Below are 134,175 nucleotides of genomic sequence, written 5' to 3'. Positions count from 1 at the left end.
AAAGTAGTGGCTCCAAAATTAAAAAGGGCAAAAGAGTCACCTAAAAAGCAGCTGGTGCCGCCGGCGCCGACACGCTGGCTAATGACCCCTGGTGGATGTATGCGGTGTAGCACTTTGGCATTGGCAAGAACGTTTTACTGCTTGCTCACCATGTTATTGGCATTGCCCTTTATTTGCCAGTTGCCATTTTCTACTTGTTTGACTTTGACCTGTCTGTAGGATGTGTGCCATATTTTATTGTTGTGTGCTTACACTGCTTAATATGTCTTTATCATGCTGTGTGCTGACTTTCTTTTGTATCCCCTCCCCGGCCCTCCCCGGCCCTTCCCCCCTATGATTTAGGAAGATTATTGATTGATTGATTGGTTGATTGATTGATTGGTTGATTGATTGATTACATTTTCAAGTGGCATTTCTTCCTCGGCCTAGTGAGAATGTGTGTGCAAAACTTCACGGAAATCACACAATGTATTCATGATTTGTGGCATTTTGTTGGAAACGGAGCACTCCTTGGAACTTTGGACAAAATCTGTATGTGTACTGTCAAAAAATGTGTTTAGCAAAAAGCGGTCTCCTGGTGGCGCTATAACAGGCCAAACAAGGGAAAAACTTGGGGCAGAGGTGCAGCTCTGGCATCCAGGGAGTGTGTGTGCAGAGTGTGGCTGCGATCAAGGCAACGGTGCCAGAGATTAGCTGTCCACAGACGGATGGACGGACGGACTGCATGACAGACTGTCAGACTTTAGGAGTGAAAGTGAACAAGTGGAGAAACACTTTCTGAATGCAGCGACGGCCAGATTCCCAGAAACGTTTGCAGCAGTGAGCTTAATTTCCATCCACCAGCTGTCTAAAAACCCCAAAGAGATGCTGGCCGACAGCAGAAAACGGCTGCGCCTGTCTGGTAGGTCTGGCAACAGCTTGTCAGGGAGTGAAATAAAAACTTCTGGGTTTCCGAGGCTGATCAACCCTGACTGGCTGTTGGACTAGTGTGGGAGTGCCCCTGATCATGGCTCTCCCTGCTCACCTACTCTATCAGTCAGTCTGTTCCTGGAAGGCGGTGGGGAGCCAGGATCCTCTCTCTCCCAGCCGCCAAGGCCTCACTCACACCTATCGATCTAGCATACAACATTGTTGGATGCTAGATGTAGATGATCATGTAAACAAAGGGTAAGTGTCATGGCTGCCCCAATGTATTTCCAATGGAAGTCACATGGTTTGACACAACGTTTTTGTTGTACGGCTTTCGGCTGTGTTTCGACTGCCCCCCTCCCCCTCATACAACAAAAATGTTGTGTCAAACCATGTGACTCCCATTGGAAATGAATTGCGAGCTTGCATCAGTAAACAAGTCTCATGCATCAGCTATACAACAATCTGTTGTGCACGTGTGAGTCAGGCCTAACTGTGGACTTCTGTGTAAAGCCAACCTTTTGATTACTTTGATACTTTAGTTTTGTACTTTACAAAGCAAAGGGGAGGAAAGGGGCTGAGGCTTACTAGGAACCAGGCTAATTGGCAGAGGGCAGAGTCACACTCACACCATGCACAAACTACGCAGCAACCAACCACACATGCTCCACAGACCACGGTCTGTTATCTCAGAAGATTTTATTTTCATTCTCCTTTCTAAAAGAAAATAAGACAGCATTCTCAACACTGACACAGATGAAAGTGTTGATGGATAATTCACAACATTGTGTGTGATGTGCTCACATAACATAAGCCACCTTACTTTCAACTGATAAACGGGTAGACACATTTTGCAGTAGAAAATATGTTGTTTTTGCTGAGCAACATGTCAGGATTTAGACTTTCTTATTCACAGATTTGTGAGCCAAGTAGGCCTACCGTTATTGGTTTCTAGTCATCAAACTGATTGTGTGAACAATGTGTGGTTCTTTGACATAATGGACAAATGATGCACCCAGTAAAATGTCACGCAAAACAAAAAAAAGTCCCTCCCTGAAGTTCAAACAATACAAAGTATTGTGCAGAGTGAGATTGTGATTGATAACAGGTTCCGTTTAGATATTCATCTATGTTCCCTATAAAATTGTGATAATAAGAACAATATAGGCCATCAATCTATTGTGTGTTTTTTTGTTTTGGTTAGGGTGTAATTCAAGATACGGTTCTACACCGTAACACCACCCAAAACTCTATGTTATCACAAATTCATCTCCAACTGATAAGCAGTGAGTCAGTGAGTTCAGTGAGTTTGAATGGTCAAATATCCATATGTTAGCTGTCAGCCTCGCATGAGACCTGTGCCCTGATTGGCCTCCATCCTGTCACCAAACCAAATAAAAGGCTATCAATCTACAAGTCCCTTGTTCAGATTCCTGGTTTCCTTGCTCAGGTAAGTGTAATTCACGAATGTTATACAGATAAGTGTAAACCATATAGTCTTTTTACGTTCCTGAATTTTTGGCAGATATTTCCAAGAATGCATTTAAAAAGGCTTTAATAATGTTTAACAGTGTAACAATATTTAAATGGATCAGCCATTAATGGACAAAGTACTCTATAAGTCAAAGTAGTTTATTTAGATTTTCTTTTTAATTAGAATAGAATACTTTACAATGTACATTTCTTTTTAATAACAATGTACTGCTGTATTGACATTTAGACATTTTCCTCAAAAATTCAAAGATTTTCCAGAAAGTAAAAAATATATATGAATAATAGTGAAAATAGCAGATCTACAAGCTAAAATGCATCACAATGTGTTGTAGATGTGCTATTTTCACTATGTTTGAAATAGGGTGGTTAATTCCTAATGTACCTTTTACCCTCCTAGAGTAAACTCAAAATGTGCAATACAATGTACATTACAATACTCAAGAAATAATTATACTTTGTTACTGTCCACCTGCTGCAAAAGCTTAAACGGCATGTCTTAAAGTATTGTACTGCAAATCACATTTCTCAAACTAGGGGCTCCCAGCTGTTCCTTTGTTCTAATTTACACAGCAGTTAATTATACTTTGAGAGTCACCTGTGCCTGTTAATCCCTGAAACAAAATATGTATATACCCCATTGGCCTGTATATACGTTTATTTCCAATGGAAAACAGGGTCGTATTATTACTATTTATTATTACTATTTGACATTCAATGTTCTTTTCCCACAAATGAGTCTTGAAAAATGGGGGTCGTCTTATAATCAGAGTTGTATTACCATTTACCGTATATCCCTGCTCTTAAATGGTTGTCTGCTGATGTGCTGAGCAGGCAGTAATGTATTATAGCATAGCCTGTATGCCACAATAAAATATAATATTCACATTTGTACATTAATTATAAATAAAATGTTCTCAAGCTAGTATTAGAATCAATGTATTTGTGAGTTATCTGACTGAACTACCGTTGGTGTGACTGTGCGTTCCTGCTATAGGATAATGAATTAGGTATACCATGACGTGAACACAGATCGTATGGATTATAATATTCTATTATCGTCTTTATTGTAGGGGTGATGATGAAAGGACCAGTACACTGTTTTGCTGCTTTGCTGCTCACTGGTAAGTTGGGACAGGCTACTTCTTATTTAGGACAAAACACATTACACACATTGCCAAAGTGAGGCGTTATTCCTTGAATACTGTAGCTAAATGTGCAGAGCATGGCACAAACACTGCTACAGTTAAAAGTTAGAAGTTTACTGGAGTCACCCATACTACATTGTTTTAATGACTACAATAATTTAAATGTTATAAATATCTCTTTGAATCAGAAACTGATATGGGATGCGCACTAAGATTATAGATTATACACACCAACAGTCCGACTCCGACATGCAGAAACAATGGTCTGACTAACGCGTATGTGTAGGTTAGGGTTTGAGATATAGACAAATCCACAGAGGGTTGCCTGGGTGCGGCCATTACTGAGGTGTACCATTAAGCACAGCAGCACTGATTAGCCACACCTGGCCTACGGAGCACCTGCTCCATGGATTACACCTCAGTAATGGCCGCGCCCAGGGCACCCCTCTGTGGATTTGTCTATAGGGCTCCATCTTGCGCCGACCCTTATCCCTAAACTTATTTGCCATTTTTACTATTTTGAAAATCATTTTATCATCACCTATTTGAACTATTTTAAAAGGTTTTTTTAAATAGTAAAATGTCAAGGTTCATATTCTGGCAAGTGGACTAATAGGTTGTTGATGTCGTACTAATGACTGTCGACCAATATATGTGCACTGTAACATTTTGAATGTTGGGGGAAATCTCCTACATTACGTTCAACTATTAATTCCTGATTTCTTTAGGCTTCTGCTCTGCAGTGCCAGCAGGCAGAGAGTTTGCAACAGTGTTCATGCAAAACCTTAATGATGAGGTTAAGCATGCCCGTTTCCAGATTGAAGTCACAGCTCCACCTACCTCACAAGGCACAACCGATGTCACAGTAACAGCCCTTGGTAAGGTCTACCATCAGAAAGTTCATCCCGGTAATGGGGCAATCTTTCGACTGCTTGACGAAGTAGAAATGAGAGGCAGCAAAACGTTTCACCAGACTGTCCTCATCAATGCCAGCCAGGAGGTCACTGTGGTCTCGCTCAACTACAAAGAAGACACTGCTGACACGTCTGTGCTCTACCCCATTAATGAATGGGGCAATGAGTACTATGTGTTCACCCCTCCAAGTTACATGCAGGGAACCTTCAAAGAGTTTGCCATCACTAACCACCAGCATCGCAACTCTATTTTGATTTTTTTGAGAGGCTCCGTGACATTCCAAGGGAAACACTACAGTTCAGGAAGTAAACTGAGCATTAAGCTAGAACCATTTGAGAGTGTTCAGATTCAGAGTCAGGATGATCTAAGCGGTAGCAAGGTCATCTCAGAGCTTCCTGTTGGCGTCTTGTCAGGCCACACTTGTGCTGAGATGTACACCACCTGCAACCATGTCTATGAGCAGCTTCTTCCAGTGAAAAGCTGGGGGACGGAATTCATTATTGCTCCCCTGCATTATCATTATTTGGATGAATGGGGGATACCATATATATCACCAGGACATGATAGTGTTTATGTCCAGGCTTCCGAGCCCACTACAGTCACAAATAATGTTGGGGGCAAGGTCAATACTTTTAAAATGCATGCCGGGCAAACATATCAAATTGAATCTAAATGGCCATCTACTATATATCTAACATCTGACAAGGCGATCCAGGTCTTGTTTGAGTTCAATGGGGGGTATGTACCAACCCTGAACTGGCTGACTGTCATCCCTTTTGATCCCTTCCTAATGAACATCCTGCCCACAAACCAGTTTAGTGTATCCTATGCCCTGGATGGACAAGAAGGCTTCAACAATCTAGCGATACTTGTGGCACGTTCCAACAATCTTGATGGCATCAAACTAGACAACAGTTCCCTGCCTTCAGATACCAAGTGGAATAAAGTGGATGGGAGTGAGTACTCCTTTACTGTGTTGTCTTACGGCACAACGGCAGGCTTCAACCAGATAACTCACCATGAGTCTCCATTTGGGGTCTACAGTTTTGGCATTGCTTTAGCCAACGGCTATGGATCAGCTGCATCTGCTAATGGTATGTGACTATCCAAAGTTTGTATAATGTATATCACTGAAATGCATAACAATTGTCAAAATGGTACCGGCACAGACAGCCTACAATGAGGCTGAATTGACAGATTAATGTCCTATTATGTGTTGATGCCGGCATGCACACACGTCCATCCGAGCATGTGAAGCACATTGAGATGAATTACCATAAGGTGATATGCTTTATTGTGCAGTTTGTCTTTCCATATTATGCAATACTTATTTTGTTCTCCCACTTCTACACTCAATGACAGAAATACATGATTGCAGAACCATTAAGTGCCAAAAGGATGAAGAGTGCAAAATGAGCGGTACATCGCCAATCTGTGTGAAAAAGCCCCCGGGTGTAAAAGCAGGTACCTGCTGGGTCATGGGTGATCCTCACTACCGCACATTTGATGCCTATTATTTTAACTTAATGGGCAATTGCACCTACATCATGGCCAAGAACTGCCATGTTGATAAGAGCCACCCCGCCTTCGAGGTCGAAGCCAAGAATGAATACCATGCTGGATCAAAGGCTCCAGTTGTTGGTGAAGTGATCATTAAGGTCTATGGATACACGATCACCATTGTGCGCTCAGAATATGGCCTTGTCAGAGTAAGTGTTTTTTTTTTTCTTCTTTACTACTTCTACTTTACTACCCAGGGGCATATAAGCTTCCTAGTTTAATGATTCTGCTGAACTAGTATAGTAATCACTGAATTTAGTGTACCTTTATTTACTAGAATACTTATTTAAAATTATTAATGTGTTAGAGTGTGATGGATTTGACAAAATATGTATGTCTGCCTGTCTGTGTTAGATGAACTACACATTATGGAACCTCCCGATCAACCTGGGTAACGGCAAGGTCAGACTGTCCCAGAGTGGCCTGTCAGTTGTCATAGAGACAGAGTTTGGTCTGACAGTGCAGTATGACTGGGAACAGCACCTCGTCATCAACGTGCCAGGCAGCTTTGCTGGCAAGGTGTGTGGCTTGTGTGGAAACTTTAACGGCAAAGACGAGGATGATATGACAACTCCCTCTGGCTCCGTGGTCAGCAGCACTGTAGCCTTCGGTAAGAGCTGGAGGGTCCCCAATATGGATACCCACTGCAGTGATGAATGCACTGGCAAGTGTGAGAGCTGTAAAAACCAGGGCTTCTTCGGGCACTTGAGTGAACATGCATTCTGTGGGTTACTCAGCCACATCATGGAGGGTCCGTTAAGCAGCTGCAACGCTGTTATTGAGCCAAAAGTGTACCACGACAATTGTCTGTACGACGTGTGCATGGGCGAGGGGCTTCATGAGTTCCTGTGTGATACATTGGAGGTGTATGGTGATGCCTGCCAGAGGGCAGGGGTCAAAATTCTTAATTGGAGGAAACTTGCCCTTTGCGGTAAGTAATTGGTATAAATTGCAGCTATTCTGTACAGCCTTCTGTTGTCCTGGCTTCTCAGTGCCTTTCTGATAATCAAACACTTTATTAGAGCTTAAGTAAATATTCACAGTTTTAACAATTTACAATTTACAATTTAGGCATTTCAGACGCTCTTGATCCAGAGCGACTTACATTTAAGCAAAAACAAAAGCATGGCATACATTTAAGTTTTGCATTTGTCCGTTCTGGTAGGCCTATTATATAGCTTTTAAATTGTTTAAACACATTAACAGTTTAAACCCCATACGCTGTTGACCGGAGTCCCTCAGCTCTCTATACTAGTGTATTTTCTGTTTTCACTCTACTAAATAACTTCACTGAAAATAACTGCTCTACAAGATCACAATGCATGAACTTGTAGATCTGCTATTTCTGCAATTTCCCCAAGACCACAGATGCTAGGGTTTAAGTAGTTAAACATTTTAACCTTTTCAAGTGTAGTTCTTTATTTAATGGATCAAATTCAAAAGCTGCATATAAACTCAATCTTTGTGTCATGCTGCTTAACATTTGCCTATAGTGTGGAGTGAAAGCCACCAAACAAGGCGGACTGCATTCAGCTCAATTAACATCATTGTCTTCCTCAATCAGCTGAACCTTCATGCCCCGAGAACAGCCACTATGAGTTCTGTGGCGAAGCCTGCCCAGCCACCTGTGATGACCCAGACGCGCACTCTAAATGCAAACAGAGCTGTGTGGAAACCTGCACTTGCGATGAGGGTTACCTGCTCAGTGGCACCAAATGTGTTCCCAAAGCCCAGTGCGGCTGTAATTACGATGGCCGCTATATAGAGGCCGGCCTCTCCTTCTGGGCCGATGAGCGATGTACCAAAAGGTGCACATGTAACCCAGCTAGCAGACAGATGCAATGTGAGCAGTCAAAATGTGGTACCGGGCGTGAGTGCAAGGTGGTCGATGACATCAGAGAATGCCACGCCAAGGCCCATGCCACATGCACAGTGTATGGTGACCCCCATTACACAACCTTTGATGGCCGCCATTACGATTTCCAAGGCACCTGTGTGTACCAGATGGCTGGTGTCTGTTCCAGTGACCCCAAACTCAGTCACTTTAATGTCAGCGTGCAAAACGATGGCCGTGGCAAGACAGCCGGCTCCAGCGCCAAGTTGGTTGAGGTTGAAGTATATGAATATTCAATTGTCATCAGCAGAGACCACAAAGGTTCAGTACTGGTAAGACTGTACTTATGATAGATATCACAATTTTACAAGCCATTTGTTCACCATGTACACTCAATTCCCAATTTAGGAAGTTAGTAGATACTCTTATCCAGAGTGACTTACAAGTGTGAAATCATAGTAAAAGGCATACAAAAAACCCATCCATCCATCCATCTTAAACCGCTTAATGCGTAGTCAGGTTGCGGGGACAACAGCTCCACCAGACCCTCTCCAGAGCAACATAAACATTTAAACAAACATATATAGAGTGCAATAGTCGCATACTCTCAGTCTCTTGAGTGAATTGAATTATTGTTTTGCAGGTAAATACAGAACTTGCCAATCTGCCTGTTTTCCTCAAAAATATTACAATTAAGCAAAGTGGGATCTTTGCAGAGATCCTGACCGACTTTGGACTCCAAGTGTCCTACGACTGGCAGTCCACTGTATCAATAACTGTTCCCAGTAGTTATGCTGGCATAATGTGTGGCCTGTGTGGCAACTACAACCTCAACCCCAAAGACGACCTGAAGATGAAGAACGGGAAGCAGGCAGCCAGTGCAGAAGAACTTGGTAAAAGCTGGAGGGTTGCAGAGATCCCTGGCTGTGTTGAGGGTTGCAAAGACAAGAACCTCTGTCCCAGCTGTGACATTACGCTAAAAGAGAAGTTTGAAACCAATGACTACTGTGGTCAAATCAAAGATCCTAAAGGGCCCTTTGCCAAATGCCATGCCGTTGAACACCCAGATGAGTACTTCAAAGACTGTGTTTTTGATGTTTGTCTGAACAACGGCAAAAAGGGCTCTTGGTGTAACAGTTTTTCCACCTATACCATAAAATGCCAGGAAAGGGGAGTTGAAGTTGATCAGTGGAGAAAAAAAGATTTCTGTCCTGAATCTCAGCTCCTTCGCCCAGTCCACAGCCACTATGAACATTGTGTCAGCCCATGCCATGCCACATGTGACCATTTGACACCTCCTCGAGCCTGCAAGAAACCCTGCTTGGAGGGATGGGCCTGCAATAACAACTATATCCTCAGTGGTGACAAATGTGTGCCCTTCAATCAGTGTGGTTGTCATTACAAAGGTCGTTACTACCAGAAGGGAGAGACATTCTACCCTAATGGACTCTGCAAGGAGGAATGCATCTGCAATGGCACGGTTGGTTAACATTTTCAAAGATTGTATAATGTCTGGGCTGTCTGTTTGTCTGGGCTAAAATATAATATGTCTGGGCTGTCTGTTTGTCTGGGCTAAAATATCCATACTTCTTATAATAAGTTAGATATTTGAAGTAAAATTGATTTAGCCAACCCCTTTATCTTCCAGGTACATTGCAAAGAGTACACCTGTGGACCTGACGAGAGGTGTGAAGTAAAGAAAGGTGTCCGATCATGTCAGCCTTTTGGAAATGGAACCTGCACCATCTCTGGTGATCCTCATTACAAGACCTTTGACAATGGCACTTATGACTTCCAAGGCACCTGCACCTACACTGCAGCTCAAGCTTGCCACCTGAAGGGCACACGTCTCAACCCCTTCTCTGTGGTGGTGGAGAACGAGAAGTGGTACGCCATGTCTGCAACTCCCAAAGTCTCAGTGGCAAAACTTTTATGGACAAAAGTTTATGGAGACATCTTGATCCTACGCAAGAACCAACTTGGAATAATCATGGTATCACATTTTGCCACAGACCAATTAAAATGATTATGTTCTCATTTGATTTCTGATAGAGCATCAATGTCCTTTAATTAAAAACTGTCAGTTTACATGTTTATACTATTCAGATACTGCTCAATTCAACTCAACAGTTAAAACAATGCATGTAATGTGTATGAGTTTGTTGCTGTAAAAGTACCATTCAAAACGTATTACATCATATTAATTTTCTAGGAGTATCAAATTGCTTTATCATTTTCTCCAGGTAAATGGTGTCGAATCTCGCATCCCATTGAACCTTAAGAAAGGTGCCATCCAAGTTTACCAGGAAGGCAATTACTACGTCATCGCGACTGACTTCGGCCTAAGAGTGACATATGACATGGTCTACCGCGTCACTGTCACTGTACCTGGCAACTACAGGGGCAAGACCTGCGGTCTGTGTGGCAACTTCAACGACAACAAAGCAGATGAGTTCCAGCTGCCTGATGGGAAAGTATTGCCAAATAATACCAAAGACATTCTGAGCTTTGGTGCAGCCTGGAAAGTGTCTGGAGTGGTGCCTGGAGTGGTTTGTGAAGATGGCTGCAGCGGAGACGTCTGCCCCAAGTGTGACAGCAATCAAAAGGCTGTCTTTGAACAAGACTGTAAAATGATCACAGATGCTTATGGTCCCTTTGCTGCCTGCCACAGTGTAATAGATGCCATGCCTTACTACAGAGATTGCGTTTTTGATGTCTGCCAGGCTAAGGGAGCGCGCAATGTTCTCTGTTCAAGCATCTCCGCCTACATGACAGACTGTCAGACATTAGGGGTGAAAGTGAACAAGTGGAGGAACGAACATTTCTGTCGTAAGATATACAGATATACATTTTAATTACATAAAAATCACACCCGTGTGAAGTGAGGGGCAATTTTATCATTGTACATCATCATATAACATCTCATTCCAGCCAATCAGAATTTGCGTCCTCATGTCTTCGTCTTCAATATGTGTGCAATGTTTGTGTTTACACGAACACTAAAAATTGTGCATTCATTGTCAATGGGATTTAATGTTTGTGGAGGACAAAGTTTGTGCACATACACCAAAAGCTGGATAGGAGGGGCTATATCGCCCTTCAAAAACTATGATTGTCCTCATTGTAATATTATGATACAAGACTGTCAGCGAAATACCTGAAATTTAAATGTGATACTTTTTGCAGCTTTATCCTGTTCAGTCACCAGCCATTATCAGGTGTGTGCAGAGACCTGTGACAAACCGTGCCCTGGTCTCATAGACACCATCACCTGTGCAGACACATGTGCTGAGGGCTGTGCCTGCAATGATGGATACTACTTCAATGGGACAGGCTGTGTTAGCCTCAACAGTTGTAGCTGTTACTTCCAGGGATATACCTATATGGTGAGTAAAGCTGAAGAATAAATCTGACTTTCTTTCTCTTCTGCTCTTAAAATACCTCGATCTATCCTCTCTCTAATTAACAGAATACTACAAAAGGATAGAGTGCGCAAAATTGAAATAATTTCACCCATTCTATACACCTGGAAATGATGTGACAAATAAAGATAATTGTGGCCTTCGTTGTGCTTTTTGCTCCCTTTGCAGCTCGGCGAGTCTATGGTGAGGGATGACTGTCAGCAGAACTGCACATGCACTGCTGGTGGCCAGGTGCAGTGCGATGAAATGAAGTGCGGGCCCGCAGAGAGCTGCGAAGTTGAGAAATATGAACGAGGCTGCTATCCTAAGCAGTGCGTGATGAATGGAGGCCTCTTCACCCCTTTCAACGGGGAAGTTGGTTCCATCACAGTCATGCAGGCCTATGAGCTCATTGCGTCCTGTGAATACTCACCAGGGCCGGAGTGGTTCAGAGTGGTGGTCAGTCTGCAGGAATGCACAGAGATAGGCCAGAAGACCGTTGTGGCCATTTATGTGTTCCTCAATGACATGATTGTCACAGTCACTGACAAACATGACACCTGGGTGGGTTTCGAACATAAGCACAGTTTCATAAATACGGTACATTAGCATGCCATTGCCGAGCACATGCAGAAATGTATGTTCCTGACATTGGTGCAGCATATACTGTATTATGTAGACAGTATAAGATTGTATTAGTATTAACAATGGAGCGCACACACATGCAATAAGGAAAAACAATCACACCTGTGTGAAGTGAGGGGTGCTCTTATCATCATACATCATCATATATGATCTCATTCTGGCCAATCACAATTTGCATCCTCACATATAGCACCCCTCAAAAATATATAGGTGTGTGTGTGTACATAATATACACATACAGCATTTAGTTAATCGACCTCATTAAGCTGCACAATAAGATCACATGACATTTTTCTTCATTGCTGTACTCAGGTCAATGGTAGAAAGGTGACCCTCCCGAGACTGAGAAACAACTTATCTGTGAAGGCAAATGGGAAGTCCATCGTTATTGAGAAGAGTTCAACCTTCCAGCTGTCCTACAGTCGCACTCAGCAGGTCACAGTGACTGTGAATGACAGCATGGTGGGGAAGGTCTGTGGGGCGTGTGGAAACCTCCAATCCGGAGACTTGGTGGAATTTACTCTTGAGACGATGCAAGAGCGTATGGCAGCATTCGCTGCACAAGATTTCCCTATCTGCTAAGTAGGTTCTTCCAGACAGAAAACAGCTTTTGCAAATTATCCTTAGCTTGTTTTATCCTCTTTGGAATAACGGATAAATGGGATTTAGCCTACATACTGTAACACATTCAAGAGTGTCAATGTATTTATACTGTTTTGGTGAAGTTTTCTGTGTCTGTGTATGATATCTGAAATGTCTTCAAATAGCAAAAGAGTCATGGCAGTGTCAAAGGACACATTTCAGAGAAATATGATGATGATTTGTATTTAAAATATGTTTCTCTTTTTCAGGGGGTTGTTAACAATCATCAAGTGATCAAGATCAGCAGTATAATCACTAATCATGTCATACACATGAATCAGTTCCTAGTTCTTTGCATGAACTATCTTATTGGAAAGGAAATTGAATTTGTGTCATAGTTGATGGATTTTGAACAATAATTTTAAAATAAATAAGAATTGCAGAGGTGTATTGTATTGTCTTTTTGCTTGATATTCTGTATGATTGACCTGTAATTTGCATCATTAACCCCATATTTATATAACCCCAAATAAACCAAACAAATGGATTATTCAATTCAAATAATCATTCGGTGCATTGACTTCTGATGCATTGACTTCCAATTTAAAAATAAAACAAAAAAATACCAAACCCTGATCTTTAGACCCTTGTCAGGGACCGACTTGGTCGGCAAGAGAGACACCATACATGTGTAGTTTCTTGAAACGTCCCAAACTTCAGTTCATATAAAAGTAAATAAACTAGAACTGCACTCTGTCGAGTGCATACTTGCTTGTTGCACACTAGTAGGCCATAAATGGCCAACTAGTGCGCAAGCAGAGCGCGCAAGTACTTTCGACCGCTGTAAACTTTCAAATCTCAGTATATATGTGCCTGGTTTGCTGGGACCAGATTACACAAATGACCATATTTCTTACGTCATCATTGAGAGCTAGTCATATATATACACACCATGTACTCTGGTCCCAGCAGATCAGGCACAATTTGCTATTTTATTTTACTGATTATGTATATAGTATACGTATGACTAGCTCTAAATGATGACGTAAGACATATGGTCATTTATGTAATCTGGTCCCAGCAAACCAGGCACGGATTTGCTGTTTTTTTTATACACATCAAATGGCGGGTTGGCTGTCACGGTGAACGAAGACCGGGCGAAATTATTACTTGCACACTCTGCTTGCGCAAGTAATAATCCAGTAATATCCAACAAAAACTAGTCAAAAAAGAAAAAGCACTGGATAAAAATTAAATTCCTCTCACCCAGCTATGTCAGGAGGCTCCAGGAGATTCCTTTATTCCCATGATCTGTTTCAGGTCATAATATCCACCATCATCATATCTCGACCAAGGTTTTACAGCTTATCGGCTACAACCAACTATTCAAAGTTCTGATTTTGGATTCGTAGGCTTTAGTTTATGACACCAAACACTCATTGACACCAGAAATGGAACCATCATAGCATCACTTCCTAGAACTTTTATAGCTGTTCCTGGTACCTCACTTCCTTTTACCAGTGCCCACAATGAACTCCCCCTAATAAAATAAAAATAATAAAACCTGACAAGAGTGGAAATCTTTGTCAAAACAAAAATCAGACTTGTGTGAAGTGATCATCATACCTCACATCACACTCCCCCTCCTCCCTCTGGGCTCATCCATCTCTCTGCTGTCTCTCTCTCCCCTCCATCAGCCACGTAGTGTCCCCTAGTGGCTCACCCGATAGAATGACACACCTTCAAGCCAATCATTTCAATGATTACCTTCCAGCCAATCATTTCAATGATTTCAATCAATTTTGAGGACACAATTACTAAAAGGATTAGATATAATATATATTATAAGATGTTATTCATGTTTCTTTGCCTATTTTAGTATTATTTTGAAACACATGTCTACTTACTACACCTGTTGTATTGATTGATTGATTGATTGATTGATTGATTGAAGTATTTGTTACAGTTGTTAACTCAATACAAAAACTGTTAACAGTGAGTGGACGACCCAATAAAGCACTACATTTGTTTACAAGAGGGTCCACCTTGTTCAATTCATCATAACATTTAGAGACATACAAATATACACTTCTATATAGCCAAAGAACAGGAAATCGTCATAAAGGAGGTACAAAGGGAAAAGAAAACATATACAGTGTGGGGAAAAAGGGGTGGATGGGGATTCAGATTTTATGGGGGCTAGTTTCGAATTGCAGACATCCGTAGGTGCCCTTTGAGAGCGGTTTTGAAGGAGTCAAGGTATTCGTACAAGGTATGTCTTGATGACTGTTGATAGGGCGTTTCACATTTTGGTGGCATAGGAGCAAAAATAATTGAGTCCCTTGTTCGTGCCGAATCTGGGTTGCACATGGTTTGTTGAACTCCCTCTGGTGTTGTTGACATTAGGGAAGTATTTCGACAGGTACATGGGTATCTTGGTGGTGTATCGATTCTTGTGGACCAGACCCATTGCAAGATGCTGTACTCTGTCGTCAACCCTAAGCCATTCCAGTCTGTCGAAGTGGGCAGGGGTGAGGTGGGTTCGGGGAGTGAGGCCAAGTAGCCTGACCAGTTTGTATTGGGAAGTCTGGAGCCTTGTTTTAAGGGCCTTTGAGGTGCTGGTATGACATGTGCTATAGCCTAGTATAGAGGGTATGCACATGCATAACGTGAATGGCAAATCGAGTGGCAAAGTGAGTGACAAAGTGAGTTTAATGTCATTTAACGTCGTTTAATGCAATCAAATACAACTTTTCTGTTTGGATATATTGGCAGCTGTCATGGCCAGAGAGTACTTTTTGCCACTCAGTTCCTGCATAACTTCCGGGTTTGATGATGATGTCACACGCATACCCTAATCCATGACAATTCAACAATTTGCTGAATGTCTATTACTCCCTCATGCATTTCCTGTCTCTCTCTCTCTCTCCACTATCGCTGTCGAATAAAAGCTGATGAAATGTCAACCACTTCTTTACATTTGTAAACCAAACCACTAAAACCAATGATGTGTCAGTAAAAGTGATTGTGATTGAAGTTTATCATGGAAGTCAATGGGGATTATATGGGCTGAACCTTGCTCTGAAAAAGGAAAGATTCAAGGAAAAAAGGAAAAACCTAAATATGCTAACCATAAATATGGCTATACCACAACTGACCTGGGTTTGAATCTGACCTGAGCCTTTTTGCTATCATCTGGGACCCCCTCTCTCCCACCTTTCCTGTCCCTGTCTCACATCCATGATAAAAAAAAAAAAGCATACCGGTAAATGATCAACAAATAATCGAAACGTTTAAATTATAATTGAATGAAATGCATTTTGTCTTGTTAGACAACTCTCTCTCGCCTACGGTCCTCCTCAACATCTATTAGGTTTGTAATTCTTTTCACATTCAGGATACCCAAGATGCCCAATGTCTCCTCTTCTAGCAGGAAAGGCGTCCAGTTTTGTGCATGTTAATGATGGAGTGCCGTGATTCCCCCCCCCCCCCCCTAAAACATGGTCATCGGTTATGATTATAGCTATGAGGAAGATTTTCAAAAAAGTGTACAGAAAGTGTTAAAATTATGTTTGTATGTGGCCACACCCACCAGTTCATTAAGTTAAAAGTATACCTGGTTTCCACCTTAGCACCACTCACCTGAAGCCTCGCCCACAGCCGTGTGTTGTATGATAATGGTGGAGGGGTTATGATGTATTTATGGTGTATTTTCGATTGGGCCTTTTGACTGAAAGACTTTCAGCTTTCAGGAAGAACCCCAAAAATACACAGGGAAGGCATATTTGAATATTCTAACCACACCTGGGTTAGAATATATGTTAACTCCACAGACAAAACAGAAAAAGTACACTCCATCTTTAAGTGATGTCTGCGCATGTGGAGTTCCTGGATGCTGATTACACAATCATTTCCAGCTGTTGTGCATATTCGATGACCTGCTGTGCCATCTCTGTAAAGGCGACGGTCACATCCTCTGGTCTCTGCTGCTGAGTGGCGAAAGAGTAATAACCATCTGGGCTCTGAGTCCAACCTCTGTTCTTGGCATACTCCGTCATCCTCTTCGGGGAGGTGAAGAACAGCACACTCTTGGCTATATCGAACTCGATCTGCTCATATGCCTTCTCTATGCAACCAGCAATCTCATCACGAGTCGTGTCCAGCAGAATATCTATGAAGAACTTACTATACCGTACTGTCTTAGCTGGGATATCACTTCTGGCGAGAAAAACCTTGTTGTAGCTTCCCTCCATCAGGTACTGTTCTAAAGAAACTGGATGTCTGATGTAGTCATTGGTCTTGATGTCTTGTGCGCTCAGCCTTTCCAGTTCTGTATGGAACTCGGACACACGGTTCTGTGAGAGGAGGAAGAGAAGATTCAGGCCGAGCATCATATAAGCTGATTCGGGCAGCTCATCTTTGTAATCAAAGTAGTAACATTTTAATTGGGCTATGTATCTCTCAAAGGAAATAATGTCCTTTTTGAGGATGCTCCACAATGCTCCAATCTCGAGGACATCACTGGTTAGGAGAAACTGCTGCTCAGTAAGCATGGCGCCAGTAGTAGGCATAAAATTTAATTCCAATAGGAAAATCTTAAGTTTACTCAAAAGCTCTCCACATTTGCTCAGGTTGGGGTTTTTCTGGTTCCATTTTATTTTCAGTGATTCATACAGCCCCGTAGTCTCTGTGATTCTGTCTTCTATCCGTTCTGTTCTCTCCTCGTCTTTCCTCAACAACATGTAGATTCTCTCTTCTGTCTTCTCTGCTCTCTATTCTATTCTATTCTCTCACTGTCACTCTCTTACCGTCTTACAAATTTACCTTGCCTCTCTGTAACGGGCATGTATACATTATAAAGGGCATCTTATATAGGCTGACAAATGCTCTGGTCTGACATCACCCCAACACAAACCATTGCCATGCATGCCTAATAATGTTGATGTGATAACCGCCATTCTGACAGTAGCATTGTATCTTTGGATGCGGTTATACAAGTTATACAATCCCTTGTCTTGACTACTGTCCAGCAATCATGGTCAAATGCATCAAAACGAACTAAATAAAATCCAGCTTACCTAAAATAAAGCAACGAGACAGTAGCTCTACATTGCTCAATGGATTGGTATTGTCTCCATATATGAAGATCACGACACTGACCTCATCAAACCCTGCATACTGGATAGATAGACATCACCTAGATCTGCATATATGGAGCTGACCTGTTCTGACATTCCATATGTTGATCCTCCACACCCGTCCTTCCTCTCCCTTTTGACTGATACCTGTCCATTCAAACTCTAGACAGGCCCGCCCCAAAGTTATTAGTGCAGCCGTGCCCTGCAGCCGGCGAAAACTAGAGTTCTCAACAGATATTTACAACATAGTCTACTATGTTGTCCAGACACACAAAGCTGGGCATAAGAGGCGCTAGCGCCCCTAAAAGAAACCCAGATCTACAGTACAAGCTCAAAACATGTCATGGACTCGTGGTTGTGAGCTTGTTGATGGGTGACTAAGATTACTGGCAGCATATCTCTGTCGGGAAGAAACCAGAGATATACCAAAATGTATATGCATATAAGTATATATTTTTTCAGAAAATGAAGAAACCCATATATATTTTTTAAACAATGCAATATTGCCTCATCAAAGTTGCTGTTGTGACTTTATATATTGTCAATTACTTGCATGAGATGGGGAGACAGTTTGAGGGTCCAATGGAGTTGAGAGGTTTTGTCCGAAGCGCTTTTTAATACTGTACAATATGTTTGAGGGGCGCTAGCCACTCCTATGTCCAGCTTTTCCAGCTTTTCATGGCCATTCATTTGACAATGAATGGCCAGCTTTGAGTGTTTGTGTAAACACAAACATTACATAACAAATTGCGTAAGCACAAACGAAAGCACGAGACGAAGGTGAGGACGCAAATTGTGATTGGCCAAAATCAGATGATGGATGATAATGTATGACGATAAGAGCGGCTTTCACTTCACACAGGTGTGATTTTTGAGGGGACAAAAGCCAGCGCTCCTACGTACAAAAAGCGAGAAAAAAAAAAGAAACCTCAAAAATGGAGTTAGGTGGTTTCTTCCCGACAGCAACAATATGCTATGCTATGTATTTATCCATTTTAGCGTATGATATCATTCAGTACCCATCACATCAGAGTACTTGTACTATAGTATTTAACATCAATGACATATGGGCATAAAGTGATGCCGCAGATGATTTAATCAGCAATGCCATTTCAGAGATTTCTGGATTTATAGATTTGTGACGGTTCGATTGGATTTAAACCGTGACAAAACATGACCTAATGTCACAGATAACTCATAGCCATGGTCATGAGTCAAAGACACACATGGGAGTCATGTTAATAGACCTCATATTGTTTGTATTTGATAATTTAGTTTGTGTAATTGTTGTTTGTGTCTGTTATTGTTATACTGCTCCGGGGTAAGGGACCAGATAAAATGGGTCTGGACTCTGGAGAGGTTGCACTGGTGGAAGGGACCATGGAACTGGAGACTGGACCTGTGGACCTCAGGTGGATGGTATGGAGGCTGAAATATAGAGAGCGAGCACTTTCTTTGTGTTTGTAAGGACACGTTACAGTAGTCAATTCTACTGAAGATCAATACATAATTTAAAAAATAATATACTAATATACTTGTACATAAAAGTGAGGGGCGCGTGCTCAGCCAGTGTGTGTGTGTGTGTGTGTGTGTGTGTGTGTGTGTGTGCGTGCGTGCACAACAGGGACACTTGGTAGTTGGTGGTGTGTTAGGCTGTTCAACAGTGACACTTGGTGGTGAAAATATGCTAGTTCCGTGCTCAGACCCGGCCATGGACACACTTGCTGGGCATTGGAGTGCTTTTTGAGCTGCGCAACCACTCAAAAAGGAAAAGGGCACCATGCAGCATATAGTCCTTTCTGCAACTGACCCGACCCGCTGCAGTTTACTTGCATATTGCTCCCCTGTCTCCCAACTTTCTTGTGTCCCATTGTTCACTGTCCTATTGGAATAAAGCAATAAAATAAAATATTAAAGAAATAAAAAGTCTAGCATTGCTTGTGTAGGGTTGTGAAACTGATATAATGAGGCCACTCAACATCAGATAATGAATGGATAAGTTGTCTATACCTGCTGTTTCATATATATCGTTTCTTTGTCTTTTTTTAAAGGGATGTTTCTGTTTTAAATCCTGTATTTCTTAGTGCAGCTTTTTGTATTTATTGCAAAATGTCAACTATAAGGCTGTCAGAGGCAGACCTTTTGGCATCTGGATAGATCAGTGCCAAATTGCGTCCTGTGTTCTGAATGCTTTTCCACATAATAGTGATGTGCATATTATGGTTCTTTTTTAGGGTTTCAGTTTTGAATTCGTAATTTTAAGGCCTATAGATCTAATCTAGTCTTCTTACCATTGAGGGGCAGTATATGCTTATCCATAAAGGTCATCATCATTATCTTCATTAAAAACCTGAGCATTACCAGTGCCTCCTGACCCCTGGCTTGGAGTGCTGCCCCCTGTGGTATTGGAGGGAAACTTGAAAGAGCCGAAGCCACGGCTCTGCTGCAGCGTCTGTGAGAACATTTCATATTTGCGAATGTCGTTGTCACTGACGGAGCGACGAGCGAATTGCATGGCCTCCTCAAAGTGGTCCTTCCTGATCTCAGGCACAGGGTCTTCCCCCTCTTCTTCCATAACTAACGGGTTGGTCTGCCTCTCGCGCTCTTTGCGGATCTCTTTCTCAATGCTCTCTCTGATGGCCAGCTTACATGCCCGCTGGCCGATCTCTGTGAGATCAGCGCCAGAGAAGCCATTGGTCATCTTGGCCAGGAAGTCAAGATCCACATCCTTGCTGATGGGGCTTTTGCGAAGGTTGGCCTTGAGGATATTAATCCTGCTCTTTTCGTCAGGCAGGGGGATGTAGATGAGCTGGTCCAGACGGCCAGGTCGTAGGATTGCGGAGTCGATGATGTCAGGTCTGTTTGTGGCTCCAATGATGAAGACGTTTTTCTTACTTGACATGCCGTCCATCTCGGTCAGGATCTGGTTGATAACACGGTCACCGGATCCACCACCATCTCCTATGTTGGAACCACGGGACTTGGCTATTGAGTCCAGCTCATCAAAGAATAGGACACAAGGGGCTGCCTGGCGAGCCTTGTCAAAGATCTCTCTGACGTTGGCCTCTGACTCCCCAAACCACATAGTTAGCAGCTCAGGTCCTTTGATGGAGATGAAGTTAGCCTGGCATTCATTAGCAATGGCCTTGGCCAGGAGTGTCTTACCACAACCAGGGGGCCCATAGAATAGCACACCCTTTGACGGGGTCATGCCAAACTTCAGGAACTTGTCTGGGTGTTCCACTGGATACTGCACCAGTTCCTGCAGCTCCCTCTTGACATCGGCAAGACCACCAATGTCCTCCCAGCTGACGTTGGGAACCTCGACCACTGTCTCCCTCAGTGCTGATGGGTTGCTCTGACTCAGGGCCCACTTGAAGTCATCCATGGTGACAGCCAGTGAGTTCAAGACTTCAGCATCAATGGTCTCATCCTCCAGGTCAATCAGGTCCATCTTCTTTCGGATGGCCTGCAGAGCCGCCTCAGAGCAGAGAGCAGCGATATCTGCACCCACATGTCCATGGGTCCCATTGGCAATGTGTTCAAGGTCAACATCATCAGCCAGCTTCATGTTCTTGGTGTGAATTTGGAGGATTTCCAGTCTGCCTGTTGCATCAGGGATGCCAATGTCCACCTCCTTATCAAAACGCCCAAATCGCCTAAGAGCTGTGTCAATGCTGTTGGGTCTGTTGGTGGCAGCCATGACAATAACATGAGTTCTCTGCTTCAGACCGTCCATCAGGGTGAGGAGTTGAGACACAATACGCCTTTCCACCTCACCATGAGTCTTTTCTCTCTTTGGAGCGATGGAATCAATCTCATCTATGAAGATGATTGCTGGGGCATTCTTCTCCGATTCCTCAAAGGCCTTTCTCAAATTACTCTCGCTTTCTCCGGCCATCTTGCTCATGATCTCAGGACCATTAATAAGGAAGAAGAAGGCTCCAGTTTCATTCGCCACAGCTCTAGCAATCAAGGTCTTTCCTGTTCCAGGGGGTCCATACAGCAGGATACCACGCGGTGGCTTGACGCCGATTGCCTTGAACAGTGCAGGGTGTCTAAGAGGCAGCTCCACCATCTCTTTGATCTGAGCCAACTGCTTCCTCACCCCTCCAAGGTTATCATAGCCAACCTCATTCAGAGACTCCTCCTCATCCTCTCTCCTGATGGGCTCCCCCTCACAGTGGATAGTTGTGTCAGGAGCAACGATGCAGTAGGGGGATGGATCAGTCTCCACCACCTTGAACTCAACAGCACGCATGCCTCCCCTGACCTGGAAAATGTCACCTTTGCGGATGGGCCTGAAAGCCTCTAGGAAGTACGGCTTGAGGTAGACCTCAAAAAGGTTTCCAGTAATACCCTCTACTGTGTCATCTATTGGGAGAACATGGATTCTTGATCCGTATTTCACATCGGGACATGGCTGAATGCTCACAACGTCACCCAGACGGACCCTCAAATTGTTGCGGACAACCCTGTTCATAAGGACCTTTTCATCAGAACAGGCGACATCAGAGAGAACAATGCACACAGTCTCTCTTCTTTTTTTCCCCTTCATCAGCACTGTGTCTCCACGGAACAGCGTAAGCTCATCCATCTTTGTCTGAGAGAGGGAGATCACACTATTGTCCTCATTGATGGATTCATCAACAATAAGTCTGTTGGGCCTTTGCTTCTTTTTCAGAATGGCAGTGGAAAGATCATCATTGTTAGATTCCGCTCCCGAAGCCATGGTTGTCCACCTGGATTAATATTTATGTTTAAAATTCTGCTAAGCTTTACCAGTCTTGTTTCTCAAAGTTGAGTGTGACTATGTCTGTATTTATTCGTCTCTCCTGCCAGAAATAGACAACAGATGACTCTTGGAGAAAGTTAACATTTAAAGGCACTCCTTACCATATATATATAGGCTGTCCGGAACTGTGGTCTGATGTCACACAACATGAACTGCCTTTGCATATCAACGATGTCGATTCGCACAGTGTCCTAATCTGGCACTGTATGCTCGGATGACGTCTAACGTTCCTATTATGTACACATTTCACGTTTCTCCCTTAGATGCCCTCGTCAGAAAGTAGAACAGCACCAGCATGAAAAGGAAACATCTTTAAAAGTTATATAAACTATAGGTTCGGCCCTCACACGTACATCACACTGGCGATCCGACCATAGGCTATGTCTGAGTCATATTGTTGTCAGTGGAACCATGTATCCTTCTGTGTCCCTTTTATACCAATATATGGAGATCCCTGATATCATTTGTATTTGCCCATATATTGTTTAAAAGAATCTTGAGGCACCGTGAGAGCTTTCACAACACATGGTGTATACCTTCTACAACTACATTAAGCATATCACATTCACTCATAGTCATAAGTGGCACGCATGCACACATGCACACGACCGTGGTCATAGAAAATAATCATGAACGCTATGGTGGTGTGATGTATATTTCCTAGCAACTTAAGAGAGAAGAGAACTGACGACGGACAGGCCAATGAAAGTTTCCAAGTCCATTTTATTGCAGAGAGTACAAAGACAGCAGATCACAGCCATGGGTCCTGAGACCCATATAGCTCCTTCAGCCTCTCGGCTTCCAGAGGACTAACACACAGTTACAGACATTTCAGTAGTCTTATACAGGTCAGAACAAAGAGATCAAAGGGAAATGGCAAAAGGTGGTTCCCAAACTCCCACTGTCCCAAATTGTTCCCTTATATGGTAGTGGTCACCAGGAAGGACAACAGGAGCACAGTATAGGTGTAGCTGCTTGCAGCTGCTATCAGCAAGCCATCTTTTAGGGCCCCTAAAAATCCCTCCTGCCCATGGATCCTGTCCAAACATGTTTGTTCTCTCATTTGAACAGAGACGACCTAAAACAGTTATTTAAGTTATATTATTGTGAATTGTGATTTCCATATACATCAGGTGTAATCTTTACACCAGTAATTGTAGGACAAATGCAGTATAATGTCATAGTAATGGTATGTTTAGATACCATGGTTGGCGACAGAGTCCAGGTAAAGCTGAACAAACCTAGAGAGGACTTATTGGTTCTGAACAGTCACTGCAACTTTGCATGGACAGATAGCTTTGATAGGGGGTCAATGCTGGGAAGGAATAATCAAAGCGTAGCCCTGGGTGGACTGTATAGAAGTTACTGCCCTTTGTGGATGTGGTTGAACCTGACAATGCGCTGATACTCTCTTTGCACCTTAATGCCTCATATCATGTACATACCTGTTGCTATGTTCATGCACAAAAACTAATTCAACCCACGTCTTTACACATGTAAACCTGTGATGTGAAATTAAAGTTGATTCTGATATATTATTAAAAGAGGTTACCCAATGAGTCAAAGAATATTAGAATATTCTAATCTCACAAATAGCACACATAATGTAACTCTTGGTAGATATTATTATATTATTGCACATTTTTAATGATATTGAGAAAGAAAAATCATCCGGTAGGTAAAGGGAGTCATACAGTTGAATTGTTGATGAATATACAGTATATGATTATATATATATATATATATATATATATATATATATATATATATATATATATAATCAAAGGAGAAGTCTTGTGGTTCTGGAGGATTCTTTGTTGATGCAGTATATTCCAGTTGATAGCAATGTTGGAATCAAACTGGGAAAAGAGGAGAGACATGTCTTCAGTATTAATTTATATAACTGAAATGTTATCGCCACAGTCAAAAAGCTATTGTCATTCATTAAAAACAAACAAATTGCTTGCTGATTGACACTAAACTCATAGACAAAGTAAGTAACAAACAGTAAACAGAAGAGACATGCACAGGAATGTGTTGCTACAATAAACATATGCCACACTGGAGACATAATGATATGATTCACCATTCAGGGAAGTCACAAATCATGAGCCTTCCATTTTTCCATGTCCTTATTTGCAAATCGGGGGTTCAGGCCTCCAAGATAGAATTGTAGTTGTTGTTGTCCAACCATTGGTACTACAGTAGGTTTCCCACACGCTCCACATACAAATTCAGCTGCTTTTTCTCCGACAGATATTGTGAGTTGATTGGCAGGACTGAAGGACAGCTCAAGTCCTGGTTTGCTATTGATTGTTACTGCATTGTCTGAGATCAGTAACGATGTGTCGATTGTAGAGAAAAAGTTCTGATTCAGTTGTTTTCCATTTACCTGCAAATTAATGTATAACAAATACTTTAATAATAACAGGCACATTGACAATTTCAAAACAGACTATTTTGCAGTTGTTTAAAAAAAGACCCTGGGCCGACAGGGGGCCTTGAAATGTACAGATGTAACCTAAATTATTCAATAAATAATAGAGTCTTGTGTTATATGTTGACGGGGGCCCATAATTTCAGGCATCACCCTTTTGTTTAAGTGCATAAGAGGAAACTATTAGTTAGGAAACTAACTACCAGGCAAATTAAGCTACTCACCCGAACTTCATGTGTATTGCTAATGGTTATCATCACGTCATCAAAGAACACATACAGTGCCATAATTTTGTTGACCATGGGGGTGCCAGACTTCTGCAGTTTCACCGCCACCCTGAACAACTTTGGTGTTACGGCTTGGTCGCAAACTTTAACCAGCTCGTAGGTCCCTGAATCTTCAATGTTGCCAGAGTCACCACTGAAATCAGTGAGTGTACCATTTTCTCCAAGAGAACACTGTTTGGGGTGGCAGGCCATTATGCCATTCTTGATTTGACATGTTTCATCACTGTTACATGACATGCTCTGGGACAGAACCACTCCTGAAGTGTGGCAGGTGTGGATTCTGTGGCAGCTGTCTGAGACCACAGTCTCTCCAATCTACACAGGAGACAAAACTAATGATTAGAATACTTCATCACTGAGACCATTCATCATTATTCAATTCATAATCAATATCCAATGCCATATTCACAATCTATATTAGAGATGCACAATAGTCGATAGCGTTTCGGAATCGGCCATAAAAACACCATATCGGTATCGGAGCAGTCAAAAAATAATCCAGATTATTTTCACGATATTGATTACGCAATAATAATGTGACCGTCAATGGCTAAATTCTACATTTAATTACTCATACTCATCTCATTCAGTAGTCGAATACTTTATTAACAGGCTTTGGGCCGAGCCCATAGGACCTACGCTTGTTTCCAATGTGGTCCTCTGTATAATATCAGTATCGGCAGATACCATGATCGTGCACCCCTAATCTATATGCAACACACACACACACACACACACACACACACACACACACACACACACACACACACACACACACACACACACACACACACACACACACACACACACACACACACACACACACACACACACACACACACACACACACACACACACACACACACACACACACACACACACACACACCCCCCCCTCACCTTGTAAGTGTATCCATCAATGTAACAGCTACACTGATCAATGCTAACACAGCCTGTTCCATTGTAGTAGTAGCCCTGATTGCAGCTGCAGCCTTCAGCGCAGGTGTTAGGACATGAGACTACATCAGACAAACCAGGGCATGGAGTGGCGCAGGGCTGTGCACAGGTATCATAGTGGCTATTTGCAGAGCACTTTAAAGCTATGGACATAAACATCTATTAAATTAACTTCAACAATGCAAGACATTGTTGTTTCGATACAAATACATAGAGGTAGATTAACTATACAATAGATTGTATCTGTCTGACAGGAACAGGACACTTACGGCATAAAGTAGGACTTCTCCAGGTCTGGATCTTCACACCAGAGTTTTGGCAATCTGTCATGTATGCAGCAATGCTATGGCAGAGCGTGGTGCGATTTCCCTCGGCAATGCAAAGATCATACACACAATCTTGGTAGTAAGATACTGGGTCTATTATGCCATGGCAGGCAGTAAAGGGACCTGTAGGGCTGGTAATGATTTTACAGTCTGCCTCCAATGCAGCTTTCTTGGAGTCCTCACACTTGGGGCAGGCGTTTCCGCTGCAGCCATCTTCACAGACCACTCCAGGCACAGACACTTTCCAGGCTGCACCAAAGCTCAGAATGTCTTTGGGATTATTTGGCATTACTTTCCCAGGCAGCTGGAACTCATCTGCTTTGTTTCCGTTGAAGTTGCCACACAGACCGCAGGTCTTGCCCCTGTAGTTGCCAGGTACAGTGACAGTGACGCGGTAGACCATGTCATATGTGACTCTTAGGCCGAAGTCAGTCGCGATGACGATATACATGCCTTCCTGGTAAACTTGGATGGCACCTTTGTTGAGGTTCAATGGGATGGGAGATTTGACACCATTTACCTGGAAAGAAAAATGAATACAATGAAAGTAATGCAATTTGATTATACCATCAGAATACAGTGTAATGCTTTTCGCTTTCGGAATACTTAAGATTGTCAGTTTACATTTTCAAGTCATTCAGACATAAGATCAGCTTAAGGGTTTAAATGCTACTATTACAGTGCCTTTGTGCAAGGTACCTAACCACCAAACCTGCACTACAGTCTGCAGTTCTAGAGGGTTTCTCCAAGATATCAACATATATATATATATATATATATATATATATATATATATATATAATGTCTGTTCATGAGTTTGATGCTGTTAGTGTAAGAGCATTGGTGCTTTATCAGAAAAACAGAGAAATTAAAGATTTTCAACAAGACAAAGTGGCAAAGTGTGATATACCATGATTATTCCAATTTGGTTCCTGCGTAGGATCAACGTGTGTTCATAAACTTCAACAGCCAGAAGTTTTGCCACTGAGACCTTGGGATTTGCAGAGATGCCATACCACTTCTCGTTCTCCACCACCACAGAGAAGAGGTTGAGACGTGTGCCCTCCAGGTGGCAAGCTTGAGCTGCAGTGTAGGTGCAGGTGCCTTGGAAGTCATAAGTGCCATTGTCAAAGGTCTTGTAATGAGGATCACCAGAGATGGTGCAGGTTCCATTTCCAAAAGGCTGACATGATCGGACACCTTTCTTCACTTCGCACCTCTCATCGGGTCCACAAGAAGCCTTCTTACACTGCACCTAAAAGTAATGTGTTTGGATTTGTTTTTCAAACATGAAGATGCACTAAAAAAATAAGCAAACAGATTTATGCAACAAGGAAATCTCAGCTGATAATGGGGCATCTGACAAAAATAAATAAAAACAGACCAAAGCAAAAAATGTAATTCCATTACATACTGTACAATAGTATGTACATCAACATTATAAACCCACTGTACAAGAACTTGAATGGTAGTCAAACAATAGTGCCTAAATAATAGGCAGTGGCACACACAGACACGGTTAATGTGTACCTACTACCTGACAGTACATCATGTTAATTTTGGGCTAATATACTGTGCAATACCTTTCTGAGGGAATGTATACTGTACACATTGAGTACGGTATAGCTTCAAGTTTCTTGGGACGGACAAGACATTAATTGTGCGACGTCAGGGTGTTAAATCACTTTAATTTGTCTTAATTGTTTGGAGAACGGGAGTAACAGATGAATAGTGGAATCATGGGCTTGGGCCAAAGATTGTGTCCAACAATTTACTGCATTTCTATTTTTTTATTTGTCTATTTTACTGGCAGCATGGGTGGTTTCGCTGTCCTTAATTCCCCTCCTCCAGCTTTAATTTAGCCTTTACTACTGTATTTGTCTGTTTTGTGTCAGCCAATGTGGGATTAACAAGAGGCAACACTGTCTCGTACTCTTTTTGAGTGGTGCAACCACTCCAAGGAACAGCAATGTCCGTGTTAATGTGACTTTAATTAGTACCAGTAGTGGCGCTGTTGTGCCAGAAACAGAGAGAGAGAGAGAGATAGTGCTGCACTGTTGCCTGCTAATGAGTGAGAGAGAGAGAGAGAGAGAGAGGAGGGGGGAGAGGGGAGTTGCACCACTCAGTTCACACGGGTGTGATTTTTATTTCTCCTTTGACTGACTTTGTTGATAGCTGTACTGCATTTTCGTGTGTGTGTGTGTGTGTGTGTGTGTGTGTGTGTGTGTGTGTGTGTGTGTGTGTGTGTGTGTGTGTGTGTGTGTGTGTGTGTGTGTGTGTACACGCACATAGCTTTGTTGAAAAAAAGAAAAAGACAGACAGACAGCTGCATAGTATACATACTGAATTCTTACCTTTCCATCACAGGTGCATTCTTGCTGGCAGTTCTCACCGGGATAAAATACCTGCCCATGCTTATAGTATTTGCCCTCATGAACACAACCACACTGGCCGGAAGGGACACATTCATCTCCACTGAGGACAAAGCCTTCATTGCAGACACACCCTTCCATACAATGAGCTTTGCAGACAGATGGGATGGAGTTGTTCTGGCATGATCCTGAACAGCCACTAGTACAAAGCTCATAATGGCCATTTGATGGACACTGTGCGTCTAGAAGTATATCACAAATGACAATCACTTCAATTGCAAAGTACAGTCAATGAAGACAACCAAGACACATTTTGTCACGTGATTTAGCGATTCACAAACAAATTAGTTCAATGTTACACTTGCACACAGTGAAACTGGACAAAATGCCAAATAAAGTGACCAACTCTAATGTAAATAATAATAATAAACTCTAATGTATTATGTATGTATTCGTCTGAATACCCCGTCCATTGTGTCCAACTCTAATCACGTTGTACTGCATTATATGGTGATAAATATAGCTTTAACAAAGTAGGTTTAGAGACTGGACATGCCCTTACCACAGAAGTGAGCCGACCTCCAGGCATGTACTTTAGCACCTTTCAGCTGACAGGCTGCTGTGTAGGCGGTCAGCGTCTTGCACTGCATGCTCCCACCTCCCTGGTAAAGACAGACGTCGTACACACAGTCTTGGAGGAAACCTGCAGGGTCAACTATGGCATGGCAGTCACGGAAAGGGCCTTCAGTGTTGCTGATGAGTCCACAATACTTGGTGGCAAACAGCTCTTTCTGAGCATCATTGCAGCCGGGACAAGGGCCTTGGCAGCCATCAACACAGCCACGGAGCGCAGTAACCTTCCAGCTCTCACCAAGCGCCTTGGGAGTGGGCGCTTGTTTCCCATCTCTCATCTGCATGTCGTCTTTGGGGTTGAGATTGTAGTTGCCACACATGCCTTGCATTGCACCCTTGTATGTGCCAGGGACAGTGACAAAGGCGACACTTTTCCAGTCAAAAGAGACTTTGGCTCCAAGGTCAGTCTGAATGACAGCAAACCAGCCACTCTTATACACCTGGAGTTTATCTCTGCCTATAGTTAAAGGAAGATTGGAAAGCTCATTGTTGACCTAAAGGAGAAGTTAAATAGAAGACAATTGACACATTTGATTGATTTGTGATAGATGTCCTGAAAAACATTCCTGTACTGTGAGAATGAGCCAATTTGCAGCTAGAAACAGTACATAGGGGCTTGTAAAGTGCAACCAAAATGCGTTTTATATATAAAAAACAGACAGAAAAACAGGAGAACCAACATAAGTGACATGGTGCGTTCTTTCCTACCACCAACTCAATGTTTGTTGCTGTATCGACTTTGGACTCAACCATGTCAAGCGGTAGATTAACTATAAATACATAAATATACAAATACATAAATGCATGCAACATTAACTCTAATAAAATATATTACAACTCTAAACTACCACTAATGATTCTACTACAACAATCTATTCTATATTGGAGTAGTTGTCACGTGGCGCAAAAGTGTGTCACTAGCCAATGAAAAGATGTGCCCATGATGTGCCCATGTGGCCTGTGGCCACTAGCCAATGAAAACTCAACCAACTCAACCAAGCCACACCCGTCACTAGCTCTCAGCCCCCCCTCCCTCTTTGGCTGCTGTAATATGATCTCCCCTATGGCTCCCTCTCCGCAAAATATAGGTCGCTCAGCAAATGTCTTAGTTACGTTAACATTGTTCTTAGAAACTACTTGGTTTGTACCTAACTACTACGATTAGACAGATCGCGTTTGTTATTTCGCTACTGCCAGTACTTCTGATTGCACGCACACACACACACACTACCCCGTGTCCCACACACACACAACACTGCCGCGCGGATTTAAGCTGTCAAAACTATTTTGTTAAAGTTACATATGCCACAGACACTTGCCTGAACTGTGCAGCTGATATATATACAGCATTGTCATATTTAAAAGGCGCTTTATAGCTTCTCTCAGCTCAAATCGTGTATGAATAAGGAGATAAATGAACAGCTGACGTCGGTGGGAGAGGACGTGAGCTGTGTGTGTGTGTATGTGTGTGTGTGCGCGCGCGTGAGAGGGAGGTACCGTAAACAGTCAGCAACACGTTAAATTTCTACTTCTACTAAAGAAAGAGGCAGCGATGGAGCCATAAGTCCATATCCATGAATTCGGGGACATAAATTGCGCAAAATACTGTTAAACATGACGGCATCAGCCTGCTGCATCCTCCTAGCTGTTGTGTGCTAAGCTAAATCATCATACATAATATATATTTACTATATATACACACCGGTATATATACAGTGTACACAAACCGTATATCTAGGTGTGCCCCGAGATTTTTAGGCTGGGACAAAAAAGGTTGAGTTAAGCGGTGCCCAAAAGGTAGATCACGATCTACCAGTAACGTCAGATCAGGGGTTTTGTCGGCCAGCGCCAAAAATGCTCCCCGACAGCATAATCGGAGCAAATACCGGGCAGTGTGTATGAGCCATAACGTGTTGACTACACTACACTACACTAATAAGGACACATAATAATAACTAATAACCCATCCGTTACTACATGTGGAGTCAACTCCCGCAATTTCCTTCTTCCCATAGTGCGCGGCAAAGTAACTCTGGGATGAGCGGCCGCAAAGCGGCCGCAAAATTCTAGTATCCAATTACTCTAAACACACAGTACACTCCCCCTCTGCCATTATGACTTGGTCCAGCCCAATTACACTGGCAAACAGAACAGCCCAACTTGGTGCATGTTTTCAATCATCACTTAGCATTACTATTGCACCCGTCATACACATTTCACTTGGTCTCTCTATTGCACTCCGTCTCCTACACATATTGTACCTCACATATTATCGACAAACATTCTGTCTCGGACAGGAAACAACTCAAAATGTTCAGTTAAATGTAATCACCAAAAGAATGTTGACTGCCTTTCTGTACTGTGCAAACTACAATGTGCATTACGCCGTGCAAATACCAAAGTTCTTCACTTAATGAATAAAGGTTACAATAGACATCTGCAAAGTAACAGAGGACCTCTCTGTTACACATGATTCACAACACTATAGCCAACCAACAACCATAACCCTGGCGAACCTGGCGACCGACAGACAGACAGACAGACAGACAGACAGACATTACTGAAGAACAGTTACCATCACAAACCCAGGGTGCTCCTTGCTGATGACGACAGTGTACCCAAGCACTTTGACCTCCAACAACTTGATGGCTGACCCTGCCTTCTTATCACGGCCATCAGTCTGCAGCACAACACTGAACCACTCTGGGCTGGTTTGATTGGCTGACACCCCAGCTAGCTCATAAGCACAGGTGCCCTGGAAGTTGTAGTGCTGCCCATCAAAGGTCACAAAATGAGGGTCACCGGATACCATGCATGTGGCCCACTTCACCGGGTGGCAGCCTCTGATAGCCTTCACCACCTGACACTGCTGCCCGAGGGGACAGGCCTCTGCCTGTACGGACAAACTCCCACCAGCAGAGCATTTGTAGCGTTTGGTGCAGCTCTCATCACCCCAGAAGGTGGCACCTGCCTCCACATAGCGGCCTTTGTACATGCAGCCACACTGTGCCTTGGGGACACACTTGGTGCCACTAAACACATAGCCATCGTTGCAGGTGCAGGTTTCCACACAGCTTTGTTTGCATTTGGAGGGTGCGTATGGGTCTCCACAGCTGGTGGGGCAGGCACTTCCACAGAACTCATAGTTGCTGTTCTCTGGGCACTTTGGTGGAGCTGCAAGGATAAATAGTACATACAGTAACTTCATCAACCTTCCTAATCATCCATATCCCTCAAGACATAATCGAGAAGCTCACTTTGCTTTGCAATATACTGTACATTTAATCATATACCTGTATGTATTTATAATTTTGATAAACTGTGGCCATATAGCTGGCATTTGCTTTTGTATTACTCACGGCAGTTGGCAGCCTTCCTCCAGTTTTGACCCTTGACGCCAGTCCTCTGGCAAGCGTCAGAGTAGACATGCAGAGTGTCACAGAAGTACGACTTCATCGTCGCTCCTCTGCACAGGTCAATCATACAGCTGCTCTGGAACACCTCAGAGTCGATGAGAGGGTGACAGTCTGGGAAGTACTGATCTATCATTTTTGCAATGGAGGAGCAGATGATCTTGTGTTTAATCTGTTCAACTTCTGTGGCCTTGCAGTTTTCACACTGTCCACTGCATTCGTCTTTGCAGTAGCCATCGCCTGGCATGCCGGGAACCCTCCAGCTCCTACCCAGCGCCACCACATTGCTGGCAACAGAGCCATTAGGGGTGGTCATATCGGCACTGTGTTTGTTGTTGAAGTTTCCGCACATGCCACACACCTTGCCCGCAAAGCTGCCTGGTACGGTGATGACCAGATAATGCTGCCAGTCATACTGCACAGTTAGACCAAAATCTGTTTTGAGGACAACAGAGAAGCCACTCTGAGAGAGTTTCACCTTTCCATTTTCCATGTTGATGGGGAGATTCCATAACTGGTCATTCACCTGAAATGTTACATATTACGTAGATAATTATACTGTATGTAACAACTATTGCTGTCAATTTTACATTAGAATGTATTGCAAATATAGGAAGCCACAGTGTGATTTGTGATTTGTAACATTCATGTCACTTTCACTCTGGCTATAATTCCTTTACATTATTTTTTATCATACACAGTCAGTTTAGGGAGAAGAATAGGTTTGCATCTTTTTGTCAAAGTGCTGTCTTTGAATTTTGCATCTCTTATTCTTTGTTTGCTATGCCATTAGTCTAGTATAAGTCTAGGCATCAGCAAAAGGTACAAACATTTAATCAACAATAACACATAAACATAACATGGAACAATAAACTTTTGTGCCAATATACAGTACATTGACTGACTTACCCGGACAAGACCAAACTCCATGTGTACTATGTTGATGGTGATTCCATACACCTTGACTGTGACCATTCCCACTTCAGTGATGTTTGAGTTGACACGCTGGTTCATGTTCTGAGCTTCCACCGTAAAGGATGGGTGGTTCCCATCCACATGGCAGTTCATGGCCATGGTATAGGTACAGTTGCCCATGAAGTTGTAATAGTGACCATCAAAGGTGCGGTAGTGGGGGTCGCCCATGGCCCAGCAGGTGCCTGTGGAAGGCACAGCTGGACCAGCTGCGCTGGACCCTAAAAATATGCATTTGTCTAGGTTAAGTTTAAGTAGTGACAAATGACAATTGTATATTACCTTAAAGTAATGTTGAACTTTGGTAGAAACTTTGGTAGAAACTGGGCATAATCCTAAATCAAAATATTGTCAATCCTCTTTAACTTGTCTGTTGCTCCTGTGCTCTGTGAGCCAAATACCAAGCCCTGGTACACTTTTCCCACCTATTTCGACTACTATTGATGATGACCTATTTTAATAGATTATTTTTATTTTTGTATAAAGGGTAGTATACCATGAATAGTATTTCACTTTCCAAAATATATCTACACAATCTACGACTAGATTTGTTATTTCTTATAATTAATTATTTTATTTATATGACTAATCCAATTAGTTTGTGTGCTAAAAGTGTGACCTGTTTCGCCAGGCAGGCGAAGTGATCGGAATAGCTATACTTGTTTTTTTCTTTTTTTAGCTTTGTTTGATGACCTGAGTTCAAGCTGTTTATTCCTCTTGAAGTTTGTAAGTTGCTCTGGATAAGAGCATATATGCCAAATGCGTAACTATAATTTTAAATATTGTCCATAAAGGTTGTTGCTTTAGAGCACAGAAGCAACAGATGATCAACAATATTTTGGACTTGTAATATCATGCTGAGGTAGCTATAAATCCATGTTTCTACAGTACATGTTCAACAACTTCATTGTCACTATTCATAAATAGTGTTATAAAACAAAAGATTACCATAATGTTTAAACTTACCACTCAGGAGCAGAACCGCAACTATGATCACTAGCATCGGCATGGCTGACAATGGATAGCTCCTAATAGGACAAAAAATATGAAAATGTAAACAGGGCATATTTCAGGGGTATTTCTTTTTATTTGACTGTGTTTGGCAGGGAAATGAAACGGTGAAGAAATTGAAATCAGAGTAAACTTAAACTTTTTAATCATTGATATATCTGAACATCTAAGTTATCCTTACCTGAGCTGGATAACAGGAGTGCATGGATTCTGGAGACCAACACTTAAATTATACTGGGTCGTTTACAAAGAACCAATCAGATTATTGCTGGCAATGACTGACGTTTCACAGAAGCTGGGAAAAACCCCAGCACGGTGCACTGCAATTAAACATCTTACTGTAAGTCTTTAATGATAAGTTACTGTGATAGAGGTCATGGAATTAATCAAGTCAAAATATATTTTCGTAATTTGTTAATCATTTAACAAATTAAGTTAATCATTTGAATTTAATGTGTCTACATTTAAATAGAGTGTAAAGAAAGGCTAGATTTAAAGCTTCACTGATGGAACTGTTTTCAATTTGTTGCTAAATACATTTCTTCCTACAGTGACTTCAAGGCTAGCATATTGGATTTTTTTGTAAAGCATTACAACAACATTCTGCTACAAAATACAGTTTTGTTAAAGCGTGAATGTTCCCTTTAACACTTAATGAACTATAATAGTAGCCATTTGGATCATATTGACATGTTCACTGGAGCTGAATAAGGGTAAAATGTGAAAATGATTCAGCAGGCTGTGCTGACAGTGGCCCTCAAACATTCCATAGTTATAGATTGTATATAGATTTTAATATTTGATAAATATTATAAGTCTACTGTAATATATGTTTCAGATTTTTGTCACAGAGCCTACAGTTTGCCACTAGTGAGTGTGAAAGAAGCCTAATGGGATTTTTGCCAAAAAGCTTGTGCTTCAACTCTGGTGCCACTCTGATAAAACAGATGATTAACGAGTTTGCATTTATTCTTACTGCAAAGCCACCACCCACCAGCAGAATAAATAGGTGTGGATGTCTTTCAATGTAGAATGATTAAATAGCCTATGCTATCTCGTTGCAATCACTTTACAAAAGTGTAAAGGCCTATTCATACTCCAGTTTTAGGTGATAAGGTGACCACTGCTGTGGTTGGAAAAACTACAACATGAAGGCACGCAGCGGTGATAAGCAACTCACTGCTCACCCCAAACACATCTCTCTGTTTTTACTAACCAAACGGTATAGTCACCTTATCATCTAAAACTGGAGTATGAATAGGGCTTAAAAGTACAAAGTGTCTGCTGGATAATGTCATTGTGATTGGTGCTTGGCCTGAAGATATGAAATCTATCTGATAGTTTCTATCAAGTAGTGTATATACTCAAGTACAACATTTAGGTATTTTTTACTTTCTTCAGTATTTACATTTTTCAATTACTTCTACCTCACTACATGAGGAAAATATTGTGCTTTTACTCCACTACAATTAAATGAGAACTTTAGCTTACAGTTACTGTGTAGATTTTTACAATTATTACAACAACACGCTAACCACTTCAGCCGTAAACATATTTCGGCCATTTGAAAGTAGTAGACATTTTGAAACATGTGAAATGTAACATTCTGCATAAGGACTACTTTTACTTTTGGTACTTAAAAGTACATTTTAATACCAATACTTTTACTCAAGTACATTTTTTATTCCGTTCTGCTTTTTATTTCCAACTCTTATTGATCCTATATTTAAGATAACTTCCTGTTGATTTGACCATTTTTATTAGGAAGAAAAACCGGACTGGATCAGCATGTCACTGAGGAGCATATTTAGAATTGTCAATTTCTGACCAGGGAGCAATTATTTTTCCACATTTGGAGTTACATCGTGGCAAGGTAAACTATACAACTCAAATCTGAAGTGTTCTTGCCCTTTAAGTAAAACAAAAGTATACTGAGTATACTTTTTCCACCACTGGTTTCTAATGAGAATTCACAGCAATGCAATGATGGCAGAGAAATATCAGTGTGCTCATGTTGAGTTATTCTAGATTCATATTATTTAGGCACAATGATTTCATAATTCTGTTTCACCGACTTTCCTGTGTCCAACTGCTCTATAATTGCGACAGTAGGTTGCAGATTACTATTATGAAAACCTGTCAGTCGAACGTCCGTCACGCCTCCATATAATGGTTGTCAGTCCATCAAGCCTCGTGACACGTCATGCCACCATATATGGCCGTCAGGAGGCGTGACATGCTCCATATATGGCCGTCTTCATATATGAAGATCACAACACTCGTCAAACCCTGGATAGCCATACATGGAGAAGACTGGATCATCACCTAGATCTGCATATATGGAGCCGGCCAGCAACTCTACATCTGACCTCAAACCTCAGGCCTGAAAATTAAGACCCGGCCCTACCTGGGCACTCATCTAACCCTGTACACTCAAGACACTGTCTCCGCTGCCACCCTTAGATCTCCATATATGGAGCTGACCTGTTCTGATATTCCATATTTTGATCTGAGCTCATCAAACCTTGTACTCAAGACACGCTCCATATATGGCCAGTAGAGAATTCATATCCATATGTTGATCTGACCCCCCATGCCAAAAAGCCCGTAATAGAATAAGCTATGGCAGTAGTTGCCCTTGGTTAAACAGACCAGTCTCCTAAAGGTCACATATTTGACCCCTGCAATAATGTACCCATTGGTGGCCATAATTATGTCCTGTCAACATGTTGTTCAGTTCAGCAAGATATTGAACCCATGCCAGCTCAGAGCTCACCGATTGTGATTCATAAAACATCTTTGACCGTTGCACTCTCAAAAGGTAAACAAACACTGAGGATTTGGCTTTCATCTGATTTTTCATTTTAATTACCAACAGTCTCTGTTATTATATTTTTTTCTTTTTACATATATGCCTAACAGAAATAGGCGTACTCCTACATTAAGAATAAATAGAGAGTTTGTAAGAATCAGGTATTTCAGGTATGGCCAGGTTGGGTGGTGCTGGTGCATGCTAATTTAATAACCTGAAGAACGTCACCAGAATGCATTATAATCCCCTGTAACATTGAACATTGCCAAACTGGTTTTGGTGGACACTGGTTGGTGAATGCATGCAAATCTACACTCAGGGACACGCGATCAACAAGCTGACAATGCGTGTAGACTCGAGCATGTAGATCTGCTTGTAGATCTGCTATTATCACTACTTCTTAAAAAAATAAATATATATATATATATATATATATATAAATCACACCTGTGTGAAGTGAGGGGCGCTCTGATCATCTTACAACATCAATTACAAACAATGTTTGTTTTAGTCCTCAAAACAAACATTACATTTATCTTTATTGTCTATAGCGTTTGCTTAAACAAGCATCGTTGAAAGACAAACATTAAAGCTGTATATAGGAGGGGCTAATAATGGCATTTTTAGACTTTCTGAACATTTCTGAAACACTCTAGATAGAAGAATGTTTTTGTGTGTGCATGTAGGAAACAAAAAGAAAGGGGACATTTTCTTGTGACCCATAACAAGTGGGTCCCGATGTTAACATTGGCATAGGTTTGGGGCAGTATAAAGGCATAGCATCTTCTGGTTCCACCAATGCCCAGAGCCCATACCTTTTTCCCATAGGGATATCCACAAATATCTATAGGCCTATCAATTATCTTAAGCCTAGATATTTTAAAGGTATTATTAAATAAGGACTATTTTTTTCCCCGTTTGTTAAAATGACGTTTGTATTCCTGGTTTACCTGGTGGGTGCATGGTGATGAGTGGTGATCCACCTGAACTGAAGCAGCACCCACAGCACCACCTGTGCGCAACCTAACACACACAAACACACACATATTACACATATTAACTGTATATATGATGATTTCGGGTGTGGCAGTACAGTACAGTACCGTAGTAGAGGGTACAGTAGAGGGACACATACATTCTTCGCGCAGACGAAATGAAAGCCTGGGTATCGAGGCTAAGGGACACATGGTAACTCTCTCATTTCTCTACCGTTTCAGACGTGTGGCGGCTCGCCGGAACCGGGCCGGCACCCTGGCCGTGGTCCTGTGGGTCTGGAACTTCCGGGGACCCCCAGGAACCCCCACACGGCGTTGCACCATTCACTTCACACGGGTGTGATTTCTTCATTGGCATGTTTGACTGTCAAGGTTTCAGCCTCCAGGAAGAAACCCTAAATACAAAGGGAAGATGTCATTGCACATAAACACACCAAGGGGTCTAATGAAGTACTGTCACCTCATAAACACATACAAATACAATCTTAAACTAATTGATATTTAATTTTTTGAAATTTCTATCGGAAAAAATTAACGGGGTCTGGACCAGTGGAGCCAGAAAATGGTTGCCACGGGAACCAACCAGCCATGCGGCTCATAGGTCAGGAAACTCCTGTCTTCTTACACCCCCTGGACATAACTAGTAGCTTTTAGGGAATTACCCTAATCCAACCCTTGACACAGTTGTTACCATTTTTAGTCTTTGTTATGATTAAGCCAGAGATTGAACCACGACCTTCCTCAGGGCACACTCTAACCACAAATCCACTGAGCTGGTAAACTGGTAAAGCACTATGATAATTATCTCCACCAGGCCGAAGGCATGGGGAGAGTATGTTTTGCACTCTGTCTGTACGTCCGTCCGTCCGTCCGTCCATCCGTGTGTCTGTCCGTCCGTCTGTATACAGCTAATCTCTGGCACCGTTGGCCCATGCCAAACTGGGGATCCAACAAAGAACCTCTGCCCCAATTTCTCCACAATGGCCTGTCATAGCACCACCATGAGGATGATGAGGTCGACTTTTGCAAAAGACATTTCTTTACATTACTCGTACACAATTTATACAAACATCACACAAACCGGAATACACTATATCTTTACAATTTACAATTTAGGCATTTAGCAGACACTCTTAATCCAGAGCGATTTACATTAGGCAAGAACAAAAAAGCATGGGAATAAATCACATATAAAAAATGCATTTATCATGACACATGCGTAAGCTAAGAACGTAACTAGAATATATAATAATGACACTATACATTTATACTATACTATGCTATACATATGTACTATGAAGTGCTATGACTACATACAATGCAATTATTGTGCTGTCTACATGACATGCAATAAGTCTGTTTCAAATGCTATCCAAGTCTAAAAAGTGCTATCTAAGGGGATAGGGTAGGTGCATGATGGAGTCTGAAAAGGTGGGTTTTCAGACTACGGCGGAAGATTGGGAGTGATGCTGCAGTTCTGATTGCAACGGGAAGTGCATTCCACAGTTTTGGGGCCAGAAGGGAGGGAGGGTGCGTGGGAGGGTTTGTAGGGTTCAATCATGCTTGCAAGATATGGGGGAGCCATACATTTGGTTGCTTTGAATGCCAGCATCAGAGTTTTGTATTCTGTGAGGGCAGCGACCGGGAGCCAGTGCAGGGAGCGGAGCAGGGGGGAGAAATGTGAGAATTTTGGCTGATTGAAGACCAAGCGAGCTGCAGCATTTTGGATCAGTTGGAGAGGCTTAAGTGCACATGCCGGTAGGCCAGTAAGGAGGGAGTTACAATAGTCAAGTTTTGACAAGACTGTAGTCTGGATTAGGAGCTGGTCTGATTCCTGGGTGAGGAACGGTCTAATTCGTCGTATGTTATAGAGTGTGAACCATAGACTGTAAAAAAAAATATGGACAAAGCGTTCTCCGGGTCTGATATGGACGGAAAATGAAGCCCGTCAGTCCTTGAACTGTAAGTCACCGTTACAGTTTATGATCGGGAGCCACCCCCCGTTCAGTCAAAATAAAAACCAATGAAGAAGAAGTCCAGCCTCGTTGTCTGGGCCAGCTGGGCCCAAACGGAGCCAGCCAATGGCCAGCTGGGCCCAAACGGATCTAGAAAGATGGCAGCCATGCCCCTCAGAACATACGTGACTTTATGGTACTTTTTTTTAAATAAATGGGACCATAATTTTCCAAAAAGAATATTATGACATGAGAAATGAGACTTTATACTAGTGACTGGAAGCAGAAAGTATTCATGACCATAATTATTAAGGTAATACAGTCTAGGTGAAGTTGGGCCCAAATACATCGACTTCTATGGGGCTATGGGTTTTTTTGGGCCCAATGACAGCGCCACAACAGGCCATTATATGAACTTTCAGGAAGTCCCGATTTCCTTCACAAAATATCTGTCTGACTGCCCCCCTGGTGTGAACCTACAGGATCGAGTGACAGCTGTGATGTGAGTTTTGAACGAGAGCTGACTGTTCCAACACCAAGGTTCCTGGCTGTTGGGACAGACGTTACCAGGGCGTTGTCTACGGAAATAGTTAACGCCTCCCGCATGGTAACAAGAAGACTCACCCCGGTGCGTGCCCGTTTTTCCTCCCGGAATCTTCCCCAGTGAGGGGGATAACTTTGTAATATGCTATTGGCTGTTTGTATTCTTTTTGGAAAAATATAAAAAGATACTCCTGTGGAAAGGCTATATTATATTACTTATATTGACCCTATAAACAATTTAGTATTATTTAGTATTATGTAAGGTTTTGCCCCCTCAAATGGTACCTCGTCAGATAATTCCCACATATCCTACAACAACTTCTGTGAACAGACTTCACTGTAGTAGCTTTTCATAAATTATATTTGTACTTAGGCTGTCTAGTGTCTGCTGTCATGAAAGTTTATAGTTAGAGAAATTCAAAGTCCAGCCGTCTGCTGTCCAGCCTCTCCCACCCCTCACTGGGGAAAATTCTGGGAGGAAAACAGAAACGGGGCGAGTCTTCTTGTATTCTCCCGCATAGGGCAGGACTTAGCTGGGAAGAAGAGAAGCTCAGTCTTGTCTGTCTGTCTTTACAGTCATGTGATTAACACAGACCTCTGCTCTGCTCCTTTTTCTAGTTTTATTCTCAAATGGGTTTTTTTTAAATCATATTGAGACATCTTAATGCTCTTAGTGTTCAATTGCCTTGTTGTTGAAAGGTGCTATACAAATAAACTTGCCTTCCTTGCCATGAACTGGTATTTGAGGCCAAGCCATAATTGAATGGCTAAATGGAACTTAGCTATGTGTTAGGTTTCTCAGACCAGTTAAACTTGTTATAGAGGCTACAAAGAACAACATCACCACACCTTTGAAATGAAATAGGGGCAGAAGAATCTGGCAGAAGCAAGGTGAATCGGATCACACACTTCAGGCTGTGAGAGGAGCCATCACATAGGAGTCATTTCACTTAAGCCCCGCAGCCATAAAGAGGAAACACGGAACAAACACGGAACAAGGTTGTAAATAGCTGGTAAAATAGGATAGGAGAGGTTTGTCATGGCATAATGATACACAAGACATATAGTGTTAGGTGAGCATGAAGATTTGAAGAACCAACGTCTACTCTACAGTGATCGTGGGAAATACTAAGTGAATGATTTGATGACGAATCGACGATCCACAACAGTGGGGAGAGAAAACCTGCAATAGTTGACTAATACAAGACTGTCTACAGAGGGAGTCTGAACCTTGCTGACGGATAAGGGTGGTCACCTATTGTACACACAGACAGTACAATGAAACTGTTCCTGTTGATCAGTGGCCTGGCCGTCGTGATTTCCATGGGACTCGCTGTGATGATCTTTGGCATGGAAAGATCGAGTCACATGATGTTACCGGGGCTCGATCGACTGGGCATTAAGATCAGACAACTTGAAAACGTGCTGGAGGACAGGGATTTCCTGCGTAAGTTGTTGCAGCAGCAGTTGGATAAGCAGGTCACTTTTATGAAGGACCTGGATGCCGACGTGAACAAGATAACCTCAGAGAGAGATAAGAAGAAAAGTGAGAATGGTGCCTGCCAAGTGGAGAAGGTGAGAATATGAATCTTCATAGGTGTAGAACACATTACCGAACAATAGACCACATTTGATTTAATTTCTGTAGAAATGTGTGGGAAACTTGGGAAATGTGTAAAATGTATTTTATTTAGCAATGAATGTTAACCTCGGACAGGATGTTTATATTTATGAGCCAAACATAAGCTGGGGCAGACTTTGACACATGAACCCAGGACATTAAATGACAACATTGTTCTATTAATACATATTATTTGTTGTTGGAGACCAGTTTTCGCCCCCCGTTTGTGTGTGTCTGTGAATTAGCTCATCTCTGGTCCCGTTTGACCGACTGGCATGAAACTTTGCATGCCAGAAATTGTTCAAATCGGCTTCGTGGTGGCGCAATTAGGTCACTATAACCGTAGGCTGTACAATACAAAAACATCCTCGATTCCTTTGCTCATGACACAAATCCAATTTTTAAAACATTTTAATGTTTTGACTGCCACATTTTGCAAGTCCTGGGTAGGCAACCCGGCCTGGCGGAGTCCTGCACTTTCAGTTTTTTATTTAAAACATCGGATGATGTGCATGTGGGGGAAATACTTTATGAATGGAAACAATAAATACAGATTTAATTCCAGATCAACTGTTTACAGACTGTTTACAGTCTTCAGATGTAGTCTGGATTCAGTACCATTTTTGGGTTTCATTCTGATTCGGTTGAGAGTGTTAATAACGTCATGTTGTAGTCACTGGTTGTAGTCATCAGGCCGAAACCAAGCATCACCCAAAAATTCCCCTGACCAGTTTGGAACGAATACCAGGCTTTCCTCCGAGGTGGAAAGTCTAGTGATGCGAGGTTACGTCAGATGAGGGCCACCGATTGCGACTGTGGGTCGCATTTATTATGCTATTATGCAATGCCTCAGCCCTCATTCTGAACATGCAAAGAGGACCGGTTCCATCCTGGAAGTATCGTATTGAGAATCCTACTTGGATTAGATATCCTACCTAAATGACAACCCTGTTGAAAAAAGCCCATGGCGTCGCCACTCCCCTATATGGCAGGGGTTCTCAACCCGTGGGTATGGAATATGTGGAATATGTCTGGAATCCTGCAGGTGGCTCCTGTCCTGGCCCAAGGCGTTCACAATCACAATAGTCTCCACAATCTAATGGGAGATGCTGGAACAGACCTACCCCTGTAATGCCCACAAATAGTTGAATCTCTTTGACATACGCAGCTCTGACAGGACAAAGCCAGTGCAACGCTCTCTGTCTCCTCAACCGGGAGGGGGCCAAAAAGCTTCCAGCTCAGCCGGTACACATTTCATGTGTGCATTCTTATAAACGGATTAGGCTTAAGCACCACTTACTAAAGTCCTCAGCAAACCTTGTATACTCTGAGTGCGCCAAGAGTGCCTGCCAAGGAACCAAAGCCTGAGTGAAGGCATCTAGACTCTAACTGCCTTCATGAATCAGTACAACAATTGACCTCCCACTGTGGTGTCGCCCAGGCCAACGTGGTAGGCCAAAATAGCCACCACGTACACCTTGACACTTGGTGTCTGGGTCGGAGGAGCTGCCAACAAGGAGTCGGGAGATGTCTGTCAATCTGGTACTTGATAAGGAGAGAGGTGGTGTTGAGTTCTATCATAGTGGAGAAGGAGGAAGGCAGGGAAGACCGCTTCGGTGAACACCAGAGACTTGTTGCCCAGGTGGCTGCTGAGTGCATCGTCAACTGAAGGCATATTCAGCTGTGATGCTCTGTCCATCCTAGGCAGAGACAGGCAGGTCAGCTTGGTTAATGGTGAGCCATGGAATGTTCAGTTCCACTGTTGCACGCTGATAAAGCTCCACTGGGTTGTAGAATGTAGATTTGAGTGGTGCTTTTCCTCTCACTGATGTATACCTGGGCCCGTGGCGGGAGCTATGGGAGGCTGCAATGGTGAGTTTGTCATACTCTTCATCAGAGAGCTCAAGGAGCTCCACAACACCCATCCCCTTGTCTTCATCATCAACCAGCCTGATAGGTATCAGCTGGCTGGCTGTCATAGGCCAAGTTCACCACTGGGACGTCCATGCATGGGCTCATCTGTGGACTGCAGGGCAATGGAATCCGCTGCATTTATCCCCCAGTCTAGCACAGTGTTTTCAGACTTTTGTCCTTACTTCATGTTGATACATTTGCTGCAATCTGGACACTTCCTCGACGGGTGCTGCTTGGGCCTCACCGGAGGAGTGAAGATAACAATAACACAGATTCCAATGCAAGGCTGTTGTTGGCAACGAGTGTAGTCAGCGACTAACAAAACTGTTATGGTGGCATCTTGTTTTTGACCTTGGAACAATCCTATACTTGTAGGGAATTCATGTATATGTAATGTATGTAAATACAATACCATGCAAAACATGTTCTCTCACGTCGCCTTTGGCTGGCCTTGATGTCTGATAAAAAAATAATGGTAAACTGTGGTTAGGTAGGCTTACCACTATTTATAGTTCACTACTGTACCACATAGTAGATCTACTGAATTTACTTTGTTTTCTGTTCCTCTTATTCCTCCCTGTGTTAGACAAAGAACAATGAAGATTTAGCAGCTGTAGAGAAGGACACCACTGACACTGAAGGTATGTGTGTACTTTGTAACCATTAGCCTATTAGTGTGATTGCTTACCAAAGTTATTAGCCCTGAAACATTACAGTCATGACGCAACTGAAGCCAGTTAACACGATCGCTACATTTACACTGAAAACGTGTACATTCAGATTTAAAATATAAAGTACTCACCACGTGTGCCACTGGTGTTAGAAGTTAGCTGGGACATCGATTAGCATTTCTGCATTCCGCGTTGTTTAATAAAAGACATTTTAATCCGAGGGCCCGGCTATTTTTCTCAAACGGGGTGTGTTCGGAAAATCCTAAATTTCACACCAGGGGAGCATTCGCCTATTAGTTTGTATCAGTGTGGTCAGCGTAACTATATTGATTATGTACACGTTTCAATGTAAATGTAGCGATCGTGTAAAACAGGTGGGAGTTAAGCCATGACGCTCGTGAAGTACGAGCGTCATATTGTGAACCATGGCTACAAAGTTACCCAGTACCCACCTATACCCTCATGTGATGTGGTGAATAAATATCACTCGCATGCATGCATGCGCACACGCGCACGCGCACACACACACACACACACACACGCACACGCACACACGCACACGCACACTAGTATTAGCCTACCATACTTGTGAGGACTAAATATAAAGCTGCATATTGTAATCAAAGGTCATTGGGGACATTTGGCCCTCACAAGAATATTATGCATGCATGCACGCACACACTTACGCATTAAGATGAACAGGCCAGAAGATTACAGCTTCATCTTCACACCTGAGGAGGGAAACCTTAGCTGTTATGAAAATATATATCATATAATTTGACCTCTGATGTTCTCTTCTTGGATATCTCTCTCTCCATTGCTGTGTGTGTGTGTGTGTGTGTGTGTGTGTGTGTGTGTGTGTGTGTGTGTGTGTGTGTGTGTGTGTGTGTGTGTGTGTGTGTGTGTGTGTGTGTGTGTCTTTCTCAAATAGCTACAGAGAAGACAGAGAGAGAAGCATGGACAGCAGAGGTCCAAACACTGAAAAAGCTGCAAGAAGAATTCAGTAAAGTGTGTGACTTTGTGAAAGATGGGACCGCAGGGTAAGTCATAACAGCTAATTTATTAATGTCTGTTTTAATTATACAAATATTTATAACTATTAGGCCTATTATTAACACACGCACGCACACACACACACGCATGGCCACACACACTCATGGGAATGAGACTCCGCAGCTGCCAAACGAGGACTTAACTCGATATAACATGATATATTGGGGTTTTTTTAGGAAATTGTGCCCTGCCAAACCTCCACCTGCCGCAGAGAAACCAGCTCCACCTGCTGCAGAGAAACCAGCTCCACCTGCTGCAGAGCAACCTGCTCCACCTGCTGCAGAGCAACCTGCTCCACCTGCCGCAGAGAAACCAGCTCCACCTGCTCCACCTGCTGCAGAGCAACCTGCTCCACCTGCCGCAGAGCAACCAGCTCCACCTGCCGCAGAGCAACCAGCTCCACCTGCCGCAGAGAAACAAGCCTTGTAATTGTTTTATTGATCGTTTCAGAGCAGTTGTTTTTCTTTTTTTTAAATACTGTTTTTATTAGGCATTTTTTGTATGACATCAGAATATTATCGACAATGATGAGTAGTTCTGTTAAATAAAAAAGAATGTTCCACATACAATACATAATAAAAAAGACAAACAATGATAAACATGAAAAAACTAAAAACAGTTAAACAATGACAAGTGTGAACAGACAAACAAAACAGACAACAGGACAGACACTCTTGCTCTCAAACTTTCCCAACATGTTGTAATTTTTTTTTTTTTTTTTTTTTTTTTTGCGGCTTACGCCTTTTATTGATTTTTGAAGGGACAGACAGTAGGCTGACAGGAAACGGGAGAGAGATGGGGGGATGACATGCAGTAAAGGCCGTGTCGGGTCCGGGAGTCGAACCCGCGGCACACTGCGACTGGATCACCAGTCCGGTGCCCAGACCGTTACGCTACGGCCTGGGCAACATGTTGTAAATTAAGTGAATTACAGACATTCTTTTTTTAAATGAGAAAAAATAAAATATAGAAAAAACACTTTCATTTTTTTTCCTATTGTGCTATCTATTGTGCAGGAGGGGTTAGCGTGCACCTATTGAAATATTCAATGAAGGGTTGCCATGTCTGGTAGAATCTATCTTGTATAGTGCATAACATCTCTCATAAGTGAAGTGTGAGTCGGAACCTGTGCTTGTTTCCAATTCAACAGTATCAGTCTGCGAGCCAGTAGAGTCACATATTTCACCATGTTATATTGGAAAGTAGACAGTTTGACCCCGGTCAGCTAAGTTGTTTTTCAATAAGTCATGCATGACATTGAATTGTGAAAATTATTGATAACTTCATACTTTGTGTATATATACTATTGTTACATTTGGGAGTAATAAATACATGATCCAAGCATTCGAATTGGTAGGTCTATCAATTATGATAAATATCCAAATGTTTGAGTGAATGATGAATAATGTATGTACTGTAGATTAAAAGAGGACGTAGCCCATATTAGAGGAAACACATTAAATGTATTTGCAGAAACAAAGTTGAGCTTATTAGACCACAAAACAAACGGCGCGTGCGTGTACTGTAACACCCCAAATCATCATATATACAGTTAATGTGCGTGTGTGTGTTAGGCTGCGCAACAGTGACACTTGGTTGTGAAAACCAACCAAAAGCTATTTTCATGCTCGGACAGACCCACCCAGCCAGCCAGGGACAGACCCAGGGACACACATAGCTGTAGCTGTGTATAGGAGTGAAACAGACTTAGGAGTGAAGAATTCCTTTTTTAATACAGACAGAAAAGAGAGCAGACAGTTAAAATGGTTTCTGAGATTATGACAAGATTAGTTCATAAACCAGAGAGGGTGCATGCAAGCCATTCGTACCACAAAACAAAACATACCACAGTTCTGAAAGTTGAACAAAGGCATATGGATCACAGCAGGAGCTTTTCCAGCTGGGTCCTTGAACACAGAAATTATTTGGAATTAATGTCGTCACTGCTGGTCTGAATGGCTGGGAAGGGAATGCCCCGTTTCCTGCACTTGACTTCTGCCTCTGACACCATCTGTGTGAATGTAAGGAATGCTGATGATAACACAAGACTAGCCTGTCTTAACGAATACTGGACAACTCACCCCGGTGCTTGCCCGTTTTTCCTCCCAGAATTTTCACCAGTGAGGGATAACTTTGTAATATGCTATTGGCTGTTTGTATTCTTTTTGGAAAAATATAAAAAGATACTCCTGTGGAAAGGCTATATTATTTTACTTATATTGACCCTATAAACAATTTAGTATTATTTAGTATATGTAAGGTTTTGCCCACTCAAATGGTACCTCGTCAGATAATCCCCACATATCCTACAACAACTTCTGTGAATAGACTTCACTGTAGTAGCTTTTCATAAATTATATTTGTACTTAGGCTGTCTGCTGTCATGAAAGTTTATGGTTAGAGAAATTAAAAGTCCAGCTGTCTGCTGTCAAGCCTATCCCACCCCTCACTGGGGAAAATTCTGGGAGGAAAACAGAAACAGGGTGAGTTGTCTTGTTACCTGTCTAACCAGCTTTATAGTGAATAGAAACAGTTTCAGGTTGCCATTATACCAACTGTATACAATCAGGAGAGAGAACTCATACAGGATAGAGGATCACACACACACACACACACACACACACACACACACACACACACACACACACACACACACACACACACACACACACACACACACACACACACACACACACACACACACACACACACACACACACACACACACAATTATATTTGTGGGGTTCTCTCTCCTGACTGACCCAATATAAGTATTTAACATTTTAATAAAAATAACATTTATTGTTATGAAAAGCCCCCTTTAAAGTGAGAGAAGAGGCACCTGAGAGAATTGTCTGCAGGGGTGAATGATTCTTTATATCCTGGGAGTTTAGTTTGATCACACAATTAAACCTCATTAACCTGCCAACAGCATGGCTAATGCAATCCCTCCTCTGCATGTGTGCAGTGCAGTGCATACGCATGCGTCTGTGACGTGTGCTTGCGTGTGTGACTGTGTGTGTGTGTGTGTGTGTAGTTGTAGCCTACTATAGGCCTACTTGTGAGGCCCAAAAGTGCCGATCGAAGGACCCGAAAGTTGTAGTTTTGTAGATTTGAGAGATAGTAATTGTGGGGACTCTGGGGAGCTGAGGACACATTTCCTGAAGATAAATTGTTGGTTTATATATTTATTTGAATCTGTTTTCTTTCTTTTAATTTTTTTTTTACTTGTACGCACTATGCGATTTAGTCTTAGGATTTGGGTTTGCGGGTTGTGCTCAATGCTTGCTACTCAATAAAGTAATTTTTTGTTCTTCTTGAAATCCTGTGACCTACTGCCCTACTCTACATTCCAAGAAATGCGCCATGGGGATCCAGTCTCTGTCACTCGACACGTGGAGATGCAGATTCATCACGCGACGTAGAACACACACTCTGCCTTGTTCTCTCATGTCCGCTGCGTCTACAATGACATGAACGCCATAATTGTCCATGTTGTCCTGCAAACAAATTTAGAAACATGGGAGGCGATATAAGTAGGAAAGAGATGCTCAAAATGATTGATATGGCCTTTGGTGGATATTGTTATCTGATTAAAGGCTTCACTGAAATCTCATCTGTTACATATACTGATTGGTGTTATGATGTTACAGCTTTGAATTGTGTCTTGTGTTTTAAAATTAATGTTTATTAATCATAGAGCCTGGAGTACAAGAAAAATATAACCCATAACATAAGCCCACACAGAGTTCTTGTTCAAAATACATCCATTTTGGAAGAAAATTACCAATATCTTACTTAAAAACTTTAAAAACTGTCACAACTTTTATACATTTTGTTCCGTCAGCCATTTTATGCAAGTAGGTCTGACATACGTTGAAGGCAGTCGAGCTGTTCCTTCAGTATAACTTCCCTGTCTGCCAGGGCACTGCCACACATACAGTAGGCTACTGTCACGCAATGATTAGAAAAAAAGATTAGATGGAAAAAAGGAGCAGACCAAGCTTAGTAGAGCCCTGGGGGAAGTCTCAGTAACATAGATTATAAACAATAACGTCATAGAGGTTGCTTTACCTTGAATGTATGCCATGTCCAGTTCTGATTGCTTCTTAAAGGACCTATAACATAAAATTCTTTTTGAGCTCTGCTGTGTATTTTCTATCTCCACAAATATGCAATTTTGAACAATCAAGATTTTCATCGTATAGGGGCTTTTACAGAAATTGCTCTCGGGAACAGCTCAAATGATTTGGTCGTATATGTGATGTCATAAATGTCACCCTATACTTTGTACAATTCCTCCCTCTCTTCAGTTCCAAATTTGTATTTCCACTTTGTTTACAAATTTTACAATGTCCGTCATTGTTGATTTTCCAAGCTGGCATGGAATGGAAACAAGCCTGTGTTTGTCATCAATATTATAATGACTCAAATATTAAATAAGTTGCATATCAGCACCCCCACCACCTCAGGACATTGTGGTACTGCAGCTAGTGTATGCTTGGCAATGTAAATGTATGTTTTCTCATGCCAATAAAGCCCTTTGAATTGAATTGAATTGTATGCTTACTGAACTGGCAACCAAAGCTGGAGGTCAAAAGCACCAGCTAATGAGTAGGCCTATCCAGCTTCACGAGGGCTTAGCTCAAAGAAGGAATCTGTTTTAAAGAAAATGCACTGATGAAAATGATTTGGAGTTGTTTTAAGTTGTATTAATCAGCCATTAACTAGTCAATATATCAGGCAAGCTAGTGTATATTAGCTAGTGTATATTATATGTATATGCGCACACACAGTCACACACACACACAGTCACACACAGTCACACACACACACACACACACACACCCCCCCCCCATGCTAAATCTCAAGGGGCTAGATCTTTCCTTTCAAAGACATCTGACAAATTTGTATTACTTGCGCAAGCAGAGCGCGCAAGTAATGTTTTCGCCCGGTCTCTTCCGCCGTGACAGCTGTCCCGCCATTCGATCATTTCTTAATGATGACGTAAGAAATATGGTCATTTGTGGTCATTTGGTCCCAGCAAACCAGGCACAGATTTGCTGTTTTCTTGCATAAACATCAAATGGCGGGACAGCTGTCACGGTTTTTGGCGCAAAGTAACCACAGTATACCGCTAATCAACTTACAACTACACACTTTATAGAGTATAGAGTATATATGTATACATATATAGTATATGCCTATATACTATATATATACTATATATATTTCTTACGTCATCATTTAGAGCTAGTCATACGTATACTATATACATAATCAGTAAAAATAAAATAGCAAATTGTGCCTGATCTGCTGGGACCAGAGTACGTGGTGTGTATATGTATGACTAGCTCTTAATGATGACGTAAGAAATATGGTCATTTGTGGTCGTTTGGTCCCAGCAAACCAGGCACAGATTTGCTGTTTTCTTGCATAAACATCAAATGGCGGGACAGCTGTCACAGTTTTTGGCGCAAAGTAACCACAGTATACCGCTAATCAACTTACAACTACACACTCTATATAGTATATATGTATACGTATATAGTATATGCCTATATACTATATATATATACTATATATATTTCTTACGTCATCATTTAGAGCTAGTCATACGTATACTATATACATAATCAGTAAAAAATAAAATAGCAAATTGTGCCTGATCTGCTGGGACCAGAGTACGTGGTGTGTATATGTATGACTAGCTCTTAATTATGACGTAAGAAATATGGTCATTTGTGGTCGTTTGGTCCCAGCAAACCAGGCACAGATTTGCTGTTTTCTTGCATAAACATCAAATGGCGGGACAGCTGTCACAGTTTTTGGCGCAAAGTAACCACAGTATACCGCTAATCAACTTACAACTACACACTCTATATAGTATATATGTATACGTATATAGTATATGCCTATATACTATATATATATACTATATATGCCTATATAGTATATGCCTGCTTTGCTGGGACCAAACGACCACAAATGACCATATCTCTTACGTCATCATTTAGAGCTAGTCATACGTATACTATATACATAATCAGTAAAAATAAAATAGCAAGTTGTGCCTGATCTGCTGGGACCAGAGTACGTGGTGTGTATATGTATGACTAGCTCTTCACCCAAACTTATATAGATAGAAACTTGAATCATACTTAATAATACTAGGTGTTTATATGCATAAAGTAGGTAGGTAGCAAATAGTTACATCTAAAAATTATACATTTCAAACGTTCCTTCACAGAGATACTGAGATTTGACAGTTTACATCGGTCGAAAGGACTTGCGCGCTCTGCTTGCGCACTAGTTGGCCATTTATGGCCTACTAACTAGTGTGCAACAAGCAAGTATGCACTCGACAGAATGCAGTTCTAGTTTATTCTATTTTGTGGCATGCAACCAGGGAAAAGGGTGCCTCAAACAGGACTGTCTGTGGTGTGGGTTCACAATGCAGACAAACTTGAACATAAGAAACTATAATCCACTGCATGCCTTCCCTCTATTTCCTGTCTCTCTGCCTGATAAGGCCCACCATGGCCCTCGATCTCACCCCCACCAGAGCCCAGAACTGTGATGTGGGGGACCTCATCCTGAAAAACATTCCCATACATTCACAACACTATAGCCAACCAATAACCACTATAACCCTGGTGAACCTATTTTTTGGCATGACATTATACAAAAGATTGTTGAAAAGATTCTGTGAACTTTTTCTTTCTATCACTACCATATAAGTTAATGGTAAGGTGCTACCTAGGTGCAACTTCCCATTGGCAGCCCATTCATGCAAACAGAAAAGTCCTATCTGATTGTATTACACAAAGTCAAACTCACCAACATTGCAGCTGTACGGAAAGCTTGAATTATTCTCTTTCTATCCTCAAAGTGTTTGTTTCATAAAAATCCACTGTAGACATGTGGACACAGCTACTTTGTGTCCTTGCAGGTGATTCTTTTTTTAAGTGCTGGAGTTTGGTGCTCGTTAGATATCACTCAACTGCCCTGCGTACCACCTGTTTTGAATTAGCACATAATGCAAGAGGCAGCAGGACATTGCTTTACTGAAAACGAGTGCTTCCAAACACTGATGGCAACATGGCCACGGTCTTATGCACTTCGTAACTACTTTTTGAATTTTGGCATGGTGTTAGGTATGGGCATAAGGTTTTTAAAAACCTTTGCAAACTAATTTGGCTCGCCCCCTAGTGGTCGAGCCAAGTGCATAATTGTTGTGATTATTTTACTAAATCCCAGTTTATAGGCATTTTAGCTCATTTTAGCCACCGTGGACGCCATCTTGAAAACGATGCCTTTCTGTTTGTAAAATCTCTTTTATCAATTATTTTGGTTTTCAACCATAGGCCTAACTGCCAGACTGCCAGACTGCACTTGTCCTACCATTTCCTGATGTTTCAGTCGGCCAATGGCCTGGTCTACTGTCTGCATAGCATTCCATTTACGTCCAGTGCAGACTTGGACCTTGGCGTTGCGGACAGTTGGATCAGGTGAGTCTCTCAGCTCGAACACAAGCCTCACCTTCTCCTGTTTGTAGCCCAAGCTGATGGATTTCAGTGGCAGCTTCAGGGTGGTTCTTCCAAACAGAGCTGTGTTGGAAAGGCATCTGGGAAGGCCCAGCCACTTACGGATGTAATTGTTGGCTTTTGAATCCAGCTTGAGGACAGTTGTGGAGGTGATATCACACAACTTCAGGGGCCACATCAAACGATGGAATAGGGTGAACTGGTAACACCAGACCTTGAGTTTCCCTGGGAGAAAGCTTTGGTCAATTTTGTTCAGGCCGTCCAAGAGCTGAGATGTGACTGAGGCAGCCATGTGCTTGTCAGACAGGTCTGCAGTGTAAAGCCTTCCAAGGCTCCGCACAGGTTCATCAACCACACGTGGGATTTCCTCACCATCCACTGAGAATGTGATGTTGTCATTCCTGACTCCTTTCCGGATGGATCCATGTAGCTCCGTAGGGCCGGGAGTCGCTGACCTGATTGGGAACGGACTCCTCGGACAATCTGTCTTCCACCAATCAGGATGATCTCAAAGGCTATTGTGAAAAGGATTGGAGAAATGGAGCAACCCATTGCTATCCCCTTCTCTAGCTGGTGCCAACCAGTTGAGACCTCCTGAGTTGTGTAGCAGACTTGGAAGTTGTTAAAGTAGTTCACTACGAGGCTCTGGATGCAGGGTGGAACATGGAAGAAGTTCAGTGCAAAGCTGATGAGTTGGTGGGGAACCGACCCATAGGCGTTTGCAAGATCCAACCAAACCACGTGTAGGTCTGCTTTGTTGCGCTTGGCTGTCTGGATTTGCTCCCAGATCATAGCAGAGTGCTCCACGCAGCCAGGGTAACCTGGGACGCCTGCCTTCTGACAACTGGTGTCGATGTAATTGTTTGCCAGAAGGTAGTTGGTCATGCGCTTTGCCACCACAGTGAAGAAAATCTTCCCTTCCACGTTGAGCAGGGCTATGCCTCTGAACTGGCTGATGTTATGAGAGTCTTTCTCCTTTGGGATAAAGGTCGTGATTGCCCTGCTCCACGCTGATGGCATGGCTTGGGTTTTCCAGGCAACACCCATCAGCTTCCATAACAGTTTCAGGAGTCCAGGACAGCTTTTGAACACCCTGTATGGTACTCCATTCGGGCCGGGTGCTGATGCAGCTCTCGCTCGCTCAACCACCTGCTTGACCTCAGCCCATTTCGGGGGAGTGGTGTCAAACTGCGAGGAAGGCTCAGGTGGCTGAGGTACATGGCCTGGTGATCCGAGGGGGTTGTTATTTTGGCTGTCGCTGAGCTGAACTGTGATGTATTCCTCCAACTCCTGTTCACTGGTCTGCAGTGTCCCATGTGTGCCTGCCTGCCTGGCTGGCTGGCTACCTGTGTCTGAGCACGAAAATTGCATTGGTTGGTTTCCACACAGCCACACACATATATAGCCTACATATTAACTGTATATATGATGATTTCAGGTGTATCAGTACAGTTCAGTACAGTACAGTACAGTACAGTACAGTACAGTACAGTACAGTACAGTACAGTACAGTACAGTACAGTACAGTACAGTACAGTACAGTCCAGGCTCCCTGTGCACGTTCCTGGGGGTCTGGATGTTCCGGGGACCCCCCGGGCACCCCCGGGGACCCCAACACGGTAACTCTGTCATTTCTCGACCGTTTCGGACGCGGGGCAGCTCACCGGAACTCATTTATACATTTGCCTTCTCCTACCAAACCACTCATTTTGTACACATCTCTCGATGCACAACAACTACTGCATGCCATAGGAAACACAACGCACTACCTTGCATCCATGCAACTGTCATATTTTTGAAATTGTCATACTGCCCATTTGGGCACCTGGACGAGTGGCCACCAACTGCCAACCTGGATGGGTGACCACCGGACAACTGGCCACCTGAATGGCATGACATGGCGCTAGAGCTAGACCGACCGAAGGCCGGTCGAGTTCTAGTTATTATTATTATTATTATTATAATATTATAATAAACAATACTAATAATAATAATGAAATGTGTTGCACTGCTTGCCATATCCAGTTGATTCTGTGCCTATACCTTTTGTCTGTATCTATATTTGTCAAAGATGTCTTCTTCTGTGACTACTGGTGCTACCTACAGAGCATACTGAAGGGAAGGCTAACTTACAAAGAAGAAGAAGAAGGAAATAATATGGCATATACCTGCAGTCTTTGAGTTGAACCACTTCTTAAACCCTATACTTTACTAAAACTAAATGTGCAGCTGGCTGTAGAAGCAATTCACCATATTCAGACCGCAACCATCTTGCCAGCAAGGTGATACCTAGGTCAGGGGTTCCCAACCTTTTTTGGACCAGGTACCCCTTTTGCGGTAGATATTTTTCCAGGTACCCCCTCATCCTCGCAACACAGATAACAATATATTTACAACCACAAGCAGTGTTTCCTGCAGGAAAAAGCTTTGGCATGGTGCTGGGCGCAGGCCGCAGGGGGGCCTTCTTGCGTCGAACATTTTGATTAATTAATTAATTTGATTCAATAATTAATGAATAAGATTAATAAATTAAGATTGATTTGTATTATTGCTCTTGTATTGCTATTGGAGACACTGGGGGGACACTGGGCAGGCACTGGGGAGGCACTGGGGAGATACTGGGGAGACACTCGGGAGGCACTCAGGGAGGCACTGGGGAGGCACTCGGGGGGGACACTGGGGAGGCACTCAGGGGGACACTGGGGAGGCACTGAGTGGACACTGGGGAGGCACTGGGAAGGCACTGAGGGGACACTGGGGAGGCACTGAGGGGACACTGGGGAGGCACTGGGAAGGCACTGGGGAGGCACTGGGGAGACACTGGGGAGACACTGGGGAGCATGGGGAGGCACTCAGGGGGACACTGGGTAGGCACTGGGGAGGCACTCGGCTGGTCACTGGGGAGGCACTCAGGGGGACACTGGGGAGGCACTGGGAAGGCACTGGGGAGACACTGGGGAGGCACTGGGGAGACACTGGGGAGACACTGGGGAGCATGGGGAGGCACTCAGGGGGACACTGGGGAGCATGGGGAGGCACTCAGGGGGACACTGGGGAGGCACTGAGGGGACACTGGGGAGACACTGGGGAGGCACTGGGGAGACACTGGGGAGGCACTGGGGAGGCACTGGGGAGGCACTGGGGAGACACTGGGGAGGCACTCAGGGGGACACTGGGGAGGCACTGGGGGGACACTGGGGAGGCACTCAGGGGGACACTGGGGAGGCACTGGGGAGGCACTGGGGAAGCACTGAGGGGACACTGCAGGAGGCACTGGGAAGGCACTGGGGAGGCACTGGGGAGAAACTGCAGCCACTGGGGAGACATTGGGGAGCCACTGGGCAGACACTGGGGAGGCACTGGGCAGACACTGCAGGGAAGACACTGGGGTGGCACTTGGGGAGGCACTGGGGAGGTACTGGACATTTCATATCACACACACACACCATGATTCACAAGCCCCCTCAAAAAAAAAAAAAAAAAAGAAAACTTTTTTTTTTTTTTTTTTTTTTTTGAGGGGGCTTGGGTACCCCCTGGCAGTGTTGGGCAAGTTACTTTGAAAGCGTAGCTTGTAAAGCTACAAGTAGCTCACCATGGCAGTAGCTTGATCAAGCTACATAGCTACCCCTGGAGAGATGTAGCTTGTAAAGCTACAGCTACATGGAAAAAGTAGCTCAAAGTAGCTCAGCTACTTTTTATTTTTCAGCGTTAAATTGAGAATGTACATGCGGGAGACCCCTCCTCCCCTCTGGGAGACCCCTCCTCCCCTCTGGGAGACCCCCCCAGCCTGCTCCCCTCTGGGAGACCCCCCCCACCCTGCTCCCCTCTGGGAGACCCCTCCTCCCCCTGCTCCCCTCTGGGAGACCCCCCCACCCTGCTCCCCTCTGGGAGACCCCCCCACCCTGCTCCCCTCTGGGAGACCCCTCCTCCCCCTGCTCCCCTCTGGGAGACCCCCCCACCCTGCTCCCCTCTGGGAGACCCCTCCTCCCCCTGCTCCCCTCTGGGAGACCCCCCCACCCTGCTCCCCTCTGGGAGACCCCTCCTCCCCCTGCTCCCCTCTGGGAGACCCCCCCACCCTGCTCCCCTCTGGGAGACCCCTCCTCCCCCTGCTCCCCTCTGGGAGACCCCCCCACCCTGCTCCCCTCTGGGAGACCCCCCCACCCTGCTCCCCTCTGGGAGACCCCTCCTCCCCCTGCTCCCCTCTGGGAGACCCCCCCACCCTGCTCCCCTCTGGGAGACCCCCCCACCCTGCTCCCCTCTGGGAGACCCCTCCTCACCCTGCTCCCCTCTGGGAGACCCCCCCACCCTGCTCCCCTCTGGGAGACCCCCCCACCCTGCTCCCCTCTGGGAGACCCCTGCTCCCCTCTGGGAGACCCCTCCTCCCCCTGCTCCCCTCTGGGAGACCCCCCCACCCTGCTCCCCTCTGGGAGACCCCTGCTCCCCTCTGGGAGACCCCTCCTCCCCCTGCTCCCCTCTGGGAGACCCCCCCACCCTGCTCCCCTCTGGGAGACCCCTGCTCCCCTCTGGGAGACCCCTCCTCCCCCTGCTCCCCTCTGGGAGACCCCCCCACCCTGCTCCCCTCTGGGAGACCCCTGCTCCCCTCTGGGAGACCCCTCCTCCCCCTGCTCCCCTCTGGGAGACCCCCCCACCCTGCTCCCCTCTGGGAGACCCCTGCTCCCCTCTGGGAGACCCCCCCACCCTGCTCCCCTCTGGGAGACCCCCCCACCCTGCTCCCCTCTGGGAGACCCCTCCTCACCCTGCTCCCCTCTGGGAGACCCCCCCACCCTGCTCCCCTCTGGGAGACCCCTCCTCCCCCTGCTCCCCTCTGGGAGACCCCCCCACCCTGCTCCCCTCTGGGAGACCCCCCCACCCTGCTCCCCTCTGGGAGACCCCTCCTCCCCCTGCTCCCCTCTGGGAGACCCCTCCTCCCCCTGCTCCCCTCTGGGAGACCCCCCCACCCTGCTCCCCTCTGGGAGACCCCTGCTCCCCTCTGGGAGACCCCTCCTCCCCCTGCTCCCCTCTGGGAGACCCCCCCACCCTGCTCCCCTCTGGGAGACCCCTGCTCCCCTCTGGGAGACCCCTCCTCCCCCTGCTCCCCTCTGGGAGCCCCCCCCACCCTGCTCCCCTCTGGGAGACCCCTGCTCCCCTCTGGGAGACCCCCCCCACCCTGCTCCGCTCTGGGAGACCCCCCCACCCTGCTCCCCTCTGGGAGACCCCTCCTCACCCTGCTCCCCTCTGGGAGACCCCCCCACCCTGCTCCCCTCTGGGAGACCCCTCCTCCCCCTGCTCCCCTCTGGGAGACCCCCCCACCCTGCTCCCCTCTGGGAGACCCCCCCACCCTGCTCCCCTCTGGGAGACCCCTCCTCCCCCTGCTCCCCTCTGGGAGACCCCTCCTCCCCCTGCTCCCCTCTGGGAGACCCCCCCACCCTGCTCCCCTCTGGGAGACCCCTGCTCCCCTCTGGGAGACCCCTCCTCCCCCTGCTCCCCTCTGGGAGACCCCCCCACCCTGCTCCCCTCTGGGAGACCCCTGCTCCCCTCTGGGAGACCCCTCCTCCCCCTGCTCCCCTCTGGGAGCCCCCCCCACCCTGCTCCCCTCTGGGAGACCCCTGCTCCCCTCTGGGAGACCCCCCCACCCTGCTCCGCTCTGGGAGACCCCCCCACCCTGCTCCCCTCTGGGAGACCCCTCCTCACCCTGCTCCCCTCTGGGAGACCCCCCCACCCTGCTCCCCTCTGGGAGACCCCTCCTCCCCCTGCTCCCCTCTGGGAGACCCCCCCACCCTGCTCCCCTCTGGGAGACCCCCCCACCCTGCTCCCCTCTGGGAGACCCCTCCTCCCCCTGCTCCCCTCTGGGAGACCCCTCCTCCCCCTGCTCCCCTCTGGGAGACCCCCCCACCCTGCTCCCCTCTGGGAGACCCCTCCCACCCTGTGATACCAGGGCCAATCAGAGGCCAATTAGAGGCAGCTGTCAAGTGCTGATATGCCCTCAAAGCAATCAGAAAAAGGAACAGTCCTTGATTTTTCAAAGGGGGTTCTAGTACAAGAATTAACACAGCAACCAATGGTCAAAATTAATATATTTCTTTCATGTTATTGCCCAAAATTGTAGCTTGTAACTTGAGTAGCTAAGCTACAAAAAATGACCCAAAAGGTAGCTGAGCTACTTGACGAGGTACACAAATATGAATGTAGCTAAAATACCACAAGCTACAGCAAAATGTAGCTCAGCTACGTAGCTCAGCTACATGTAGCTTAATACTCCCCAACACTGCCCCCTGGCTATGCGTCGCGTACCCCTAGGGGTCCGCGGACCCCACGTTGGGAACCGCTGACCTAGGTGACACTTCCCATAGAGAGCCCATTCATCCAAACATAAAAGTAATCTCTAATTATATTAAACAACGTCAAAATCACCAACATTGCAACTGTAGGGAATTTATTGACAGGAAGTAGCTCATAAAATGTCTACGGTGGATTTTTATGAAACAAACACTTTACAGATTGAAAGAGGATAATTCAAGCTTTTCCTACAGCTGCAATGTTGGTGATTTTGATGTTGTTTAATATAATTAGAGGGGACTTTTCTGTTTGGATGAATGGGCTGTCTATGGAAAGTGTCATCTAGGTATCCCCTTGCTGGCAAGATGGCTCTGGTCTGAATATGGAGAATAGCCTAAGGCCCTGCCATAGCTGTGTGTGTGTGTGTGTGTGTGTGTGTGTGTGTGTGTGTGTGTGTGTGTGTGTGTGTGTGTGTGTGTGTGTGTGTGTGTGTGTGTGTGTGTGTGTGTGTGTGTGTGTGTGTGTGTGTGTGTGTGTGTGTGTCTGTCCAGGGGTACTTTTCCCTCTACACCAAATCTCTTCAGCAAGAATAGCCGATCTGTTCGCAACAGAACGTATTGTGAGCTTGTAAATCAGCTATTTTCAACCTATAATGACATGTCGAGAGGGTATGCGCATGACGTGGTGGGGAAGCAATTTAACAATAAAGTTTAAATTCTAATCTACAATAATAATTCAAATAAACAACAGCACCTTTGTAAAACAGAGTTTACAAAGTGTTTTAAAGTGTGTAAAAAAAAATCAGTGGGAGCCTATAGTCCATCTGAGCTTTATTTAAATAAGTTCTACCAATGCAACGTTGCAATAATCAGTGGTCAAAATGTGCTCTCCTTCTTTACTCCATTGCAACTTGTAATGATAACTATTCTATTATTAAACATTATCAACTGGTACAGTAACATTCCTCTATGGTGACAGTGATAATGACTCATCTCTCTCACACACAGTCACACACAGTCACACACAGACACACACACACACACACACACACACACACACACACACACACACACACACACACACACACACACACACACACACACACACACACACACACACACACACACACACACACACACACACACACACACACACACACACACACACACACACACACACACCCACACCCCACACGCACGCACACCCTCCTGTTTCTGTTTCCATGCACATGGATGTGGACGTGGTCTCCTCTCCTTTTCCCACTTATCTATGTGCACTAAACAGAAACAGATTTGCATGCAAGCTTGTGCTATTCAGACTAAAAACTATTAAATATTATGTAACCATAACATAGATACATACATACATAATAAATGTAGCAGCTAAGATCCAATTCAGAACACTGACAATAGCAAAGTGGAGGTGAATTGCTGCTCTTTGAAGACTGTAACACCACCAATTTAAGTGTCAGGTAACTGCACTGCTTAATCATTTAGCCTTTTCACCAAAAAGCCATAATGGTCTGAAGTATAGCCTAAACTTGTGGGAAGGTTGTAAAAAGGGGTGGCACACCAAAACCAGGCAAGCACCCTGGGCGCGTTCCTGTGGGTCTGGAAGTTCCGGGGACCCCTACCTACACAGAGTTGCGCACTCAGTTCACACGGGTGTGATTTAAAAAATGAGTTGAGGTCTCCCTCAATGATCTCTCAGAGAATTTAAATAAAGGTTGAATGAATGGAATAAAAATAATAAAAATAATAACAAATAGTTACTAGTTACATTAATGAGACAGTTGCATTAAACAAAGAATATATACATAAAGAAATAACAGTTACACATGTAGCCTACAGTATAAAGTAAAATAAAGGTGTGAAATACATAATACCAGAGGTGAAATGACTGGACCTTATAGGCCTATGAGTATGGACCCAAGAGGAACACCCTTAAAATTGTTTATATTATATATATATATATATATATAATGTGTGTGTGTGTGTGTGTGTGTGTGTGTGTGTGTGTGTGTGTGTGTGTGTGTGTGTGTGTGTGTGTGTGTGTGTGTGTGTGTGTGTGTGTGTGTGAAAACATGTATTTATTTATTTATGATTATTATGATTTTTGATTAACGGCAACTATCTCTAGCTATAGACTATACTCTAGCACACTAACTGCGACCTATTGGCAACGAACTCATCAATTTATATAGTGTCGCTTAAGCGAAGACGACACCTGCTGCACTGCAGGTTTAGGTCAATGCTGAACAGTGAAACCTGACCGTTTGGAGAATTAGGGTCAATTAATTTAACACTGCAGGGGGGCACAGTGTCAGAACAACTTTGTTGTTGTTGTTGTAGTCTATGGTAAGTAAATACATCCCAATGGTTTTAATTACACGCACGCGCGCTGAGCTGTATGATATTTCATATTTTAGGGACATATTTACTATTTAGACTAGTCATAGTAGAACACTGACGGCTGAACTAGTGTAGCTCAGCCGTCAGTGTTATAGGCTACTATATGTCCCTAAAATGTAGCTACACCAAAGCGGGTTTGCGCACAAACTACAAAGGCACACACGCACTTTTAGACCCAGTCCTATTTTAAAGTGTGAATATGCGGGGATGCTCGCTCGGCCTATAATGTCGAATTTAGACTTCTTTAAGACTGCGTTCTCCACACTTCTTGTTTCCCTGGGCCTATAACGTCCAAGTGGGCTGTGCAATCTGACCCATGCGCACATCGATTTTAGAGTGTGGGTTTAAAGACGAGGGGATTCCCCAGCCCAGACTGCCAGTTGAATATGGTGGCGAGAGGTGAGTGGATGCAGTTATGCCAACAAGCCGATTATCCTGAGTCCTCTGTCAATTTATTTGTGCTCTCATAGGGTCGCGTAATCCATCTGGAGACGCTCAATCCGGTGCCACGCAACGAGAGCGCAGAGCTGTCCCTGCGTCTCAGCAACCCTCGCCTCTACTTGGCAAAGTTACTTTAACTGGAAGAAAACGGATTGAAAGGAGTTGTCTTTTAATGTTTTGTGATATTAAACGCACGGATGGAGTTGGAACTTTTGGAATATTGGAGCCGGACAACATGGAATGTAGTTTGCACTAATCCCGAAGGGCACTAGCCTAAATGCAATAGCCTACCACTACCAGTAGGCTAATAATTATAGCCTCAATCAAATTGAACTGGAAAGTAGGATAGGGCCACTGTCGCTTTGCTCCACGAAGGGTGCAAGCCGGGTAGGCTAAAGTGCTAAATTATCTTCAAATGGCCAGTCCCTCGAGAAATACAGACAAACGGAAAGGGGTGAAGGAGAGTCCGAGTCCTGGTAAGAAAGGGAACACACCAACGTATCGTAGTTGGCGCAACATCAACTTCACGGAATGCAGGAGATCTGGATCCCAGAAGTCAAGCGGCGGGACCAAGACGCTGTTGAACTTGGTCCAGACGCACAACGCAGAATACACAGTAAACCCTGACGGGGTGATTTCGTCGGCCGAATCGGACATAACAAGTACCAATGTCGGGGTTAACGGAAGTGAGGCCAACCCTGTGGGTTCTTATCAGGGGGAAGAAGATGTACAAGTGGACGACCGGTCCACATTCTTCCAGAGACAGTTTGGCGGTATGCTGCAGCCAGGAGTTAACAAATTCTCATTACGCTTGTTTGGGAGCCAAAAAGGAGTAGAAGCCGAGCAGGCTCGGGTTAAATCATTTGGAGTATGGATTATCCACCCATACAGTGACTTCAGGTAACCGAGAGATTTGATTATGATTAACCCCTGCGATTAACCCCTGCTCTCTCATCAATTGGTTTGTGAATAAACGTCCCTTTGCACCACAAATCCACGATCTCTCTCACACAGCAGTAAGAAACAAGTGGATGACAGTGCTAGAGGTGGGGGGGTTAATGAGATTATGTGTAAGTAGTGTAAGTGTTAGTAGTGTCAGTCAGGGCCCACGCCAGATTAATCCATGTGAGTTTACTATTCATAAACAATCAGTGAGTGGAACAGTTAGCAAATAATAACTGTATAGTCAGCTCAGATGGTTCCAAGAGCAGCAGCTGTTGTCATTCTCATAAAGAACATGATAAGGCGATGAAAGGATTTGATTACTGATACAGTGGGTACATACAGACAGTATAGGACTAGATCATCTGGATTAACAGTACCCTTGGGCCTTGGTGCCTATGTCTCTCACCCTCTTCTAAAGCACGAACAAAGAAATACACTGAACCCAACATTTCATGACAGCCCTTTGTGTTCCATTTTTGTGCCCAATATTTTTTGCGCTATAGTTTACTTTGCTTTTAGGAGGATTTATCAGAACACTCTTTTGGCAACAGTTTATGGAAGATTTCTTATATATTTGGCTCAGCTTCTAATAATAGATTTGATCAAATGTAAACGTTTTTTCCTTTTAAACATCAGGCCGGGAAGAAGGGATAAATCCATGTGGAGGGATTATTGCCCATGAGAACCGAACCCCCATAATTCCAATCCAACTCCTTACTCTCTATAATAATAGATACAGAGACATCTGAGGTGGAGATTACAACAGGCCAGCATTTCCTTTTATTGAGTTCTCTTTAAAGTGGACGAGAGGAAAAAGCTTGTTTTTTCTGATCTTTATTTAAAATGGCCTGCTGTTCTGCACTATATCCCTATACTGTGAGTGGCTTGCAACAATGGGTTTGCCAGGGAATAATGCTTAATATCTCAATCTATCTATTTTTAAGGTTGACTTTATGACATTTGTGACAATCATTTGTTAAAAAATAGGTGTTTCTTTGCAAAATAAGGGCATTACCTTCAAATGTGGGTGTTTCACTTTTATATCAGGAATCAAAAAAGGGCATGGCTTTAAAAAATATATATATCTGTAAAAATTTGGGGAAAGAAAATGCCTTTTTTCACAAAGCCACGTGTGAACTTTGTGATGATTGATTCGGTCTCACTTCCCAAGTTCCTCTGCTTTGGATTTGAGCAGAGGAACTTGATCACACACACACATCTATTATTACATTTGGGAGAATTCCACACCCACATATTTGTGCCCATGGTGCACACTACTTTGTGCGTCAGTTGTGCCGTTGACGCCTGTGCTTTGTCGCCGTGATACGTCACTGTCTTGACCTCTGCATCGTCAACCTAGCGTTGTGGGGTCTGCGACTACTGACCAAACACAGCGCGGCTTTCCTACACCTAGCTTTTGCAGTTCTCTCGCTCAGTGTTCAAAGTGAAAGTAGCCCTTTTCTGTATCGCATCGAACAAGGGAAAGGTATCCAGCATGGACAAAAGACGTTCAGTGGCCAATGGCCAAAGACACATCGCGTGCACCCACACAACCTGCCTAGCACAGACAAAACACGTTCAGTGGCCAAATACACATCGCTGTCAGCCTGTCTAATATGCAGCCGGCCAGGGGGGTGTAAATCATGTCGCACAGAAAAGTTTAGTTTACAATGAAGATCGACATTTAGTCGCTGTAGTCGATGTAATGCTTAAACTATTTCAATAAGAGTTCCTATCTACAGTCATGGAGTATTTTGTTGAAACTTTTGGACATTTCAGACGGAAATTATGTTTAATAAGCTCCTGCTACGACTCCTGCTACGACAATATGCGAAAGGGACATACTCCAAGCAAAGTTTGCATCTGATACAGTAGTGTTATTTCTGTCCACTGCTCTCCCTTGACGCTGTGCAGATGAATGAAGACAGTGCTTGTACTTGTACTTTCACTTGTCTCTTCAGCAGCATAGCTCACAGATAGCACAGGCTGTCAGACATGCGCGGTGGCTGGTAAATGCGTGTATGCGTGTGCCCACGTTCCCCACACACGCGCGGCAGTAGCCAAAGAGCATGTGCACATATACCCCACACACACGCACGCGGCTGTCATGTTATATAAAGACAATTGACACAATGAATTGACACACGCACAACTGCAGATTATAGGAAAATTGAAATCACAGATTCGTGGAGAATTAAGCGAGAGGGAGAGCCGTCACGCTGTCCTGTCCACTTAATCCCGACCATAGCTGTCTGCCCGTGGTTTTAAAGCCAAACCACACCAATGGGTCGCCATGCAAGTCCTTGCAACCAAACAGTTGCGAGTAGATGCATGGCGACCCATTGGTGTGGTTTGGGCCATTGAATTGAACCAGTTGAATCACTTGGGTCAATCCAGAACCCAACCAATAATATAGTCTAAGCCAAAGTGAACTCAATGTTCAACAAGTATGTGTGGCTGAGTGGTGTTTCTTGCTGACCTGGAAGTCAGCTAGAAACATGCTAGGCTGCTTTTTGTTGACTTCTCATCTGCCTTTAACACCATACACAAATAAATGAGCAGCCAAAGTTGGAACTGGAACACTGGGTAGTGGGAATTATCCTAATTGGCTGACAATTTCTGTTTATTAAAGAGCTGGAAAGACAGGACAACTCCTGTCACTGAGCAAACACTATAGCAATCAGAATATAGAACTTTAAACTTGATTTAACCAAAACATATCAGCCTACCTTTAATGAAATGCTTTTTAATGTTGTTTGATTACTTAAAACAGACAAAGGGGAACTAAATGACACAAACTATGCCCGCACAGCAAACATAGTTTGCACACAACAAAAAAAGAGTTCAGCACCACGGACAGCTCTCATGTAATTTTGAAGCAATCCCTCCATTCAACCACTTTGTCCACACCATGTTGGTGTGCAGCCCAGGGTTGTTACTTAAGAGATATTGGGCTGACCACCACTGTGGAGGCTGGGGGTTCAAATCCACCGTGGTGCATCCGGCCAGTAGGATACAATAGCAGTGACAGTATACACAAATGTGTGTGGGAAGGAATAATTTGGCATAGCTAGCAATGAAATGGGGGAGAAAAGGGTTAAAAGGCAAATGTAAATTATTTGGTGTATCTGTAGGACACTCATCGGTATAAAGAGTGAAAAGCATAGCTGACCTCAGACATACTCTGGGGGGAGATCTAGGGCAGAAAAAGAGTGGACTGACTGACCTGAGATCATTGATCCTTTATAGGAGGATATAGGATAGAGTTTGGAGCCTACCGTTTGGGCTATATCTTACGCCACCCCTTACCCCCCTTATCCCTAAACCTAGCCATTTCTTACTATTTTGAAAAACCTTTTAAAATAGTTCAAATAGCTGATCTATAAGCTCACAACGTGTAGATGTAGATCGGGTAGTTGAATATATATATAAGGTTTTTCAAAATAGTGCAAATTGGCAAATAAGTTTAGGGGTAAGGGGTGGCGCAAGACATAGCCCTTTGTTGTACTGACAAGATATTGGAACAGAATGTTTTGTATTTCCAAGGGCTCATGTATTTTCCACTGAATGTTGAGGGGTAGAAGAACAAACATTAATTTGGTGTCCCTGTGTACCACAGAAGGAGAGATCGAGAAACTGACACAGAAAGAGACAGGGAATCCCTCAATTATAAAGCAACCTGAACCAGGGCTTATGAACATATCCAGACATCGGAGACCATGAACAGGTTGTGTAACATGGGTCAGTCAATGATGAATGTGCATGCCTGTACAGTACAAACATTTGTATTGCGACAGTGATAGAGTGCTGTGTCACTGTATCAAATGTTTATACCTCCGAACTCAGGAGACTAGTTCATGTATTGCTAAATTAATCTTCATGATGATCCTTATATAGGATGGGAATGTTGCTTGCCAATAAACGTGGGAGCAATTCTGTAATTCTTCTATACATATGTTGTATTTCTATATGTTACATTTCAGAAAACTCTAGAGCCTGTATTTATTCCAATATACATCAGGGGTTGCGGCTGTGGAAGTAACCTCTGGTCTCTCTGGCTGACAAACTCTAGCATGGTATACCAGGACTGAAGTGGTCTACATTTTTAATGACAAGAGTTCCTCTGGTAACACCGACAGGGTATAAGGGTCATTTAGAAATGGGTTGACAACTTGACACACACTTGACTTCTGATTGGATGGACTCCTATAAGAGCTGTGCTATATCACTCTATCACAGTAACAGGCGCGCTCCAATAGTGTAATGTACAATGATTGTATACCTTTCATTCCCGTTTACTTTTTACACCCCAAACAAAGAGGTAGGAGCACACACTGATAGTGGGGAGGTGTTGACCACGGGAGATAAACTTGAAAAAACTAAATATCACCAGAATAATACTTCATGCACCCATGCTCAGACTCAGACCACACCTATCTTTGATCTTGGCCTTCATTGTGATCTTAACTATATACCTGTAAAGTTTCATGGCTCCATTGTTCGTGGGACACTATCATGTTGACAGAATATGTCCAATAGATAGACAAAGAGACAACAAAAGACAATCACCAATCAACAACACCTGGTCAACACCAGGAAGTACTGCAAAGGATTTCTGTGGTAGTTCCACTACAATAGGTTTGCACACACACACACACACACACACACACACACACACACACACACACACACACACACACACACACACACACACACACACACACACACACACACACACACACACACACACACACACACACACACACACACACACACACACACACACACACACACACACACACACACACACACACACACACACACACACACACTTAATGCCTTTGACAATGAATGGCCAGTTTTGAGTGTTTGACAATGAATGGCCAGTTTTGAGTGTTTGAATGCCATTGACAATGAATGGCCAGTTTTGAGTGTCTGTGCAAACACAAACATTGAATGCCATTGATAATGAATGGCCAGTTTTGAGTAACATTGTGTAAACACAAACATTGAAGACAAAATTGTGATTGCCCGGAATTAGATGATGTATGACGATGTATGATGATAAGAGCGCCCTTCACTTCACACATGTGTGATTGTTTTTTATTTTGTTTGGTTTTGTTAGTTCAAGGGGGTAGGGAGGAATCCAGCCTAGGTCTTCCAGCATTGCACTAGCAACAGTGCCTCTAGAGAAGATAGTTAAAGCTGTTTCCTAACTTTCCTTCTCTACGTTTTCTCTATCAGTCTACAAAAGTAAACCCAAACCCAAATATCCATCTTTTAAAAGAGGAAGAAGAAAAAAGACATCCTTTACAAACGACTTTAATATTTGTAGGATGATGTCTTTGTGGTGGTGTAGAGTGTGCAGAAAGGTGAGAGAATTCACTCACCAGATTAAACCGTAGTTGACCGGAGTCACCCAGGGGTCTGGACTCTGGAGTGGACCCTCCTTTTCACCAAATCTAAAAAAAAAACATTATGTGTGAGGGCTGTGTAGGTTGAAAGTGGTTAATGAATGTATGTGTGCAGACAAGAGCACACAACATCTATAATGTGTCACATGTATTGTAGAAAAGGGGACCGAGACACACTAAAATCTGATAAATCTGCCAAAACAAATGTTCAGGGGTGGAAAATAATAATGATGCAAAGATAACTGCATTTGAGGTGCTAGGGGGTGGCAATTGCCATCACCTGTGATCCCAAATGTATGCCCCTGCCAACCTCCAACACCCTGTGCTGTGTAGGTTCTACTGGGACCTAGTGATGCTCTTGCTGATGATGAGCAACCTAGTGATCCTGCCATGGGGCATCACCTTCTTTGAGGACCAGAACACCCTGCCCTGGATCACCTTCAACGTCTGCTCCGACACACTCTTCCTGCTGGACCTGCTGTTCAACTTCCGCACGGGCATCCTCGAGGAGGACAGCAGCCACATCGTCCTGGACCCCGTGTTGATCCGCCGCGCCTACCTACGCACCTGGTTCATCGTGGACTTCATCTCCTCCATCCCCGTCGACTACATCTTCCTCATTGTGGATCTGGAGTCTCGGTTGGATTCCACCGACGTGTACCGCACGGCCCGCGCCCTCCGCATCGTGCGCTTCACCAAGATCCTCAGCCTGCTGCGGCTCCTGAGACTCTCCCGTCTCATCCGCTACATCCACCAATGGGAGGAGGTGAGCAGGGCAAAGGGGGGAGAGAGAGACTGAATTGAGAGGCAGAGACTGTATATACTAATAACTGAGAGGCAGATACTGTATAATTATAATGGAAATCCAGTAAATAATCATTGCTAATTTTATATATATATATATATATCCATCCATAAGAATAAAATAAAGTCATGCAATTATTATCCTTTATATCCACTAGTGGGAGGATATGTATTGAGGAGTTTGATTGGAGTAGAACAGATTGATTGATTGATTGAAATATTTATTAGCAGAATTACAGTACATTTCAAGCACAAACTCAATACAAAGACTGTTAACTGTGAGTGGACGACCCAATTAAACATTACACTTTTTTACAAGAGGGTCCACCATGTTCAATTCATCAAAACATTTAGAGACGTACAAAGAGACACTTCTATATAGTCAAAGAACAGAACAGGATTTCATCATAAAGGAGGTAAAAAGGGAAAATAAACTTATACAGTGAGGGGGAAAGGGGGGGGGGGGGCGGTGGGGGGGATTCAGATTTTACGGGGGCCAGTTTCTAATTGCAGCCGTCCGTACGTGCCTAGAATGGTGATTTGTTATGCAACAAACAATACAAAAAACACATTGCAGATTGCAGTGCAAAGCACAGGACGATTACAGCACATGCACACGAGGGAGGGAGATAAAAATAGAGATAAAGAGTGCATAAGATTGATTATTCTAAACAAGCAAAGTAATTTGCCACTCGACTTAATCCCCCAGCCTGACATCTCATTTGTCCTGCATGTCTCGGTCAGATTTGCCATATGACCTATGACCTGGCCAGTGCGGTGGTGCGTCTAGTCAACCTGATTGGCATGATGTTTCTGCTGTGCCACTGGGATGGCTGTATGGCCTTTATGGTACCCATGCTGCAGGACTTCCCTCCAGACTGCTGGGTCGCAAGGAGCAACATAGTGGTGAGTAGGCTGCCAGTGACATCACTCGAGCAACATAGTGGTGAGTAGGCTGCCAGTGACATCACTCGAGCAACATAGTGGTGAGTAGGCTGCCAGTGATATCTATCACTAGAGCAACATAGTGGTGAGTAGGCTGCCAGTGATATCACTAGAGCAACATAGTGGTGAGTAGGCTGCCAGTGATATCTATCACTAGAGCAACATAGTGGTGAGTAGGCTGCCAGTGATATCACTAGAGCAACATAGTGGTGAGTAGGCTGCCAGTGATATCTATAGCAACATAGTGGTGAGTAGGCTGCCAGTGACATCACTAGAGCAACATAGTGGTGAGTAGGCTGCCAGTGACATCACTAGAGCAACATAGTGGTGACACTAGAGTAGGGTGCCAGTGTCATTACAATCATGTAGTGGCAGTAACTCACATAATATTCTGGTTACTTTTCGAAAAGCCCATGGAGAAAATTAACGGGGAATCATTTCCTGGGCTACTCGTCGTTCTGAAACTGCGACGCTCTATAATGTGCTATTACAAGAATCCAGAACATGACAGTTGAGTAGGGTGCCAGTGACATCACTATGAACCCATGAGCCTGGTGAGTAGGGTGCTGTGCCAGTGACATGACATCACTATGTGATGGTGCGTTCACACGTGCAGTTGAAATGATGCAAAGAAACGCGTCTTTGTTGATTTGTTGAGTTGATTTGGAGCAACTACATGCAACATCTTTGCAATGTCATGACATTGTAGACTGCATCATTTAATCTGCCCCGTGTGAACACAACATGAGCCTGGACGCATGAGGTTAAATGATGTGATTTAAGAGGTACACCAGTAAAGCTCGCACACCAGTAAAGGATTTACTTTATTTGCAACAACGTTTCAAGCCTTAGGGTATCTTCATCAGATCAATTTCGTGATCCTGTGAATCCTTTACCTGGAAAATTGTGTGCGGGCTCCAAATCTCAATATTACTGTGTGTAAATAGGTATGCTTTGGATCTCATTTATTCCCAGTTGCTAAGAAAACCAAGTGCTTTACATTCAGTAAGACAGTACTTAAAATATTTATATTTTTGGTTGCCAGTTTCTTTTTCTTCTTTTTTTCATATTATCCATTTTTATTAACTTCATTAGTAAGACCACACCTCTACTTAAGTTTGACAATTTATTGAAACGAAATGAGATGAATATGGAATGGGATGAGGAACCGATCTACAGGCGCAGTACTCACATGTTTGGTCTGATCAAACAAGCCGGTTGCAGAGATCGCAGGTGTATTTATACTGTGGTGATTGCAACAAGTATTGGTTGTGGTGAGTGAAGGCAGCTGTAGTGGATGGTGATAGTGAATGGGGAGTGGCTAATGAGTGAAGGCAGAATGGTGAAATCACCCCTCAACTATATCTGCCAGAAATATGGGGAGGGGATGGGGAGGATATGGCCCAAAATATTGACTTGTCCCTCGGGCAGGGTAGGATCCATTCCAAATTGCTGCGGGTCTCGGTCGGATCATCTGAAATGCAATTACCCGAAATAACCATGAGGATCCGAGCTTTATATATTAAACCCTTCAACTTTAAAAATAGGTTTAAAAAATAGACATGCGTGCGTTGTAATTATTACATTCTAAAGTCCATATTGTCTGTTGAACAGAGTCAAGGGCTGGGTCTCGTCATGCACCTCGACATGAGTGAGAGCGCTCTCTCTCTTCACTTGTTCATGTTCATCTATTTACTTTTTTCTGTTGTGGCACAATGTCTGCCAGTCATCTCACTTCCCTCATTTTAATTATGTTTTTCAGAACGCAACATGGGAAGTCCAGTATTCCTATGCCCTGTTCATGGCCATGAGCCACATGCTGTGTATAGGATACGGTACCAATCCCCCAGAAGGCATAAGTGATGTTTGGCTAACCATAATGAGTATGATTGTGGGAGCCACCTGTTATGCCATGTTCCTGGGTCATGCTACAAACCTGGTCCAATCCTTGGATGCATCACGTCGTCAGTATCAGGATAAGGTATTCATTTTGTAGCCTACTATAGGTTTTTATATTGCACAGTACAATTCAGAACAGTATTGCATTGATACATGATTGGATGCTTCCTTTACCTTCACTGCGGCATAATAATAATAATAATAAAAACTAGAACATTTTTTACCTTGCTCTTATGACTTTGACCTTTTCAACCCTTTCAACGTGACTTCGGAGAGCCTTCTGTTCATTGCCATCATATTTCATCGATTTTTGCCATTCCTTTTGTTAACTGACTTGTTTCATAAGCAGAGATAACTCAACATGTATGTTTTGTTACCTCAAATACCATAAAATATGCTAATGGTACAGGAACACATTCCAAACATTTGGACCTATACATGCTGCTTTACCAGTACAGTTAACAGTACTGTACCTTACCAGCATTGTCACGAGGGCTACAATGTGCTCCAGGCCCAGGGTTTATGTCCAAAATGGCTATTATTTTATAGGACTGTTATGTTTGTAGTTGTACCTGTGCAGGATGTCAAATGCCTGTATGTAAATGCATGTACTAATATTATCTAATGGGCTTTGACCATAGAGTATATATATCTATAGAGAAGACACCCGAGTTCTCCTCCCATCCACTTGCATTGAGTTGCTCAAAAGCGCATGAGGCGGATTCACTCCTCCTTCCGGGTAGGAACAGAGTGCATTCTGGGACGGATTACAATGGTGAGTGGCCCCAAACACATGAACGCGCTGCCGTTGAACGCGCACGAGCGTCGTCCGTTGTGAGCGTGTACAATGATAGTCAACGGACAGCGTGTTCATGTGTTTGGGGCCAGGCTGCAATACCTTCATTCGGCCACTATGTCCATTTCGCCTCAAGATTTCCTCTGGGTGCCTTCTCTATAAATATATATACTCTAAGGCTTTGACCCTTTACAGCAGGGATAGGCAAATGGTCTTCTGGCAATCTGGGAGCCAGAAAGTATGGATTCCATCCCTGCTACTTTCTAAGTGTCTCTGTCTTTGAGTAGCAAACTTTGGACGCCTTTGATCTTGAAAAAAAAGTTAATCATCTCTTTGGGGGGAGCCTGCTAAGCATTCTCTCAAGTTTCATGATAATCTGCCGATCTGTTCTCAAAGTTATCTTGCTAACCAACAAACACACTTTACACACACACTAACCGACTGCGCCAATTACAATATCCTGCCATCTAAATGACAATACCCTGCCTTCTAAATGACTGAATGGAACGTAAGTTATTGGTTAACAGAACGTTTTTTTTCATCTGAAATTGCATACAAATTAAGCATTAACCATGTGTTTCACACAAATGTTTTCAGTATAAGCAGGTGGAGCAGTACATGTCATTCCACAAGCTGCCAGCTGACATGAGACAGCGGATTCATGACTACTATGAGCACCGCTTCCAAGGCAAAATGTTTAATGAGGACAGTATCCTTGGAGAGCTCAGCGACCCACTGAAAGAGGTCTTTTACACTTCAAAACTATGGGTTCAACTATGGCCTCAATAAACACACACGCACACACGCACGCACGCACGCACGCACACACATGCACGCACAAATGCACACACACACACACACACACACACACACACACACACACACACACACACACACACACACACACACACAGTCACACACACACACACACACACACACACACACACACACACGCACTTAGATTAACTGGTTACATTATGCTGCACACATTGTAAAAGGACAGACGAATGCCTTGTCTAACTTGTCTCCATTGGCTCTATACAGTCTGATTGGGGTGAAAGACCAGCATCCCGCATTGTCATTAGTTTTCTTGGTTGAACAAAGTAAAGATAATTTGATTTGATATTCTGCCACTTGTATAATTGGATGACTGAATATTTCTAGCCTGACATAGCTTCTACTGTAAATACCTCCTGTCTTCCATTTTTCATTAATAGGAGATAGTCAGCTTCAACTGCCGTGGGCTGGTGGCCAACATGCCACTGTTTGCCGACACCGACCCTCATTTTGTGACAGTGATTCTCACCAGGCTGCAGTTTGAAGTATTTCAACCTTTGGATTTAATCATACGGGAAGGAACTCTAGGCCGTAAAATGTACTTCATCCAACATGGCTGTGTGACTGTCATGGCGCGTGGTGTAAACGAGCAAAAGCTCAGCGATGGAGCCTACTTTGGGGGTAAGTATAGTCCGTTTACATGCCTCCAACAGCCGTAAACTGGCATACATCCACACTAGCCTAAACTATTAAGGTTCCCCTGGCAGATTGCTCTATATAGAATACATATACACTGTAGAACTCCTTCCATAAAGTGACTGTCTTCCCTCTGTGGCACACAGAGATATGCCTGCTAAACCAAGGAAGGCGAACAGCCAGTGTGAGAGCAGAAAGCTACTGCCGCCTGTACTCCCTCAGCGTGGACAGCTTCAACGAGGTTCTGGAGGAGCATCCATTGATACGAACCGCATTCGAGGATGTGGCCGACCGCCTGGACCGGTGTCAATCGCGGAAACCCAGCATCATTACCCCCCCCCCCAGCGTTACCCCCCCCCTCATCATCCATCAACAGACAGAGAGAACAGTGACAACAGTGACAACAGAACAGAACACCTTGTAAACAGTTCCCCAGGCTGTGTGTCCACTGCATGGGAATCCCTCTTCTCTGCACTGGGTTCTTTATCATGTTCTTTTCATTTAAAAGAAAATATGCTGGGGCACTATGGCACAGTCGGTAGCGCTGTCGCCTCACAGCTACAAGGTCCCAGGTTTGATTCCCGCCGGGGACACTGTGGGCGCGGGGGCGTGTTCTCTCCCCTGCGTCATCAGCACCCATACCCTATAGGTGGGGTTGGTGAAAGGGCCTTTCTGCAGAAAGTTTGTGGAGTATGCATCATGTTCTCCCCATGTCCCCTAGGGTAGGTACAGTGGTGGAAAAAGTACTCACATTTTTTACTTAAGTAAAAGTATCAATACTGCAATGTAGATGTACTCCGTTACAAGTAGAAGTCCCGTATTCAAAATGTACTCAAGTAAAAGTACAAAAGTATCGGCATCAAAATGTAAAAGTAAAAGTACTCATATTGCAGAATGTCCCATTTCACAAGTTCAAAATGTGTAAAAAATGTTTTGAAAATAGTCGATCTACAAGCTCATAATGCATTGCATCACGACGCATTGTGAGCTTGTAGATCTGCTATTTTCAAATGGCCAAAATGTATATAGGGTTGAAGTGGTTAATTCTTTCTAGTCAAAATAAAAATGTCCAAAGTAACTAGTAACTTAAAGGACAGCTTTAGTTTTTTCCAAACAAGGTTCATGTTTTAGGTTGTTATTAGAGAAAGTAAAAGATGAGTGTTAATTTTTTAGGGATTTTAGCTATTTTTGGCGATGTTAAATTAAAATAAATAAATAAGAGAATGCTGATGTGCATTGCCGACAATCATTAAAGTGCTTTTATTTATTTTTTTATGCTTAGAGCATCAATATTTGTAACTTTTAGCATAAAAATACTGCTTTCTACAGTTGCTTCACTAAAGACACTAAAGCCTAGCAACCTATCAGAACCAGCTCTGTTTAGCACGAAACCTAAATACACGTGTTGGTGGATGTCTTAAGCCTGATTTACTTTGTTTGCACGACAGAGCATAAATTAGGCATCATGTTCACTAGTAAAAGTCCACACCACTCCTAATGATTTTGACATGTGAATGGAATGTAAAATACAAATGCAGGTGAGGCGAGGAAAGCAGGGAAGGATCAAGAGATGTACGTCACTGCGGCTCGTGAGGGTGAGAGGACTGGGGGAGAGAGTCAGCAGGGTGAGAGGACTGGGGAGAGAGTCAGCAGAGAGTGAGAGGACTGGGGGAGAGAGTCAGCAGAGAGTGAGAGGACTGGGGGAGAGAGTCAGCAGGGTGATAGGACTGGGGGAGAGAGTCAGCAGAGAGTGAGAGGACTGGGGGAGAGAGTCAGCAGGGTGAGAGGACTGGGGAGAGAGTCAGCAGAGAGGACTGGGGGAGAGAGTCAGCAGGGTGAGAGGACTGGGGGAGAGAGTCAGCAGAGAGTGAGAGTGAGAGGACTGGGGGAGAGAGTCAGCAGGGTGAGAGGACTGGGGGAGAGAGTCAGCAGGGTGAGAGGACTGGGGGAGAGAGTCAGCAGAGAGTGAGAGTGAGAGGACTGGGGGAGAGAGTCAGCAGGGTGAGAGGACTGGGGGAGAGAGTCAGCAGAGAGTGAGAGGGTGAGAGGACTGGGGGAGAGAGTCAGCAGAGAGTGAGAGTGAGAGGACTGGGGGAGAGAGTCAGCAGGGTGAGAGGACTGGGGGAGAGAGTCAGCAGGGTGAGAGGACTGGGGGAGAGAGTCAGCAGAGAGTGAGAGTGAGAGGACTGGGGGAGAGAGTCAGCAGGGTGAGAGGACTGGGGGAGAGAGTCAGCAGGGTGAGAGGACTGGGGGAGAGAGAGTCAGCAGAGAGTGAGAGGACTGGGGGAGAGAGTCAGCAGGGTGAGAGGGTGAGAGGACTGGGGGAGAGAGTCAGCAGAGAGTGAGAGGACTGGGGGAGAGAGTCAGAAGAGAGGGTGAGAGGACTGGGGGAGAGAGTCAGCAGAGAGGGTGAGAGGACTGGGGGAGAGAGTCAGCAGATAGTGAGAGTGAGAGGACTGGGGGAGAGAGTCAGCAGGGTGAGAGGACTGGGGGAGAGAGTCAGCAGAGAGTGAGAGGACTGGGGGAGAGAGTCGAGAGGGTGAGAGGACTGGGGGAGAGAGTCAGCAGAGAGTGAGAGGGTGAGAGGACTGGGGGAGAGAGTCAGGGTGAGGACTGGGGGAGAGAGACAGCAGAGAGGGTGAGAGGACTGGGGGAGAGAGTCAGCAGAGAGTGAAAGGGTGAGAGGACTGGGGGAGAGGGTCAGCAGAGAGTGAGAGGCTGAGAGGACAGGGGGAGAGAGTCAGCCGTGAGGGTGAGAGGACTGGGGGAGAGAGGACTGGGGGAGAGAGTCAGCAGAGAGTGAGAGGGTGAGAGGACTGGGGGAGAGAGGACTGAGGGTGAGAGGACTGGGGGAGAGAGTCAGCAGAGAGTGAGAGGGTGAGAGGACTGGGGAGAGAGTCAGCAGAGAGTGAAAGGGACTGGTGATGGAGTGAAGGGTAGAGAGTGTGTTTGTGTGTGTGTGTGGGGGGGAGGGGGGGGGGCAGAAAGGTATTTATTCTGTGGTTGTTTAAGTGTTTAAGGATTTGTGTTTAAGGATTTAGAGGGTGGTCTTATCTCCTGAACTTTGTCAACTTCATTTTGTCACATTTTGAATGCCTAAGCTAATGCATATTTAATTGTATTCAGCAGAAAAAGGTGATGCATCGTCTCATGTATGATGGACTTTGAGTTATATAATGTTCAACTTGACTTTGCAAATGCCCTTATGATTTTTTCTTTTTTTTATGGACTGAAAGTTTACATGATCTTTAATGTTTTGACTGAACAGTCAAAACATTGTGTTCCAAGTGTCACTTGGAAGTTTTGTAGGCTATGTGTTTCCTTTTTTAAGAAATTGCTTTTTTGGAGCTATGCAAGAGCTCATAGAATAGAGGTAGCAAACAAGAAGACACACTGGGACATTTAATCACAAAGCATTAAATAACTTTTTTTAAATGATAGTTCAATAGGCACAGATAAGCTGCAGTCTAGATAATCTATACACAGTTAGCTTTTGCTACCTTTTGGGATGCGACAAGACAAGTTATGCTTTTCATTAAATTCAACATTCTAAGACAAAAAAAACAATAAAACATCATAATAATTACTAATGTAATGCATATTATTTATATTAATGTTAAGAATAATCATCATTATGTACTTTATGTATGTATGTATTTATTGACTTAATTGAACTGTAATCTTAGTTCATATGAGTTTATTATGTTGTTAACTCAACAGATGGCATTTCACTGCTTTGCTGGCTGCCACATAATGCCAAAGATGTGCATTTTGAAATCAGAATGAGATGATCACCAGTAGACTGTTTCAAACCTTTGTGTGTTTTAGTATAGTGTCTTTTCTTTTTGTAGTAGATTACATTATTCAAATTCAGACTCTCAGGTAATTTTAAGTTTTCTCTTCATCATAGCCTATACAATATTGTTTCTTGCAATAAATGCAAATATCACTGTGAATGGACTGTATAAAATGTGTTAAAGACTATTGGTTTTGATCTAATACACATAAACTGTTCATAATTTGTGCTTTACCATTTTCATGTTTCAACTCATTTTGAAGAAGTCCACATAACTTATTGAAGGCTAATGTGTAAATATACTTCTTTCTGCCCCTTTGAATTGAAAATATAAAGAATATATTTCTCTATGCTGATTTTAAGGACTAATAAGTGCTCTCTCACACACGCATGCATGCACTTCAATAAAGTATAGACAGTGCTTCCATCTTAGATTGCAGTAGAAAAAGGACCACTTGGCAATGGTGAATGGGTGCGTATTATTCTGGTTATTATATATAATTTAATTATATACAGATGGCCTTTCAGAGGACAATGTTACTTGAGGACAGGAGGAGACAGGAAGTTCTACCAGTAAACTAGTTTTTTATTTGTCAATGTAGCTTCAATAGTTGTGAACAATGGGGGAAAAATGTGAGTAAAAAATAAAGATAATTATGTAGTACATGATGAGTGATTATGAAGGGCATGGCTGGATTTAAGTGTCACAATAGTTGCCTAACTTTAGGTGCCTAACTTTGATCAGAGGTGCAGGTCTGATGGCGAGGCTGTGGATCAAGGGTTTCCATGGATTATTATGCTTGTTGAGTGTTATTATAATTTAGTTATTATTATTGGAAACGTTGAAACACTTTCTCTCAACTGACGAAAATTTGCTTTACTTGTCCAGTTCTGCTCTCCATTGCCTTGGTGGTCCTTCTCAACATATAACATGCCATGTTTTTTCACTTTTCCACTGGTCATATACTGTACTGTATGGCACAGGCGTACAGGTATCACGTAAAATATCACAAATCTCCTGCTGCAACATATGAGTATGTCATCTCAACACTTTATGAGTCACCAGAATTATTACAACACATTTTTTAATCGACATTATAGAGAATGTTTCATTAAAAAAAGGATAAAGGGCCACGGACATAGACAAGTCTTGCCACAGACATGTTTGTCCATGTGCAGACATGTTTATTATCCCTGATTCTGGCACACACCTCCCAAAAAACCTCTCTCAAGAGTGAGAGTGGGAATGTTACACTTTTACTGTCACTTTATGTACAGTATATTATGTCTGGATAAACTCCAGTCCCACATGTACAGTGTACACACACTCCATGTATCTGATGAATTGTAATTGAATGCAATTATAAAGAGTCACTTTAGTCACTCTAGTGATTAGTGGTTATTATTAGGTCTAATAAGAATTATAAGATGTATTGCTTCAGTCGTCAAATCAATTTAGGTAGAGCTACTTTCAGCTTTTTAATGGACCCTAGCTATGTTAGGAAAGCCTGATAAAATCAGTCTCCCCAAATCCACCAGAATACTGGAAATGACATCTACTCTGTTAACCCATTCTGAACGGGCACGCATTTTGGTGTTGGCATCATGTTATGCTTTATCTATTGAAAAATAGCAGATCTACAAGCTCATATCGCGCCACCGAGTGGCGCGATACGAGCTTGTAGGTCTGCTATTTTTGAAAAATCGAAGAGCGACTGACATTTCTAGAATCTGATCTCAGGTCAGAATGGGTTAAACGTCAGGGGGGGGCATAACTCTATGGGGCAGAGAGACCCCCCCTCAATCAGTGTGTGTCCCCCTTATAAATAACTGTACCCCCATAATCCACCAGAATACTGGAAATGACATCTATTCTGTTAACTACTCTCTTACGTTGGCTCATTGCCGTAGCCTACTTAAATCATATTGGATGTTAAGTGTTAAGAAACATCAGAAAGCATAACATAACAAAACATGACATTGTCCCATGATCAAAATCATAGTGGGATGAAGCCATCTACACTCTTGACATGCACTTACTGTATATGAATATATATTTTAAATTGATCCTTGTATCTATTCCTACAGCAATATTGGCATTTTGTGATCTCATAGAGCTTGCATGAATAGATCTTTATTAGATCCTTTACTTCTTTTTCACCTAAGAGCAATGGCAGTAAATGAGTTGCAGTGAAGCAAACCTAACTTATGAATGCAATTTAACCATTTTAACATGTAAAGGTTTATTGGGCAAAAAAACAAGAAAACCATAACATAAATAAAAATGTGTAGTAAAAGGTTTAAACAGGTTTAGAAATTTTGTATACAACTTTATACAGACAAGAGGTTTCATCATAAGCGAATAAAGTAACGCATGTCACAAGAAATTACAAACTCAATTTAAATAAAACAATTCCATATCAATAGTACACACTGCATTCCAGATTCAGAAGACGACAAACCCCTCCAGTGAAAATATCAGAGGCTGGGTCGTATCCTTGTTACATGCATATGCCAGTTGTGAGCTAAGGAGTTTCATTATCCATGTGATTTTACCGAAAACTTGACATTCTTTCAAAAGGATTGCTGGCGGAAATATGACCGATGCCATCGGCTATCCTAGCAGGCTAGCACCTCATCAAGGGTGTTGTGAAATTAAAATTGATTGATGTAAGTTGACTATGAAAAACTGTGCTTGGAAAAAAATTCTTTATGTGAAACATCGAGGAAAGGACTTCATGTAAAACAATGGACACTTGTAGGATTTCACAACTAAACTCTTCAAACATTAGCTTGTTTCATATATTCTATTTTGTTTTGCCACTGAGGTAGTACACCTATCAGACAACAGATAGAGTGGTCAAATGTGGAAGTAACAATAACATTAAACTAAAGAAAAAGGAAAAGCAAGGAAAACTAATTCGGGAGGCATTTAATCACTTCTTTGAGTTTCACTACCAAACAAAGCAAGTTATAAGTTCCACAAGCATGTTGAATAGCATTTATTATTTCAGTGTACAAAAATACAAATCCTGAAAAAGATTTAAAAGGGAGCAATAAGCCGTGTAACATTACTATATTTATTATCTTTTTACAGCCTGCAGACATCCCTCCCTTATAGACCTTAAACAAAAAAACAAAACATTAACAAACAATTGCATAACTAGTGGGATAAAAACATTTTGTTCACAGCATCTCTCCGCTGTTTAAACTAAAATAAAGACTTTACGACTGAGTGCCAGGGAAAGACGGGAGGGATGGAGGCAACTTCCATTAAGCAAACATTTAAAACCCTACATGAAATAGAACTTGTGTGAAAGGCATCTCCATAACCAAAGCAAAATACAACAGACAATGAAACTCCCTGCTCACTTGAAAATGTGGGGAGAGGGAAGAAACATAGCTGCACTAAAACTTGTACAAGAGGGCTTGAATCCAGCGTGTTGCACTTTGTTCTGAAGAAAAAAGCAGTCTCACTTAGTTGACTATGTACAGCTGCCAATGTCAGCAGAGATGAACACAAGAGAGTTTAAGGTGCAGTCTCATCCCATTCTATTATAACCTATATACAGACACATGTGCTGAGAATTTTCTCTCTTTAAAACAGAGCAAAGTGAGAAAGAACTGCAGTTTAGGCGTTTCAGCCATCATTTGCAGTGAGTACTAACCATCGTCAGAGTAGAGGCAGGTGACGATGGCCCCCCAGTTCCAGCCGAGGACATTCATAAAAATTGAAAAGCAATGAGTCAAAGATGGCCTGTGACAATATAAACGTCCAAAAATACTGCAGGATCACTGGATAGCATGCAGCTCCTCGCAGACCAACATCCCAGTAGTTTCAGCCACTGAATCACATTAATAATCTTTCATACCAAGCCAAACCAAACGGCTCCCATTTGGTTTGTGTTACCGAGGATAGTTGCTCAATGGAATGTGGTGGGGGGAGCGATTATGCCATCCATGCAACCAGTCTAACAGACCATTTTCTTCAGGGAGTATCACAGATTGCACTATAATTTAAAAATAGCCTCTTGTTCTCCAGGCAACAAGGGCTGGTAAATCAACAAATTCTTCAGTCATTCGCAAACTTTCAAAGATTTTACGATAGAATGTGAATGAAAATCTGAATCAAAGTTGGTGAAACTTTCCCACCTTGTGACCCCACTTTTATGGCTATGAGACGATGTTATACTCAATACAAATTGGATAGTATTCAGTGAGAATTTGTTTCTCTTGAAATATTTAACAATGTTCAGTAGAAAACGTTTTCGCGGAGAACCGTTTCATCTGGAACTAAGGTATACACCTAAACACCCTTGCCTCTGAGTGAGCCCCCGACCGTTTATATGCGCAGTGTGCAAGGATGCCACAAAGACTGGTTCAAGTGCAGTGGCTTAACTACCGTTCCTCCACAGTTAATCTCCCATATATATATTCAAGTAATTCAAGCAAGATGGCTGTCATGGTCATGCGCCATGTCCTAGTTGAGGAAGCGGCGGCAGCGCCTCGTGCTGCAGTTGCAGTGCAGCTTGTTGTTGGCGTCCTCGATGGGGAACTTGTAGTCATAGGTGAGCTCCTCGCCTCTGTAAATCTTCCTCAGGGCGAGGATGACGATGTGCTTGTGGCCTTCCACACTGATGACACGGGAGTAGCAGTTGGGCTCGCACGAGTGGTTGATGAAGCGCGCCGCGTTGCCGTGCATGGTGGCATCCACCACCTCAAAGTCGTCGATGCGGAACATGTAGCAGCCAATACCCTGATGGATGCCGTGAGAAGAGCAGTGTTGAGTGATCTTTGTTTGACTTTTATGACCAGTAATTGTTTAACACTTTAATTTATAATTTATCCATTAAAAGGACCATTCACAACCCATCTTCATACAATAGGTCCTTACTAATAATCATAATTTCTACTCTGTGTCTCATAGGAGGGCTGTGGGCAGTTCAGAAACCCGTCCACCAGTGACCTCATCGATGGGGAGTCCAAACGAATAGAAACTGCAGGCTTTCTAGTCATGAAAAGTTGCAATACTATAATGGAAGCAATCGTTCTCACGATAATAAAAATCTAAATATTTGTTTAATAAAATATCTGCCTAACGATGATGTCACTGGTGGAAGGGTTTCTGAACTGCCCACAGCCTAGATCTACAAGCTCGAGCTTGTAGATCTGCTATTTTTCAACAGCTGAAGTCTAAACGAATGGTTAAAGTGGTTAAACGCTAAGGCGACACTGATGCATCCTCAGGTCTAAATGGATTAAAAGATAATTATTTGCATATCATGAACATGCTGTACAAATGCCAAGTAGAAGTGATGCCTGCTTAACCCATTAAAATCTGAGGACAATTCTATAAATGCCCTCAAAAATCAGTAGCTCTCACACTTTCAAGAAGCCTTCACCGTATGGATCTAAAGATGACTAACCTTGCTGTCATAGTATTTCTCCCTCTTATCAGTCAGGACAGCTCGGATGACATTTCCTGCATACTCGATCACCATCTCTCCAGCTTCAATGTTCCTCTTACAGAACAAACCACGTCCATGAATTGCAGATCTAGAATGATTGAACAGAGAGTCAAGGATGGGGGAATTTTGTTTTAAGCATAATAGTCCTCTTAAGGAATCCAAAAACATGTTCAGGCTTGGCGGTCTTTACCTATAAACTCCTACAGCTTCCTTGGATGTTTTCTCCAGGTGTCTGAAGCGCATAGCCATGGGAAGCTCAGTGCTGGTGGCTCGTCTGTGGGGTGGGAAATGGAAATGAGCTACATTTTGTGTGTGTAGTACATGTATACATGCACCTTGCTTTATTTGATTGACAACAGATGCAGAAAGTCAATGCGGTACCCATGTCAGTACCCTTATGAAGGCTGAGTTGAGTCACCCTCATAAAGACTGTGTGCCTTAACACGTCGCCAATTCAATAAAGGCTTCTTAATTTTTACTCATTGCCAAAACACACGTTCCTTTTTCTACATTGTTCAAGCTGAACCTCTAGATTCAAATCAAATCCCAAATACAGTAATTGGAGAAAAAAAGGCTCCCATTCTGTATGGAAGTGGTAGGTGTTTGGCTTCTTTGCCACGCACATTTTATACAACTTTATAATGCTACAGACATTTGCGTGCAAGTGCAACACTCTTGAAAACAAAGCATTGCATTGTGGGATTGCATACTATAGGAGCCGCAAAGGGAGCCAACAGGCCTTTTTTTATGGCAATCAATGTGATATTCTTTAGGGACACGATCTACCTGCGCAGCCATTGTGATCTACAATGCGAACTACAGGCACCCCTGTTGTAGAGCAATGATAAGAAACACCTGGTAAATGATACACCATACATATACAACCCTTGATGACGGGCGTAGAAAACCTTCAAGTTACTCAGCTACAAACTAAACCTCATTGTCTGCTGAAGCCTGCCATTGTATCATGCTATTGTGTGCTTTACTGGATCTTCAAGATTAGGAGGGGAAAAGCAGCAAACCTGCTGGATTTCAGTGGAAATTCATCATCCTCTTCATCGCAGGGGACCGATGTGTCAGGGAGCTGTCTATGCTGTGAGGCCAGGAAGTTGAACATGTCAAAGGTAGACTTCCTGCGTGGGGAGAGAGTTAAAACAAAAACATATGCTAGTTACTGTACAAATACTGAAGTATGAAATTATTCCAAAACCTCAATGTGATAAAATCATCAAGATCACAAAAACCTTTCTACTTGGCCTCTATCTAGATGGACACAAGCACAATGAACAAATACATGTTTATATATATTTGTCTTTAACAAGCCATAAGAGTAATATCATTAAACTGGAAATGGCTGGACAAATCAAGCATATGCATAATGGTTCAAGGAACTGTCTTTAGATCTACCATATATATAAATAATTACATGTATTCTTAAGGACAAACATGGTATGTTTCAGAAAGTGTGGGGTTGTTTTATATACAATACATAAAAAATAAAAAATCTGTCACATTTAATGGAAGGGCAGATGATGTTGTTCCTGTCATTGTTTGTGGTCCTTGTTTGGTCTTGTAATATTTAACAAAACTGCAAATTTTATTTTGATTTCTATGTTGTTTGAAACAAATAAAAAGATCAGAAATAAGCTACAGAGAACTAGCTACCACAAATGTACACAATAGGATATAGTGAAAACCGTACCGCACGTGGACCTCAGCGCGGGCGCAGCCACTGGGGTTGAGGGGCGGCTCCTCCTCAGTGTACTCATAGCGATGGAAGCGGAAGCGATGTTGCTTGCAGCTGGCGGCGCCCTGCAGCTGCTCCAGCAGGAAGATGACGGCATCGTGGAGCACGCCCAGCATACGCGGGCCCGACATACCCGTTAGAGGCAGGTGCTTCAGGTGGAAGGCTGCCCGTGCTTCCAACACCCCGTCGATCACAGCGCGCCACGCGACTGACGGAAGAGAGTGAATGATGTTCACGTGTCAGTTTATGTAAAGCCCATTGAAGATGGTGCATCAGATTTAGCATAATGCAGTCAAAATAAGTTAATGAGAAGTACATGATAAAATAAAGAGCAGTTGGCATTGGCACGTCTTTCATACAAATGGAGTGAGGTAACTTACTACTAGTATGATAATCTATACATTGAAATGGCCTTAACTGTCTTTAGTGTTGATTGAATTATGCATGAAAAGGAAGTAGTCAGTACCTTCAATACTGTCGGCCTTTACACTGAATCCATCATCACTTGTGATTTCAAAACGAAGGTGAGGCTGGTTCATATATGTCCTTTTATCTTCGTGCTTAGCTAGCAGAGTTTCATCTTCTGAGCTAAAACCTGAATAGAAACAAATTGTTGGTTTTAATGTACGTATAGACAAGATGCAATATAATGATTTCTATTAAATATTTAGGGCAACATCCTAAAACCAGCTGTGATGCCAAATAACACTGCTTTGTAAAAATAAAAACTTTAAGAAATGGGTTTTCGAATGCAGTGCGATGCATTCGGTTTGGCTGAGCATCTATGCAAACACAACTGGCCATGTTCGGGGAGAGATGCCGGGCAGGGAAGGGGAACTTTGTTGGTTGCTGCACGTATTCCTACAGACTGGACAGGGCCAGTCAGCAGGGAATGTTACTGGCAGGTGAGCCAGCGTGCAAACAGCAGAGGCAACACAGAAATGTTTGGGGAGGAATTAATTGGGATAACAACTAAATTGTGGACAAAATAAAGGGTAAAAGTAATTGGCTACTCTACATTTATAAAACAAATTAAAAACATGGATGGGCTTAGTGCCTACATGTTGTGCAATTTGTGACTTTTTTGTCTTGCGTCTTCTTGGATCAAAAGAGTACTTGTTTTTTTTTATACCGAGATTCATTACTTGGCACTCCACAGCCAATGTATTTGTGTTTGCTCTGTATAATCTTCCACCCAGTTTCTGATAAATTAAATAATAGAACCAAGTTTCCATGGTAGACACAAATCTGCATGCGTCATAAAAAAGTGTGGCCCTGGCTTCAAAACGGTTAACTCATGCCATTAACTTATTTCACTCTGCAAACAAGAAAAATGGAAAAGAAATGCTAGAATGGTGTCAATTTCCAGTTGAACCCATTCAATCCGGGAAAGCATCCGTGCCATTTTAGCTATATATATTTATAGCAGCATACGTTTTTCAGTGTGAACATGTTTGAGAACAACTGATTTAGAAGGCATTTGTAGAATCGGCCTCAGGTCTTCTTAATATATCACCAACCTGTACAGGGCGCCCATTCAGAGAGGTCTCCATGGCGAGCACTGAGGCAGACATGTGATTTACCCTCCATGTTACTGCTGTTGATAGGCGGGGCCTCCATTTTACTGCTGTTGATAGGCGGGGCCTCCATTTTACTGCTGTTGATGGGCTGGGCCTCCATTTTACTGCTGTTGATGGGCAGGGCCTTCATGTTACTGCTGTTGATGGCCAGGGTCTCTGAGTTACTGCTGGTGATGGCTTGTTCTATGGGGAACCTGAGTAAGGAATAATAATAAAAACAATTATTATTTATTAGTTGCTGTGGTACTGTGGTCGTGCTCATACAAATGTGCGACAGTACTTGCACGCTCTGCTTGCGCAAATGGCCTACTTGTGTGCAACGTGCAAGTAGGCACTCGACAGAGTGCAGTTCTAGTTTGTTTATGTATTTGTTTATTCATTAATTTAGTTCATGAAATTTGATAAAAATATAAATAAAGAAAAGAACATTCTATTATAAACTTAGACATGTCGTGTGAATATCTTTAACATTTAATTCAGGAGCTTTGGTGATAATTATTTTTCTCAAAATGGATAGAGCATTTTGTAATCAAATCAGTAGAACAGAAATGTCATTGTATTGTAGTTTTTCTCTTTTTATGAACTCACTTTATCAATCCCAACTCTGAGGATGATTTGATGCTTGGTTGCTCAATGGTATAAGGAACATTCCCTTGGTCCAGATCAAGAACATCCTTCATTGTCGGCGCTTTCATTCTCACACGGCTGGCTCTGTGACGAGAAAGCAATGTGGTTTAGGGTGTTTTTTATACCCGGTTATGTTTCAGCATTTATCCCCATGGCCATGAATTCAAAGGGACTCTGAAATGAGACAAACTCAGAGCTCCTCAGAGAGACCATATTATGTAAAGGTAATCATCTCAAAGTGAATACATGGGATAATGCACTCTCTATAATGCAATATAAACAAGATATTTCACAATGGTACAGTGCTATTTGCAATGCAGGTGATAACAGTCACCCATTCTGTCCATTTGCAAAGGACTTGGAATTGTTCATTTAAAAAAGGACTACCAAAGTATGCTTAATACTTTTAAGACAAATTGAACATAAGCTTGAAGTAGGTGTGGGGGACAAAAAATGTAACCCTCACCTAGCATCGTTAAGGTCATCAAGCTCGGATGGAGGCATCAGTTCAGTCAGGAAGTCTTTCCTGCATCTCTTACTGCCTGGCTGCTCTGACACAGAGGACACTCTCTTCATGCGCACTTGGGTGCGCGACGACATTGCTGCATCCGTTTTGCAATCACCAAGACCACTGGGGATTTGCAACGTGGCAACAGGTGATGGGAGCATCTCTGGGAGGGGTGTAACCTGGGACTGGGGTGAACTGAGAATTCTGGGGTTTGGTCGTGCAGGAGAGCACAGGATGACTGGATGTGAAATTGGCTCTCGGTGGCTAGCCATGGCTCTTTCTATAATGGCTTGGGCTTCTTGGTTGGAGGGTGAGCCTGGCTGAGAAAGGTTCTTAACCCCGATGACAACTGGCCGACCTCCTCTGATCGCAGTGTGGACAATAACTCTCTTATCCGAGCACGGCATGTGGTTGCTACTTGGGATGACGGTTCTGACCAAGGGCCTGGTGCTGGAGTTTGGTTTTATGATCACACGGGGGACAGGGTGCTGCACGGCACTACCAGTATGGATCATCTTGGCAAATTCACTTATTTTGTTATAGTTGGGTGCGTTTGGACTGAGGGGTTGATAGGTGTTGGTCCTGGAGTCTTTGATGAGAATCTGACCTTGTCGGTTTACCAGAAGGACTTGTGGGGAAGGGGATGGGGCGGGGATTTGAGGAGCCACTTGCTTAGGAGCACCGATCACTAATTGGTGCGGTTGTGCTTGTTTGGCAGCGTCAAGGCAGATGGCGATGGTTCTCCCTCTTGATGCTCCAGGTTGTTGTACAGGTAAAGAGTTTAAGCCATTAATCACAATGGGAGAGGTAACCGCCTGTGACACAGCGGCAACAACACCTGATGAAGCAGAGGTAGCATTTACAGCTGGTGAAGATTTTGGAGGCAAAGGCAATTCAATACTTTGGGACTGAAGTGAAAGACAAGGCGTGGGTGAAATTACTCTTACAATTGTTGGGTGTGTGAGATTTAGTTTGGGTTTTACAATAATAGTCTTTGTGAGCGCTGTAGTGATCTTTTTGGCTGTGGCCTCAGGTGTGGACTCTGTGGAGGCACCCTGATTATACGGCACTCCAAATATTGGCGTGCAGGTTTGTTTGGGTTTCACAATAATTGTATGAGCTGATGTCTTTTTGGCTGTGGTCTCAGGTGTGGAGTCAGGGGCACCCATTTTGTCCACATATGCAATATTGTCTACAAATATTGGCGTGCGCTTTTGTTTGGGTTTTCCAATTGTAGCCTTTGTATGAGCCGTTGTCTTTTTGGCTGTGGCCTTCCTTTTGGCCGTTTTCTCAGGTATATAGTCAAGGTCACTCATATCATCTACATACGCAAGATCATCTACATATGGGGCGGTGCGGTTTTGTTTGGGTTTTACTACAATGGCCTTTGTATGCGCTGTAGTCATCTTTTTTACTGTGGCCTCAGGTGCATAGTCAGGATCACCCATATCATCTACATATGTAATAATGTCGTCTTCATGTGGGGGTGTGCAGATTTTTTTAGGTTTTACTACAATAGCTTTTGTATGCGTTGTAGCAATCGTTTTATGTGTGGTACAGTCAAGGTCACCCATTTCAGCTACATCTGAATCAGCTGAGTCAGTTGAGGAACTACAGTCATTGGCTAGTTCTTCGTTTGTTGTTGCTTGCACTAGTGGAACAACCTCAGAGATAAAATGACCTGTAGCTGCATCCAAAAGGTCTTTTTGAGAATCACTTATCTGGGAGCCCTCTTGAACAGTCTCTTGCGATGACAAGTTTGACTCGGGAACTACAGACATTGCAGACCCCGCCTTAGATTCACAGGCCATGGTGGATGTTGTGTTGTCTGATGATTTTGTCCCTGTGTAAATGGACTCTAGCCTTTTCAGAGCAACAGTCAATTTTTTGGTTGGGGTATTCTGGATTGTTTGAATCCTAGCTGCTACAATTCCTCCGACTGTGTTCGAAGCATCATCCTCAACTGTCTCACTTCCATCACTTTCTGATCCTCCATCAGCACCATCCAGCTGTGAGATGGAATGTGATGAGGATGGTTGAAGGAGACCTGCGTTTTCAGAGTCCTTGGATGCCTCGCATACCATCACTGTACGTGAAAATTTTAAATAATGGCCACCATCATCATCGAGAGACCCATGCTCCTGACCAGTTTCCATTCCTTCATTTTGTGCCTCAACTTCATCAACATTCCTGGCCTCCCCACTACCGACCTGAGCATTGCAGTTTAGTGACACATTTTCGCTGAGCAGGGCCTCATCAAATTCTAGTTTAGCATCTAGCATGGAAGCCACAGCTACCTCAGTGTCTGCATCAAACACAGTATACGGCAGCTCCTGGGCCATAAGTTGAGCAACTTCTTCCTCCAAGCTATCAGGGGCTAGGGAGATTCCATTGGTGACAGCCACTAATGAATCCTCTGCCTCAGATGACGCTAGGAAGTCTTGGGGAACCTCAGCAGACACTGGCGTGGTGATTTTGAAGAGCTGTCTGCCTTTCGGGGAGCGAGGGGTGGCTCCTTGCCGTGGTGAGACCCCCGGGGTGATGCTGGAGGGGGACCCTGGCGGAGAAGACACGCGAGGGGATGCAGAGTTCCGGCCTTGCTGTGATGGAGGACGTGAGGTTGAAATAAGGTCAGTCAAACTAGGAGGGGAGCTGAACAAAGAGGCTCTGCTGTGGATGGTGCCGCCTGAGCGGAGAGTCATTGGCATAGAGGGATCGCTGTCCGAGGGAGAGGAGCTGCAGCGGCTCCTTGAGGACAGACGCCGAGGCCTTCGGTTGTCATCCAGATCCCTGAGGGTCAGGATGTGGTGTGATCTTGGAGGGCCTGACCCTAATGAAGCAATGAATTAGCATGAGCTGAACAAAGTCAATAACTGAACATGAATACATGTCTTGTTGCACAAATCCTTACCTGGAGATGGAAGAGGTCTAGATGACCCTCCTGCTGGTCTTCTGGTTTGACTGTAACCAGGGGCTTTGGCTCCATATCTATGGTCCTGTTCTGAGATTGCTGATGGCACACTTGACCTAACCCCTATTGGCGAGATGCTCATCTTTTCTGGAGTCTCCATTTCTGGTAAAGAGAAAATGTCAGAAGTGGGGACGCAAATGGCCTTGCACTATAAAGCATAATTATGCTCTAATGTAGTTAACAGTAAGTTGTTTCCTGAGCCAATCAACCTTTGCTGTGTGTCACTCCCCGTCTGTTCAATTTGTGTATATTCTATCCTCCCACCACCCCCACTCAAGAGAAATGGACTGACTGACTTGTGCTCTAGTCTGAACTGACCTGAACACTTGAACTCTCTGCACTTTAAATTTATTAATTATTCATTGCACTGTCTTGTCCTGTTTTACACCTGTCCTAATGTTGTAAGTGCACTCTGCTGTCTCAAACTAAATTCGTAAACACGTTTACAAATGTCATGGCAATAAAGACCTCTGATTCTGTTTTCACCCCAGTTTTAGCACCTCCGATGTTCAGCTATAGTGTCAATTCTTGTCCTAACACGAATTTGAGTCATATGTGTCGGTATTTTTATCCTACTCAAATTATTAAATGATGATAAGAGCGCCCCTCACTTCACACAGGTGTGATTAGTTTTTTACATTTTAGGAAATACTGTAAGTGAATGGCAGTTGGATCAGAATGAAACAATGCCAAATATGGAATCTTAAGTCATAGAAAAATCATAGCTAAGTTCAGTAAATGTTTGCTCACCACTGCTGTCACTGGGACTGTGTATGGTGGTGTGATTGTCTTCCTTGTCCCACCTTGGGTCTTTCTCCTGCCCAGGGAGAGGAGTGCACACCTCCATCACCTTGCAGGTGTACTGGCAGCGCCTGCGCGGGTCCACCGTGCTCCAGTACAAACGAGTGCATCTGACAATTAAGACAGAGGTTTGTGAGGAGCAAGATCAACAGACAGACAATGATTAAAACAGTTTGAGGGCCCGGGACGGAGGTCTCCGCCTTATTAATTATGTCGGATGCCAGGAACGGAGATTAATAAAAAAGACGGAACATTGGCACCATAGCAACAGAGCGCACCGCTCTACAGCCTGGGAGCACCTATTGGGCAACATTCAATGTCAATTCCGGTTGGGACGTCATCCAAAGTGGTCCCCCTCCATGAGATCAAAAATCTTAGAACGTGAATAACTCTTGATCTAAGTCAATGCTTCCAATTCTAACCAAAAATTATGTTTTTTGACGGCCCATCACGGTCCCGTTGCCATCGATCCTCCAAAGGGTATGTTGGCTAGACAGTGGCCTTGTGGTTAGAGTGGGGGTCAAATCAACTAATGATTCCCGAGTGCGGCGCACGCTGCGGCTCACCACTCCAAGAGGGGTCAAATGCGGAGAACAAATTTCACTGCGGAAACGTGTGTGACTAATCGAACGACTTTGACTTTGACTTACATCTAGCTACTTCCAAGTTGGCGTGGAGCCACCTTGAAATGGGCTCTGAAGCTACAAATCGCTGGGCGCGCTGATTTACTGGTTCCAACTACATCCGGGCATTCAAGGTGTTAAACAACATTATATTCACTTTGTCACTCAGGCACTATCCCAGCCCAGGGTGGGCCTGGGCTGGGATCACAATGGCTATTTGTCACTTACTGGTAACCGGCAGGATACAGCATCCTTCCATGTGACGACAGCTCTGACAAGACACCGAGCTTAAGGATCTGCAGAGAACCTGCACAAGAAACATGTAGTGTTGTCAGGGCCCAGCATAAGCCCAGTCAAATTAACATGATGAACATGGTCAAACCACTCCTATCCAAACCATAATAAACACCTTACCGATGGTCATGTTTATGGACTCTGGCTCCAGGCCCGTAAGGAACTTCTTCCTCAGTGTGATCCCCTCGAAGTCCACATAGACACGTCGAGGAACTTCAAACCCATTCCCAGACACCATCTGGCAGTGGGGATTTAAGGGGTGTAAATCATTAGGCAATAGGCTACACAGCAAATGTGTGAAGTGTGGAGTCAGTTACTGACAGTACAAACTGCATTTTAACCATGTTAGATTAATTGAAAACACACATACTTGGTTCTGTAGACTGATATTGTCAAATGTGTGATTGTGTCAAATTCTTTCAATGACATTTTTCATTCATTATATATATTTTTATTTTCATTTGCCAAAAACCTAAATGAAATGTGATTTAGATATTTGATGCATATCAAATCTAAATACTGAATAAAGCAGCTTAAAAACTGCAAACAAAAGCCTAAGTAGACAATAAGATAAAATGACCCCAAACATTAAGTGATATACCCTTTAAGCCATTTTGGGCCGGAACCCCTTTTGGTGTTTTAAACATTATGTTATAATTTAGCTATTGAAAAATAGCAGATCTAAAAGCTCATAGCGCGCCACCGAGTGGCGTGCTACGAGCTTGTAGGTCTGCCATTTTCTTTTTTTATCATAAAAATGTGGCGCAAATCTTTGAATATATATTCTTTCAAAGTGAATGTTTTTAACTCAGTCCAAAATTAACTTTTGAACTCAGTCCTTCAGAAATCGAGAGAGAGATGGAGAAAGAAACAAAGTGTATCAAAGGCCTACCTTTTTACTAACAAGGTCCCTGTGTTTGTTGCAATACACCTTCCTGTCCGGCTGGAAAACACAATTCTCTGCACGAGCACACATGAAGTGGTAGTTACTTTGGCAGGTAGACAGACAACATCCCACAGTGGCCCCTGACTGGCTGCAGCAGTCACACCGCTAGGGAGGAGGAAGCAGTGACGATAGAAATCACCAGTAAATTTAATGTGTCCAAAGAAGTCGGTTGGTTAGTTTTCTATCAAAATCAATTGCAATTTGCACAAACACAACAGACATGATACAATGTGAGTAAATATTTTCACTGGTTTGATCAATTCGATTTTTACAGGGAATTCTTAAATCTAATTCATTTTTTTCAGCTGTAGTTTAGTGCATACTCACCAGGAGGCGCCCCCTTGAGAGAGCACTGTGCACTTGCAAAAGAGCACCATTATCTTCATACACCTCAGCAGACCACAGGCAGCAATTCACATGGGCCCAGTCGTTCTGACCCAAGTACAGCAGCCTGCCTTCATCCTGTGGAAAATTACATAAACACAATTAAGTGTAAACAACTTTCAATCCGGGAAAGCAAAGCATCTGTGTAATTTTAGTTGTTACTTACTATATATAGTCACTGTCGGGCAGAAACCTCTTATAAGCGATTTTTTATTATTTGACTACTAAGTACGAACATATTCGTACCAACCCCAACCACCAGGAACGTTATCTGCTAAGTACGAACATGTTCGTACCTAAAGGTTTACACTAAATATGAAACAGTTTAGCCGCAATCAATTATTCCATCAAAGCAAACAGCATAAACAATATTAGTTTGCTTCTTCTACAAAAATAAAAGTTACTGTCGCGCGTGCCAAGCTATCATTCTCTTGTATTATTTCCCACCACAGAGTAACCTTGTGGCAGACAATCCAGCATGTATCCTCCACCACGGAGGAAATTCTGGTGAGGCCGGCAGTGTCGGTAGGCCAATCAGAGGCAGGTGGGGCGTTACCATGTCTATGCTCGGACAAACATTCCCGCGTTCAAAGTAGGATTTTCATTGTCTGAAACTACGAGCGCTGTCGTAAATATATATAGAGAATATGCCCTGGAAGGGTTTAACTACCTACTGCCGCCACCAGGCAGACAGAGTTAAAATAACGGTTTTGGAACAATTCAAAGATATACGTTTTCCATAAAACTTAGGTTAGGATTTAGAAGACATTTTTATAATCGCCCTCAGGTCTAAAAGGTTAGAGTAACAAAGAAAGGTAGTGACTCACATTGGGGGCGTAATCTCCACACTGTTGGCACAGAGCGCACTGCCTCTTGTCACCAAAGTCTTTCTTTACACCTGTTGGAAGAGTGAAAGATTTATACTTTATATTAAAGTGTAAGATCAAATTATATTATTCACTTTATTTACATGGATGGCCATTTATAACTGACACACATGTTCTCCTGAGATTATATAATTTTCAGTGTGTGTGTGTGTGTGTGTGATAGAGGGTTCTGCTTACTAGCTTACTTAAGTTTGTATGTGTCAGAGATTATGAATTACCGGTAAGTCATTTTAACGTATTCTTACAGATGTCAAGGTGCAAACTGTGCCCAAAACAGTGTTATCTTTGTCAATGGGTTAAGGCCATCATCTGTGGAGAGGTACTCACTGTTACCATAAGTTTGATATATTCATTGTAATTCTGTTTTACTTCAGTAACCTCATTTTATAATGTGTTCAGGGATAAAATAAATAAAAAACTGAATACAAAATAAATTAAGGTTCGGATTATTCTGATATCCAATTGTATTACCCATATACAATATGAAACGACAAAGCGACAAACGGAAATCGGTTATTTTGATGCAGGTCTTCAGAAAAATAGGGATTCCTGTTTGTTTTGTTTTCATCTTATTTTGCATGACAGTGCCATGAATAGAGGCTTGCTAACTAAAGGCCTATTCATACTCCAGTTCCAACATGACTTCACACCGTGGTGGTAAGCGACTGACCACTCACCCAAACACATCACTGAAACGGTGGTTAGTAAAACAGAGGTCACCTCTTCACTTAAAACTGAATGAATATGAATAGACCTTAAAGCTTACCTAGCTTTATCTACACATACACACATATTTGCTGACGTGACAGTGATTCATCCCCTATGGCCCACTATATCATGCTCATGATAATACAAAACAAGAAATGGTGGAAAACTGTAATAACTAAGTAAAAATAAAAACAATAAGACACATGGCCATAAAAGAAACGTCAAGAAATTGAGGGAGAGGGCGTTATATTGTTATTATCCATCAATGACAGTTGGTCCATACAGCAACTTCCATACCATTGCAAGGACTGCCGCTTCTGTCCTGAGGGGTTCTCTCCTGCCACCGTGCATAACTGTGCTCCTTGGAGGGAGGAAGAACTGCCTCAGGGAGCATGCCGCTGAAAAAGATACAAAAAGGAACAAACAAACAAACAAAATAATAGCAAATGCTTGATAGTGGGCTCGATAAGGACCCGGCTAAGCCTGCTCGATAAGGTGATCTTTATCAATAAAAATGTATGAGCTCCATCCTTACATGTGAATTTACCATAATCACAGTAATCTTGTATTTGTATTCAGCCAACACTCGTTATATATCAAGGCAATTATGTTTCTGCATCGCACTGTCAAATAGGTATATCTGGTTATAGATATTTGTTCAAGCTGTTGTTAATAACTAGGCTACACTTGGTTGTGTATAAAACACAAATAAAGCACTTTTTAAACTAAAGACGAACACTTTTTCTTTTTATGATTTTATGTTCTGGATAAGTATTCAAGTTGCCAATGTGCCTTTAATGTCAACAAGACACATTTCTACAGCTCTATTTAGGAAGGAAGGAAATGATTCTATTCAATTAGACGATTTAGTGTAGCCCGCACGAATACTGTCAAATAAGTACAGGGCCTATGGGAACACTTTGTGGTTAAATTATTAGAAAAACTTACCATGGGAAATCTTTGGAGACTGGCTCCCAAGTTTTCATATTGCGTCTATCGCACCAACTGAAAACCTGCTCCATCAACTGTAATATAGACAACATTTTAAAGTTAACTTTATTACTGCTGCTAGGTGGTAGCATAAGCACACGTAACGTATGCCACACGTCCGCTCTCACTCTACGCTCCTTGTTTCATTTCTGGGTTATTCAGAGAGGTGGGGGCTGTTGTTGTGAGCACAGTCATCGTTAGCAGTAGCTCATACCCCTTAGCTATCATTACATGTGCTCAGTGATGCGATACAAACTCACAAATGATTTACCATCGCCGGGATGCGCGACGGCTCACCATGGACATCGCTCGAAGCTTTAGAGATACAGCGCTTTGAAAATCCTGTTATAATGGAGGCTCAATGGAGCTGGATTTAGAAATCCCATAGCTGGTGGGGACGGAGGCTCTCCATAGTAACCGGAGCAATGTTAAAAGGTAAATTGACGGTCGCCGCTTTCATATATGGAGTATACGGTTGTCTACGAACGTAGTTATCACCTTTAGCTACGATTTCAAACATAGATGGCAGAGAAAAAATTAAGGATTGGAGCTTCAACAGGTAACTGTTGAAGCTGGCAATCCAAAGAGCAGCAGAGAGAACATCGTCAACTGCTCTGTACAGTGTTTCAATGAAAGATAGATCTTTATCATGTAGTCATGTTAGGGCTGCAACTAACGATTAATTTCATAATCGATTCATCGGCCGATTATTTAAACGATGAATCGATGAATCGGATTATGGCACCTTTTTGCAATTACTTAAAAAAATTAGCTTCAAATTATTTTAGGCATATAAACACTAACAATAAAGACAATAAAAATGAATACTCATTCAAAATTAATATTTTACCCCCTTTTTTTATCCAATTTGATTTCATTGCCATTCCTACTTGTAATGATACTGTAATCTGTAATGTTGACCGTGTATAGCTGACTGTCTCTTTCCATTTCTATCTCTGGGACCCCAATTTTTATTTTTTAATTTCTATGGTAAAATCAATTGTGAGTCCATTTGGTTCCATTTTTGCACTCTCTGTTACAGACCCTTTAGGGTCCACTTGGTTTACTTCCTAACTATCTATAATGTAGCTGGAACTCCCACTATGAGAACCACTGTCCTACACAGTCTGTGTGGACACGCACGCACGCACGCACACAGTCACACACACACACACACACACACACACACACACACACACACACAGTGCACACAAGTTACAATTAAGTAGCATGCTAGCTGATAGGGGAAACCGTTCTTATAGCAGCCATATTGGCATGTTCTCTAGGGTCTAGGTTCTATGATCACATATTGCTAAAGTTAAACAGCACTGAATAAATCATTAAGCAAAAACGTTCACTTCACGGAGATTTTTGCCCTGTGCCCACTTCAATGCGCTGCTGTGATTACACAGGTGGAACAAATGAGGAGCTAACGATCGTTAGCAAGCTACACTGCTATAGTGCTCGTCGTAGACAGCCTGCAAGCTCACAGATTCAGACATTGTGGAGCATTTTTTGTCATAAGACAAACAAATATGGACAGTGGCCGTGCTCACAAATGCCATGTTTTGGGACCTGTTTGGGGCATTTTGCAAGCAGATCATCGCAGCCACAGAGCTGACGCTCTCCCTCTCTGTGTGTGTGTGTGTGTGGGGGAGACTGAAGTTAGTTGGGAGAGAGAGGGGTAGATGCGGACCGGGCGCTCTGGTCACGTTCAAGACAATATTGTGGGTGCGTTTGGAAATGCACACCGGGAGCGCAATCGCCTATTAGTTTGCATTGCACAGTGCGCTCAGTGCGCTATTTCCGAACGTGCCCTGTGTTGTGTTTATACCGACCCGTTGCATATTGTTCGTTCAGCCTAGTGCCGTTACGGAACGGTAAAAAGAAAGCAGCTTTACGTTACATTTTAATGTTGGAAAACACCCGCGATAATAATCGATAAGATAATTCGTTGGCAACGAATTTAATTATCGATTTTTATCGATTTAATCGATTCGTTGTTGCAGCCTTAAGTCATGTGTATTGTATACTGGTGTGGGATATAGACAACAATTGCCCTCATCACATACAAAAGTTCATTATTGTTATTTGAATTACATTGTGAGAAAAATATGTATAATTGCACACACATGCTACCAATACACCAGTGAATAGGTAATGCAGGTAAACTGTGAGAGAACCACGGTACCAGCACGCTAGAGCAGAAATGTGTGGCAGAGGAAAAGGTAACATTAAGAGGATTCAACTTACCTTGAGGTAGTGTTCCATCGCCTGATTGTTCAGCCTTTGATCTTCCTCAGGATGACAATCCTCTTCTTTAAGCCACTTTCCGATCACCGAGACAACATCTTCGTGGAATGCATTCTGAGTGGGGAAGAGGACAAAACAAGACATTTGCGTCAAGAAATTGTTGCAGGATTCAAGTCACTTTCAACTGTGCTGATGTTTTTTGTTTTGTTTTTATTTCTAAAAATAAAAGAGGATAGTATAGGATACTTACAAGTGAATTGTAACAGCCTGCCTTTAGCTTCTCTCTCATTGCATGTAGATCACAGACAGGCTTCTGTTGGTCCCTGATACAATCTGTGCAGCTGGCTGCCTTACACTGAAACAAGATAATTATGTTCACATATTGTTCACATATTGTATGTTAATATTAACAGTCTATATGTTTTCAAGAGTGTTTTTAGGTTGCTTTGATTCAATATTTAGATATTTAATTCGGTCAGATACCCCACCTATTTAAGCCCATTCAACTTCAATCTCCATTTGAACCATGTCACACCCAAAGTTCTGGTGACTGATATTGTCCGAATGCGAAAGTTGTTTTTTTCAATTACTTTTATTATGTGTTCTAATTTAGTGAATGTGTACGACAATTAATGAATGAAAAAGGTCTCTATGGAACAGATGGCTTACTGTTCCCTTGCAACAATGTCAAACTTTCTCGAAAATACAGGCAACTATACTGCAATAATCTCACCTGGCAATTTTAATAATAGCCAGTACCTACTAAATGGACTCTTACCTCTTTACAGAGGATGATATGCTCTGCAGTGTTTGAGGAAAGGAGCTCTGTCAGCACGCTCTCCAGCCCAGCCTTCAGCCTACCCTGTAGCTCCTCCCTCCAGGGGCTGGGAGTAGCCTCTGATTGGCTGCAGGGTGAACACGTGAACACCAAGCCGTTTGGCTGGCTGGACAGCATTTCCCACAGCTCATCTAGAAAAACACACACAACAGTAATGGGCTATATGCACACCAGTTTGGGAAGAACTTTGGCCCCTTCCCTACCTTCACAGGTGTTACTAATGAAGTCTCTGTTCCATTCTGGTCAAACAGAGTCAGGGTGATGCTATTGTGCGTGTTGGCTCACTGGAAACACTCTGCTATACACAAGTGGGTCTCAAAGTGTCCTGGAGTGGGTTCCAAATGGCCCTATACAGGTCTGTAACTCTGAGTGTACTCTCATTTGTACACTCAGAGTTATGAGGTTACTTGAAATTAAAAAGTTTGAGAACCACTGCACACTAAATGGAACAGAGCCTTAATTAGTATCATCTGTACTGAAGTAAGAGAAACTCAAACACTGACAAAATCAAGCATGCGTCTTTGCAAAATGACTCATGTACTGAAGAGAACTATAACTTGGAATGAAGACCTTCATGTAGGGATTTGTACATTTCTGGTTGAAAGATTATTATAATGTGTCAAATACATTGAGAGCCACTCACCCGAGAGTCCTTCACATTTGGAATGCACCCAGTGGTTACACTTGGAACACTGCATCATCAGACGGTCATGGCTGTTGTCTTCATAGCACTTCTGGCATACAGTGCAGAAATTCCCTGTGGTAAATTCATGGGTTCCGTTAAGAACAAATGCCATTCATATGAATCTCTCAGCGGAACATTCACAGTACAATGCTTCAGAGGAATTTTGGACTTCAGGTACCTTTATTTAATTAGGCACAGGCAAGCTTATGTGTACAAGGTTCAGCACCCAACCTTATTCATACACTGAAGAGGGCAGTGTGCGGAAACACGTTGAATTTTCATATGCTGCCCATGCCTCATTAAATAAAAGGTACCTGAAGGAGATTTGTGAGCGCTGCCGTTTCTGAACTGTGCACTAAGTTAAGACAAGAGTGGAAGAACTTAAATAAAAATACTTAAAAAGGTAAAGTTTTCTACTTTGCCACTGTCAGCTGTCCTACCTTTTTTGTGTAAAGTAGTACAGACAGGACAGAGGTCCTGAGGTTCGTGGTTCCAGACCTTCCCAGGTGTCACACCACAGCTCTTACACCGAATACATGTCATGCACACCTACACATTTAGTGGCATAGAGTGTGACAGTTAAAGCTTGAACAGAGGGAAAAAAGAAATTACCTGAACATGGGAATTATTTTAATATGCCTTTTACAAGCACCATCATCTGCACCTACAGTTTGTTGAAATATATTTTGTTTAACATCTGATCTGAGACCTTGTTTGAGCAGTTACCATGTACAATTTAAAAACATGATGCCAATTTGGTCAGTGTTATCAATGTACTGAATTTAATACAAGACAGTGTTATCAATGTATTTCTTAATTTACTGGCACTTACCCAAGGCAAAGTACTGTTCATGGGCTTAGGGTAGGTTGGTCCTAAACACGAAGGATGGTAGCAATTTTGGCATCTCCTGCACTGTAAAACAGGCTACAAAAGAAGAGACATTAAATAAATTAGGGATTTTTACATTCTACATGTATCGTCAAGAAACAACTGGTTCCCTAGTTTACCCATGCCAAATACTATAGATACTATAAGACAATATTATGATGTCAACAATAATCAAATTCAAGAACTCGAGCGTTCTCCTAAAATCGCTTCTAAACAACTCGGCACCCACAAAAAACACTGGGCACGAACGCACAGCGCAGAATACAGTAGACGCTTATCACCATGTCACGCTACTGCTGTTTCCAGCCTAGCATAAATACCAGGCACTACCCATTACTAGACAACTTAACTATTCAAAACATATGCTTTTAAGAGTTTTGAATGGCCTTAATTAACCGTTTGTGTATAGTGCCTTTTACTTCAAAATCACACCCATGTGAAGTGAGGGGCGCTTTTATCGTACATCATCTCATTCTGGCCAATCAGAATTTGCGTCCTCACCTTTGTCTTCAATGTTTGTGTTAAAAACCCCATTTATCAGATACTGTACTCCGTAAAAAACATCCACAAAATGGACCCTTACAGACTCACTTGGTTATATTTGTACAGTCATGTGTAAATTAACAGAGGATTTTACTGTGTGCCTGGAGAGGAAGAGCTGCATACCTTGGTGCTCTTGCTTTTACGGCCACAGACATGGCAGAACTTGCAGCGCCGGCAGCACCAGTTCTCCTTGTTATCCTCTAAGGGGCGTTCTTCTGGCAGCAGGCAGAAGCTATGGAAGGGCTCACAGCAGACCTGGCAGTATATCATCTAAGGGCAGATGAAACAGGAGCATGAGGACGATAAATTCACTCATAAAAAATGTTACAATGACCTGGGCCATGGCTCAGCGGTCCAGGCACCGTGGCCGTGACCGAGTCTGGCAGTGTGCCGCGGGTTCGACTCCCGATCCCGACGGCCTTTAATGCATGTCACTCCCCCATCTCTCTCCCCCATTTCCTGTCAGCCTACTGTCTGTCCCTCTATAAACAAATATAAAATAATTACAATATCGTATTGCTTGCTGTATGGAAATCTGCGGAAAACAAAAACCGAATACTGTATTATAAGAAGATTTCTCCATATTTGTTGCAACTGAGCCACTAAGGGATTATCAATTGCCATAGAGAAAACAGGCTTTTTAAAATCATGTTTTACCTCATGATGTCCTTTACTGGCACATAGCAGACAGACTGGCAGAGGCGTAGTAGGGACGGAGGTGAGGACGCTGAGACCACCCATCAGCCACACATTCTGCACAGCACAGTCTTCCTGTGAGTGAGAGGACACACATACACACATGTATATACTGCATGTGCCTGTACACTATACAGGCACATGCAGAATTCTGGTCTGCTGAATCACATTGCATACAAGGGTTTTAATATCAAACCAAACCTGAGTAGGACTAGGGAGATATTCTATTTTATAATTTCATACCATAAGTTAATTCAGTTTCAGTTTATTTTGGTCATAGAATGAACATTGAATGTATTCGTTTGATCATAATTATTTTCTTACAACCTTAGCAAGGACCAAAAAGGTTTAGGCTGAAGCCAATTAATTAATCATATTAATACATTCTCACAAAGGGGTAATACCGGTAATTAAATGTCATCTACGGCATGCCTGCAACATTGAAATGTTTGATGTAAGCCGCCATTTATTGTATCTAATGGTAGATGTACATGTAACTTGCAATAGATTATTCACGGCCTTACTTGAAACAACATTTCTATATTGCAGACACATTTCCAATGTCTGACTATCAAATGTCAAAATTATTATCAGACACAGTGACACACCCACTATATTCTTTGTTGATCGGAGTCCTATATGGATCTGTACTTTAGTCCTTGAGATTTAAGCTTAATCTTTCTGTGAATGGGTCTCCCACACTACTATACACAGTAACATCCTGTGTTAGAGTGTGTGGTTTACAACAGGCAAGTTGTAAGATTCAATTTAGTTGAATTTGTACACCAGGTAATTTGCTTAAATTCTTTTGACACAATACTTTGACACTTTAGGTGAGCAGTCATAAACAAAGATTTTTTTTCCTGTATACAAATATGACATTGACGTGATTTCATTTGTACAAATCAGATAACCTAATCAGAATCAGCTTTATTGCCATAGCACAGGTGTAAGAAGAAGTGGTGAAATTCTCTTTTTTTTCGTGCTTGCGTTAGAAGAGGAGAGAAAAGAAAAAACTGGGCAGAAACCATAGACTGTAAAAAATATGGACAAAGCGTTCGCCGGGTCTAACATGAACGTAAAATGAAGCCTGTAATCATATGGTAATTCCTGATGTAAGTCGCCATCTTTCTAGATCCGTTTGGTACCATTGGCTGGCTCCGTTTTGGACCAGCTGGCCATTGGCTGCCCAGACAACGAGGCGGGACTTCCCCCCTTCTTCTCCGTTGGTTTTTATTTTGACTCGAGTGGGAGGGGAATCCCGATCATAGACTGTAACGGTAGCCACGCCCCTCAGAACATACGCGATGTTTTTTTTTCTTTATGGTCATTTTTTTAATTAATGGGACCATAATTTTCCAAAAAGAATATTATGACATTAGAAATGAGACTTTAAACTAGTGACTGGAAGAAGAAAGTATTCATGACCATGTTTATTAAGGTAATACAGTCTAGGTGAAGTTGGGCCAAAATACATGGGCCTCTATGGAGCTATGGGGCTTTTTGGGTCCAGTCCAGCGCCACAACAGGCCATTATATGAACTACCGATTTCAAATGAGGCTTCACGAAATATCTGGCTGACTGCCCCCCTGGCAGAAACAGATCAAAGAATGATGATCTGTATACCAGTGTTGGTACCAATACATATATTATATATAATTGCAAGTGAATACAGTATGAGGGATTGCCTTCTTCTACATTCTCAGAAATGAACTTTATTAATTTGATGAGATTTTACTGTGCATGCTGTGTATTAGATGAGTCAAATTTGCACTTAAAATGCTGTCAAACCATAATTCATTATTTCCAACATAATTCTCGCCCAGGAAAGAGAAAGGAAAAAGGCAATGAGAAAACTAAAAACCCAAATTACTGAGATATTGATTCACACAAGACTAGTATAAAGAAAACAAAAAAACTACATTACTGAGATGCTGATTCACATGTGACTAGTATTGTCAGATTACCTCTGTTATAGGTAGGTGGTTTGCCCTGGAATCTTGCTTTACAAATTCCTGACCTGGCCAAATAAAATGGGATTAAGATCACAGATGACCTCTGCAATTATTACACATTACCATAGGTTCCCCAGGTTATACTAGTCCAGTGTGAACTGTGAATTGGGTAAAGTGTTGTGTATGGTAGTCAATACAGTACACAAATCCATTCACGTTTGGATCTCAGCATGACAATGTCAACCATACACAACTGTACATTTTAAATGCAGCCCCACACATGCAAAACTCACCTTGAAGTCTACACGGATCTTGTGCCTCTTCTGCAAAAGGCCCTTTTGGGGGAATCCATTAGTAAACCCTGCCAGGGTGCTCTGCGATGCATAATCTGCAGGATTCTGCGGACGAATGAGATAGGGTGAGTCATTTCTGGGTTCGTGTTGCAGCACTGTGTCTTTATCTGAGCTCTTCTCTTCTTCAGGTGGATCATCCATTTCCTCCTTTTGCTGCTCCTGCTGCGTGCCATTTTGATGTCCCTCTGTATTCGGGTCAACAGTCTTGGGGTGTGCTTGCAAAACAGCATGCACTTCCATGTCTATGTTAAGAGTCTGTCTCTGTGTCAGGACCTCTGTGTCAAGTGTCACCGGCTCTGGGTGCTTAGGTGGTGCTGATACTACAGGCTCAGGCTCCAAACCCACATGCAAATATTGCTGTGCTACAGTCTGAGCCACAGGCAGAACTGCCTGCATTACAGGAACAGGAGTTCGAGGTGGAAAATGGCAAATAGACTCATTGGCTTGTGGAAGTGTAGAAGACACAGATTGTTTTGCTTTTCCTTGTGGAGTTGGAGGGGATACACACCCTTTGCCTTGTGGAGGTGAATGACAAATAGACTTGATGGCTTGTAGAGAAGAACCAGGAACAGACTTGTTGGCTTGCAGAGGTGAACAAGTTTCAGGAAGTTGTGGATTTGTGTGGTTTAGAGACTTATGTTCTAAAGTTGAATTAGTGACAGTCTTATTGACTTGTGGAGGAGAACGAGGTACAGGCATGTTGACATTGTTGGGTTGTGGAGGTGAAAGACTGATGGACTCAGCTGTTGGAGCTGAATAATTTGCAGTGTTAGGTTGTGGCTGAGTAACGGACTCAGATTGTGGAACTGAATCAGTTCTAGACTCGTGTTGTGGAGCTGAATCAGTTCTAGACTCAGGTTGTGGGGGTGGAGGGGTTACAGACTTGGGTTCTGGGTGTAAATTAGTACAATTTAGTACAGTCTCATTGGTCCTTGGAGTTGAAAAAGTTAAAGATGTGTTGGGTTGTGTATCTGAACCTTTTAGAGATGCATTGACTTTTGAAGCAGGAGTTCTAGACTCAGGTTGCAGAGGCAGAGACGGTACAGAATCAGGTTGCGGGAGTGACGGAATTATAGACTTGTTTGCTTGTACAGGTGAATGACTTACAACTTTGTTGGCTTTAGGAGATAAAAAAGTCATAGTTTCCTTAGGTTCTGAAGGTGAAACAGATACAAACTTGTTCAACTGCAGAGCCTGCACTATAGACTGTGGCAGACGGTGCAACTGCAGGCGAATAAATGATGGTGATACAAGTTTGGATATTGTTGGAGAGGACTGTGTTCCTGAATCTGATGAGTGCAGAGCACCTAGCTTTGTGTCAGACTTGTTGGCTTGCGGAGATAAACAATTTGCAGGCCGAAGTTGCGGAACTGAGTCAGTTGAAGACTTGTGTTCTAAAGTTAAATGAGAGCAAGGACGAGAGCGAGATATAGGCGTGTTGACATTGTCAGGTTCTGTAGGTGAACATCCGATAGATTCATTTGCTAGTGGAGCTGAATGGTTTGCAGAGTCAGGTTGTGGAGGGGGATGAGTAACAGTTTGGGGTTGTGGAACTGATTCGGTTCTAGATTCTGATTGTGGCGCTAAATCAATTGTAGACTCTGGTAGCAGAGGTGGATGAGTAACAGACTTGGGTTCTGTTGTTGAAGGAGTTCTAGACTCTGGCTGTGAGGGTGGATGAGTAACAGACTTGGGCTGTGGAAACAAATCAATTCTAGACTTGGGAGCTGAATCAATTGTAGACTCTGGTAGTGGGGGTGGATGAGTTACAGAGGTGTTTTCTGGGCGTGAATGAGTACAATGAGGTACAGACACAATGGTTCTTGGAGGTGAGCAAGTTAAAGATTTGTTTGGTTGTGGAGATGAACCACTTAGTGATGGGTGTGTAATGGGCTTCACCAGTTGTAGAGGAAGCTGTGTTTGACACTGTGATAAAAATGGCACACTCGGCTCAAATTCTGACTGTGTTCTAGCATGTGATGAATGAGGCGCACACATTTCGGGTTTGGGTGGCTTTGAACGTGTTCTAGAATGTGGTGACTGCAGAGGACATGGGTCTGTACATTGCGGTAACTGCTGCAGCTGTGATGGCAGAGATGACTGTGCTATAGAGTCAGGTAGACGGTGTAAATGTATTTGTAGACGCTGCATCTGTGGCAGCTTCAACTGCTGCAAGGGGCTTCTGGGTGGGTTGGATCCTTGCTTGGGCTCCGTCCCTTCTATCTCCACCTGTTCCTGTGGAGGAGGGGACTCTGCCTAAGCCAAACAGCAGCAAGGTAGGTTTCAGAGATATGTTGCAGTAATACTAGTGTGACATGCAGAAAGCGGCGATCGGCAGCAGCAAAAGGTAAAGTGGGGAAAAAGAGGTGACTATCAACATGATACCATTGAGAATTATTCATAACTTAGAAACAAAGAAGGGAATGAGGAAGTGATATAACAAATCAAATTCCTATCAGGACTTAGATACACATGAAGAAAAAAAATCAACAAGTGGGATGGAGAGGGTCACAATAGTAAACAGGTATATGATTGACCAAAGACACCCATTTCCATGGTGTTATTAGGCCAAGAATTTTTTGCATGCTAGTGAGCTAGCTCTTACTCCACAAGCAGTTCCATGTGTATCTACAGCCACTGACAAAAGATAGGAAGGGAATTTCTCTACTAACCTAATGGCTACTTCATTAATGAATGATTAAATAAAAAAATACATTACGATATATATATATATATTGTGTGTAGAATGTAGATGTTAATAACATTAGTGATTTGAATCATTCTGTCCTGAAAGAGTTGAACAGATATTCCAATATTCTGTAATCCACTCAAGAATGAGTTCATGGTAATAATATGCATTTGTTGCCTTTTGTTTTACGTTTGCTTATTGAAAAGGAAACTTTAAACACGACTGACCGATGACACGAAAATACATGTCATAGGCGTACACTTCCAAAAGGAAAAATATACAAGACATAAGGTATTTATGTCTCCTCACATTAAAACAATGGAATATAAAATAATTTCCCTCAAAAGGTTAGGGAATTAACAAAAAAATAAGCATTTTACCATGAACACAGCTTAAGTTATGCATAAGCATCAATGAGAAAATCACAAAGATTGGTATTAAAATGAGTTTAAGGCTCATGATGCCATAAGCTACAATTAGAATGTTTGGAAAGAAAAGTGTAATTAGAATAATTTATAATGGAGGTTAAATTAGGGTTAGGTTCAAGCATGGGCCAATTACTATTGGCAAACATTTATTTTTGCATTATTCTTTTTTTTCTTCAATTTTGTAACCCATTTTTCACCCCTGTGTCAATTAACTAATAATGTGATCCTGGGCTCTACACACCCTCCGCCAACCTAGTCCCCATATATGGGGTACATGGGGAGAGCAACGGACTTGAACTCATGCTTCCTTCATCACCGAGTGTCCAAGTTGCTCCTTTACACCTGACAGCGGGGAGTTTCCCTGGTTGGACGTAGCACGTGGAAGGAACACGTTATTCCAACCAGTTCCTTTCCCCTCCATCAGGCACCCCGGCTGGCCAGCGGGAGGCAGTTTAGAGACCAGGATTACTGCATGTTTTTGTGGGGGTACCTACCCTAGGGGACACGGGGAGAACATGCAAACTCCACACAGAAACGCCCTTTCGCCAACCCCGCCTCGGGTATGGGCACTGATGACGCGGAGGAGGAAACACGCCGCCAGCACCCACAGCGTCCCGAGTGGGAATCAAACCCAGGACCTTCTAGCTGTGAGGCGACAGCACTACCAACTGTGCCACCGTGTATTATTCTTGAAGGGATTTACAATTCATAGTGCCAGGCAATAACACCTACCTATTGTATCCAAGTAAACTAAAGCAACCCTTTAAAACTATTTTACAAATACTATTTGACCCATGTCTGATTAGATGATACCAAGCAGGCAGTGCAACAGAAAACTGTACTACTGTTACCTTAGTAGACCTAAATCTGCCGGGTCCTTTGGGGCCAGGTCGTCGAGGCTTCATCGGCTCAATAGGAATGTTAGCTGGAACTGATACGACATCTCGAGGAGCAGTAGCTGCAGAAAAGAAAAAGGCAGATGAAATTGACCAATGCTATAAATGTACTTGAATGCTATTTAACTATCTCTACTGCTAGCTGTTAGCATAAACACCAGTTCCCAGTGCCAGCATACTTCACTTTAAAAGACTGTTTGATATGAAAAAGGTTGAAAACCACAGATTTATGGTATATTTAGAAAGGATAAAAAATTTCGATTAATCGCGATTAACTATGGACAATCATGCCTAATCGATTGACAGCCCTAATAAATATGTGTGTGTGTGTGTGTGTAAGGGCCAAATGAGTACAAATATCAAATGAATTTAAGTAACCATGGGGTGGCGCTGTTGGCTTTATAAGCGTCAGGTTCACTGCCATCTGTAGTATAGGGAGGATTGACCAGGAAAGGGGTTTTTGACTGCAGGTGTACATGCTGTTCAAACACTGGGGCGCCAAATGTTTGTACTTTGTCTGAAATATTAATTGTCTGTTTCTAACTCATGGTTTGTTTATGAAACACAGATGCTGTACACGGTGAAGTAATACACCTGTCTAAAGCATGAAGATCTAACTGTATCGCATTATTGGAGCACTGACATACAGCGAACGGTACGATATCAGAAAGTTCCAACCACAGGATCAACCCCCTCAGTAGCTCTGTATAAGACAGATATCTCCAAAAGCTCACAATGCAGTTGTGTGACATGTGACACAGCTTGTAGATCCGCTATTCGCAGAATGTCTATTATTACCAGATGTTTATCTATTTTCAACCAAATTTAAGTCAATTTTCATTTACATGACAAGAATAGGGATGCTAGTGGGCCCATGTGGTTAAAGTACCTTGGCTGCTTGCAGCAGCAGCAGGCTTTTCAGGGTCATCTTCAGCACTTTCCGTCTCAGATTCTGACTTTAGCAGGTTGCTATAGCAGCGTGGTGTGATGTTCCGCCTGGAGCGGCCGAGGGTGATGGAGGTGGACAAGCCCTCCCCTGCCTCTCCTCCTTCCTCATCGGTTGACGTGGTACGCGAATGCTGCCGCCGCCGCCACAGACTCCTCTTCTTCATGATCACCTTTCTCCTTTCTGAGACGAGAAACCCAATTGATTAGAAGAAGTTATAACTTTTGGGTTATACCAGGGTTATAGTATTTGGATATGATGTAAAGTTGGTTTGCTTTCATTTTATCAGTGAGAAAGACTGTCCAATTAGAATAGAATAGAATAATTTTTTCTAAGTTTGAATGAGCAGAACCTTTTTTTTGTAAGACGGAGATTCTTTAGCAAAAGTTTATCTAGTTTGGGTGGGATATCTGAAACACATTTAAAGCAGAGAATTACAAGTACAATCTCAGGATTTCAAAATTGCCACGGTATTGCAATTTTTATATCGTTCTAAACCAAATTGATATTTTTTGCAGTGTAAAAGCAAAAACATGAATCTTATTCACCAGTTAATCACGGACGCATACGTTTCAGCAGCACTCACCTGTTCCCTTCTGCAACATCTGCAAGCACTTTTTATATCTGGTGGTAGAAGACATGAATGATTTTAAAATGTATACAATCTCCATGGGGAATTGTATATATATCTAATGTATTCATGTATACCGTAATTTCCGGACTATAAGCCGCACCTGAATATAAGCCGCACCAGCCAAATTTAGGGAAAATCCCATATACAAGCCGCACCGGACTATAAGCCGCACCGGACTATAAGCCGCAGCTACGTTAGCTCAGAGCCTGAGATGGCTCTGCGTTAGCTGTAAAAATCCATAGATTAGCCGCACCGTTGTATAAGCCGCAGGGTTCAAATCATGGGTAAAAAGCCGCGGCTTATAGTCCGGAAATTACGGTAAATAGTAGAGATGCATCAATTGATTTTTTTTTACCAATATTCAATTGATTTGATATTAAAAATGTATTTTGTTGAAAATAAATAAAAGGCATTACTGATTTCATCATTGCATGTGGAATAATGATCATGAAAACAGAAATATCGCTTTTATATGTTAAAAACTCAGTCACTTAGTGACTAGTGTATTTCATATAGGCTAAGGCGAATGAGATGCTAATGCAAAGGATTTGCTCAGCTTTCTGAATAAAATGAAAGAAAACAATGCACTTAAAAAGACCACATTGTGATAACCTACTGTGGCTAGAGGATAAAAGTTAAAGGGGTAGATGTTTTTTTTAAATATTATATATATATATATATATATATATATATATATGTATATATATATATATATATATACACACACACAGTTTAAATGTCACATATTGCAAAAGGCAGTAGTGTTACTGAGAAATGTCCACTAGTATGAATGAATGAACCATTGTAAAGCGCTTTGAGCACTTGGAAAAGCGCTATAAAAATGCAATTCATTAAGCTTGTTAGCATTTCGTTAACAATACTACTGGAAACGAATGGGGTCTGCTAGCTGCCAATAGATACAGAACCATCCCTTTAAATCTTCTCCTGGCAGATTAGTACTAGTGAAGTCTTATGGAACAACATACATGCAACACTGTCGCTTGGTGTTGGGCCCTCCGAACTTGGGCTTATCCAGACAGTTGCCGCACGTTCCACAGTCGTGGTCGACAAGGCATTGTTGGCAGCGCCCACACCGCCTTTTTTTTTTCCTTGGTCCTGCATGTTCCATCTTTTTCTTCCTCCATCTCTGTACGGGATCTTGAGGGACCACCCACGGGGTCGTGTCCTGGTCTGAGGCGTCACCATCATCATCATCATCATCATCTTCAACATCTGTAGGTCATATGATAGAGAGCAAGAGAGAGGTGAAGAAAGGAATGGTAGTAGCAGGGGAGAGAGCAAGAGAAGTAAATATGAGAGGCAGAGAGGAGAAAAGGAGAGGGAGAAATAAGATGACAGAGAGTAAGTCAAACAGACAGGACAGAAGAGGGAAGGATGAAAAGGAAAGAGTAAAAGCAAGTGAGCATAAAAAGGGGTAAGGAGGCGGAAGAGAAAGGAATGGAAAGAGTGAGAGAATCTGGAGAGATCAAGAAGGCACCTCAAAGAAAACCACAAATCTAGTCTTTATTTAACTATAGTTAAAATTATCAGAGTTAAATTAACACTCTAGATTTGACTGAATTAAAAAAAGAAAAAGAAAAAAAAAAGTTACTTTCCAAACTGTGGAAGGGGATCAAACCTGGAAACATCTAGTTATAAGACAGAAAATGTGTAAAATTAGAGTGTAGGCTACCTTCTGCGTCTGGTGAAGGGTTGATGCCCTCTCTCTCATGGAGCGGCAGAGCACTGAGCCTGGGAATGTCGTCAGGCACCATGGCTCGAGGCTGGCCTAAAGCCACTGCAGCCGCCCGACATACGTGCTTAATACGTGGACCACACAGCGATTGCTCCTGCTCCTGCACACACACACACACACACACACACACACACACACACACACGATTAGTATGTAGTCAACAGATACTACACAGCTGCATGAAAACACACTGCATGGAAACATAGTCAAATGCATTACCTGAGGACAGTATTCTTTGCTTGATTGCCGAACTCTCCTTCTCCGCCTCCTTCCAACTGCCTGCAATCCCAATTCTCTGGACCCCAGCTTATGGAATAAAATCGTTAAAAGGTTTAAAATGGAATGACATTACAAATGTCATTATGTTTGTATGGTAAAGCCATGTGTGGGGGAGGGGGGCAACTTGATGCCCACTACACACAATGTAAGAGATCGTAAATTGTGAAAGAAGACTCAATTTGAACTTGAACAAAATAATTTGTTTTGTGCTCTTATCAGGTGTGTCTATAACCCAAATGCCAATGATTAGCCATGCATGACTCAGAGCTGCAACAAATATCTGTTTCCACAGCAATGATTTTTGCAACGTAAACTGCTGTGTTTCCACAGCAACAACTTTTTTTTGTGACTTGATGTAAAGAGACACGCATGCACAGTACACACACACATACAGCCAGCTAGTGTGACACTGACACACACACAGACGGACGGACAACTTGGATGGAAACTAGTGTTTTCTCATGCCTTTGAATGGCCTTATGTATGCACACTATTTTTTTCCCTTCCCTACTTCCTTCACAGGTGTTACTGATGATACTAATGAAAAGACTGTTCCATTCTGGTAAAACAGTGTCAGGGTGCTGCCATTGTGCATGGCTCACTGGAAACACTCTGCTACACCAGTGGGTCTCAAAGTGTGTTCCAATTGGCCCCACACGGGTCTGTAACTCAGAGTGTACACTCAAGAGTTATGGAGGTCCTTGAAATTAAAAACATAAACCACTGTACACTAAATGGATCAGAGCCTTAAATAGTATAATCGGTAACACCTGTGAAGGAAGTAGAGAAGGGGTCCGGAAGTAGGAAGGAAGAGTTATTCTGTGTGCATAGAAGGCGCCCATTGAATGTGCCGGCGTGCAACGGGACACATCAGACCGATGCGACAAACGCTAAAATCATTGGTGTGGTTCGGCCTTAAGAGTTAATTTCATTTAAAGTGTAGACATATGGGTCCATTTTAAGACTCAGTTAAATTACACTACAGATTTCGAAGTGTACTTATTAAACATCACTCAACCATTCTCTGGCATCCCACCTGTGATGACTTGTGTTGTTTCTGTTGATCTATCTTGATAAGCTGGACCTTGGCTCTCTTCAGCAGGTGGAGCATCCTCTTGTTGGCTCCAGTGAGGCCAACTCTCTGACTGGGGACACTCACCTCCACCCCGACTCTACCACCCTCCCCCACATCTGGCCCTGGTGATGCAAATCCAGCAAACCTCTTTAAGGGCCATCAGCATTTTCACAGTAAAAAAGCCATGTATGTATGTATGCATGTATGTATAGAAAAGTGATTTCTAATAATAATGTTGGTATAACTAAGACATTCACAGACAATTATTCATTTTAACATGCATGATTTTCAACTCTCATTAATTTCTTTACCATGAGCTGACTGGTCTAACTATCCTTTGATGTGATAGGCGAGTTACAAATTAGCTGAAAAGGTGATAGTGCCAAACACAAAACACCCAAGTAAGACGGAATAAATGATACATATACTAGTAAGCATATACTGTACATATTAAACCCATATTGGGTAAAGTTCAAAGTCAAAACTGTGACATAAGGATGAAAAGGTATTCACCTTTATTTTCCACACCGGCTCCTCCCTCCTCCACAATGTCACTTGACACCAACCCAGCAACAGGGCTCCTCACCAGTACTGCTAGCTTCCTCACAACGCCAGGTGAGTCCATCTCCTCCATGGTCAGTTTGGACCTTCGTCTCTTCCTCCTGACTGGATGGGTCAAACTCGGACTGACGTCTTGGTAATAGTCACCCTTCACTCCATCAGGCTGGTCTTTTTTCTTTTCTGCCAGTTTAGATGTCAGGCTCTTGAGTTTCTTATAGACCTCCAGGTGGCTTGAGCTTGGACCGAGCTTTGATGTTGTCTTTGAATGCAACGAACTGCCAACGTTGCTTGACTCCTGACCTATGCTCTGGGTGCCATCTTTACCTTCGTTCTTCAACCACATCGATACGTTTCCCTTTGGAAACTTAAAGGCTATCATTTCCTTATCCAGGTACCTCTTGGGGGTCTTGATGATGCGGGAAGACCTGCCGCTCGTCACAGGTGTGGAGGAACTCTGTGGTCTGATCTCTGACCCTGCGACAAGGCTCTGATCTGGCAACTGCTGCACCCCTCCTTCCTGCACATGCACACCTGGAATGAACTCTGGCACATAGGCGTAAAAGACGCGCTTGGTCTTGGTGCGGCGCTGCTTTTGTGGCATTTGGGACATTTGGGGAATCATTTTTGGAGACTTCCTCCTGATCCCAAATACTACTTTCCGTCTTTTCTTGATGGCTTCCTGGCCACTTCGGGGACCAGCCTCAGCTCCAACACTTAGGAAGGTGCCCTTGTCTCTGGACACCTTTCTGAACTGCTGCTTGTTCATAGATCCTGGAGACAGAGTGACTACCTGAGAGACACCTCTGGGGTCTTCATGTTGACCCCTCCTGCTTCTCCTTGACCTGTTCAGTTGGACTTGGTTGGCATCCAAATCTCCTGACACCTCACCTGGAGCTTTGACACCAGTCTTTCCTCTACCTTTGACAACTGTGGTCAGTGTGCACACCAGCTTACCCTGTTTGGAGCCACTAGCTGAGGTAGAGCTTGTAGCCACTTGGTCTTTTGTCTTGACAGAGAACTTGGATTTTGTACTTGGAGCTCCCGAGTCCTGTTGCCTTGTGTGTTTGACCTGATGGCCGGGCTTCTTAATGGCTATCCGAGGCAATGATGCATCTTCTTCTGGACTCTCTTGGACATCATGGTCCTGCTTGGGGACCCTCCGGACAATTTTGCCAACAATTGGTAATTTAGAGCTGCTTCTCTGGATTATTTTCCCAATCAAAGGTTTAGTTCCTTGCGAGAGGTCTGGAGCTGGGGGAGGCTTTGTTTGCTTGGATGATGATAACTGATGAGCACTGCCTAAATTCCTTTGAGGACGAAGTGTTGTGGTCCCGAATCCGGTGAAATCATCCTACGGAAAGTGCAGATAAATGTCAGAAAGTCTATGCTGCTATAGTGTATATAATATTTAGAATTACATTACTACTTATGTACGATTGCACAGAACAGCCATCACACACACACACACGTCATGTTGTAGTCAAGTCAATTATTTGTAGCAGGGGTGGGCAACTTTGACGATGGAAGGGCCACTATAGTTCCACTCTCACTCCAGAGGGCCCACATTGCTGTCGTAGCAAAAAATAGCAGATCTACAAGCTCAAAAGGGTTTTGAGCTTGTAGATCCGCTATTTTTGCTATAGGCCTATTCAAATTGAAATCTTGAATTCTTTTTTTTGCTATTTTTGAATTGGAATCCTAAAAATTACATTTTATGTAATTTCAAATGCCTTTGATTATACTTGTGTTGAGCATTGAGCTACTAATTTAGACTGAAGTAATTCAATGGATTTGCATGTTGTGGAATTGTTAACAGCTGAAACTAATATTATATCAGTATTCCGATATTAACCTGAGGGCCACATTAAGTGAAGGTGGGGGCTGCATGTGGGCTGCATGTTGCCCATGTATGATTTGTAGTTATCTGGCAGGAAACCACAAGACGGAATCAGTACTATGAATGGCGGAATTCTTATTCCACCTTGTGGTTTCCTGCCAGATGACTACAAAACAAGACTACAACATGACATAAATTACCATCCGCTCCAGACAGGTTCACACGGCGATTTTGGAACACAGACCAGGCTTTCTTCCGAGGTGGAAAGCCTGGTGACGTGAGGTTACACACACACACACACACAGAGAAACAGCGCATCGCGGTTTAGCCAATGAGAAAGCCAACTGGACTAGCACAGCGACGTCAGCCAATGAGAAAACCAGCTGGACTAGACTACTAGAGGACTAGCTTGCACATCGATGATAGACTCAGCTTGCTATTGCATAGCAGCTGGTAAAAAGGTAACTGGAAATCAGTTGTTCTCAAAGTAGGGTCCACAGACAAAGTACTTAACATAGCATCACAATAATTGTAACCTAACCACTTAATCCATTTATATGTTGGGTGTTGGCTATTCAAAAATTGCAGATCTACAACCTTATAGGCCATATTGTGAGGTCCCTTTTTGTTTAGTTTTGTTTTGAGAAAGATTTTGTGTTGCCAAAATCAATATAACACATTTTACAAGCAAATACAGCAGCACAAGATTTTTGTTATTCACTTAAAATAGGGTACATTTTGCATCCCAAAACGCAGTTTATAGTTAAGGGACGCAATAAACAATACTGTACTGTTTTTTATTCTAGTTTATTTTGCTAGCTTTAGTTATAATAATAATTTCTTCTTCTGTTTTCTACATGAATATAACCACATTATAATCATATAAAATTAAATGGGAGTTCACTGCTGCAATTTGTAAAAATGGCAAAATATGACTCCTAACGTCTTTGAAGTGGGACTAATGCTAATGGGACAATATGTCCCTGGGACTCATCTAAAAGACCATTCCTGAATCCCGGGACTTACATTGAAAACCTATTTACATCACTTATATCACTGTATATATATACATTTCTGGCTTGTGACAAAACACTACAGGAATCCAGGATATTATGCTGAGAACTTTTAACCCAAAGTCCAGAAGGGTATGGTCTGACAGTAGTGCCCCAGACGTGGGAACAAAATTATATGAAAATATATATGAATTCAAGACTTCCTGTAAACCACACCAAATCTGTGCTTTGAAGGCGACTGGTTTTAGACATATTGTGCCATCATCCCTTACAATTAATGTTTTGAAGTGCCCATCGTAATGTCAAATTGTAGCAGACTTCAACAGTCCACACTAGCCCTGGGCAAATTGCCAAAATCGGTTTCATATAACATAATATTTTCAGAATATCTTTAGAATGATCATATTTTGGAGCCCTTGAAGATATTGACAGACGATCAGTGATAGTGATGTGATTAGGATGACTATGTAGGTAGACATTCAGTGTTCAATTCATTCAGCTAGCCTAGAACAATCCAATACATTCAGAAATTCATATCACTTTACAATATGCTAATAAACAAAGCCTGTTTAACCTACATAATACTGCTAATAAGATACAGGCAGACAGACTAAAATAGCTCATGCATTAAGCCCTTGCAAACATTACAAATAATAGTAAAAACCTCAGCAGAATATCTCAATTGATTCTCACTAATCTCATCACAACATAATAGGCTTTGGGTCTGCTGTCTGCCCTGTACAGCTGTGAAAATGCATGGGGACCTCTCATCTCTTACTACAGTGTTGCATCAGTAGAATACGGAGAAAAATAATAAGCTTAGATTTGGATTTAAACCTACTCAATCAAGAGAATCAGATTCAGTCCTGCTGATGAACTGTGAATCCACATAGGAATTAAGACCAAACTCTCACATATATATTTTTAATGTTACACATTCAGCCAACACTCATTTAATATTCAGTAAAATCACGAACAACAAACTCACTGCCAAACTATCTCTGTGAATCTCTATTCAAGCACCAGCTATAGCTAGCCAAGACAACTATTTAAGCAGCTAGCTAGCCAAGCCCTAGACATTGCAAATTACTCCCACATCCCAACAGTCCAAAGGCTGATATATTCTAAGCAGATTTCACATCCAAAAGAGACTGCTTCAAAGTGTGGCAAACTCTCACAAAACCATCTAGCAGCGCTCCAAATCAGGTAAATGTATGCTCTTACATCTACCAACCTCCATAGGTTAAATATCAACCTCTGACAATAAAACAGTCCATGCTGAAGGATTCAAATGTCACGTCACACATAGACCTCTTGTTAACATCATCATGGGGGGCACCCAATTAAATATCAATCCCCAATGTGGCCGTTAAGACCCACTGTGGTTTCAGTTGAAGTACATACTTATGTTATGTATTCAAGCTCATATAAAGTATTGAGGCCCACAATGCATCTACAATACAGGAACATACACAAGAAGCACTTGAATGCAAACATAATCCATATGCACACAACTGTAAACATAGTTACAACCATACACAGAGCTATTGAAACTAAAGACTAGATGAAATATTTCCATTACAGTAAATTGCTGGCAGCAAAACATGTTGGCTATGTTGCGAGCAAACTAAAGACCGAATTATTTTACTTCGTTCAACGTATGGTTCACTTCAATTTATACTTGCCCACTGCTGTAATGTTTTGAAAACGTTTGTTTATGTCGATGTTGGGAAGCCATATCAGCACATCGAGCGTCAGCTGACAGGTGCAACGTAGATGGTACGTTAAACGTCTATTGACAGACATGGTGGCAGCGCGTTTACCACGATGACATTAAAGGGAACTCCATAATGCAGTGTTGTGACTTGTGAGAACACGTCATTGCAGAGCATTTCAAACGTTTTGCACACAACAACACAACAAACGTGTATCCAAGACAGCCAACGTTAACTACCGCCAAATCTTCCGCCCCAAGGCCAAGTCATGCAAACAAAACTCCTCCAGAAACGGTGACAAAACTTTCTCTGGTAATTGTCAAGACTCAAGAGACAGAACTGGTAATTGTAAACTAGCAGCAGTAACGTTGCATGTATGCGTGTCATTAATAACTTGTGTTGGGAGGAATTAATTTACATCGGGCAAACCCTGATGGTGGCTAGTGTGGTTGCACATAATACGTATGTAAGTATTTACCCCACATCGTGCAGGGTGGGTAAACAAACCAAGTTTACCTATCCCTGCAAAATGACGAAAAACATGTTGAAATGTCTTTTGTGCATGGTATGGGTGACTGAAAGAAAATAGTGCCATATTTGTTTGCTGACAAAGCAACGTTGCTTCCCCACCTCTTCGCTCCCGCTTGAGTCGAATCCCAGCTCTCTCTGGCGCCTATGCTTATCAGCCACGCCGAGGAGGCGCTCCAGGTTTGGGTCTTCGCTCAGCGCGAGGCTGTGGTCTATGGGCCTCGGCCTTCCACTTTCTGCCTCTCCTTCTGTGGGCAACCTTCCGCGTCGCGAACGTTTCTCTGTCCGCAGCCGACAGCGAGATATCCCTGGCCATAGTGGCCGTCCAGGGAAACGAGCCTTATAATGTGGGTCGCGTTTACCCTCGACATTTGCGGGAGGTGATAATCCGCCTCCCAATGCCGCCATTATTCACTCTGCAACAACAACGATGGTGCGTTGGTCGTTCCAGCCTGCCTGCTGCTGTTGCGCTATGAGGCAAGATGGAAAGCTCTTAAGGCGCGAGATAGAAGGAAGTACTGTTGCATCATGGGAACTGAAGTTTTTGGCACATCTATAATACATTTTATTCTCTCTCGATGCATATTTCAGCTGACAAAACGCCTGCGGTCTCCGATTGTATTTCACCTGACCTGCTGGATGGGATAAGGATTCATCTCATCAAGTCATGTATTTGTATTAATAAAAATAAAAAAACCTTCGAGAGCAACATTTTAATCATAACTGTTACTCAGTCAACACATTTAATGTTCTTAATGTTAGGGGGGAAAAACAAACCCCATTTTGACAAATTTATGATGAATTGCAACCCTTTTCGTATTTTGGAAGGAAATAAATAATTAAGATTCTAAGATTATACAAATTAAATTCTGCAGTGTAGAATTTAATCCACTCTTATCATCAGTGACGTAGAGTCTGTGGGGGCCGGGGGGCAGGCAACGGTGGCCGAACGGTTTGCGGAACGGTTCTTGATATCGGAAGGTCGCTAGTTCGTATCCCCGGACCGGCACATTAAAATTACCACCACTGAAGTGCCCTTGGACAAGGCATTGAACCTCTACCATGAAATGTTCTATGAGCAGGGCCTGGCTGTAAACAAGTTCTTGAGCTTATTCCAGTTACCCTGGGTAAACATAGTACCTTTCCTTTCCCATGAGGAATTGGACCAGGGATCTCGGCCCCCATGAGGAATTGGACCTGAATATATATATATTCGCCTCGGTTCGTCCCGTTTGTACCGCACCAGGTCGCGCCACACCCGTTCGGGCAATTCTCGTCTTGCATCGACTTTGTATGTAATCGCGCGGCTCTAACCATCCAAGTCTGGCTTGGATGAAACGTTATGTGCCTAATCCTAAATTTTTCATCTGTAGCTCTGTTCTGATGCATTTACTTTTTGGAAACAATGCTGCAAAAAGGGTTTTCGCCACTGCTTTTGGACAGCTCAACCCCCGTTCTACCAATATTCCTGTAACCGCTTCTCGGAGTAAAAGCGTAGAGTGAGGTTACATATTTTGCATAAAGTAAGTGTTAGTGTTATGACCACCTATACTGTACGGTACACTTTAATTTAAACCACCATCTTGCTAATTTATTAAACAAAACTAAATAGTACAGTTTAATGCAAAACACTTGAGCAGGGCACATTAGCCACCATTTCACCTTTACCTCTGCAAATAACATAAAAAGGCAATTGTTCAAAGGAGCTTAGACGTAATATGGAAAGCATACATAAATACACCAATATTGTTTTGTAACTTTCTCGACCAAAATATGATCCAGTCATATGAGCTGCAAAATTCAAAACCACTCACTGAAGTCCCTCTGTGTTAAATCGCACCTACTGTATGCCAAGATATTACAGTGACTTGACTGACATTTCTTTAAGAAGTATTTTATCTTAGAAAAAAAGAAAGTGACGATCCGGGCACTCAAAGTTAAAAAGAGGAATAGCCTTTATTTAATTAAAAGGCAACAGCCAACATGTTTCGACCATTTCACCAGTTATGTTCGAAGAATGTTGGCTGTTGCTTTTTAATGAAATGAAGGCTATTCCACTTTTTAACTTTAAGTGTCCATATCGTCTCATTTTGTCTATGCCTTGATTCTGTTTGATCCGTGTGAGGACCTTTTTACTCTTTTTACAACTTTTTATATCTCCGGTGAGCACCTGGTTATTCCTATTTTTTCTCCAGTCTTTTATCTTCATTGGTCTTCTGGTGAGCATGTACTGTAGTTTGTTTGCTCTGATGGACAAAAAGGTGAGGCAGAGGTCACAGTGTCACTCAAAGCTGTGAGCCTTCGCCATCATGTGTACTTTGATCCATGCCCAGGTTAGCCTTGCGAGGGTGAGGGGAAGGCCCATGTCTCTCCTTCCTATGGTCCCGGAGGGCTGCAACAGATGGGAACACGTCATCACAATTATCCTCGGGACATGGGATCTCGAGCTCTTCTTGCTTCTGCTGCTCCTCAGAAGTTAGTTCACATAGCATTGCTCTATTTTCTTCCTCTTCTTCCCCCGGCCCAGCTCCTTCTTTAGCTTCCTTGATTTTCACTTTATCGTCTGCTTTCTTAGGTGGGCGGCCGCGTTTTCTGGGCGGAGGATTGTCACCAGCCACACCAACCTTAGGGGGCCGTCCACGTTTTCTGTGTGGGGGGTGATAGGTCTCATCGTCAGCCCATGTCCATGACTTTTGAGTTGGACGGCCAGGTTTTCTGCGAGGGACACAACAAGTCTCGTCGTGAGCGAAGTTCTCCTGATGCTGCACAAGTGCTTTCTCCGTCAGGAACCCGATGTTGCATTTGCAGCAACGGTAGGCCTTGCCTTCTTCCACTTTTTGTAGGTGCATTGTGGTGCGGTGTCTGCGTCGCCCAGTAATACTGCGGAATACCATGTTACAGTCTTGGCAGACATACTCCCGCGCTCTACATTCCAGTCGCCGGTGTGACATCACCTTTAAATGACACAGAAAGACAAACATATATGACACAAGGAACCAGAGAGGGTGGTTGTCTATTTTTGGGAGACCATTTTCCATGACATTATATGTCAAAGAAAGTCTTTCATCTTTTATTTCAGAATAATACAGGTGTGTGTGCTTTAACAAAATGCATTTCATGACTGTGATACAAAATATTTCTTATATTTTGTGCCTTTTAAATGTGAAATGTAAATAATTGGATTCGTACAAAAATGTTCCTACATCTTTTAACTAAACATAATACTATATACATTTTTAGATCAACTCTGAAATTATTTTTTCTTCAGTCTATCTATTCATGCGATTAATCAAATCTAATTGGCTTTGTGTGTCAGTGTTGTGCTCTCACCTCAGAGAAGGTGTGGAAGGTTGACTGGCAGTAGGAACAGCGAAATGGTTTATCTTCTGTACGGTGAGAGGCTGAGTGCTCAGACAGCTTCTCAGATGTTGAAAACCTCCTGTCACACGCATAGCATGTGAACACTGTGTCAGTCTGTAGAATGGAAAAGAAAAAAGGAAAACAGTAACTTTAAATAAGGAAACTGAACTCTTTCTTCTTATTAAATAAATCTTTTGCAGAAATCACTAAACTTGTGAAAAGACAGCACTCTCAGACTATTGTTCAGTGTCAATTTTATATGGTTGATGGTTGTAACTTGGCCAAGAAGTTTCTACTTTTTTAAGTTTTTTACTTTATTTAATGGTAGAATATCTTACATATCTTATATCTTGGACTTATTACTGTGTTTGTCAGTGTGCAAAACAATTACTAATGTGTTTCTAAATTGTATTTAAATTGTATTCACATAGTGATATTGTGTGATTGAAATATTTAACTTGCCCAAATAGACAGGCCAAACTTTCTGATGGGTGTTCCTGATCCTATGTGCTGAGTGCATGCCATTAACCTCTAGTTTTTGAGGGGCGTTAGCCCCTTCTATATACAGCTTTTGTCCCCTCACGTCTCATATTTGCCATTGACAATGAAAGGAGAAATTAGGTCATATGTGCCTCAAATATGACGTATATTTGTGGCAACACAAACATTAAATGCCATTGACAATGATGGGATAATTTACATCATATGTAGACAAGCAAATCAGCTAACCAATCACATAAATTCAGTTGTTCAAGAGATGATGTATGATGATGTATAATGACTTGAGCGCCCCTTTCACTTCACACGGGTGTGATTCTTTTCCTCATATTTTCAGCACCTTTTGAAGATACAGCTTGTACTCTTCTTTGTGGCTCTTTTTCATGTGTCTCTCCCTCGACTTGGCGTTACTGAAGGTGATGAAACACTGAAAGCACTGCAGACTATCATGTGTATCTGTGAACAAAATAATACACATGCATATACTGTAGCTGATGGCAAGTTTGGCAACTAATAAACATTTTCACACTAGACACATAAACATTCTGAATAGATCCACGTTTATTTCCTTTTGCAGTGTTTGTGACATCAGTAGCTGACAGGAAATAAATGTGGACCAAAGTTGTTCCCTAACAATACAATACCACTGACAAGGTCAAGGAAAACAAAATGGGGCCAGGTTGCTGGACTAATGTATCTGCATGTCACAATATTTAACTCGCCCCCTGTATTGTTTCAAGCCATTTCTGTTCAAAAGCAGTAATTTTTCGGAAAGAAAAAGGTATGTGGATGCTGCTAGGTGAGTGCTTACAGGTCTGCTGAGGAGACACAGGCTCAGATATAACGTTATATTCTGGCGTCACCGGGTCCGTCGTAACATTATATTCTCGTGCCACAGGCTCCTGTTGTAGAAGCAGCTCGTACTCTTCCTTGTGGTTCTTTTTCATGTGTCTCTCCCTCGTCTTGGGGTCACTGAAGGTGATGAAACACTGGACGCACTGCAGGCTATCATGTGGATCTGTGAACAAAATAATGGACACTCATTCATATAGCTTATTAGAACTAATTTTCACACTAGACTTATAAATGGGTCCACGTTTATTTCCTGTTGCAATGTTTGTGATATCAGTAGTAGCTAATAGGAAATACCAGTAACCAAAGTTGTTCCCTATACAAGCCCTTGCAATACAATTCCACTGACAAGGTCAAGAAAAAGGGAGCATGTTGCTGGACTAATGTATCTGCAGTTCACATAATTTAACATGGCCCCTTTCAAGCTAATTCTGTTAAAAAAAATTGCACCTGTACAAACTGAGCAGTGGAAAGTTATACTTTTAATGTTATAGTTACTGTGCGTTATAGTTACATACAATAGTGACTGTGTGTGTGTGGTGCCTTGGAGCCAAGCACAGTTGTTGACTTAAGCAGCTACAGGGTCAAAAGGTCCTCAGACAGGGGTCAAAGATTCTATACTCAGGCGGACATACAGACGGATAGACAGACACACATTGCTGTGCATTGGAGACTCAAAAACAAAGAAGAAATTTACAAATGCTGCTAGGTGTGTGAGTGCTTACATGTCTGCTGAGCAGGAGTCACAGGCTCTGACTTAACGCTATATTCTGGCATCACCGGGTCCGTCAAAACATTATATTCTGGCATCACCGGGTCCGTCAAAACATTATATTCTGGTGTCACCGGGTCCGTCAAAACATTATATTCTGGTGTCACCGGGTCCGTCAAAACATTGTATTCTGGTGTCACCGGGTCCGTCAAAACATTGTATTCTGGTGTCACCGGGTCCGGTATGATGTCATATCCTGGCATCAGAGGCTCCAATTTAACATTATATTCTGCCATCACAGGCTCCGACTTGACGTTAAATAGCGTTACTGGCGTAGTCTCTGGTGAGGTGGACAATTTTTGGTGGACATCACTCCCAACAACAACTTGCTCTACCTCCAGCAATTCCATGCTGGTCGTATGAGGGATGGCTCAACAGAGAAGAGCTGTAATTTAAGAAAACAATGCAGGCTATGAGCAAATATGGTTTTCTACTATTACGGTAATGTCCAGAAATGACTTGCAGAAGAAAAGGCTGTGTATCTGGCTAGGCTGACACTGTAGTGTACAGCTTCACACAATCCACTGTTGCTAATCTGTACACATAATACAGTATATCCACATCCACTATATGCCCATATTACTGGTGATTATACATTATACATGATATGCCTATATTTTAAATATATGTTTACGATACTTAATGCCTATATTTTAAATCTACTATTATTACTTGATACGTAAGCCTATGCTATCTTTTTATCTATTTGGTTCATACATTATGCTATTGCCCTCAATCATGCAAGCCAGGATAAACTTTAAAATGTCTGTTGTTTCATGCCTACTGCAGACAGTGCTGCTATGATGATAACCACAGGTCTATCTAAGTAACGTTGTCCGGTGTACGCTAATTAGGATATGATAGCTTTTTGGCTAGTAAAATACTAGACTATTATTACATAATCATATGTGCATTTATTATTTTACATGACAACAACAAATTACAAGTATGTAAATGTATAAGGTTCAATTAATCAATAAGGTTATGTACTGTTACAATTTAATTACATAATGGCTATAACAGTTCTTGGCTCCATAGAATGGAGGAAAAAAAACACTCCACAAAGAAGTGGATCTGGCCCATGAGCTGCCGTGATAAAAAAAATAAAAAAGTAAACAGCAAAGCACACATAATCCTGCATGGTGCTCATTTTCAGGTTGCAGTGTAATAAATCACCACGCATTTTGATCTAAAAATCACATTAAATAGTGTATCAATTTCAAAACACATGATCAGTTGCTTACCATTTGAGGCATGAAGCCGCTGTCGACGTTTCACCCAAGTCACGTGACCCAGGAAAGATTGGGTGCATTGGTTTATGTTACAGTTAAGAGCACCGGCTGGGTGGGTGCTGTCAATTTTAAATGGGAAGTCCAAAACTACGTTCCAAAACAACCCATGGCTGGCATGGCAGAGACCCGCCGCCCGCCCTGAATCATAGAATTATTATATATCAATCGCCCCTGTACCAGCAAGCCTGGCCCAGCCGCCCAGGCCTGGCCCTAGTCCAAAACAAAGCGCGCGACATCGTCGGAGAGGCGTCCTTAAACGAGTGCACCCGGGCACCCTACCCCGGTGCACCCAGCCCATTAACGAGTAGGCCTATAGTAACGACTATGTGTTAATGTCAAATCCGTGAATGATGTCAATGATCCACACATCCCTTTTCATTAAGCCTTAATGAAAAAATGATTAAGGGACCAAGCAGTCCAGAAGGGCCTGGGACTAGTGTGTTAAAGTGTAGGGTTCTAATTTATTAATACGACATAACAGGTCATCATGGAACTCCTGAAAGGCTGCTGTGCTCATGGTCTTTTTTATTTTACCTGATGTCAAATGGCTTTGCTTGACGTTACATCATGGGCACTTGGACTGTGTTGTTAATACTAGGCACATTAACACTGTATGCTTTTAATTAACTAATTAATCTCATTATTTTGATGTTTGTTTGTCTTGTTTTCTGTACCTAAGAAAAACTTCCATCATTCTATTCCTACTGTAATAGCAGATTCGGAAATAGTTGTCTGGCTACGCGAGACTACGTGAAGTCAATCTGAGAATCCCATCGGCAAATAAAGGAAAAACAGCGCCCCCTGTTTTGAAGTTAACAGTAACACGTACGCACACACGCACTGTGTCATTTGTAACTTACTTACATAAAAACAACCGCTAACGGAAGGTAATTTATTTATCGGGAGACTTTTTTTCGGTAATGGACGTGGACCTGATATATCAACCGCATCAATCCAGGTGATAGGTCTGTTGAACGTTAGCCTGGTTAACGGCTGATTCGGTCTGGTTTATTAACCAGGCTAGTTGAACGTTGCCTCAATAGCCAATAGCACCCAGCTTGGAAATCGCGGAGGCAACAGTCTGGTACCGCGAGACTACTGGTGACGCGAAGAACGTTGCATGCCATATTAGGAGCGGGCACAACCGCTTGGCGGCTTCCCTGATTGGCCAACCCAACCTGCCGGCCTCTAGGATTGGCCAAGCCGTGTGCCGCTGTACAGTTAAAAGTAGCAGCGCGCGGTTTAAACCTTCAGTGTTCATCGCAATACTCGACCAGCTCTCACGGAATTGGTTTCGCTCATCATCGAAGCTTCAACCAGAAAAAACGTCGACAACGCATAGTGGAAGTAACGTTGTAGCTACAACCCAGCCTTCCCTTGTCGAATCTGTTGATCCGGCCTGAATTATTTCGGTTCAGTTATCCTGTAACTGTTACAGAAAGTTTGAGCTAGCAGCCGTTATCATGGGTCACGGTGGAAGCAAACCCCGTTTCAGCCGTTTGACTCCTCATGACCATCACACGACCATCGACCATCGACCACACGTCTCCCCACCGTTGATACCGTTTGTTCAGGTAAGCGTCGACTAGAACTAGGTTTTTAACGATAAATTGACATGCATTCGTTTGAAATGCATCGTTGTTTGTTTGTATATTCACTAAAGTACGAGTTTACAGTACTCTATACTGACATGTTCATCGTTGTCAGTTAAAGATAAGACACTTTGGTTAACTTGTCGTCGTGTACCGGAGGAGGAGATAATGTAGCCTACGTTACATGTCATTTATAGCACAGCACTTGAATATTAATACGGTTCTTTTCAAACGGACATGCATTTGGCACATTTGATACAAAATGTTTTTTTCATAATATAAGGTCGTTTGAAATGCATCGTGTTGTTTGTTTGTATATTCACTAAAGTAGCCTATGAGTTTACAGTACTCTACTGACATGTTCATCGTTGTCAGTTAAAGATAAGACACTTTGGTTAACTTGTCGTCGTGTACCGGAGGAGAGATAATGTAGCAGCCTACGTAACCGTTACATGTTACATTTCATTTATAGCACAGCACTTGAATATTAATACGGTACTTTTCAAACGGACATGCATTTGGCACATTTGATACAAAATGTTTTTTCATAATGTAAGGGTGTAGTAAGTATAGTTGCATCATTGCATGCCATGCCGATGTAACTCCAGTCTCCAACCAAAACATTAATGAGATCTCCACATGTTAACCGTTATTAGCCTGGTTAATAAACCAGACCGAATCTGCCGTTGGCAAAAATAAATTGCCTGCCGGCGCGGTCCGTGCGATATTAGTCTGGTTTATTAACCAGGCTAAACCGTTAAAACATGATTCAAATCCAAATATTCTCCCTAACAGTACGAAATACGATTATTTACAATGCATGGTGAAAATAGGCCACACCATGCAGTGCAGATGCTGGACTATCACCCCTTTAGCCTATTTGTTTTTCAGTTGAATCTGCATGTCTCAATTAAATCTGCATAATCATGCCTGCCATGACCCATGACAGATACCTCAAATCAAATAGAAATTAAAATAATTTGCAGACACATTCAAATAAAATTATAACATGAATTTGGTACATATACAAGATAGGCCAAATGTTATTAAAGAACATTTAAAAAAAAAGCTACAGTAACTACTAAAAGTAGGCCTACAGCATTACATGATATTAATCAGTAAGCATGTATTTGCATGTATTATTTTGAAAAGGAAATGTGGTCTTATCAGGTTAATAATTCTTAATCTGTTTATTTTCCAGGTGGATTTCCAGGACAATGTGCTACTACCTCCAGCCCAACACAACCTACAATGGCATGCAATGGGCGTTGGTTCTTCAGCAGCTACCATTAGTACTACTAGTACTTTTAAGGCAGTCTGCACAGTGCCTGTCATGGACCCACCACAACATTTTGCAGATGTAAGTGTTGACTTATTTAGTTTTGACTAAGAATGGACATTGGCATGTTAACCCATTCTGACCTGAGATCAGATTCATACGAGGTTTCCACTGGACACACACTGGTCTGATGAAACCCATTCTGACCTGAGATCAGATTCATACGAGGTTTCCACTGGACACACACTGGTCTGATGAAACCCATTCTGACCTGAGATCAGATTCATACGAGGTTTCCACTGGGGACACACTGGTCTGATTAAACCCATTCTGACCTGAGATCAGATTAAAAAAACGTCAGTCGTTCTTCGATTTTTCAAAAATAGCAGACCTACAAGCTCATATCGCGCCACTCGGTGGCGCGATATGAGCTTGTAGATCTGCTATTTTTCAATAGATAAAGCATAACATGATGCTAACACCAAAATGGGTGCCCGGTCAGAATGGGTTAAAGAAAAAAAATACACTTTGGTAAATATTTGTCTTGCAAGGATTTTATAACTCCAAATACTGATGACATCTTCAGTAGATTTTGACTACTAAATTTGTTGCAACCCAAACCTCTGCCAAAGTGTAATCTAACACTATACTATAGTTTTGATGTTTCCATTAACATCAACAATGACATAGCAAGTGCAACAGTACATGTACAGTATCACATAGTATAATCAGTAAATATAAATTCACAAGCATTTGTTACTGTCTTTTTAATTTCCTGCTCTACACTATTAAAATAAATAGGGTCTTAAATTAAGTTAATCTGAGATGAATATTTAATAATAACAATATTCTGTTTAATTTCCAGGTCGATTTCCAGGTGAAGTCCTACAACCCCAACACAGAATATACACGTCACCTCTTCAAAGATGAGTCTGATGACGGGTATGGCTCTCTGGATAGACTCAGTCCCAGAGAATCTTTACAGCCAAAGAGGATCCCCAGATTCCCCACCCCCGAAGTCTGTGACTATGTTTCTTCGATGAACTGCAAAGACACTCTGAACATACTGTACATAGCAAAAGAGCTACACACACACACACACACACACACACACCCCTAATACCACAAACGAGTCTCCAAGACGGAGAGGAGATAGACTGCTGGTTCTTGCCTCAGAGCGCAAGACACTGAGAGACGAGAAGAAAAGGCTTCTGAAAGGTAAAACCGGAAACCAGAGGTGCTACTTGTGAGCTTTTCATCGTGAACTGGACATGACATTTTCAAACTTTTAGTACAATTCACATATTGTACAGTTGTAAATAGTTTTTGTATACCACTCATTTTCAATTATTTTCAGTAATGTTTTATCAAATGTCATGTAGAAATCAGTTAATTTGTAATCATTTTTGTATGCGTGTGTGTATATATATATTGTATATAGTTAAAAAATAAGTTGTTTTCACCATCATTAAATATAAAACAAATGTTTGAGTCGTAGTTAATTTATTCACATTAATATCCCAACATAATTAATAATATTAATGTAAGATCTAAGGTACAAGTGATCACTCTGCTGTAATGTTAGTAGTGCCAGTATTAGGGTTGAATATAATTGACACGGTGACCAATGTGCCTCCATTTGGAATGCTCGAAATTAAATAGTAAATATAACGTATAATGGGTCCATAACAGAGTAAAGATGCCGTCTGAGAAACAAGGTTTGTAGTTGGGATGGGTAAATGTAGAAAATACACTTCCCTGTGCAAAGGCAGCCAGTCCACACACAAATATCCCAGTGCCAAGATAAGGAAACAGCAAACTGACTTTCAAAGCTACATGCCATTATTACACAAAACCGAGATTGTAGAATAACTGGGGACGGTAAGAGAAAGAGGGAAAGAGAGCAAGGAGATGGAGAGAATCAGTGCAGCAAAAAGGGAAAGGTGAATAAAATAAAGACAGTTTTTAATTATACCCTAATCATAATGCCTTGATGCTTGTACCCCAATGAGGTGTTGATATAGAACCATGTTTCATTAGTAAAGCAGTCTATGAACACTTGGGTACAATTCCCGGTTTAAGGGACAAAGAATGACAAGCAATTAAACAATAAGGTATCTGGCCACCAGATGTCACCCTAGTCATCACATGGTAGTGTTTGAGTTTTGGCCTACTGACCTGCACACTGCCACTTGCTGGTTCAAGAGAATAATGTATTTTAGGAGCAAGGTTTCGGTTGTGCGACCTTCCTCAGGCTACTCTCAGAATGTACTACACAATTAAACCAAATGGACCCAACAAGTTAGCATAGAAGATTATGTTAGTTTTATAGTATAGGGCCAGCAACATTGTTAATATAGCTTCTAAATTGGTTTAACCACTTTGGTTGGCCAACTTTAAACCTTTGCCATGGATATTTGAAAATCTGCCATTTTCAAGAACAATCTTGAAGGTGTTTTTATTATTTTGGTTTACATAAGTAAACTAAATAAAAACATACACATACTGTATATTATACATTATATTTGACACATTAAGGCACCCCTAAACACATACGCACAAATTTTGCAAATTGCCTGAGAGGCAGGGAAATTAATCTACAATCATCACAAATAAGAAATGCCCTTCCATGAGGTACCAGTGGAGGTTGAAGCTGTTTGCAGAACAACATGGGCAAAAAGATTCCATGTCTGCAGTCTACATTTTGTAGGTAGCAACACGCTGAACACACTTTTCCCACATGATAATGTTGGTTCTACCACCGGTTTCATTCTGGATTCCTGGTGCTTTCTAGTGAACTCACTTTTCCACTGATTTTTAAGCAGAACCACTGTAGGATATGTCATCAACGGCGGGCACTAATGATGCAAGCACCATTGCCAGTCCAGTGTTATAGCATTTTCCATGTAGTTGTGCATAGTACCTTGTACAGAAGCAAGACAATATGATGGCAGTTATTAGCTCCTTTTATTACACATGTACAGGATAAATATTCAGGCATAGTAACGTGATTAGCTAGATGTATTGACACTTGGAAATAAAGTGTAAACGCTATACAGGAACCTACAAATAAAGCTTCAATAGCTAACATTACTCAAAGATGACTTTCAATATTGTCCCATTCCAAAGATGTGGACACTAATTATCAAGTATCTCAAAGAATCCTTAAGAGGGATGTGATTTTCTTACTATTTGTTTTGACAACACTCAGTTATTTCTATTGAAGATGTCCTGTTCCCTTGCTTTTCTCTCATTATGTTCTGCAATTTGGTGTCGTCCTGATCACATCCCTGAGAAAGTGGACTATTTGGTGTTTTATGAACATAATCAGCCTTATAGGAAAGTCAGCCTGTCACAAAGTTATGACCCATTCTAAATCAAAAAGTGCTAATGCAGAAAGACTACAGAGGCCACTATCCTTGAGGCCATTTTAAGTTCACAATTTGTACCAACAGGTGGACACACAGCCATACTCCTTTTAAGATGTGGAAATCATTGGTATATATACTGTACCTAAAATCCTTAGTTTGTGAACAATTAAGAGTATGCCAATGTTTCATAAATCCTTATCACTCAAAACGGAATTGTTATGAAAATCTCAGTAAATAGAAATGCTTTTAGGGCATAGTCAGACCAACTTTAAAGCCACACATAAAGACATACAACGACACAAAGTTTCGTTGTATGTCTCATACAGTGACAAATAAGGCTTGGGGGGAAAAAAGCCAATCTAAAAGCTTGCAAAGCATTGTGAGCTTATAGATCTGCTATTGCCAACCAAGTATAAATCACCATTAATACACCACTGGGGGTCAAAAAGAGCTAGTGTAGCCAGAGTGAAAAAAATTACCAGAAAGGGTAAGTTAAATTAACACAACAAATTACTATACTGTGCAGCTGTCGAAACAATCTCATGTTTTTCCTTCTTGTTGCTGACCTAATTTTTTTTTTACCACCAGATATTTAGTTTTGGAAAAATACAAGTGCTTTAATTCCTGCTTTTGACGATTTGAACCTATTAATTGACAAGCCCTCTTTGCTCCTGCTGTTTGGAAACAGTCTTACCGATCTGTTCTCTGGGAAGATTTACATGGCAGCCATCTTGCTGGCCTCTCGGACCCCACTCAGATATGCCCCCGTCACAGTCTGAGGAAAGTGTCTGTTGGTTGCCTGACAATATAAAGCCATAGAAATAATTGCATGAAAAAAAAGGCAAAAAAGTGTACCCACCCCACCAATTACGCCAATTCAGTCCTGTCAATTCCTCTTCAAGTCCCCCTGCACTACAGT

At 42.7% G+C, this 134,175-nt stretch overlaps 7 protein-coding genes across 10 annotated transcripts in view; 2 read left to right on the top strand and 5 right to left on the bottom strand.

Annotated features, from left to right (window-relative positions):
• Positions 1-16,384: 16,384 nt before the first annotated feature.
• LOC310868788 (26S proteasome non-ATPase regulatory subunit 8-like) lies at positions 16,385-17,227 on the bottom strand (the record flags this gene model as incomplete). The annotated part of the gene is made up of 1 exon (XM_083779255.1): positions 16,385-17,227. The coding sequence occupies one exon, from the start codon at positions 17,225-17,227 to the stop codon at positions 16,385-16,387; it is 843 nt and encodes a 280-aa protein (XP_083635381.1).
• Positions 17,228-19,934: 2,707 nt separating this feature from the next.
• LOC310867824 (transitional endoplasmic reticulum ATPase-like) lies at positions 19,935-22,355 on the bottom strand (the record flags this gene model as incomplete). Its single annotated transcript, XM_083777968.1, has 1 exon — positions 19,935-22,355. One exon carries the CDS (start codon positions 22,353-22,355, stop codon positions 19,935-19,937), a length of 2,421 nt encoding a protein of 806 aa, XP_083634094.1.
• A 19,579-nt stretch (positions 22,356-41,934) lies between these two features.
• LOC310862723 (uncharacterized protein) lies at positions 41,935-46,838 on the top strand. The gene is made up of 4 exons (XM_083770786.1): positions 41,935-42,705; positions 45,252-45,306; positions 46,268-46,376; positions 46,566-46,838. The coding sequence occupies exons 1-4, from the start codon at positions 42,409-42,411 to the stop codon at positions 46,816-46,818; spliced, it is 714 nt and encodes a 237-aa protein (XP_083626912.1). The 5' UTR covers positions 41,935-42,408; the 3' UTR covers positions 46,819-46,838.
• Positions 46,839-63,815: 16,977 nt separating this feature from the next.
• hcn3 (hyperpolarization activated cyclic nucleotide-gated potassium channel 3) lies at positions 63,816-77,000 on the top strand (the record flags this gene model as incomplete). Its single annotated transcript, XM_083779145.1, has 8 exons — positions 63,816-63,964; positions 69,757-70,189; positions 70,972-71,133; positions 72,935-73,153; positions 74,465-74,611; positions 75,085-75,325; positions 75,487-75,645; positions 76,879-77,000. The coding sequence occupies exons 1-8, from the start codon at positions 63,840-63,842 to the stop codon at positions 76,998-77,000; spliced, it is 1,608 nt and encodes a 535-aa protein (XP_083635271.1). The 5' UTR covers positions 63,816-63,839.
• Positions 77,001-81,295: 4,295 nt separating this feature from the next.
• Positions 81,296-120,699, bottom strand: kmt2ba (lysine (K)-specific methyltransferase 2Ba). 3 transcript variants are annotated; one of them, XM_083775513.1, is made up of 36 exons: positions 120,343-120,699; positions 115,100-116,498; positions 114,548-114,708; positions 113,452-113,538; positions 113,170-113,332; positions 112,463-112,709; positions 111,429-111,466; positions 110,786-111,025; positions 109,852-109,958; positions 105,824-108,139; positions 103,536-103,649; positions 103,002-103,148; positions 102,279-102,371; positions 101,887-101,995; positions 101,405-101,518; positions 100,702-100,892; positions 100,174-100,278; positions 99,924-100,037; positions 97,629-97,705; positions 96,978-97,078; positions 95,913-95,983; positions 95,029-95,163; positions 94,648-94,806; positions 93,876-93,993; positions 93,690-93,768; positions 92,788-92,948; positions 91,978-92,139; positions 89,025-91,896; positions 88,520-88,642; positions 87,872-88,125; positions 86,818-86,946; positions 86,307-86,559; positions 85,627-85,737; positions 84,795-84,878; positions 84,563-84,692; positions 81,296-83,892 (listed from the first exon to the last, which is right to left on the bottom strand). In XM_083775513.1, the coding sequence occupies exons 1-36, from the start codon at positions 120,646-120,648 to the stop codon at positions 83,617-83,619; spliced, it is 11,346 nt and encodes a 3,781-aa protein (XP_083631639.1). In that variant the 5' UTR covers positions 120,649-120,699; the 3' UTR covers positions 81,296-83,616. The 3 variants fall into 3 exon arrangements, with proteins under 3 accessions (XP_083631639.1, XP_083631640.1, XP_083631641.1); XM_083775514.1 differs by having other exon boundaries at positions 87,935-88,125; XM_083775515.1 differs by having other exon boundaries at positions 81,301-83,892; positions 105,824-105,928.
• A 1,057-nt stretch (positions 120,700-121,756) lies between these two features.
• LOC310864967 (uncharacterized protein) lies at positions 121,757-127,010 on the bottom strand. 2 transcript variants are annotated; one of them, XM_083773860.1, is made up of 6 exons: positions 126,967-127,010; positions 125,676-126,107; positions 124,910-125,116; positions 124,439-124,554; positions 123,571-123,714; positions 121,757-123,194 (listed from the first exon to the last, which is right to left on the bottom strand). In XM_083773860.1, exons 2-6 carry the CDS (start codon positions 126,070-126,072, stop codon positions 122,526-122,528), a joined length of 1,533 nt encoding a protein of 510 aa, XP_083629986.1. In that variant the 5' UTR covers positions 126,073-126,107; positions 126,967-127,010; the 3' UTR covers positions 121,757-122,525. The 2 variants fall into 2 exon arrangements, with proteins under 2 accessions (XP_083629986.1, XP_083629987.1); XM_083773861.1 differs by lacking the exon at positions 124,910-125,116.
• Positions 127,011-133,955: 6,945 nt separating this feature from the next.
• LOC310863819 (lysine-specific histone demethylase 2-like) overlaps positions 133,956-134,175 on the bottom strand; it is an 814-nt gene continuing 594 nt past the window's right edge. Inside the window, exon 3 of the mRNA XM_083772311.1 lies at positions 133,956-134,055. Coding sequence (XP_083628437.1) covers positions 133,972-134,055 — 84 coding nt within the window. The 3' untranslated portion in view covers positions 133,956-133,971. The remainder of the gene's footprint in view (positions 134,056-134,175) is intronic.

The sequence above is a fragment of the Protomyctophum parallelum genome (assembly GCF_964188405.1).
Source record: "Protomyctophum parallelum genome assembly, chromosome: 1".
Taxonomy (NCBI): domain Eukaryota; kingdom Metazoa; phylum Chordata; class Actinopteri; order Myctophiformes; family Myctophidae; genus Protomyctophum; species Protomyctophum parallelum.
Note: the sequence above shows the minus strand (reverse complement) of the source record. Positions and strands in the feature narration are given on the sequence as shown.

Excerpts from the sequence above, each read along its gene's own strand:
- kmt2ba (XM_083775513.1), bottom strand. The coding sequence starts at position 120,648 with ATGGCGGCATTGGGAGGCGGATTATCACCTCCCGCAAATGTCGAGGGT. Across the intron at positions 97,706-99,923 it reads CGATGGAACACTACCTCAAG|TTGATGGAGCAGGTTTTCAG; the intron begins GTAAGTTGAATC and ends TCTATATTACAG. Across the intron at positions 85,738-86,306 it reads CGCGCTGAGGTCCACGTGCG|GAAGTCTACCTTTGACATGT; the intron begins GTACGGTTTTCA and ends CTCCCCACGCAG.
- LOC310862723 (XM_083770786.1), top strand. The coding sequence starts at position 42,409 with ATGAAACTGTTCCTGTTGATCAGTGGCCTGGCCGTCGTGATTTCCATG. Across the intron at positions 42,706-45,251 it reads GTGCCTGCCAAGTGGAGAAG|ACAAAGAACAATGAAGATTT; the intron begins GTGAGAATATGA and ends TCCCTGTGTTAG. Across the intron at positions 46,377-46,565 it reads GTGAAAGATGGGACCGCAGG|GAAATTGTGCCCTGCCAAAC; the intron begins GTAAGTCATAAC and ends GGGTTTTTTTAG.
- LOC310864967 (XM_083773860.1), bottom strand. The coding sequence starts at position 126,072 with ATGGAATTGCTGGAGGTAGAGCAAGTTGTTGTTGGGAGTGATGTCCAC. Across the intron at positions 124,555-124,909 it reads TGTGTCTCCTCAGCAGACCT|ATACACATGATAGTCTGCAG; the intron begins GTAAGCACTCAC and ends TTTTGTTCACAG. Across the intron at positions 123,195-123,570 it reads CCTTCCACACCTTCTCTGAG|GTGATGTCACACCGGCGACT; the intron begins GTGAGAGCACAA and ends TGTCATTTAAAG.